Source organism: Antechinus flavipes, chromosome X (genome assembly GCF_016432865.1).
Source record: "Antechinus flavipes isolate AdamAnt ecotype Samford, QLD, Australia chromosome X, AdamAnt_v2, whole genome shotgun sequence".
NCBI lineage: Eukaryota > Metazoa > Chordata > Mammalia > Dasyuromorphia > Dasyuridae > Antechinus > Antechinus flavipes.
Genome location: NC_067404.1, coordinates 35,390,456 through 35,534,634, shown reverse-complemented (window position 1 = coordinate 35,534,634; position 144,179 = coordinate 35,390,456). Strand labels below are relative to the sequence as shown.

At 35.7% G+C, this 144,179-nt stretch overlaps 1 pseudogene; it reads right to left on the bottom strand.

Annotated features, from left to right (window-relative positions):
- Positions 1 to 32,400: 32,400 nt before the first annotated feature.
- Positions 32,401 to 98,253, bottom strand: LOC127543122 (polyribonucleotide 5'-hydroxyl-kinase Clp1-like; annotated as a pseudogene).
- Between the last annotated feature and the right edge of the window lie 45,926 nt (positions 98,254 to 144,179).

Genomic DNA, 144,179 nt, shown 5'->3' with positions numbered 1-144,179 from the left:
GAAAAAATAATGATGAATGTTGGAGGGGATGCGGGAAAACTGGGACACTAATGCATTGTTGGTGGAGTTGTGAACGAATCCAACCATTCTGGAGAGCAATCTGGAATTATGCCCAAAAAATTATCAAATTGTGCATACCCTTTGATCCAGCAGTGTTTCTATTGGGCTTATATCCCAAAGAAATACTAAAGAAGGGAAAGGGACCTGTATGTGCCAAAATGTTTGTAGCAGCCCTGTTTGTAGTGGCTAGAAACTGGAAAATGAATGGATGCCCATCAATTGGAGAATGGCTGGGTAAATTGTGGTATATGAATGTTATGGAATATTATTGTTCTGTAAGAAATGACCAGCAGGATGAATACAGAGAGGACTGGCGAGACTTACATGAACTGATGCTAAGTGAAATGAGCAGAACCAGGAGATCATTATACACTTTGACAACGATATTGTATGAGGACATATTTTGATGGAAGTGGATTTCTTTGACAAAGAGACCTGAGTTTCAATTGATAAATGACGGACAAAAGCAGCTACACCCAAAGAAAGAACACTGGGAAACGAATGTAAACTATCTGCATTTTTGTTTTTCTTCCCGGATTATTTATACCTTCTGAATCCAATTCTCCCTACGCAACAAGAGAACTGTTCGGTTCTGCAAACATATATTGTATCTAGGATATACTGCAACATATCCAACATATAAAGGACTGCTTGCCATCTAGGGGAGGGGGTGGAGGGAGGGAGGGGAAAAAAAAATCGGAACAGAAACGAGTGTCAATATAATGTAATTATTAAATAAAAAATTAAAAAAAAAAAGAATAGGGCAGCACAGAAAATATGAATGGTGAAAAGAAAAGAAAACAAAGTGTTTCCTTTTATAACATATTTTAATTATTACTTTTACTAGAAATTATTCATGTGATTTTCCATGGCTGAAAAGTAGTTGAGGATAATTTGAGGAGATTTTCTTTTTTGCTTTTGTGTTACTTTGGAAAAAAATGAGACAGGGCAAACTTCTTTTTACAAACATGTTTATCCAAAAGATTACTGCACTCTTTAAGATACTATTCTCCTGTACTGGATCCATGTGTGATGAGGGACCTTTAAAACTAGGTACTATTTACCTATAGGGCTCTAAATACTCCACCTGAATCATTAAAGTTTATCATGTAAATCCAAATTTAGAGTCATTTTTGAGCATTAAATATATATTTGAATGTCCCCAAATACCACTCCAGGAGCCATTAAGGGCTATCAGGCAAATCTGTTTAAAGGATCTTTAATATCAGTTTTGTCACCATTCTCATTTGCCATAAAATTGTCTAATTGGGTCCAGAGAGTTTCATAGGTTATGGGAAAACAGTCAGATGGAATCAGCACGATGCCATGCTAGAATAACTCTTTTATGAGAAATCATAAAGGTTTTCTTGGCCATTTCCCCATTTTGGAACTTCAGAATGAGGCTTTTGTCATCATTAAAATATGCTTCTTCTTTAGCTTGGCTAAGAGCAGTAATAGGTGCTGGGTTACACTTCATGGATGTCCTAACTGCCTCAATTACTTTACTTATTTGAAGTCTACAACCTCAGTAGTGGAAATCAGATTCAATTTTAAATTGAACAAAAACACATTCTTAAGGATGAAAGCCATTCACTGTTAGTCTCATTCTTCTAGTTAGGAAGAGGATTTTTTTTTTTTTTTTGCTTTGGTGGAATGAACAGACAGATGTTAAAGTTATACCCGGAAGATTCTAACCTTCCTTTGATTATTAGCTGTAGCGATTCAAGCCTGGATTCTGTTTAAATTTGCACTCTTGATGCTTTTCAAGTTGACAGTTATCTTAAACTAAAGTCATCTTTGGTTGTGGAGCATGAATAATGCTTCGCTCGATTGGCTCTGTAGTTCATTTCTCACAGGGATGCTATGGGATGTAGTATGTAAGCTCATATCTGTCTTCTGTTAAGTTCAACTACAAAAAGTTTGGGATATTCCCTAAACGTTTTCTTTTTATAAATTTTATTTATATATTATTATATTATATTATATATATAATATATATAATTTAATTTTATTATAGCTTTTTATTGACAAAACATATGCACGGGTAATTTTTCCACATTGACCCTTCCAAAACCTTCTGTTCAAAGCTTTCCCCTTCTTTCTCCCACCCTCTCCCCTCAATGCAGGTAGTCCAATACATGTTAAATATGTTAAAATATATGTTAAATCCATATATATATATATATGTATTTATACTTATCTTGCTGCACAAGAACAATCAGATCAAGAAGGAAAGAAAAGAAAAACTGAGAAAGAAAACAAAAATGCAAGCAAATAACAACAGAAAGAGAGAAAATGCTATGTTGTGAACCTCACTCAGTTCCCAGTCTTCTCTCTGGGTGTAGATGGCTTTCTTCACCACTAAACAATGAGCACTGGTTTGAATCCTCTCATTGTTGAAGAGAGCAACGTCCATCAGAATTGATCATTGTATAATCTGGTTGTTGCCGTGTGTAATGATCTCCTGGTTCTGCTCTTTTCACTCAGCTTCAGTTCATGTAAGTCTCTCCAGGCCTCTCTGAAATCATCCTGCTGATCATTTTTTACAGAACAGTAATATTCCATAGCATTCATATACCACAATTTATTCAGCCATTCCTCAACTGAGGGGCATCCATTCAGTTTCTAGTTTCTTGCCACCACAAAAAGGGCTGCAATCCCCTAAACATTTTCATACTTCACTGGTGTGTGGTTACATCAGTGGGGGTACTCCTTCCAGTGGAACAGGTTGCAAAGCATTTACTCCTCATCCTCTTTAACTCTTGCACCTCTCCTCTCATCAGTACTTCATAGAAGATCCATTGAACACAGAGAGACCTTTCTTTACATCTCTTGGTATGGAAGACAGTGGAGTACATGGAAGGCCTTGCAGTCACTTTATGATCAGTCCTAACTTTCTTTGGAGCTGGACATTTCTTTCCTAATATCTTTTACAGATGTCTACATGGCCTGTTTTTCACTGGTAATATGCTTCAGCTATTCATCCCCATCATACATTTTCCCATTGACCTTTGAGTGACCTGCAATTTGGATTCTCTTGGGGTTGCAGTATTCTGTGCTTTGCAATTCCATAGCAACACTACAGGAATATTGTTGAAAAGATGGATCTTTATTTCAAGAAGAAACTTGAGGTCATTAAATCTAATGCACAGTTTCCCAAAGGCAAACCAGCTCATTCTCCTCCTCTTGTTCAGACATCCTAGTTTTCCTTAATAACCCAGTGTGAAAGTATCATGTCTGAATGTATCAAGACCTATAGAGGAACTGTTTATATTTTCAGCCTGTGCCACTGTTTCTTAGGGCACCTGTTGTGTAAAGAAGTACTTTTTTTGTCTTTGCACCTAAAACTTGTTCTTTTTCAAGCTTCAAAGGGGATCCCTAGTTCAAGGATGTTGAGATTTGTCACATTAGAACATGTTCACTCTTTATATATTCTATAATTTTAGAGATTAATTGCATTCTCTGAAAGATTTCTTTCTTCCAAGCTATATCATCCTAATTATTTTAAATTGATTTACCTTATGCTTGTTCCCAGCACCCTGAAAAAAAGGCCTCAAACCTAAACCCTCCTACATTGTTTAAAACCCTATGCAGTTTTGTCTTTGGCATAGGGAAACCAATATTCCTTTGTCTTAGTGTTTTTAAAGTTTAGTCCATTGATTTATAGAATATGAGTTTTAAAATGGTAATATTGAATGAAGTCTGAAAAAAAGCTAAAAAGACTATGAAATTGCTGCTAAGTTGTGATCTGAGGAGAAAAAATTAGGAAGGAACTCTATCATTTTATGGAGCTTTCTCTTACTTCCAGTAAGAAAAAGAACTACTAATAGAGCTTACCTTTTGATCATTAAACACCTCATGAACAGCCAGAGAAATGAAATAAAAGTTTAAAAAATAAATCACAAGCCTAAGCTTCTTTACTCCAAAACCTTCTTTTTATTTAAAAAATATTTAGTTTTTCAAAAGTTTTAAGTTTCAAATTCTTTTCCCTCCTATAGCCCTTCTCTCACCTATTGAGAAGGCAAGCAATGTGATACCCATTATACAAGTAAGATCATGTAAAACATATTTCCATATTAGTCATAATGTCAAAAAATAAGAAAAATAAAATTAAAACTATAGCTTCAATCTGCTTTCAGATTGTATCAGTTGTTTTCTCTGGAGGTAGATAGCATTTTTATCATGAGTCTTTTGGAGTAGTCCTGGATTTGAGTCTTTCAAAATTAATTATTATTACATGATTGCTATTGCTGCGTTGAGTATTCTCCTAGTTCTGCTCATTTCACTTTGTATCAGTCCACATAGGCTTTTCCAGACTTCTCTGAAAACATCTCCACTATTGTTTCTTAGAACATGATGGTATTCCGTCACAATCATATACTACAATTTGTTTAGCAATTCCCTAAAGCCTTTTCATTAATAAAGTGCAGGCTATTTCATATGATCAATGTATTCATGTGCTTTGCCTAACTGTACTTCTTTGTAAGAAGGGACAGGAGTGTGTATATTTGTGGGGAGGTATTAAGAAGTAACATTTTTTTTAAAGAAGTAACATGTTTTAAAAGAGAGCATCAAAAACTCTTTGAAACAGGGAGAGGATTTGGTGTGGATTCTGCCTTGATACAGACACCTATATTTGCATACTTATAAAGCAAATGGAAAGTGAATGGAGTTCATAGTTGAAGAGAAGAGGATCCCATATTGATTTGGGTACATTGCACAGTTGTTTTAATAAGTCCAAGTATTTCCTTGGAACAAAAGCCTTTCTTTTTTTAAACAACGTTTCCATTTCTGGTGACTTTGAATGGCTGCAGACTCTGAAACAGAAGAATTCAAGTGGAAGAACCCCCGAAGGATAGCAGTGAGGTAGATGATGGTAAATACAAGAATGAATTATTTTGTTTATGAATAAGGATACTTTCAGGGAATGAACTTCCTCAGTATATTTAAAATATGACTTGATTTATTGTTTTCAAATTTGTATGTGTGACTTGCGGAGAATTTATCTTTTAGTTTTATGAACAGTTCAATTTAGAAGTCTGATCCCATTTTATGGAAACAAATGTTTGAGATGGATGTTGTACTTGTATGATATTAGAAGAAGTAGAGGGGGTGATCTGGTGTGATGTGCTTTGTAAATGCTTGTTAATCTATAGAGATTTTACTATAATGATATCCTCAAAATCCATGCAATGAAAACCCCAAAGATTTTTGAGTACTTAAGTATCTGAAAACCTTTAGCAAATTCTAGGTCCTCATGAATCATTTCTGAATTCCTTTATGCTGTAAGTGATAAATAGGAAGACTCCTGGGTATTTTTTTTTTCATTTTTTTAATGTCCTTGTAGATTTTGTTTGGAAGTTTACAGGACTTAATATCCTTGAAGTGACTTTGGCAACTGACTTTCAGAAGTCCTTATGCAATCTGTTAGAGTACTTATTAGTTTGATTTTTTTATTATTGATTTGATTTTTATTATTGACTTTGCCATTGTGGCAAAGTGTTTATTTAATTTTTTTAGCTGAGGCAATTGGGATTAAGTGACTTGCCCAGGGTCACACAGCTAGGAAGTGTTAAATGTCTGAGACTAAATTGGAACTGAGGTCCTCCTGAATTCAGGGCTAGTGCTCTATCGACTGCTGCTCCACAAGTGGTTATTTTAGAAATGAGCATATACTCTCACTTTTATAGCCTTTTTGAGCTAGAGAATACATTTTTGTTAATCATTAATCAATCATTCAACATTTATTAAGTGCCCATTATATGCCAAGCCATATTTGAAATCTGTCAAACCAGAAATGTGTGCATTATCTTCAAGCATAGAATTGGAAAAAAAGTAAGAGGCTGATTATTTTTAAAAAGTTTTTATTGCAATAGTTTGTTTTTACATAATAGTGTGTTTTGAAATATAAGCTGTCCCCAAAGTCTTGATATGGTTTTAATCTTAGGATACTCTGTATAATATGATCCCCCATCCCTCACCCCCCAGCAAGTGTAGGATCCCTTCAAGGAGGTGTTTGTCACACTTCACATATTCAGTTTTAATTGGCTGGAGAGGATACTGCTTCCAAGGTCATAGGACACTATATGAGTCTGTACTATTAAAACATTAGCTCAGAAGACCCCATTGGTGAGTTCCCTTTAATAGTCAAATGATATTTGTGAAGAGCTAAAATCTTTAATATTTACTAAGATGACATATTAAGAATAGTAGTTGGAAAATATTCCTTCCCTTCAGAATTTGAGGCTTGTGCTTCATAAGTAGTCCCTATTGGAATAGTGGGCACAAACTTAGGGTATGGTAATAGTGAGACGTACATATAAGGAACACATGTGTTTAAGGAAAGTTACCTCTCTGGTAGTACAGGCACATATGCATCTTTTCCCGCACTGTAATGTCCTCATGCTGCTCCCTTCCCCAGATTTGAAGGGAAAAATCAGATCAAAAGGGAAAAACAATGGGAGAGAGGGGAAAAAAACAGAAAAATAAGTGAACATAGCATGTGTTGATTTACATTCAGTCTCCTTACTTTTTTCTGATTGTTAATGGCATTTTCTGTCCATAGTCTATATTGGGATTACTTTGGATCACTGAACTACAGAGAAGAACCAAGCTTTTCATACTTAATCATTGCACATTCTTACTGTTATTATGTACAACATATTCCTGGTTCTGCTTGTGTCTCTCAGCATCAGTTCATGTAGTTCTTTCCAAGCTTTTCTATAATCAACTTGTGTTGTGTCGTACTTTCTAGAGTCCCCAAGTTGGGGTGATTAAAATATTGAGTCCTGCTTTCTAGAATTGCCACATCAGGGTGGTTAAAATATCCTGCTTTCTAGAGCCCCCAGGCTGGGATGACAAAACATATCTTTGCTTTCTAGAGCCCCCAGGCTGGGATGACAAAACATATCTTTGCTTTCTAGAGCCCCCACACCGGGGTGATTAAAATATACCTTCCTAGTGGAGAAGTGATGAGGCGGTACTCCCAAGGATAGTGGAAAAATGGAGTCCATTTATTTCAAGGGCTTTCCCCTTTTTATAATACAACAAAAACAATTCTGAGCACATAGGACCACATAAACAATTTGCTATTGTATGCAGTTTGCCACCTGGTATCACTCTTCCACCTGCTATCACTCTGCTTCAAACACAGATTGTCACCACCCCCTGACTTCTCAAGGAATGCTGAGAGCCCTTAGGGGAGATGAGGAGCCTAACCAGACATTGTTAGCAGGTTCCCTCTGAGCTGAAGAGTCTTATACCTTACCCAGAGTTTCCCCACTGACTGTGACTGTGAACTGCTTGTTCATCATTTTTTATAGAACAATAATATTCCATTACTTTCATATACCACAACTTCTTCAGCCATTCGGCACCCATTTCATTTCCAATTCTTTGCTACCCCAAAAAGAGCTGCTACAAACTTTTTTTTGCACATGTGGATCCTTTTCCCTCCTTTATGATTTCCTTGGGATACAGACCCAGTAATGGCACTGCTGGGTCAAAGGGTCTGTACAGTTTTATAGCTCTTTGGGCATAGTTCCGGATTATTCTCCAGAATGGTTGGATTCGTTCACAACTCCACCAACAGTGCATTATGTCCCAGTTTTCCCACAACCCCTCCAACATTTATCATTATCTTTTCTTGTCATCTTAGCCAATCTGAGAGTTGTGAGGTGATATCTCAGAGTTGTTTTAATTTTCATTTTTCTAATGAATAGTGATTTAGAGAATTTTTTCATATAACTATAAATGGCTTTAATTTCATCATCTGAAAATTATCGGTTCATATCCTTTGATCATTTATCAATTGGAGAATGGCTTGTATTCTTATACATTTGATTAAATTATCTGTATATTTTAGAAATGAGGACTTCATCTGAAACACTGGCTGTAAAGATTTTTCTGAGGTTTGTACTTCCCTTTTAATCTTGATTCTGTTGATTTTGTTTGTGAAAAAAAATTAATGTAATTAATCTTTGCCACTTTTCCTCTCATAATGTTCTCTAGTTCTTCTTTGGTTATAAATTCCTCCCTTCTCCAAAGATCTGAAAGGTAAATCATCCCTTGTTCTCTTGATTTGTTTATGGTATCATCCTTTATGGCCAAATTGTGTACCCATTTTGATCTTATTTTGGTATGAGATGTGAGATGTAAGTCTGTGCTGAATTTCTAACATCTTATTTTCCAGTTTGCCCAGCAATTCTTTGTCAAATAGTGAAGTCTTATTCCAGAGGCTGGAGTTTGGGGGTTTATCAAATACTAGATCACTATAGGCCTTGATTATTGTGTCATGTTTATCTAATCTATTCCATTATTATACCACCCTATTTCTTAGCACCAAATGGTTTTGATGACTGCTGCTTTATAATATAGTTTTATTTATTTTGTTTATTTTTCTTTCTTTTCTTTTTTTTTCTTTATAATAACTTTTTATTGACAGAACCCATGCCAGGGTAATTTTTTTTACAGCATTATCCCTTGCACTCGCTTCTGTTCCGATTTTTCCCCTCCCTCCCTCCACCCCTCCCCCAGATGACAAGCAGTCCTGTATATGTTAAATAGGTCACAGTATATCCTAGATACAATATATGTTTGCAGAACCGAACAGTTCTCTTGCTGCACAGGGAGAATTGGATTCAGAAGGTATAAATAACCCTGGAAGAAAAACATGAATGCAAATAGTTTACATTTATTTCCCAGTTTTCTTTCTTTGGGTGTAGCTGCTTCTGTCCATCATTTATCAATTGAAACAGAGTTAGGTCTCTTTGTCAAAGAAATCCACTTCCATCAGAATACATCCTCATACAGTATGGTTGTTGAAGTGTATAATGATCTCCTGGTTCTGCTCATTTCACTCAGCATCAGTTCCTGTAAGTCTCTCCAAGCCTCTCTGTATTCATCCTGCTGGTCATTTCTTATAGAACAATATTATTCCATAATATTCATATACCACAATTTACCCAGCCATTCTCCAATTGATGGGCATCCATTCAATTTCCAGTATCTAGCCACTACAAACAGGGCTGCTACAAACATGTTGGCACATACAGGTCCCTTTCCCTTCTTTAGTATTTCTTTGGGATATATGTCCAGAAGTAACACTGCTGGATCAAAGGGTATGCACAGTTTGATAACTTTTTGGGCATAATTCCAGATTGCTCTCCAGAATGGTTGGATTCGTCCACAACTCCACCAACAATGCATCAGTGTCCCAGTTTTCCCGCATCCCCTCCAACATTCATCATTATTTTTTCCTGTCATCTTAGCCAATCTGACAGGTGTGTAGTGGTATCTCAGAGTTGTCTTAATTTGCATTTCTCTGATCAATAGTGATTTGGAACACTTTCATATGAGTGATAATAGTTTCAATTTCATCATCTGAAAATTGTCTGTTCATATCCTTTGACCATTTATCAATTGGAGAATGGCTTGATTTCTTATAAATTTGAGTCAATTCTCTATATATTTTGGAAATGAGGCCTTTATCAGAATCTTTAATTGTGAAGATGTTTTCCCAGTTTGTTGCTTCCCTTCTAATCTTGTTTGCATTAGTTTTGTTTGTACAGAGGCTTTTTAATTTGATATAATCAAAATTTTCTATTTTGTGATCACTAATAGTCTCTATTCATCTTGGGTCACAAATTTCTTTCTCCTCCACAAGTCTGAGAGATAAACTATCCTATGTTCCTCTAATTTATTTATAATCTCATTCTTTATAAATAGATCATGGACCCATTTTGATCTTATCTTGGTATATGGTGTTAAGTGTGGGTCCATGCCTAATTTCTGCCATACTAATTTCCAGTTATCCCAGCAGTTTTTTATCAAATAATGAATTCTTATCCCTAAAATTAGGATCTTTGGGTTTGTCAAACACTAGATTGCTATAGTTGACTATTCTGTCTTGTGAACCTAACCTTTTCCACTGATCCACTAATCTATCTGATCCTGGGGATTTTTTCTTAGGGAATTGGTTAATAGCTTGTTCTATTTCTTTTTCTGAGATGGGACTGTTTAGGATATTTACTTCTTCCTCTGTTAGTTTGGGCAAGCTATATTTTTGGAGGTATTCTTCTATTTCATTTAAGTTGTCAAATTTATTGGCATAAAGTTGGGCAAAGTAACTCCTAGTTATTGCTCTAATTTCCTCTTCGTTAGTGGCGAGTTCTCCCTTTTCATTTTTAAGACTAACAATTTGATCTTCCTTTTTCCTTTTTTTAATCAGATTTACTAAGGATTTGTCTATTTTGTTGTTTTTTTCATAGAACCAACTCTTAGTCTTATTAATTAATTCAATAGTTTTTTACTTTCAATTTTATTGATCTCTCCTTTTATTTTTAGAATTTCAAATTTAGTGTTTGACTGGGGGGTTTTAATTTGTTCCTTTTCTAGCATTTTTAGTTGCAAGCCCAATTCATTGACCTTCTCGTTCTCTATTTTATGCAAATAGGCCTCTAGAGATATGAAATTTCTCCTTATTACCACTTTGGCTGCATCCCATATATTTTGGTATTATGTCTCAGTATTATCATATTCTTGGGTGAATTTATTAATTATGTCTATGATTTGCTGTTTCAACCAATCATTCTTTCGTATGAGATTATTTAATTTCCAATTATTTTTTGTTCTACTTTCCCCTGGCTTTTTGTTGAATGTAATTTTCATTGCATCGTGGTCTGAAAAGGATGCATTTACTATTTCTGCCTTACTGCATTTGAGTTTGAGGTTTTTATGTCCTAATATATGGTCAATTTTTGTATAGGTTCCATGAACTGCCGAAAAGAAAGTGTACTCCTTTCTGTCTCCATTATGTTTTAGTATTCTATTTACCTCTTTGACTTCTTTCTTATTTATTTTGTGGTTTGATTTATCTAATTCTGCGAGTGCAAGGTTAAGATCTCCCACTATTATAGTTTTGCTGTTCATTTCTTCTTGCAGCTCTCTTAATTTCTCTTTTAAGAATGTAGATGCTACACCACTTGGTGCATATATGTTTAATATTGATATTGCTTCATTATCCATGCTACCCTTTAGCAAGATATAGTGCCCTTCCTTATCTCTTTTAATTAGATCAGTTTTTGCCTTAGCTTGATCTGAGAGCAGGATGGCTACCCTGCTTTTTTGACTTCACCTGAAGCATAGTAGATTTTGCTCCAACCTTTTACCTTTAACCTGCATGTATCTCCCCGCTTCAGGTGTGTTCCTGTAAACAACATATTGTAGGATTCTGGCTTTTAATCTATTTTGCTAACTGCTTCCTCTTTATGGGGGAGTTTACCCCATTCACATTTATGGTTAAAATGACCAATTCTATATTACTTGCCATCTTGTTAACCCCTGTTTATGCTTTTCTCCCTTCTTTCCCCCTTATCCCCCTTCCCAGTATTAAGCTTGTGAGCACCACTTGCTTCTCACAGCTCTCCCTTTTTAGTATCCCTCCCCCCTCCCCCCTCCTGCCTTAGAGTTCCTTCCTCTATCTTACCCCTTTTCCTCACAGTTTCCGTATTCCCTTCTGCTTAGCTTATTCCTTCCCTTTTCACTTTTCCCTTCTCACTTTTCAATGATGTGGGAGAAGTTTCACCATAAATTGAATCTGTCTAAAATTTTTCTCTTAAAGCCAATTCTGAAGGCAGTGAGATACCCACTATATTCATCCCCCTCCATTCTTTCTCTCATATATAATAGGTTTCCTTTGCCTCTTCATGAGCTGTAGTATCCCCACTTTGTCCTTTTTCTGGTACAATGTCCTTTCCACATCTAGTTTCTAGAACAAGGTATACATGTATTCTTTATACATACATCTTTATGGCAGAAATATAGTTCCCAAGATTTATTTTTACCTTTTTAGGTTTCTCTTGAGTTCTATATTTGTAGATCAAACTTTTTGTTAAGTTCTGGTTTTTTTCATCAAAAATAGGTGAAATTCGCTTAATTCGTTGAATTTCGTTGACTTTCCAGGGAGTCCCTGGAAAAAGATGCTCATTCTGGCTGTGTAAGTTATTTTTGGTTGCATCCAAGTTCTTTAGTCTTTCAGAATACCATATTCCAGGCTCTTTGATCTTTTAATGTGGATGCTGCTAGATCCTGAGTGATCCTTATTGTGGCAACTCTATATTTGAATTGGGTTTTTCTAGCCGCTTGCAGTATTTTTTCCTTTATCTGAGGGCTCTGGAATTTGGCCACTATATTTCTTGGTGTTTTGATTTTAGGATCCCTTTCAGTGGGTGATCGATGAATCCTTTCAATGTTTATTTTTTCCTCTGTTTCTATGACTTCTGGGCAGTTCTCTTTGATAATTTCCTGGAAAATAGTGTCCAGGCTCTTTTTTTCATTATGCTTTTCTGGGAGTCCAATAATTCTCAGATTGTCTCTCCTGGATCTGTTTTCCAGGTCTGTTGTTTTCCCAAGAAGGCATTTCACATTCTTTTCCATTGTTTGATTTTTTTTGGTTTTGCTTGACTGATTCTTCTTGTCTCCTCAAGTCATTCAATTCCATTTGTTCGATTCTGATTTTCAATGAAGTATTTTCTTCACTCACTTTTTAAATATCTTTTTTCTAATTGACTAATTGAGTTCTTTTGTTCTATGGAATTTTTTTCCATTTTGCTGATTTTATTTTTTAGAGAGCTATTTTCTGTTTCCAGTTCACTAATCCTATTTTTCAAGGATTTGATTTCTTTATCCACTCTGTTTTTAAATGAGTGGGATGACTTCTCCAGACTCTCTTGCTGCCCTCTCCTTTTCGCATTTTTCTTCTAGCTCTCTTGTGAGAGTCTTTTTAATTTCTTCTATGAGATTCATCTGTGCTGAGGAACAGATGATCTCCTCCTTTGGGGAGTCACCTGGAGACAGTCTGTTTTTAGTCTCCTCAGGGTTTAGAGTCTGCTCTCTATCCATATAGAAGCTGTCAAGGGTTAAGGTCCTTTTCAATTTTTTGCTCATTTTGTCAGAGAAGAATCAAAGACAAACTAGCAAAGAAAAAAAAGAAAAAAAATCCTAAATGGAGTCTACTTTTTCGGGGGAGGGGCTGGGTGGTGTTACCGAGCTTCCTCTACACACTGCAGGGGCAGCAACAAGGCACTAGCCACACTGTGCTGCACCTGCGCTCTGAGACTCCGAGAGCATTCTGAGACACTATGGGGGAGGGGTATCCAGGTCCCGAGAGACTCCAGCTGTTTGAGGTTATATTCTTCACCCCCGGTGTTTTTAGCTTCTCTGCTGGGCTGCTGACTTGCTGCCAGAGCAAAGTATCCAATCCTGTAGCAAAGTTCTCCCCCCCCCCCCCACCCCACCTGCAGAGATGGCAGAAATCACTCCCCTTCCCACTCTGGTCTGGTAGCCTGTGAGCTGTCTGCTGGGCTCTCGCTGCTGCTGCCTGCCCTCAGCCTGTGCCTGATCTAAAACCTTCCCCACCCTCGAGCAAAAACAGACCTTTCCTGGCGAATTTCAAGGATGTCTTCTCTTGGTAACTATTTGTGGGTTTTTTTCAGTCAAGCATTAATTCAGAGGCTTGTAATGAAATGGATTCTGAGAGAAAACATCTTGGCCGGAAATCCATAATATAGTTTTAGATGTGGAATTGCTAAGACACCATCTTTTGTATTTTTTTCATTAATTCCCTTGATATTCTTGACCTTTTGTCTTTTAGAATGAATTTTGTTGTTATTTTTCTAGTTAGATAAAATAATTTTTGGCATTTTGGTGTATAAGTTAGACCAATTTAGGTAGAGTTGTCATTTTTATTATGTTAGTTCTGGCTAGCTGTGAACAGTTGATATTTTTCCAGCTGTTTAGATCTTACTTTATTTGTATGAGAAATATTTTATGATTGTTTTCCTAGAGTTCATAGGTTTGCCTTGGCAGGCAGACCTCAAAATATTTTATTTGGTCTAAAGTAATTTAAAATGGAATTTTTCTTTCTATTGCTTGCTGTTGGGCGTTGACAGTAATATATAGAAATGCTGATGATTTGTGTGGGTTTATTTTATATTTTGCAACTTTGCTGAAGCTGTGAATTTTTTCCAGTAGGTTTTTGGATGATTTTCCAGGATTCTCTAAGTATATCATCCTATCATCTGCAAAGAGTGATAGTTTTATTTCTTCACTGCCTATTCTAATTCCTTTCATTTATTATTTCTTTTCTTATTGCTAAAGCCAACATGTCTAGTACAATGTTAAATAATAGTGGTGATTGTGGGCATCCTTGTTTCACTCCTGATCTTATTGGAAATGTCTCCAGCTTCTCTCCACTATAAATCATATCTGCTCTAGGTTTTAGATAGATCCTGCTTATTATCTTAAAGAAAGTTCCCTTCATCCCTATGTTCTCTAGTATTGTTCATAGGAATGGGTGCTGTATTTTGTCAAAAGCTTTTTCTGCATCTATTGAAATTATCATATGATTTCTGTTGGTTTTGTTATTGACCATATGACCAATTAGGTTAATATTTTTCCCAATATTGAACCATCCTTTCATTCCTGGTATAAATCCCATTTGGTCATAGTGTATTGTCCTGCTGGTAAATTGTTGTAATCTCTTTGGTAATATTTTATTTACATTTTTTGCATCAATATTCATTAGAGAGATTGATCTGTAATTTTCTTTCTCTGTTTTTGGCTCTTGATACTTGATACTTGAAGCATCAGTGCCTTATTTGTGTCATAGAAGGAATTTAGCAGTACTCCTTCTTTACCTATTTTTCCAAAGAGTTTACATGGTATTGGAAGTAATTGTTCTTTCAATGTTTGGTAGAATCCAGTTGTAAATTCTTCTGGTCCTGGAGATTTTTTCTTAGGGAGTTCATTAATGGCTTGTTCAATTTGTTTTTTTTAAATGGAATTATTTAAGTATTTTGTTTCCTCTTTTGTTAAGCTGGCTAGTTTATATATTTTTAAATATTCACCATTTTGGTTAGATTATGAGACTTGCTACTATACAGTTGGGCAAAATAGCCCCTACATATCATTTTGATTTCTTTGTCATTGGTGGTAAGTTCACCCCTTTCATTTTTGATGCTGGTGATTTTTTTTTTCTTTCTTTTTTTTTTTTTTTTGATGAAATTAACCAAAGGTATCTATTTTAGCCTTTTTCATAAAACCAACTCTTAGTTTTGTTTATTTCAATAGTTTTCTTAGTTTCTTTTTTTTTTATTAATCTCTCCTTTGAGTTTCAAAATGTCTAATTTGGTATTTAATTGGGGGTTTTTAATTTGTTCTTTGTCTAACATTTTAGTTGCATGAATCATTCATTGATCTCTTTCACTATATTATTGATGTAGATATTTAGAGAGATAAAATTTCCCCTGTGAATTGCTTTGGCTGCATCCCATAGGTTTTGACATATTGTCTCATTGTTGTCTTCTCTTGGATGAAATTATGGATTGTTTCTAAGATTTATTGTTTGACCCACTCATTCTTTAGTATTAGCTTATTTATTTTCCAAATTATTTTTATCTATCTTCCCCTGGTTTTTTATTGAATATAATTTTTATTGCATTGTTGTCTGAAAAGGAAACATGTCCTATTTCTGCCTTTTTGCATTTGATTGTGAGGTTCTTATTCCCTAATACAATACAGTTTTTGTGTAGACGCCATGCAATGCTGAAAAAAAAGGTGCATTCCTTTCTGTCCCTAGTCAGTTTTCTCAAGAGGTCTATACTATCTAGGTTTGTGGGATCCCATTAACTTACCTAGTTTTCTTTCTTTTATTTGGGGTTAGATTTATCTGATTGTGAGAGGGGAAGGTTAAGGTCCCTCACTGAAATAGTTTTGCTGTCTATTTCTTCCTGTAACTGGCTTAAAATTTTAGAAATTTGCCTGCTCTACCACTTGGTGCACACACATTTAGTATCATTAATACTTCATTATTTACCTTGCTCTTTATCAAAATGTAATTTCCGTCTTTATGTCTTTTAATGAGATCTATTTTTCCTTTTGCTTTATCTGAGATCAGATTTGCTACCTCTGTTTTTTTTTTTTACTTCAGATGAAGTGTAATAAATTCTTTTCCATCCTATTACCTTTACTCTGTGTGTGTCTCTATATGTCAAATGTGTTTCTTGTTAACAACATGTTGTAGAAGCCTTTTTTAAAAAAAAATCTACTCTGCTATTTGCTTCTGTTTTATGGGAGAGTTCATCCCATTTACATTAACAGTTATGATTACCAGCTCTGAATTTCCCTTATCTCCCTCTCCTTTTCCCCTTCAATTGAAATGGGTCTTTTGCATCTCTTCATGTTAACCTCATTTTCCTGTTGTACCTCCCCCTTCTTTTTTCAGTACAGACTCTTTCCCACGCCTTAATGTCTTTTTCTTTCATGTCATCACATCAGATTCTATTCACAACCACACCCTTAGTCCATGTGATGCTCCCCCCTGTCTGCTCCAATGACAGATAGTTTTCAATATTTACAGATATTGTTCTTCTATCTAGGGATGTAAACAGTTTAACCTTTAAATATGTATTTCCCCCATTTTCCTTTTTTTGGTTCTCTTGTGTCCTGTGTTTGTAGATTAAATTTTATGTCTAGTTCTGGTTTTTTCAATAGAAATCATTGAAAGGCCCTTACTTCATTGAAGCTCCATCTCCTTCCCTGAAAAATGATGCTCAGTCTTGCAGGGTGGTCAATTCTTGGTTGTAACCCCAGGTTACAACCTTCTAGAATATGGTATTCTAAGCTCTCTGATCCTTTCTTGTTGAAGCTGTGAGATCCTGGGTAATCCTGATTGTTACTCCTTGATATTTGAATTGTTTTTGTCTGGTAGCTTGCAGTATTTTTTTCTTTGAGATCATAGTTTTGAAGTTTCACCACGATGTTCCTTGGGGTTTTCTTTCTTTGTGGGATCTCTTTGTGGAGGTGATTGATGGATTATTTCAGTGACTGTTTCCCACTTTTTTTCTGGAATATTGGGGTGGCTTTCCTTAATGACTTCTTGTAGAATGCCATCCAGGCTCCTTTTTTGGTCATGGCCTTCAGCTAGGCCAATAATTTTTAAATTGTCTCTTCTGGATCTATTTTCCAGGTTGGCTGTTTTGCCAGTGAGGTGTTTCACATGTTCTTCCATTTTTTTCACTACTTTATGTTTATTTGACTGATCTTGCTGTCTCAAAAAGTCACTAGTTTCCATTTGCCCTGTTATCATTTTTAATGTGATTTTTTTCAGTTATCTCTTGTATCTCTTTTTCCATTTCCTTTATACTACTGTTTGAGTTGTTTTCTTCAGTTTTTTTTTCCTTCCTTTTCCAGTTGACTCTCTCATGTATACCTCTCATTTCTTTTGTCATTTTTCTTCTTCTCTCTCTCTTGTTTGCCTTTTGAAATCATTTATGAGCATTTCCAAGAAGCTCCTTTGGGCTTGAGACCAATTTATCTCACTATTGGAGATTTCTTCTGTGGATATTCTGTCCTTTTCTGAGTTGGTGTTTTTGTCTGTCCTGTCACCATAGTAGCTTTCTGTGGTCTAAGTTCTTTTCTGTTTCTTGCTCATTCTCTTTACTTTCCTTTTAGGCATTTCCTGTTTTTTACTTGTAAGATTGATCTCTGCTTCTGGGATAAAGGTGGTGCTCTTTTATAGCTCTGAGCCTTGGCTTTGAGCACAGGATTGCCTTGCATTTGTTAGGGCATAGGTTTTCCTACTCTGTTCAGGAAACAGCCTGGTTTCCCAGAGTTTGCCTTCTGAGCTGGCACTAGAAACTGCCCTACTCATTTGCTCCTCTTTTGAACCAGGACTGAGGTTCTTAGTTGCTGATTTGCTGTGATTAAGATCCTCTCACCAGCTTTCCTTCAGTCTCTTTGATCTGGGTTGAGCACCCTTTTCACTCTAGTGAGTTTGACCTTTCTTGAAGTTTTTCCATTCTCTCTTAAGCTGAAGAGAAGTTGCCAAATCTTCTTGTTTGTACCTCTATGACATCCCTTGCATCAATCCCCTTCTTTGTATTCACATGGCCATACATGACCTTGTCACCTTTCTTTTGGACTCCAACTTCTAGTTGATCTTGCCTCAAGTCTATTTCTCCCAAATCCAGTCTATCCACACAGTTGCTAAAGTGATCTTATTAAAGCCCTGGTCTAACCACATCACTCCTCTACTCAATAAACTTAACTGATTCCTTATTGATTTCAGGATCAAATGTGCATTCCTTCATTTGGCTTTTAATGCTCTTCACCACCTCTTTCCTTCCTAACTTCTCAGTCTTATGATGCATGCCTTCCTTTTCCATACTAGTCAGACAAACTTTTATTAATTGCTCACTAAGTCCCAAGCTCTATTCTGTTATAGAGACAAAGAAAGACAGCATGCAAAAATATTATGCATAAAAGATATATCTGTATCATAAATGGGAAGTAATCATGGAGGGAAGGTATTATGTGGATATTATTTGGATAGGGGGCAGAAAACGACTTCCTGTCCAAGAAGGATCTGAGCACTGGTCATTGCAATGTTCATTGATCACAGTTCTTAAAGTTTTTTTTTAAATAATTTTTTCTTTACATTATTGTATAGATATTCTTCTGCTCGCTTTACTCTGTATCAATTCTTACAAATCATCCCAGATTTCTCTAAAATGAATATATGCTTTTCATCATATCTTAGCTATGATATCTTAGATACAGTAATATTGGCATGTAGTCTTTATGTACCAGACTTTGTTTGGCAGCCAGCATGTTGGTGCATACCAGTCATCCCTACTATTTGGGAAGCTAAGGCTTGAGTTCATTTGTTTTGAGTTACAGTAGGGTTATAGCTGGTGAATATCTGTTGTAAGTCTCATAGAAATAGCAAGCCCTGCGAGCCAGGTGTTAGAATGGGACAGAATCCTGGACTGGCAAGCTCAGGTCAGAAATTAAACCAGTCAGAACTTCCCTGGTGATCACTAATGAGGGCAAGCTATACCATTTCCAGCTTGGGGAAGATAGAGGCACCTAGTATTCAAAAAAAACCAAGTGGTTTAGTCATTTCCTAATTGATGGGCCCCACTCTAGATTCCACTTCTTTGCTCTAAAAAAAGAACTGCTATAAAGATTTTTGAGCATATTCACCTTTCCTTCCCTCATTCATTGATCTCTTTAGGATGTAGGTTTAGAAATGACATTACTAAGTGAAAGGCACAGTTGAGTGAGTTTGGGAGCATAATTTGAAATTTCTTTTCTGTATGGTTGTGCCAATTCACAACTTCACAAACCACGCATTAGTGTATCTATTTGGAAATATCCTCACCACCCTTTCTTCTCCCAGTGATTTGGCATTTTCTTTTGTTCACTCATGTTTTCAGGGTTAGTTTTCAGGTTGGAGTTTTATGCTTGGGTCAGACTTTGCTCCCCCCCCCTCCTTTGGGGTGTTCTGGGATGGCTCTGTGTGGTTTAAGTTGGAATGAATAAGAGTAGGCCTGGCCTTCTACATAAATTCCTGGGGTTTGGCTCAATCTTCTGGTGACTCCCTTTGGTTTTGGCATTGGAGCCTGGCCTAACTCTTTATTGCACAGTCCCAAACCTAGAGTTGATTCAATCCCTTGCTGTGGCCCTGCACTTAGTGCAATGCTTGGCACTTAGAGGAGCTTAATAAATGTTTATTGGATTGGATCAATTAGATGTTGATTGTGCTGGAAACAGGTCTATTGCAAAACCCTTTGTGCTTTGCTTTCCAGGTGCTGCCCTGGCCCTTTGTCCTGCTGTGGCTTAGTTGCTGTTCTGCCTGGGAGCTTTTCTTTCTAGTCTGCACCTACCTCTCACTATCTTCCTAGTCTCACTATGAGTTCATATAGCTCCCTGAGCATTTGCCTGGATTCATCTCCTGCTCTGCATTTGTCTACCTTACTTGGTTTGCCTGCTTTCTATTCTGCTTTGTTTACATTCAGAGTTTCCATAGGATTCTGACAGTCTTTTGTACAGTCTGGATTTAACTGGATGAAAGGAGTGATTGGAACAAGGCATTTATTAAAATATAGTAGCTTTCTAATTGTTCCTTTACATATTCTTAGTCACTCTAATCTATTTTTCACTTGGCTTCCTAGATGATTTTCCTAAAGCATCGATCTGACCATATAGCATTGCTCTTGCTCATTGAGCTCCAGTGGCTCCTTCTTGCCTCCAGTAATAAATATAAAATATTCTTTTTGGCATTTGAACCTCTTAATTTGTATCTTTGCAGCCTTCCCATACATCACTTTCTTTCATGTACTTTTTTATGCATTTATACGGGCCTGTAGTTCCTCAGAAACAACATCCCATTTCTCTCTTCTATGTCTTTGCACTGATTGTCCCTTCATCTTTGCTTTTTCGTTCTAGCTAACTTCAAGAATCGGTTGAAATCTCATTTTGTAGAAGAGATCTTTTTAGGTCTACTCCTATCCCCCAGATGCTAAAACGTTCCTCTCTGACTAAATTCATCTATTCAGTATGTGCTTTGTATGGATATATTTTGAGTGCTGTCCTTCTGCCTCCCACACACATTAGGATGTCAGCTCCATGAGGGTGAGGCTGTATTTGCCTTTAAAACCCCTGAGTTTAACATGGTGCCCAAACATAGTAGGTATTTAATAAGTGCTTTTAGGCTAACTCTACCTCCACTTGATCCTATACTCTTTTTATTCCCATAAATTTTCCAGAGGAGATGTAGCCAATATTTTGGAGGCTTTCTCCTAGGTCTTTTTTTTTTAAATAACTTTTTATTGATAGAACCCATGCCAGGGTAGTTTTTTTACAGCATTATCCCTTGCATTCACTTCTGTTCCAGTTTTTCCCCTCCCTCCCTCCACCCCCTCCCCTAGATGACAAGCAGTCCTTTAATTGTTGAATAGGTTACAGTATATCCTAGATACAATATATGTGTGCAGAACCGAACAGTTTTCTTGTTGCACAGGGAGAATTGAATTCAGAGGGTATAAATAACCCGGGAAGAAAAACACAAATGCAAGCAGTTTATATTCATTTCCCAGTGTTCTTTCTTTGGGTGTAGCTGCTTCTGTCCATCTTTGATCAATTGAAACTGAATTAGCTCTCTTTATCGAAGAGATCCACTTCCATCAGAATACATCCTCAAACAGTATCGTTGTTGAGGTATATAATGATCTCCTGGTTCTACTCATTTCACTTAGCATCAGTTCATGTAAGTCTCGCCAGTCCTCTCAGTATTCATCCCACTGGTCATTCCTTACAGAACAGTAATACTCCATAATGTTCATATAACACAATTTACTCAACCATTCTCCAATTGATGGGCATCCATTCTTTTTCTAGCTTCTAGCCACTACAAACAGGGCTGCCACAAACATTTTGGCACAGACAGGTCCCTTTCCCTTCTTTAGGATCTCTTTGGGGTATAAGCCCAGTAGAAACACTGCTGGATCAAAGGGTATGCACAGCTTGATAACTTTTTGAGCATAGTTCCAAATTGCTCTCCAGAATGGCTGGATGTGTTCACAATTCCACCAACAATGTATCAGTGTCCCTGTTTTCCCACATCCCCTCCAACATTCCCCATTATCTTTCCCTGTCACTCTAGCTAATCTGACAGGTGTGTAGCGGTATCTCGAAGTTGCCTTAATTTGCACTTCTCTGATTAATAATGATTTGGAGCATATTTTCATATGTCTATAAATAGTTTCAATTTCTTCATCTGAGAATTGTCTGTTCATATCCTTTGACCATTTATCAATTGGAGAATGGTTTGATTTCTTATAAATTAGAGTCAATTCTCTATATATTTTGGAAATGAGGCCTTTATCAGAACCTTTGATTGTAAAAATGTTTTCCCAGTTTATTGTTTCCCTTCTAATCTTGTTTGCATTTCTTTTGTTTGTACAAAAACTTTTCAATTTGATATAATCAAAATTTTCTATTTTGTTATCAGTAATGATGTCTAGCTCTTCTTTGGTCATAAATTCCTACCTCTTCCCCAGGTCTGAGAGGTAAACTATCCCATATTCTTCTAATTAATTATAATCTCATTCTTTGTGCCTACGTCATGAACCCATTTTGACCTTATCTTGGTGTATGGTGTTAAGTGTAGGTCAATGCCTAGTTTCTGCCATTCTAATTTCCAATTTTCCCAGCAATTTTTGTCAAATAATTCATTCTTATCCCAGAAACTGGGGTCTTTAGGTTTGTCAAACACTAGATTATTAAAGTTATTGGCTGTTTTGTCCTTTGAACCTAACCTATTCCATTGATCAACGAGTCTATTTCTTAGCCAATACCAGATGGTTTTAGTAACTGCTGCTTTATAATAAAATTTTAGATCTGGTACATCTAGGCCACCTTCATTTGATTTTTTTTTCATTAATTCCCTTGAAATTCTTGACCTTTTGTTTTTCCATATGAACTTTGTTGTTATTTTTTTCTAGGTCATCAAAGTAGTTTTTTTGGGAGTCTGATTGGTATAGCGCTAAATAAATAAATTAATTTAGATAGTATTGTCATCTTTATTTGCTCACCCAATCCAAGTACATTTAATATTTTTCCAGTTGGTTAGATCAGACTTAATTTGTGTGGAAAGTGTTTTGTAGCTTTGCTCATTAAGTTTCTGATTTTCCTTTGGCAGATAGATTCCTAAATATTTTATACAATCATTAGTTACTTTAAATGGAATTTCTTTTTGTAACTGTTGGGTTTTGTTAGTAATATATAAGAATGCTGATGACTTATGTGGGTTTATTTTGTATCCTGCAACTTTGCTGAAGGTATGGATTGTTTCTAATAACTTTTTAGTAGAATCTCTGGGGTTCTCTAAGTATACCATCATATCATCAGCAAAGAGTGATAATTTGGTTTCCTCATTGCCTATTCTTATTCCTTTAATCTCTTTATCAACTGTTATTGCCAAAGCTAGCATTTCTAATACAATATTAAATAGTAACGGTGATAGTGGGCAACCTTGTTTCACTCCTGATCTTATTGGGAATGGTTGCAGTTTGTCCCCATTACATATGATGCTTACTGCTGGTTTTAAATAGATGCTCCTGATTATTTTAAGGAAAAGTCCATTTATTCCTATACTCTCAAGAGTTTTTAATAGGAATGGATGTTGGATTTTATGAAATGCTTTTTCTGCATCTATTGAGATGATCATATGGATTTTGTTAATTTGATTATTAATATGGTCAATTATACTGATATTTTTCCTAATATTGAACCAGCCCTGCATTCCTTGTATAAATCCTACTTGATCGTGGTGTATTATCCTGGGGATGATTTTCTGTAGTCTTTTTGCTAATATCTTGTTTAAGATTTTAGCATCAATATTCATTAGGGAGATTGGTCTATAATTTTCTTTCTCTGTTTCCAACCTACCTGGTTTAGGTATCAGTACCATGTCTGTGCCATAAAAGGAATTTGGTAGGACTCCATTCCCTATTTTTTCAAATAGTTTATAAAGCACTGGGGCTAATTGTTCTTTGAATGTTTGGTAGAATTCACATGTAAATCCATCTGGTCCCGGGGATTTTTTTTAGGGAGTTGGTTAATAGCTTGTTCTATTTCTTTTTCTGAAATGGGACTATTTAAGCAATTTACTTCCTCCTCTGATAATCTGGGAAGCCTATATTTTTGGAGGTAGTCATCCATTTTGCTTAGGTTATCAAATTTATTGGCATAAAGTTGGGCAAAGTAACCCCTTATTATTTCTTTAATTTCCTCTTCATCAGTGGAAAGGTCTCCTTTTTCATTTTTAAGACTGCTAATTTGATTCCCCTCTCTCCTTTTTCTAATCAGATTTACCAAAGGTTTATTGATTTTATTGGTTTTTTCATAAAAACAGCTCTTAGATTTATTTATTAGTTCAATAGTATTTTTACTTCCTATATTATTAATTTCTCCTTTTAATTTTAGAATTTCAAGTTTAGTAATTGATTGGGGGTTTTTAATTTGGTCTTTTTCTAACTTTTTAAGTTGCAAGCCCAATTCATTGATCTTCTCTTTTTCTATTTTATTCAAGTAAGCCTCTAAGGATATAAAATTTCCCCTTATTACTGCTCTGGCTGAACCCCATAAATTTTGATATGATATCTCATCATTGTCATTATCTTGAGTGAAATTATTAATTGTGTCTATAATTTACTGTTTCACCCAATCATTCTTTAAGATGAGATTATTTAGTTTCCAATTACTTTTTAGTCTATTTTCACCTAACTTTTTGTTGAATGTAGTTTTTATTGCATTGTGATCTGAAAAGTAAGCATTTATTATTTCTGCCTTCCTGCATTTAATTTTGAGGTCTTTATGTCCTAATATATGGTCAATTTTTGTGTAGGTTCCATAAACTGCTGAGAAGAAAGTATACTCCTTTCTGTCACCATTCAGTTTTCTCCAGAGATCTATCGTACCTAATTTTTCTAATATTCTATTTACCTCTTTAATTTCTTTCTTATTTGTTTTGTGATTTGATTTATCTAAATCTGAGAGTGCAAGATTGAGATCTCCCACTATTATAGTTTTGCTGTCTATTTCTTCTCGCAACTCTCTTAACTTCTCTTTAAGGAAGTTAGATGCTATACCACTTGGTGCATATATGTTTAATACTGATATTGCTTCATTGTCTATAGTACCCTTTAGCAAGATATAGTTTCCTTCCTTATCTCTTTCAATTAGATCAATCTTTGCTTTTGCTTGATCTGAGATAAGAATGGCTACCTCTGCTTTTTTGACTTCACCTGAAGCATAATAGATTCTACTCCAGACTTTTACCTTTACTCTGTATGTATCTCCCTATTTTAAATGTGTTTCCTGTAAACAATAGATTGTAGGGTTCTGACTTTTGATCCAGTCTGCTATCTTCCTCCTCTTTATGGGAGAGTTCATCCCATTCACATTTACGGTTAAAATAACCAATTCTGTATTTCCTGCCATCCTAATATCCCCAGATTATACTTTTCTTTTTCTTGCCCTCCTTCCCTTCTTCCCTAGTATTAAACTTATTGGTCCCACTAACGTCACGCAGCTCTCCCTCTTTAGTATCCCTCCCTCTTCCCTTTGAATCCCTTCCCCTTTCTTATACCCTTCCTTTATTACTCTTTTTTCCTTCTCCCTTTTCCTCTCCCACTTTTTAATGAAGTGAGAGAAGAATCTCTGTAAAATAAAATGTAAATTGTTTCCTCTTTGAGCCAACTATGATGAGAGTAGGATTCGCAAAATGTTCCTCCCCCTCTCTAAGTTCTCTCATATATGATAGGTTTCCTTTGCCTCACTGTCACATGTAGTTTCCCTCTTTTTATCTCCCCTCTTCCCTTTTTCTGACACTATCCCCTTTCCATTTCTACTTCCCTTTTTTATGTTATATCGGTAAAATCAAATTCTACATATGGTTTTTATGTATATCCACAACAGAAATACAGTCCTCAAGAGTTGCTTTTAGACCTTGGGACTTCCGGTTAAGATGGCGGAGAGGAGGCTCACAGCTGCATAAGCTCCATGCTTTCTCTCACTATCCACTTCATTACAAGCCTCTGAATGAATGCTTGACTGAAAAAAACCCACATATAGTTACCAAGAGAAGCCATCCTTGAGATCCGCCAAGAAGGTCTGTCTTTACTGGAGGGCTGGGACGGTTTTAGATCGGGCGCAGGCTGAGGGCAGCGGCAGTGAGAGCACGGGAGCAGACTGGAGAGGGGGTGGGGAGTGATCGCAGCCGTCTCTGCGGGGAGAGCTTTGCTACAGGTTTGGATACTTTGCTCCGGCAGCAAGTCAGCAGCCCAGCAGAGAAGCTAAAAACACCGGGGCTGAAGAATACAACCCCAAACAGCTGGAGTCTCTCGGGACCGGGCCGCCCTCCCCTTCCCACCCCACCAGTGACTCAGCACGCTCTGGGATCTCAGAGCGCAGGCGCAGCACAGTCCTGCTAGTGCCTCACTGCTGCCCCCTGCAGTCTGTAGAGGAAGCTTGATAACACACCCAGCCCCCCCCCTCCCAAAGAAAGACTCCAGTTTTTTCTGTTTTTCTTTGGTAGTTTGTCTTTGATTATTGGACAGAATGAGCAAGAAGCTGAAGAGGACTTTAACCCTTGACAGCTTCTATACAGATAGAGAGCAGACTCTAAATCCTGAGGAGACTAAAAACAGGCAGTCCCCAGGTGAATCCCCAAAGGAGGAGATCATCTGTTCCTCAGCACAGATGAACCTCATAGAAGTGATTAAAAAGGCTCTCACAAGGGAGCTAGAAGAAAAATGGGGAAAGCAGAGTGAGGCTTGGCAAAAGGAGAGGGAAGCTTGGCAAAAGGAGAGGGAGGCTTGGCAAAAGAGTCTGGAGAAGTCAGTTAAAGAGAGAGTGGATAAAGAAGTAAAATCCTTGAAAAATAGGATTAGTGAACTGGAAACAGAAAACAGCTCTCTAAAAAACAAAATTGGCGAAATGGAAAAAAATTCCACAGAACAAAAGAACTCAATGGGACAATTAGAAAAAGACTTTAAAAAAGTGAGTGAAGAGAATACTTCACTGAAAATCAGAATTGAACAAGTGGAATTGAATGACTCGAGGAGACAAGAAGAATCAGTCAAGCAAATCCAAAAAAATCAAACAATGGAGAAAAATGTGAAATACCTTCTGGGGAAGACAACAGACCTGGAAAACAGATCCAGGAGAGACAATCTGAGAATCATTGGACTCCCAGAAAAACATGATGAAAAAAAAAGCCTGGACACTATTTTCCAGGAAATTATCAAAGAGAACTGCCCAGAAGTCATAGGAACAGAGGAAAAAATAAACATTGAAAGGATTCATCGATCACCCACTGAAAGGGATCCTAAAATCAAAACACCAAGGAATATAGTGGTCAAATGCCAGAACCCTCAGATGAAGGAAAAAATATTGCAAGCGGCTAGAAAAACCCAATTCAAGTATCAAGGAGCCACAGTAAGGATCACCCAGGATCTGGCAGCATCCACATTAAAAGATCGAAGGGCCTGGAATATGATATTCCGAAAGGCTAAGGAACTTGGTATGCAACCAAAAATAACTTACCCAGCGAGAATGAGCATCTTTTTCCAGGGAAGAAGATGGACATTCAACGAAGTAAGTGAATTTCATCTATTTCTGATGAAAAAACCAGAACTTAACAAAAAGTTTGATCTACAAATATAGAACTCAAGAGAAATCTAAAAAGGTAAAGATTAATCTTGGGAACTATATTTTGACTATATAGATGTATAAAGAATACATGTATACCTTGTTCTAGAAATTGATGTGGAAAGGACATTGTACCAGAAAAAGGGTAAAGTGGGGGTAGTACATCTCATGAAGAGGCATAGGAAACCTATTATATCTGAGAGAAAGAATGGAGGGGATGAATATAGTGGGTATCTTACTGCCTTCAGAATTGGCTTTAAGTGAAAAACCTTAAGACATATTCAATCTATGGTGAAACTTCTCCCATCTCATTGAAAAGTGAGAAGGGAAAAGTGAAAAGGGAAGGAATAAGCTAAGAGGAAGGGAATGCGGGAACTGGGAGGGAAAGGGGTGAGATAGGGGGAGGAACTCTAAGGCAGGGGGAGGGATACTAAAAAGGGAGGGCTGTGAGAAGCAAGTGGTGCTCACAAGCTTAATACTGGGAAGGGGGGGAAAGGGGAAAGAAGGGAGAAAAGCATAAACCGGGGTTAACAAGATGGCAAGTAATACAGAATTGGTCATTCTAACCATAAACGTGAACGGGGTAAACTCCCCCATAAAGAGGAAGCAGTTAGCAGAATGGATTAAAAGCCAGAATCCTACAATATGTTGTTTACAGGAAACACACCTGAAGCGGGGAGATACATGCAGGTTAAAGGTAAAAGGTTGGAGCAAAATCTACTATGCTTCAGGTGAAGTCAAAAAAGCAGGGGTAGCCATCCTGATCTCAGATCAAGCTAAAGCAAAAATTGATCTAATTAAAAGAGATAAAGAGTTGCTTTTACCTTTTTCTACTTCTCTTGATTCCTGTTGTTGGAGATCAAATTTTTTGTTTAAGTCTGTTTTTTTCTTAGAAACAGATGGAATTCCTCTATTTCATTAAATGTCCATCTTCTTCTGTGGAAAAAAATACTCAGCTTAGCTGGATAGTTTATTCTTGGCTGCATTCCAAGTTCTTTTGCCTTTCAGAATATCTGATTCCAGGCCCTTCGATCCTTTAATGTTGAGGCAGCCAGATCTTGCGTGATCCTTATTGTGGCATCTTGGCATTTGAATTGTTTTTTCCTGGCTGCTTGTAAAATTTTTTCTTTCGTCTGGAAATTCTGAAGTTTGGCCACAATATTCCTTGGAGTCTTTATTTTAGGGCCTCTTTCAGAAGGTGTTCGATGAATTCTTTCAACGCCTATTTTACCTTCTGGTTCTATTACTTCTGGGCAGTTCTCTTTGATGATTTCCTGTAAAATAGTATCTAGGCTCTTTTTTTCATCATAATTTTCTGGTAGTCCAATGATCCTCAGGTTATCTCTCCTAGATCTATTTTCCAGGTCTGTTGTTTTTCCAAGTAAATATTTGACATTTTTTTCCAATCTTTCATTTTTTTGGTTTTGCTTGACTGATTCTTGATGTCTCAATGAATCAGTCATTTCTATTTGTTCAGTTCTGATTTTTAGTGAGTTATTTTCTTCATTAGCTTTTTTTTTTAACTTCTTTTTGTATATGTCCAATTGAATTGTTTTGCTTATGGAATTTTTTTCCATTTCACTATTTTTTTTTAGTGAGTTATTTTCTTTTTCCATTTCACAAACTCTGTTTCCCTGCACTTCTTGGTTTTTTTTTTTTTTTTTTTTACATTTTCCAATTCACATTTAAGAAAGTTGTTTTCTTTTTCCACTTTATCAAATTTTTCTTTTAGTGAGTTATGTGCCTTTCCCCATTTTTCTTCTAGCTCTCTTTTAAGGTTTTTTATAGTCTCTTCTAGGAGAGACTTTTGTATTGGAGACCAACAATCATCTGGAGACTGTCTGCTATTAGTCTCTTCAGGGTTGAAAAGCTGTTCTCTTTCTATGTAGAAACTATCAATCGTTCTTTTGATTTTTTTACTCATTTTGTTAAAGCCTGTAAGGTCTGACTTCAGAGCCAAGAGGTTACCAGCTTCCTCTGTAGAGCAATGAAAGGTATATGGACGGGGTAGCTGTCCTGCCCACCGGCTACAAAAAGCAGCGAGGTACTGGAGTTCTCTGGGAAAGAGTTCCCCATCTGAAAGTAACTCAGGCCTGCAGGGCCGGGCTGGGAAAGTGCCTTTCAAAGAACCTCAGCTGTGTGAGATAACGACTGCCCTGGGGCTAGACACTGAGCAGTGAGAGTTTCACTTCCCAAGCCAAATCCTACCCTGGGGCTGTGGGTATTAGCAGCTGAGCAGTGAATGGATTTGCAAGGACCAGAAGTGTCTGCCCAGGAAGCACAGTCAGCTGGGGAGGTTCTATTGCCCCAGGCCGAGCCCCACACTCTGCCGATTAGAGGCTGCCCAGGCTGTGCCCCACTGTCGTGCAGATTAGTAACTGCCCCCGCAAAAGCCCCAAACTGCCGGATGTGACCGCAGGGCTGCGGTAAAGTCTGCCTGAGTCACTTCTGGGTTTGAGGGGTTACAGCCAGATCTCGTTAGGTCCTGGCGTTTTTTAGAGGACCCTCTGTTTTAGGCTTTAACTTTTCTGCCAGTTTACTGCTTTGTAGTCAAGGCAGAGCAGTCAGCCTATAGCAGAGTGGTCCCTATAACTTCTCTAGCCACAGAGATCACCCCCACCCCTGGTCTGCTCAGGATGCTAGCCTCTCGATGCCTATGCTAGTCTGTTCCTGGCCCCTCAGGGCAAACCTTTCCTGGCGATCTTCCGGATTGACTTCGGCTGGTAAGTTGTAGTGCTTCTTATCTTCATTAATTTACGCAGTGAAGAGTTATTTTTGAGGCTGGATTACATAGTTGATTATGAGGAGAATGAGAGGAGTTTAGAGAGTCATGTGTGCCTGCTCCGCCATCTTGGGTCCACCCCTCTCCTAGGTCTTTGAATATTTTGTGGGTACCAGTGAATTCTCTGAGTTTTCTTTTTGTTTTTTCTCTCTCTTTCATGAGATTCTTTTCCTACATAGCTAGATAAGATCTTTTATATCTCTTGCTTATGTTAAAGTCATCAATGTGAATATGCTCAAAATCTTTTTTACCTAACATCTTGCTCACTTGTCAGAGCCCTTTGGGTGAACTACAGTGTTGATTTTTCAGTTATTGTGTTATTCCATTATTTGCAATGTATAAAGGACATGAAACCTGTGGAACGAAGAGCACCCTTAAAATACACTTTATAAATAACGTCACCTTAAAAAAAAAGCCAAACTACATCTAACATTGAAACTTTACTAGCTTCAATAATATATCTTTGATCATTCTGAAGATATTTAAGTGTTCTACAAAATTTAACACGAGCTATATACACATGTGTAGTTAGCCATTGATGGTGTTCAGTACTTCAACGTTACCTATATAGTCAGTAGCTAGCAAACTAGTGAAATGTGATAGTGCCCATAATGTTTTCTAACACTGTGGAATGGAAGGTAGTAGTTTATAAGCAATATAAGTTAACCTATGAAATGAACATAGAACTTTTCTTACATAAGAAATATTTATTAACAGCAAATGAAACCCTTTGGGGTGGGGATCTGAGATTGGAATTTGTGATTTCATCCCTGTGGGGAATTCACACTGGAAATTCCATTCACTATTACAGATTGTACTTCGTTTATTATGTAAAGCCTGAGAGAGCAGCCTGACATACTGAGGGCTTAAGTGGCTGGCCCAAAGTCGCACACTTAATGAGTGCTGGAGTCGAGACTTGGACTCAGGTCTGCCTGAATCTTTGTCTACTGTGCTACATTGCCTCTCCATCACTGAAGTGTCAGCATATTGATGATCGTCTAGGATTGTGTGTTTTGGGAAAAAAAAATAGGCACAGATTTCTTCCATAATTAAGAAGTTTCACTTGACCCTGTCATGTTCTCAAGCTCGTTCTATCTTCTCTCTTTTCACAACTGACCTGTGTAGTTCCATACTTTCTCACTCCTGTGTTTATACGGCTTGCATCTTTACCACTTAACTAAAATGGCTGTTTTGAAGTTAATAATTTTTCAGTTGTGAAATAAAATGGCCATTTCTCAGCACCCTTTTTCTTCACCCGTTTTTTCTGGACACTCTTTTTTCTCTATGCATTTTTATAACACTTATTTGTTGTGGATTTCTTTCTACTTTCCAGAAAGGTTTTTCTCAATATCCTTTGCAAGATTATCCCTTTATGCACGAGTATTCCCCAGAGCCCTGGAAAGACAATATGATGAACAAGTAGTTGGATTGAGATCTGAATAGAATAGATTGGATTATTTTTGGAAAATCATACAGATTGCCTAGGCTGCTCACACAGAAAGATATATACACCCTCTCACACACAAACACCCATCTTTTTTTGTAAACATCAGTATTTGTACAGTGATGCTGTTTGGCCATGAATCATCGAACACCACACTCTTCTAAGAATCCAAATTGTGAACAACCCAAAGGTCAATGATAAAACTCATTCGGGGGATATGTAGGCTGCAATATATTGTTGATGATACCTTAGATACAGGAAGCATTATAAAAAACATTATCCAGATGCCACTTGCAGTGATAGGCAGCAAATAGATGTTAGATTGTGCCAAAATTATTTACTCATTTTAGACAAACAAGCCTCACTTGACACTCAGGAGGCCATGCATCAAAGACAGATTGTGAGGTAGCATGATGAAGCAAAAAATGGATGGTATCATGGAGTATCAAAGTGATGAACACTCTTGGGGGTTTCAAAAGAAATGTAGAATGCTTGAAATACTTTCAAGTGTCACTGACTCATTTTTTCTTTTCTCTGTAACTCTCCCTGTAGTTCCCCCAAATTCTCCAGTATTACAGTAGATCTGTGAACTCACAGATGTAGCTATTCTTGTCAATCATAGAAATTATAATGCATCACAAAACATAAAAAAGAAATCATGATCCATCTGTACCTTCCCATTTTGTGTAACTCTCATCTGTGTGCCATGAGGAATCTACTTCCTTACTTTGTGTCAATGTCATAAGAATACAATAGATAAAGCACATGGACTGTCCAGTGCAGATAAACAACCCATCATCTTTTACTATATGTATGTGTATTATGCATATAAATACACACATGTATTCTATATGTGTCTATATGTATGTATGTAAACATACATATGTGCATATACTACTCTGAGGCAAAGTCACCTGTCATGAACCAAGAGGAAAATTCAATTTTAAAGGATCAGGTTACTATTAATCTTCGAAGGTAATCTATTTCTTACTAATTAAGTTTTATCCAGATTGTTGTGGCCACAAGAGCTTAGGACCACCTGAGCCCTCTCCAGTCCCTAGTGGAGGTATGTTGAGGGTATCTCTGATGCAGAAATCTCTACTGAGATCATGGATGTCCATAATGAGGAAGAATTTCTTAGTGAATGAGGGTCCAGAGAGAACACAGCAAAGATCTGGTGCTCCAGTTCTGCATTAATTGCTACAACAAAGCCCACCTCACTGGCCTCAGAGATGTTCTTCTCAGTGCGCTCAGTTGTGTTGATAGTCAAGTCTCCTCCTGGTTTGACTGGTACCAGTTTCAGTTGATTGTTCTCCTTTGATATTCTCAAAGGGTGACATGAGTCTGGGAGAGTGGAAGCTCTTGCCTTGTAGATTTTCTCATTGGAGAATTTTACTTTAAAGACATTGAGATAGAAACAGCTCCAGAATTCATAGAAATACTCAAAAATGTGTGCATCTCTATATTCCAGAAAGAATTCCTTTGTTTAAGCACTCCTCCTGACTTGAGGAGTAGAACAGTGAGCACAAAGGGAAGCAAGGAACACTTCAGCTTGCTGTGCAGTAATTCTGGTCTAGTACTATCACCAGATCCATTCAGAAGCAAAGCAGTATGTACCAGGCCTGGTAGCCAGATCTTTTGACTCACCAACAGGTGTTAGTGACACAGATACTCACAGAAGTTCTGTTGTTCACCCCACTGTGTTGATTGAAGATGTCTGCAAGTTATAATATTATGTCATTTTATTGAAAAGCTTGATGTTGGTAGCAAGCATGTTGGAGCCAAAATAACAGGGGGCCTGGATAGAGAAATGCTCCTCTACATCAGTAGGTCACTGAATATAAAGGACTCCCATAGTTCCAGGAATGGGCACAGACATTTGACCAATATCTAGCTCTACATAGGTGAGTCCCCCGCTTAATTACATTAATAGAGTAAGAGGGGGTAACACTGTGGACTTTCCCACATGATATTGGGCCAATTACCATCAATTAAGGACCTCATTCTACCGCCTTCTGTTTTCAGTCTCCTTTGTTCCATAGATGAGTGCTGTGATAAAAGAGCATGGGTGTGTCCTTGGAGACATAAGCCATCTTAGTGTACCCATTCAGCTGGAGTAGAACATTGTGTACAGTCATGGCAAGTAAAGACAGCCATTCCGGAACCTTCATCAAAAGTGATTTTTTTTGTTTGTTTCAATTTACTTCTATTCTAGAGGTTTTTGTCATGTCAGCAGGAGTTGCAGTTGGGCTGATTGGGAGACCTCCACTTCAAAACAATTCTGTCTCTGATTCCAATTGGAACTTAACTAGTGGCTTTTTTCATCATTGGATTCTTCTGCCTTATTCTCCCTTGTGTGTGTACTGTCTCAGAAGTTGCAGTGGAAACCAGAGTCTTATTAGGCTCTTCCATGGGAAAGAGGAAACCAGAAGAGGTAGTTTTCCAGTACTTCCTGTTCATATATTTTTGATGGCATCTATATACCATTTCTCTTGTTTAATTCCTTGCTGCATTGTGTTAGGTTCTGCTCATGCCCCTGCTTGATGTTTCTGCTTCCCTACTGTGTATTTAAGGAATTGAGAAAATTATTTTCTTAGCAAGGAATAGATAGCTCAGAAGTTGATTTTCCTTGTTTAATCCAGCAAGTATTTATTAAGAACTTACTATGGCGAAAGCTTTCTGTCACCCTGAGGATGTGGAGATAAGAACAAGAAATGGTCTCTCACCTCCAGGAGATATAACACTCTCAAAATCATTGTTTCCTTTGACCCAAATTGATTAGTTTGTAAAACTCTCCCCAAAGATAAATCCGTTCTATAGAATTCTGTATTTGTGTAGGGGAAGGGTGAATTTCTTTGTTAAAAGGACGTAGAGGTAATACCTTCATACCAAACTTATAGCAGGGCAAGTCTAGAATTGTGCAATACTGACATTCAGGATCAAATTTCACAGGACCTGTAGTAGTGCAGTGTACTTGAATTTGCATTTATTTCTCTCTGGTAGGATGTTGATCTAAAAGAATAACTCTCAATTATTTTTTTTAAAATAACAAATTAAGGGAATAGAGAGTGGATCTGTGATCTCATTGATGTAGGGACCCCCCAGTGATAGAGCAGTTCAGTACCTTCACTGTCTAAAGAACTGAGAGTTGAAATGACCTGCTCAGGGCAAACATGAAGCAAAAACTGCTCCAGCCCAACGTCTTCATGTGCAGCAGAAAAAAAAATCTTTTCTACCAAGGGAACAGATTCGTTCATTGACCATGCTGGGAGTGGTTATCACATTTCGTACTCCTAGTCCACCTTATCTCTCCTTCAAGGACATGATATTGCAGGCCAATTAGACTATTTTTTATTCATATCCTCCCTTTTGCTTCTCCATGATTCTCCCATCTTTTTCCTGGAATGAATAGTCCTGTTTCCATCTAATGAAGTCTTTCCCTTGCTACAAGGACTAATTAAGGCCCAATATCTTCCTTGAAGGATTCCATGATCCTCTCTATTAACCTCCATCCACAGGAAAGTACTCTCTGCATCAAGAAATAACAAATTAGCCTTAACAAAGATTATTTACAATTTTTTTTGAATCTATCCTCTTTCTTTTATTGAAATTTCAGCTCCTGGAGAACAAGGCCTATATCCTATCTATCTTTTCTTTTATCACCTGAATCTACCGTAGTGTCCTAATTAACTTAATAGTTACTTAGTTTAATGAAAAAAAAAAACAGATGCTCAGTAAACGTTAGTTGAATTGATGTCACAACTAATCTTCATCTTTAACATGTCTAAAACTAGACTTGTTATCTATCCCCTCCTCAAATTTGCTTCACTCTGAGACTTCACTATTTCATTTAGTATCATTGCCATTGGCCTAGTCTCATGTCTGAAAGTTTCCTCTCTTTTCCTAGACAAATGCTAGCTAGTTCTCCTTTTTTATATCTTGACTCTGCCCTCACCTTTCCATCCCCAATACTACTGCTCTAGATCATTACCAACCATCTTGACTACTATTAAATCCTCCTTATAAACCTTTTAGTTTTCTTTCTTCTGTTTTTTTGATTCATATTTAATGTAAATTCCAAATTAATCTCGTGTTCCCGGGTCCCAGGTTCCCTAGACAAAGTTGCTATAGAGTCCTGCTTTTTGCACATGTCACCATTTTTGTGACATCTCTTTGAACTTATCTGTTGAGGCTTCTAGGAAGAAAAAGTTAGAAGAGTGGGGTTACATTATCCATTTTGTGGTATATAGGAAGAAGTGTGCAGCAGAGTTAATTTTTTATATATAGATGTTAGATCTCTTACTGACTCTTTTGGGACTCTGATAGAATGTGACATCAGTGGGACAGTGTTCAGAATTGTTGGGATGCTTACTGATGCACACACCTTACTTCTTTGTAGTTATAAGGGGGGAAATTGAAGAAAAGGCAATAATTTGACCCCTCTTTTCCTGTGCCACACCTTTGCAGTCAGAGTTAGAAGAATTTATGTAGATTTGCCTTCTGATTATCCCATCTTTCATTGTCATATGTTCTATGTCTGATAATAAACAAAGAATTTTCAGCAGCTTTTAAATCCTTATTTAGTTTGTGGTACAATGTATGGAGGAAAAGGCACTAATCTGATAGGGAAGTTCATTGTCCCATTGATACGTGATAATATCATGCTCCATAGGTACATACAAGTTTCCATAAACAGAAGAACCCATAGGCAAAGAGCTATAATTTACACCCCTCCTGCACCACCACCCCTATAACCTGGAGGAAAGAGAAATATGTTGTTTGTTGTTGTTGTTGTTGTTGTTGTTGTTGTTGTTGTTGATGATGATGTTGATCCTTTGATTTTTGAAGAGGTTTGTTGATGTCACAAGGGTGATGTGTTGATTTGCATATGATTTTGAATTTAAATTAGGTAAAGTTGCACAATATTATCAGCCTGCTCTCTCAGAGTTATCCAAGTCCTGCGGTCAGACAGAATTCACAATGACTGGGGATGGCCTGGATCAAAGTGAATGACTTTGATATCATTGACATCTGACTGAGCTCTGTTCACCTCCCAGAGCTTGCTTTGATGTTGTTGGAGGAAATTGGTCTTATTCACTTATACACCCATGGGAAGTCTTCACATACTTGCCCTAGATAGACATCCTCTTTAGTCACTATCAGGTTTAATGTCAGTTATCCTTAACCTGGTTTAGCTCATCTTTTGGAGATGTTTTTACCAGATGTGGCTGCTGTGAATGCTACTGCTTCTTGGAGCTACAATTAAGAGTTGGATAACAGGTGATTGTCAAAGATAGATGGGCAGCCCTGAAAAGTGCTCATCAAGTCTTTACCCCCTGGAGGTACTAGGTCTACCTAAATGTTCCATATATTCCAGTTAGCAACTTTTGGCTAATATGTATTAGGTCTGAGAAGAAGTAGCCCTTTATGAGATATCCGTACTTCACAAATTTAGGGCTGCCATTCCTCTTTAGTACTGGTGGGAATTCTCTTAAAGACAGCCTTCCCAAGGACAAGATCCCTCTTTGTAAGGAAGTGGTTGCTCCAATGTAGCATTACCAACTGTTACAAAGTGTCCCACCACTGTCTTTTTAAATATATGTAATTCTCAAAAACTGCAAATAATGATAATCTGTGTCTCTAATTGTTTTCTCCATCAACTATTAAAGAGAGAAAGATGCTTTCAAGATGCCTTAGGGCAGTCAAATGTACCTGGGAAATGAAGTTGTTCTTTAATTTTTCTTCCTTGGACATAGGATTCTGATACTCTCCAATGGATAAATCCAAAACTAAGTTGGACGTAGGATTCTGATACTCTCCACTGCATAAATCCAAAACTAAGAACTACTGGCTACCTAGAAAAGAGCTCAGGTTATCTTAAATCCAGTTTTTGAGTGCAGCTCTGGCCCATTTAAATCCAATTCATGTGTGAATCAAAACATCACCTTGTGAAACAAGAGATGAACAGCTCTAACAATTGTACCTTGTTCTCGGCCAGGTAGCCTTTAGTCCCTGCCTAAATGCAAAAAGTCTTTTTTAGGGCTCTCTATCGCTCTACCTTTCTTTTATGATTTTGTTGCCTCCCAAAAGTGGATCTAATACACAGCTAATTCAAGTTTCATGTGACTATTCTTTTAGAAAATATGGTTCTTGTCTTTAAGAGATCATTAATAAAGTCCTATAGATAGATAAGAAGTTTGCTCTGAGCCTTCTTTCATAAGAAACATCATTTGGGGGGTTAAATATGACTCATTTTCTCTATGAGAATGTTTTCTTTCTCTTTTTTTGAGAATGCTTTCTTGACTTAGGTGAATTCCCATCTTTCTAAGGAACTCTTCCTCTTCAGAGGCTGGTCTCCAGATTAGCTCACAGATGTTATCTTTTGGCAGTGTGTCAGGATTTTTTGATCTACAGAATGGGTCATGTAATTCACAGAACAATTACTTGAGTGATCTCTTATATACTAATTCACATTGCTTTCTCATTCTCCAACTCTTGTAGACTCTTTCACAGTGTTTTTAGTAAGTTCTTTAGTCTTGTAGTACTGCATCTACTTCTCATGTGTGCAGCTCTCTATGGTTTTCAATACCTATAAGATGACCATACAATTCATTCACTTCAGGACCCGTCTTATCTTATTAAGACATCATGCCTCCTTATCTCTGCCTCCTGGATTCCCTGGGGCTTCTTTTAAGTCTCAACTAAAGTTCCATCTTCTACAGGAAGCCTTTCCCAACCCCCTTTAAATCTAGTACCTTCCTGCTCTTCATTATTTATTTGTCCTGCATATAATTTGTGCATAGTTGTATCTGTATTAGATTGTGAACTCTTTGAAGGAAGGGATTGTCTTTTGATTTTTTTTTTTTGTATCCCCAGAAGGTAGCATAGAGCCTAGCATTTAGTAGACGCTTAATGAAGATTTATTGACAGATGGAATCATAAAGAAAGAATCTCTGTCCTCAAAGAACTAATATTCCTGTGCAGAAAGCTAACACTCTGAAAAGAGCTAAAAAAAAGAATAGGGGATGGTACCCATATAGCAGGCATATTGGCAAAATCTTGAGAGTCAGATTCAGAGGCAGGAAGAAAATGAAGCATGGTCTTCCTGGGCACATCCCTCAAAAGGCCATCCAAAAGGTAGGCTTATGAGGAATTCATCAATGCCAAGAAAACGCTTGATGGGCAAAGTGAAGTAATGTTCTAAGGTGAAAAGAGTGGGCTAGAAGCTAACTGAGGCATGGTGGCAAAGTCCTGAGAGTTAGAAAAAGAACTGGGAGGGGGAAAGAAGACTAAATAAAATAAAATTTCTGGAGTGGAAAGGTGAAAAATCTCATTGTGGTCAAATGAAAACAACAATATGAAATAAGAAAGTTCCCCAGCATTTTAACTGTCATAATGGTGGGGGAATTCAATGAACAAACACCAAGATTGTTAAAATTAAGCAACCAAGATATACAAGTATAGGAGAAGTAAATGAGATAGGCTTTTTTCTAGCTCACACCAATAACAGCTCAAAATTCAAAACCATCAATAAAATTTCCAAGCCCTAGGAAATAATAAAAGGTACTTTCAAGAAAAACAATCTAATTCTCAATAATAGGAGAAAACAATAGAAAACGAAAAAGAATCGAGATTAATTGATAAAGAGATTAATTCCTTATAAGATCTCCACCTGAAATGAAGTAAAGGACATAAATTTCCCATGACCAAATGCTATAAAGCATGTGTATTTTACTGGTAAGAGGGATGAGTGGTAAACCCAGCTGTGTCCCTAAAGACATAAGTTTTAATAGCTTGAATAGTATTGAGTCTTTTGGGAGATCCTGTATAAACTATGGCCCTATGCTTCTAGGTTTTCTTATTTATGGAAAATTGTCTTTATCTAGGGGTATGATATCAATACATCTCTTAAGTATGAGATTTCCGGGGGACTTCCGGTTAAGATGGCAGAGAGGAATCACACAGTTGTGTAAGCTCCACGCTTTCTCTCACTATCCTTTTCATTACAAGCCTCTGAATTAATGCTTGACTGAAAAAAAAAAACCCACAAATAGTTACCAAGAGAAGCCATCCTTGAGATTCGCCAAGAAAGGTCGGTCTTTACTGGAGGGCTGGGACGGTTTTAGATCGGGCGCAGGCGGCGGGCAGCGGCAGTGAGAGCACGAGAGCAGACTGGAGAGGGGGTGGGGAGTGATCGCAGCCATCTCTGCGGGGAGAGCTTCGCTACAAGTTTGGATACTTTTCTCCAGCAACAAGTCAGCAGCCCAGCAGAGAAGCTAAGAACACCGGGGCTGAAGAATACAACCCCAAACAGCTGGAGTCTCCCGGGACCTGGTCGCCCCCCCCCTTCCCCCCCCCCCAGTGACTCAGCACGCTCTGGGATCTCAGAGCGCAGGCGCAGCACAGTCCTGCTAGTGCCTCACTGCTGCCCCCTGCAGTCTGTAGAGGAAGCTCGGTAACACAGCCAGCCCCTCCCCCAAAGAAAGACTCCAGTTTTTTCTGTTTTTCTTTGCTAGTTTGTCTTTGATTATTAGACAGAATGAGCAAGAAACTGAAGAGGACTTTAACCCTTGACAGCTTCTATACAGATAGAGAGCAGACTCTAAATCCTGAGGAGACTAAAAACAGACAGTCCCCAGGTGAATCCCCAAAGGAGGAGATCATCTGTTCCTCAGCACAGATAAATCTCATGGAGGAAATTAAAAAGGCTCTCACAAGGGAGCTAGAAGAAAAATGGGGAAAGCAGAGTGAGGCTTGGCAAAAGGAGAGGGAAGCTTGGGAAAAGGAGAGGGAGGCTTGGCAAAAGAGCTTGGAGAAGTCAGTTAAAGAGAGAGTGGATAAAGAAGTAAAATCCTTGAAAAATAGGATTGGTGAACTGGAAACAGAAAACAGCTCTCTAAAAAACAAAATTGGCGAAATGGAAAAAAATTCCACAGAACAAAAGAACTCAATGGGACAATTAGAAAAAGACTTTAAAAAAGTGAGTGAAGAAAATACTTCACTGAAAATCAGAATTGAACAAGTGGAATTGAATGACTCGAGGAGACAAGAAGAATCAGTCAAGCAAATCCAAAAAAATCAAACAATGGAAAAGAATGTGAAATACCTTCCGGGAAGACAACAGACCTGGAAAACAGATCCAGGAGAGACAATCTGAGAATCATTGGACTCCCAGAAAAGTATGATGAAAAAAAGAGCCTGGACACTATTTTCCAGGAAATTATCAAAGAGAACTGCCCAGAAGTCATAGGAACAGAGGAAAAAATAAACATTGAAAGGATTCATCGATCACCCACTGAAAGGGATCCTAAAATCAAAACACCAAGGAATATAGTGGTCAAATGCCAGAACCCTCAGATGAAGGAAAAAATATTGCAAGCGGCTAGAAAAACCCAGTTCAAGTATCAAGGAGCCACAATAAGGATCACCCAGGATCTGGCAGCATCCACATTAAAAGATCGAAGGGCCTGGAATATGATATTCCGAAAGGCTAAGGAACTTGGTATGCAACCAAAAATAACTTACCCAGTGAGAATGAGCATCTTTTTCCAGGGAAGAAGATGGACATTCAACGAAGTAAGCGAATTTCATCTATTTCTGATGAAAAAGCCAGAACTTAACAAAAAGTTTGATCTACAAATATAGAACTCAAGAGAAATCTAAAAAGGTAAAGATTAATCATGGGAACTATATTTTGACTATATAGATGTATAAAGAATACATGTATACCTTGTTCTAGAAATTGATGTGGAAAGGACATTGTACCAGAAAAAGGGTAAAGTGGGGGTAGTACATCTCATGAAGAGGCATAGGAAACCTATTATATCTGAGAGAAAGAATGGGAGGGGGATGAATATAATGGGTATCTTACTGCCTTCAGAATTGGCTTTAAGTGAAAAATCTTAAAACATATTCAATCTATGGTGAAACTTCTCCCACCTCATTGAAAAGTGAGAAGGGAAAAGTGAAAAGGAAAGGAATAAGCTAAGCGGAAGGGAATAAGGAAACTGGGAGGGAAAGGGGTAAGATAGGGGGAGGAACTCTAAGGCGGGGGGAGGGATACTAAAAAGGGAGAGCTGTGAGAAGCAAGTGGTGCTCACAAGCTTAATACTGGGAAGGGGGGAAAGGGGAAAGAAGGGAGAAAAGCATAAACCAGGGTTAACAAGATGGCAAGTAATACAGAATTGGTCATTTTAACCATAAATATGAACGGGGTAAACTCCCCCATAAAGAGGAAGCGGTTAGCAGAATGGATTAAAAGCCAGAATCCTACAATATGTTGTTTACAGGAAACACATCTGAAGAGGGGAGATACATGCAGGTTAAAGGTAAAAGGTTGGAGCAAAATCTACTATGCTTCAGGTGAAGTCAAAAAAGCAAGGGTAGCCATCCTGATCTCAGATCAAGCTAAAGCAAAAATTGATCTAATTAAAAGAGATAAGGAAGGGCACTATATCTTGCTAAAGGGTAGCATGGATAATGAAGCACTATCTATATTAAACATATATGCACCAAGTGGGGTAGCATCTAAATTCTTAAAAGAGAAACTAAGAGAGCTGCAAGAAGAAATAGACAGTAAAACTATAATAGTGGGAGATCTTAACCTTGCACTCTCAGAATTAGATAAATCAAACCACAAAATAAATAAGAAAGAAGTCAGAGAGGTAAATAGAATACTAGAAAAGTTAGATACGATAGATCTCTGGAGAAAATGTAATGGAGACAGAAAGGAATACACTTTCTTTTCAGCAGTTCATGGAATCTATACAAAAATTGACCATATATTAGGACATAAAAACCTCAAACTCAAATGCAGTAAGGCAGAAATAGTAAATGCATCCTTTTCAGACCACGATGCAATGAAAATTACATTCAACAAAAAACCAGGGGGAAGTAGACCAAAAAATAATTGGAAACTAAATAATCTCATACTAAAGAATGATTGCGTGAAATAGCGAATCATAGACATAATTAATAACTTCACCCAAGAAAACGATAATAATGAGACATCATACCAAAATGTATGGGATGCAGCCAAAGTGGTAATAAGGGGAAATTTCATATCTCTAGAGGCCTATTTGCATAAAATAGAGAAAGAGAAGGTCAATGAATTGGGTTTGCAACTAAAAATGCTAGAAAAGGAACAAATTAAAAACCCCCAGTCAAGTACTAAACTTGAAATTCTAAAAATAAAAGGAGAGATCAATAAAATTGAAAGTAAAATAACTATTGAATTAATTAATAAAACTAAGAGTTGGTTCTATGAAAAAACCAACAAAATAGACAAACCCTTAATAAATCTGATTAAAAAAAGGAAAGAGGAAAATCAAATTGTTAGTCTTAAAAATGAAAAGGGAGAACTCGCCACTAATGAAGAGGAAATTAGAGCAATAATTAGGAGTTACTTTGCCCAACTTTATGCCAATAAATTTGACAACTTAAATGAAATAGAAAAATACCTCCAAAAATATAGCTTGCCCAAACTAACAGAGGAAGAAGTAGATATCCTAAACAGTCCCATCTCAGAAAAAGAAATAGAACAAACTATCAATCAACTCCCTAAGAAAAAATCCCCAGGACCAGATGGATTTACATGTGAATTCTACCAAACATTTAAAGAACAATTAACTCCAATGCTAAATAAACTATTTGAAAAAATAGGGATTGAAGGAGTCCTACCAAATTCCTTTTATGACACAGACATGGTACTGTTACCTAAACCAGGTAGGCTGAAAACAGAGAAAGAAAATTATAGACCAATCTCCCTAATGAATATTGATGCTAAAATCTTAAATAAAATATTAGCAAAAAGATTACAGAAAATCATCCCCAGGATAATACGCTATGACCAAGTAGGATTTATACCAGGAATGCAGGGCTGGTTCAATATTAGGAAAACTATTAGCATAATTGACTATATCAATAACCAAACAAACAAAAACCATATGATCATCTCAATAGATGCAGAAAAAGCATTTGATAAAATCCAACATCCATTCCTAATAAAAACACTTGAGAGCATAGGAATAAATGGACTTTTCCTTAAAATAGTCAGGAGCATATATTTAAAACCATCAGTAAGCATCATATGCAATGGGGAAAAACTGGAACCTTTCCCAGTAAGATCTGGAGTGAAGCAAGGTTGCCCACTATCACCATTATTATTTAATATCGTATTAGAAACACTAGCAAAAAAAAAAAAAAAAAAAAAAGAAACACTAGCCTCGGCAATAAGAGTTGAGAAAGATATTAAAGGAATTAGAGTAGGCAATGAGGAAACCAAACTATCACTCTTTGCAGATGATATGATGGTATACCTAGAGAACCCCAGAGATTCTACTAAAAAGCTATTAGAAATAATTCATAATTTTAGCAAAGTAGCCGGCTACAAAATAAATCCCCATAAATCCTCAGCATTTTTATACATCACCAACAAAACCTAACAGCAAGAGATACACAGAGAAATTCCATTCAGAATAACTGTTGATACCATAAAATATTTGGGAATCTATCTACCAAAGGAAAGACAGGAATTATATGAGCAAAATTATAACAAAGTCTCCACACAAATAAAGTCAGACTTAAATAATTGGAAAAATATTAAGTGCTCTTGGATTGGCCGAGCGAACATAATAAAGATGACAATACTCCCTAAACTAATCTATTTATTTAGTGCTATATCAATCAGACTTCCAAGAAAATATTTTAATGATCTAGAAAAAATAACAACAAAATTCATATGGCACAATAAAAAGTCGAGAATCTCAAGGGAATTAATGAAAAAAAAATCAAATGAAGGTGGCCTAGCTCTACCTGATCTAAAATTTTATTATAAAGCACCAGTCACCAAAACCATTTGGTATTGGCTAAGAAATAGATTAGTGGATCAGGGAAAAAGGTTAGGTTCACAAGACAGAATAGTCAACTATAGCAATCTAGTGTTTGACAAACCCAAAGCCCCTAACTTCTGGGAAAAGAATTCATTATTTGATAAAAACTGCTGGGATAATTGGAAATTAGTATGGCAGAAATTAGGCACGGACCCACACTTAACACCATATACCAAGATAAGATCAAAATGGGTCCATGACCTAGTCATAAAGAACGAGATTATAAATAAATTAGAGGAACATAGAATAGTTTATCTCTCAGACTTGTGGAGGAGAAAGAAATTTGTGACCAAAGATGAACTAGAGACCATTACTGATCACAAAATAGAAAATTTTGATTACATCAAATTAAAAAGCCTTTGTACAAATAAAACTAATGCAAACAAGATTAGAAGTGAAGCAACAGACTGGGAAAACATCTTCACAGTTAAAGGTTCTGATAAAGGCCTCATTTCCAAAATATATAGAGAACTGACTCAAATTTATAAGAAATCAAGCCATTCTCCAATTGATAAATGGTCAAAAGATATGAACAGACAATTTTCAGAGGATGAAATTGAAACTATTACCACTCATATGAAAGAGTGTTCCAAATCATTATTGATCAGAGAAATGCCAATTAAGACAACTCTGAGATACCACTACACACCTGTCAGATTGGCTAAGATGACAGGAAAAAATAATGATGAATGTTGGAGGGGATGCGGGAAACCTGGGACACTAATGCATTGTTGGTGGAGTTGTGAACGAATCCAACCATTCTGGAGAGCAATCTGGAATTATGCCCAAAAAACTATCAAATTGTGTATACCCTTTGATCCAGCAGTGTTTCTATTGGGCTTATATCCCAAAGAAATACTAAAGAAGGGAAAGGGACCTGTATGTGCCAAAATGTTTGTAGCAGCCCTATTTGTAGTGGCTAGAAACTGGAAATTGAATGGATGCCCATCAATTGGAGAATGGCTGGGTAAATTGCGGTATATGAATGTTATGGAATATTATTGTTTTGTAAGAAATGACCAGCAGGATGAATACAGAGAGGACTGGCGAGACTTACATGAACTGATGGTAAGTGAAATGAGCAGAACCAGGAGATCATTATACACTTCAACAATGATAATGTATGAGGACATATTTTGATGGAAGTGGATTTCTTTGACAAAGAGACCTAACTGAGTTTCACTTGATAAATGATGGACAAAAGCAGCTACACCCAAAGAAAGAACACTGGGAAACGAATGTGAACTATCTGCATTTTTGTTTTTCTTCCCGGGTTATTTTTACCTTCTGAATCCAATTCTCCCTGTGCAACAAGAGAACTGTTCGGTTCTGCAAACATATATTGTATCTAGGATATACTGCAACATATCCAACATATAAAGGACTGCTTGCCATCTAGGGGAGGGAGTGGAGGGAGGGAGAGGAAAAAAATTGGAACAGAAACGAGTGCAAAGGATAATGTTGTAAAAAAAAAAATTACCCTGGCATGGATTCTATCAATATAAAGTAATTATTAAATAAAAATTTAAAAAAAATATGAGATTTCCATATTAGATCATTATCTTTTCCTCTCCTCTCTGTTCCTGACATCAGACAAAAATTTGACAGTTCCTGGATTTTCTTTCATGCATGATGTGACAAGACAAATAGTGTTCGATGGGGGCGGGGCAAGATAAACAATGAAAATTAGCAGTAGTCATTTTGATCTTATCCAGAGAGATCAGAGCTCAGTTTCTCCTTTTATTTCCTTCTCTTATGTTGTGGCTTCAGGAAGCTGGATAGATCCAGTAACAAGCATTCTCTCAATTCTGGTTGTCCCCTCACTATTATACTCTACTGGCAGAATACAGCAAGCACTGATAGCACAGATCAGCTGTGGTTCAAGCCAGCTAGAGGTACTTCCTTTGTCATGGCAACTTCCTCATCACAGAAACCTCCAAAGTGAAATTCACAATTCTCTACTTGATATTTTAGGCCCTTGGCAATATGGATGCCCCCTAAGTTATAGCCAGTGAGCTGTATCCAGAACACATATTATTTTGTTCCCATATCTGTACTTTGGTTGACATTGTTGTGAGCTTCTTTGTTGTACTTTCCTCTTAGAGTTTTAACCATTCTCTCAAACTCAGTGCAAATGCTGCCTCTTCTGTCAAACCTTCTTTGATTTCCCCCACTAGCAGAGCCACTTTTCTCCTTTCAACTTTTCAAAGCATTTTGTTTTAAATTGCTATTATAGTTATTTGTGTCTGTCATAGCATTCCACTTGATAGTGCACACCATGTCTTAGTTACATAAATTAGTCAATGAATTCCAAAACCAGAACAAAGGTGAAAGAGATTGAGTCTTCCCAAAGGGGAGAAAATTTAAAATGTACCTAGTTCCTGTACTGTAAAGAATAATAGGAGCAACACTAAAGCTAGTATTTACCTAGTTCTTTTAATTTTAGCAACTCATTTTGCAAATATCATATTTTATTCTGACAGTGACATTCAGAACTAGTGCTATTATTATAGCCATTTTAAAGATGAGGAAGGAAACTGAAGCAAATATTGGGATTTAAAAGGTCATTGTAGAAGATCATATAGCCATTATGAGTCCGAGGCCAAATTTGTACTTCTGGACTCCAGATCCATCCCTTTTTCCAACGTATTATCTATAAGAGATTATTAGAACCTAATAACAGGATAGTTAAGAACAGTAGCTCCAGTTCTAGCTTTATTGATTAGGATTTTTTTTGGGAGGGAAGATTGAGGACCACATCCAAGTTTTGGCCTGGTTCATGAACCAGAATGGATCCCGACTTAGTGTAAATGGATCCCCATCAAGTCAACAGTAATGACTCACTGGCTCCTGCACTCCCCAGTGAAGGCTGTGGAAGGTCCAAGTCCCTGCTGGTCTGCCATTGATCTCTGACATATCAGCTATCAGCAAGGATGTTTTTGGAGTCACATTGTTAAGTTCTAAGACACTGCATTCCCCAAGTTTGTAAGTCTGTAAGATTTGAGCTCTGTCTGAGTCTACTTCAGGTGAACTCAGAATTTCAGTGTTAAATGAACTCTTTTAAACCCTGAACTCTTTTAAATGAACTTTACCGAAGTCATTTAAGCTCTTTGCTCCAGTTTCCCCTCTTTTAAATGGCAAGAACTAGATAGTATTGGTTCCCCCTCCCCCTCATCAGCTAATGCCTAGTATGTCCTGTGTTTTAAGGTGTTGTCTCACCTGCTTAAATGGAACTTTCTTCAAGCCAGGGCCAGAGTTTTAGCCTTTCCCTGGATGGGAAGAGTTTAGTATAGTACCTCTACATAGCATGTGTTTGAGGACTGTTTGATGATAGATGAGCTGACATATCCCTTGGACATATTATACTTTGTCAAGAGACACTGAGAGTCTGCAGGACCCTCATTTGACTCTCTGTTTACTACGGGAATAGTAAGGGTGGTGTTCTTTTCAATGTTGTGTCCTTTTTGAAAAATGATCTGGATGACAGCTAAAGATATGGAAAAGAGCATTATCTTGGCTTGTATGTGGCCTAATGAAGTGGGTGTCTATATCCAGAGAGGGATGTGACAGGTGCAAAGAGTAAGTACTTTATTAAAGAAACTTTGCATAATTGGATATATCTAAGTTCCTCTTTCTGCCCATTTGTTGCTATCATGAATTTTTATGCAACTGACTAGATTGTAGAGTATGATATTAATGACTTGTGCATTATGCATACATTTAGTCAATTTAAATTAAGTCATTTAGTGCTATCTTTTTAAAGCCATCATAGATCTTTAAAGAGACTTGTTACCTAAAAGAGAAAGTATTTTACACTCACACACACACACAAAACCAGGCTCATGAATTTGAGCAGGTGGTTTGTAAGTAGATGTATAGTTATGAAGATGTCATTTAGTTTTCCCTCCCCTTTCTACAGACAGCAGGATAGAGTAGAAAAGGGATAAACTGAGGTCTAAAGCTTTCTTCTGCTGCTTTCTAGGTATGTCCCTCAAGAAGATCATATTGGTAGGTTAAACATGTGTAATTCTTCTAAATATATCTCCTCATTTATCATGGTGCATAAGAAAAACCAGATTAAAAAGGGGAAAAATGAGAAAGAAAAAAACAAGCAAGAAAACAACAACAAAAAAGGTGAGAATACTATGTTGTGATCCACATTCAATCCCCATAGTCCTCTCTTTGAATGTGGATGGCTCTCTTTTTCACAAGACTATTGAAATCGGCCTGAATCACCTCATTGTTGAAAAGAACCACGTCCATCAGAGTTTATCATCATTAACATCTTCTTGTTGCTGTGCACAAAGTTCTCTTTATTCTGTTTACTTCATTTAGCATCAGTTCATGTAAGTTTCTGCAGTCCTTTTTGAAATCATCCTGCTGATCATTTCTTATGGAACAATAATATTCCATTACATTCATATGCCATATCTTATTCAGCCATTCCCCAACTTATGGGCATACACTCAGTTTCCAGTTCCTTGCTACTACAAATATTTTTGCCTCATGTGGGTCCTTACCCCTTTTTATGATCTCTTTAGGAGACAACTCAATCAAAGGGTATACACAATTTATAGCTCTTTGGGCTTAGTTCTAAATTGCTTTCTAGAATGGTTGAAGCGATAATATTCTATAACATTCATATACCATAACTTTTTTTCCTTTCTTTTTTTTAAATTAAAACTTTTTATTTTCAAAACATATCCATGGATAATTTTTCAACAATGACTCTTGAAAAACCTTGTGTTCCAAATTTTTTACCCCTTTCCCCCATTCCCTTTCCTAGATGGCAACCAATCCAATATGTTAAACATGTTAAAATATATGTTAAAGCCAATATATGTATACATATTTATACAATTCTCTTGCTGCACAAGAAAAATTACATCAAAAAAGAAAAAACATGAGAAAGAAAACAAAATGCAAGCAAACAACAACAAAAAGAGTGAAAATGCTATGTTGTGATCCACACTCAGTTCCCACAGTCCTCTCTCTGGGTGTGGTTGGCTCTCTTCATCTCATTGTTGAAAAGAGCCATGTCCATCAGAATGGATTATTGTATAATCTTGCTGTTGCCATGTACAATGATCTCCTGGTTCTGTTCATTTCACTCAGCATCAGTTCCTGTCAGTCTCTCCAGGACTTTCTGAAATCCTCCTGCTGGTCATTTCTTATAGAACAATAATACTCAGTAACAGTCATATACCACAATTTATTCAGCCATTCTCCAACTGATGGGCATCCACTCAGTTTCCAGTTTCTGGCCACTACAAAAAGAGCTTCCACAAACATTTTTTTTGCACACGTATGTCCCTTTCCCTCCTTTAAGATCTCTTTGTAAAAATCCAGGAGAGGCAATTCTGGGTCAAAGGATTTGCACAGTTTAATACCTCTTTGGGCATGGTTACAAATTGCTCTCCAGAATGGTCGGATCATTTCACAACTCCACCAACAATGTATCAGTGTTTCAGTTTTCCCATATCCCCTCCAACACTCATCATTCTGTTTTTCTGTTATCTTAACCAATCTACGAAGTGTGTGGTAGTACCTAAATTGTCTTAATTTGCATTTCTGTGATCAATGGTGATTCAGAGCATTTTTTCAAATGACTAAAAATGGCTTTAATTTCATCATTTGAAAAAAAAAAAGAAGATCATATTGGGACTACAGCGGAGAATTTTCAAATGGGCAGGTTTAAACTTGATGTATGGTGATGTGCAGAGAGTGCCAAGCCTGGAGCCAAGGAGACTCTTCTTCCTGAGTTCAAATCCGGCCTCAGATACTTGTTAGCTATGTGATTCTGGACAAGTCTCTTCATCCAGTTTGTATCTGTTCCCTTATTTGGAAAATGAGCTCAAGAAGGATGTAGCAAACTACTTTAATATCTCTGCCAAGAAAATTCCAAATGGGGTCACAAAGAAACAGACATGACACGACTGAAAAAAAAAAAACGAATGAACAGCAACAATAATGACAAGGCTCGAAGTAAAGAAAACTTTGCTAATCCAGAAATGGAATAGTCTGCCTCAGCACATCATGGCAGTCTTCATAAAGAGACTGGATGACCACACATCAGCTGGATGGTTGTTTGTGTGATAACATTGTTATGAGCATAGTTAACATTTCTTTAACACCTTAAGGATTGCAAAGTACTTTACAAGTAATAGTCCCTCATTTGAGGCTTACCTAGCAACTTGGGAGGTAGTGGCTGTTATTATCCTCATTTTATAGATGAGGAAACTGAGGCAAGCAAAAGTTGAGTGACTTGCTCAGGGTTCCCTAGTAAATACTCGAGACAGGATTTGAACTCCAGCTCTGGTGTGCTCTCCATGGTGCCACCTAGGTCTATGTATCTTCTTTCTCCCTGTTTGTTATGACTCTAATTGAAAGCAGAGTGATGATGTGTGAATGAGGAACAAATGAGCTGCTAGGAGACTTTGGTTGAATTGTAATTTAAAATATTTCCATTTTTTTAAAATTATATTGAAAGTGACATTATGAGACAGCTCTGGTCTGCCCCACTGATCAGGGAATTTCTTAGACTTTCTTTTGTAATGTCCTCCAGCCCTGAAGGCAAGTCTGTCAGCAAGATTTGGTAAGAAATCTTCTGAGATTCCTTTCCTAATAAGAAACAGTTTGGGGAGCAAAAAAGAATGTTAACCAGAATACGAAAGAAGGCATTCTTTAATAATGCGATGTTCTATAATTTCGCTCCCATAGGTCCTTCCCCTATTGATTCAGATCCCAAGTCCTGTGAGCCTCGGTAAAAAGTTTGAAAGACTTGCTGTTCCTGAAATATTCATCACGCTGTGCTAACCCAGGACCTCAGATGACAGTCAATCAACAGGCATTTATTAAGCATTTACTCTATGCCAAGCACTGGACTAGATGCTGAGGATAGAAATATAATAGACAAAACAATGTTTAATTGCCAAGACAATTGGGAAATATATCAGTATATACAGTATAAATAAAAAGGATGTGCACCACCCTGAGGAGCTCATCTCACAATGAGTCAGGAACCTTCATTCTTGGGAGTATCTCTGACAGTGTTGGGGAAACTTTCCTTTGCTCACAAACCCTCACCAATGTACTTCCCCTTCAAAATTGTTAGTTGAGTATAAATCAGCCTCTCATCCTTCAGGTGAGAAAGCAACGCAACAAGGCTTAGTGTTTGTTTTCACGGTGCTGCTCTGCTGACTCCAGGAGCAAGCCTGAGTCTCCCTCTCTCTAACTTCTTTCCTCTAGGCTCAATTGGGTAGCCAGTACTACATCAAAATCAGCATAGAGTTCAGAGGGGAGTGTGCCACTCTACCTATTTCCTTTTCCTTTTACGCTGGACCCACACAAACAGGATGAATTTCATCTTTTAACTTTAAAAGAATAAGAAAATCAAACTCTCTAGCCCAAGAATGAAGATTAGTCTGTAGCAAATATTGCGCTACCAAATGGAACTCTTCCTCTTAAGAATTTACAATTTGAGATTGAGCAGAAACTACCTTAAGATGAGAAAACACCAGTGTAACTTGATGCTTGTGAATTATGGGGGGGGGGCCTTAATATGGTTGGGACTGGGATATTTTGCCCGTTCCTTCTATTAAATTTGGCCGATCTCATTGCTCATACTTACAAAAATCGTTTAAGACCATAAAATTCCTGAGTCCCTGTAAAAACCTAGGACAATCCACATTTTCTCTAAGAATTCTGGAAACATGTAGGAAAGACCCCTTGAAGTCTAGACATTTCTCCACATTTCTCTCTACACAGAAAATACTCCAAATCCTCTGGATCCATACAATAATAATAGGGCAACTCAAACTTTCTCCAGGAAGCTCTGAATTCAGCGAAAGTTTCCAACAAAATATCTAAGTGTCTCTTTTGAGATGGTAAACCAAACTTTCTTCCATGGTCCCTATACCATAAACAATCCCCCTATAGATCCTGATAAAATATATTTAGAAAGCTTTTACTAAAAGGGTACCGGAAACATTTCCCAATAGGTTGCAAGGACAATTTAAATGGCATTTGTGAACCATCCTTCAGAGAAATTAGTGAGCTAGCTTAAGGAAGAATAATTTTTTCCTATGGAGTTACAGACCATAAGCATGGTAGGCAAGCTGCATGGACTCCTAATATGGTCAACATTCTATATACCTAATTTAAAATTTTATAGACATATGCATGTGTATATACACTTTGAAACTCTCTCTCTCTCTCTCTCTCTCTCTCTCTCTCTCTCTCTTTCTCTCTCTCTCCCCTTCCCTCCCTCCTTCTCCCTCCCTCTCTCCCCTTCTCCCTTCTTTCCCCCTTTTCCCTCCTACACTCCATCATTGTGTTCTACAGGTAAACTACTACGCCCATGCATTTAGAGGTTGCAAAATCAATATTTCTTTGAGCCTTGGTTCTTATCTTAGACACAGTGCCTTGGAATTCACTAAATCAAAGGAATCTCAAAAGAACTGATTTAACTTTGAAAGAAACACAACAGAAACACTCATTTATTGCTTTGGACTTGCAGGTTAAAACAAAAGAGAGTATCGAAAAGTTCCAGTTTTGTCCACCAATCAAAGTCCTGAGCATAGAATCTTTCCTGTAAGTCTATCAAAATTTGAAGGATCTGTTATTTATCCCATTTGAGGTACCACATATAACTTGTACAGTTCTGGAGATCCTCATCCACATCTGCATATACTGATAAATTGTATAAAGAGCAAGACTATCTCTCTCCCTCAGTATTCTAGAGGTATTGTTGAAGGATCATGGGTAGTTCTGATGCTATTGATTTGACTCTCCCTTCTCGGATCTTTTCTCTTGTGTTAACTGATCACTGCCCCGGTTTCATTTGATCAATTAGTACTAAGTAGTTTTTATAAAGGAACATTTCCTGAGAAGATACAGCTATAACAGAAATGCTGATATCTTTCCCTTAATATTAGAAGCACACTGTCTCCTAATAACACCTCAGTTTCTGTGCAGTGTATGCTCAAACTTAAGTATTTTCTACAAAGCATTGGCCTCACTACATTTATTTTTGAATTTTGCATAGTCTGTATACTGTAGTTCCTTTATTCTAGGGCCTGGCATCTTGACTATAGGGGTTAGTCTAGTGCTAGACAGAGGTCCTGTCACTTCTTTAGGATATGCTGATGGACTAGTCTCAGCTAGCAACACATTCTGGTATGGACTCTGGTTCCCAGCCCTCTGGTTTTTTGTCTCTTGTAAGAGTAAATTCAAATACACATAAGGTAGTTTTAGTGGGAGCTCAATAATGATTGAGGGCATGAGAAAAGGTTGCATGTAGATAGTGTGTGATGATAGAAAATCTATCCCTTAATCTCCAGCTTTTCAAAACTTGTCTGAGATATCTTTCTTGTAACACAGACTTTGAGCATCAAGGATTACTTTTATACCACAGCAAAGTCTAACAGTAGGATTATTCCTCCCTTCCATGGGACAACAGAATGTAACATCTACACTGGCATCATCAACAACAGCAGTGAGGATAATAAAGAGCTTCATACTGTAGTTTTGAAGAATGGTAGAATGGTAGAGGTAAAAATACTCCTATTTGGTTTGTGGCAGCCCTTTTTGTAGTGTCAAGGAACTGGAAATTGAATGGATGCCCATCAGTTGGAGAATGGCTGAATAAGTTATGGTATATGAATGTTATGGCATATTATTGTTCTATAAGAAACGACCAGCAGGATGATTTTAGAGAGGCCTGGAGAGACGTACATGAACTGATGCTGAGTGAAGTGTAAGCAGAACCAGGAGATCACTATACACTGCAACATCAATATTATGTGACAATCAGTTTTGATGAATGTGACTCTTTCCAACAATGAGATTCTTGATACCAGTTCCAATGGTCTTATGATGAAGAGAGCCATCTACACCCATAGAGAGGACCGTGGGAACTGAATGTGGATCACAACATAACATTTTCATTCTTTTTGTTGTTGTTCGCTTGCATTTTTTTCTTACTCATTTACTTTCTTTTTTGATCTGATTTTTCTTTGTATAGCAAGAGAATTATATAAATATGTTTATACATAAAAAAAGAAAAAGGTACTTTCTTAGTAGTTTTATGGGTGCAAGTGAAAGGGAAAAAAAGGTCATTAAGACTTATAATATAAAGTCAGTTATCTGGTAAGTTCCAAAACAGTTGCCATGGGTTTTACTCTCAAGCGAAAAGACAAAGCTTTCATAAATTTGCTTAGATTTTACATATGTGTGTGTGTGTATGTGTGTATATATATATATATATTTATGCTTTTGATTCCTTTGGGATTCTACATATGAAATGGTAGCATTACTTCCATAAAGATATAAGAATAAACTAATTTTCAAAGGTCTTAAAAGAATAAAAACAATATTGGTATTTGAATCCAGAATTAAAAAAATACTGGTATTTGAATCAGGGGATCTGAGTTGTAGCTTGAGCTCTGCCACTATTTTTTTGTATGTATGACTTTGAGCAAATCATTTAACTCTGGGCCTCAACTTCTGCCTCTATAAAATGCAAAAATTAAATTAGATAGCCTCTCAAGCCTTTCTCATTCTCAGTCTATGATCCAGTGATCTCTAAGTTGACCAAAATGTTGATATACAGGGTGCCCCAAAGAAAATAAATTAGCTATGCCAGCTTAAAACTAATCTGAGAGTTTTGGAAAATCAGGTATATATATCCCATCTCCTACTCCCACTCTCCTTATTCTACTTAGTAATATTTTAGTTTCAATGCCCAAAGAGCTCACTTCCAGGAAATTTTTAGGGTACAAGGAACTAGACTTCACCTAGGAGTTCATAAAATTTGCTCTTTTTCTGTGTAGTAGAGAGCAACATCTTGATAAGGACTAAAGTATGTTCTGTCTTTGAAAATGCTGTATATGACAAAGATGATGGGAAATGGATCCAAATAGCCCTTAAACTTTCCCCTGGAATAGTTCTAATCAGTTTAGCTGACCTCTGCATATTTTCCCTTCATTGTGGATATCTGGATATTTTTATCCCTTTTCAACAATTTGCTTACTATGGTTTGCCCTATAATCTCATTATTTCTTAATTAAGCTTTTGTCTTTGGAAAGCCTCTATAAGGCTTTATTTCAGGGATTATTGGAATGAAATCTTGTCTTTGATGCATGCCTCTTGATTTAATAGAAAAAGAACTCATAAAAAATTAAGATAGCACATGAAACAAATTCCATCAATAAATTTGGAAGATAAAATATTTCCAAGTTTTCGATATGCTACTTAAATCCTTTCCCTTTGAACTTAAATTTAGCAAATCATAGCCATAATTCAAGGAAGACTTTTTAATAAAGCTGTCCTTTAATTTAACCAGAATTTCTTAAGGAATAAAATATTTTCCCCACAGGTGAATATACTGGGGGATCTTACTCAAGGATATTGGGAGGTTTTTCTACAAATAAGCATTATTCTCAAGGAATAAATTAGATTTGGAATTCTAGATTTGAAGTCAGAAGACCTGGGTTTAAGTTTCAGCTGTGTTTAAGTCATTTAAGTAGGTTGTGTGACTTAACCTTTCTGGTATTCCTTGGTTTTTGTAGATGATCTCTGATGTCCCTTTTATTTCTAAAATTATGTCACTCTGAATTTCCTGTCTTCTTAAGTATATCCTGTTATTTTTGTTTAGAACGTCAACTTTGGTACTAATCCATTTAGAAGGTATGTTTTACTCACACCATTGATTCATTTATTCAGTCATCTATCATTAATTCATTCATTACCCAAGGGCTGTTGAGCATTTATTTCAAACTAAGCACTGTTCTAGGTTTCCTGAAAGATACAAAATAAATTAAAATCTCTCTTCTTAAGAAATTGAGCTCCTCATCTCTTCCTGTTGAAGCTTTTGTCATCACCCCAATCTCTATACTTTGTAATCTTTTCCTACTTTGAAGTCAAACTCATGCTACCATTTCCATGAAACCTTTCTTAGTCACCTTGAACAACAAGTTATCTCACTCTCTCCCAACTTTTAGTGTTATTTTGCCAGTAGCCCTTATTAGCGTTTAGCTGTCTGCCTTGTATTAGAGTTATTTGGGTATGTATCATTTCCTCCTCTATTAGAATGTGAGTTCTTCAAGGCCCTGATTGGTTTTTATTCATCTTTTAATTAATCAATCGATAAGCATTTATTATTATTTTTTGGTATCCTCAGTATTCAGCTTAGGGTCTTAGGCATCATAAGCTCTTAATTACTGTCTCTTAAATGGAAAGAATGGAGTGGAACTTATATATATGTAAATAAAAGTCATTTGGGAAGTCATCTCATTAAATTCAATTCAACAAAAAACCCTCTTCTATTCTGTTCCAATCAGGTTCTGGGATAAAAAGACAAAATGGAAAATAGTTTATATCCCCAAAGGTGGGGGAATCTCAGAGACCATCTTATCCAACCTTTTCACTTTAAATACATGCAAAGAAAGTTTCAATAGTCAAAAATTCAAATAATTTTTGAAAAATCTTGTGGTTCAAAATTTTTTCTCTCCTTTCCTTCCTCTGCTCCCTACCTCTCCTCCTCTTCCCAAGACAGCAAGCAGTTTAGAAATGGTTACACTTGTGCAATTCTTCTAAACATATTTTCATTTGATAAACATATCAAAAAGGAAAAAAAAAACACAAGAAACAAAATAAGCAAACAAATAACAACAAAAAGGTGAAAATACTATGCTTTGATCATATTTGATCTCCATTGATCTCTCTCTTTCTTTATGAATGGCGTTTTCCATCCTAAATGTATCAGAATTGTCTTGAATCACCTTGTTGTTGAAAAGAACCATCATCAGGTGATCTTGTTGCTGTATAGAGTGTTCTCTCGTTCACTTCACTCAGCATCAGATCATGTAAGTTTTTCCAGACCTTTCTGAAATCATCCTGCTGATCATTTCTTATAGAACTATTTAATAATATTCCATTATATTCATATACCATAACTTACTCAGCCATTCCCCAACTGATGGGCATTCATTCATTTTCCTTGCCACTACAGAAGGGCTGTCACAAACATTTTTGCACCTATGGGTCCTTTTCCCTCCTTTATGATCTCTTTGGGATACAGACCCACTAGAGACACTGCTGGAACAAAGGGTATGCACAGTTTGCCAGCCCTTTGAGCATACTTCTAGTTTGTTCTCCAGAGTAGTAGCATCAGTTCACAACTCCACCAACAATGAATTAGTGTCCCGGGTTTCCCACATCACCTGCAACATTTATCATTATCTTTTTCTGTCATCTTAACCAATCTGCAACATTCTCATTTAATATCTGAGTCAAGTGAAATCCAGAGAGGTGATGCCTCTTTGTTAGAGTCAGAGGAAAGGATGATACAGGATTCTAGATCTTGAGTTGGAAGTTACTTCTGAAGTCATCTCTTTGAACCCTCTCATTTTACAGATAAGATAAATGGGGCTCATGGAGTTGAATTGGTTTGCCACATGAATATTAAAGTAATTGCAGAATATTTGACAATTATACAGACAAAATGGTGCAGTAGAAAAAGTACTAGTTGGGAGGCAAAAGACTTGGATTCACCTCTTGGCTCTTCTATTTATTACCTATGTGACACTGGATAAATCCTTTTGTCTCTCAGCCTTTGCATAACTGAACTAGATGGCCTCTGAGGTCATTTCACAAAGGAATTTCAAGAGAGAAAAAGCATAGTATCTGGGAATATCAACAAAGGTGGCCCCTAGCTGTGCTTCTAATATCCTTTGCTGCTGTTATTGTCTTTTAATTAAATTTATTATTTATTTTAAAAATACATTTTAAAAACATTTGAATTCTAAATTCTCTCCTTCCATCCCACCTCTCCCCAACTTGTTGTGAAGGCAAGAAAAGTGACATATCAATCATATGTGTAAAATCATGGAAAGTATATTTTCATATTAGCCAAGCTATAAAAAATACAGTGAAAAATTTATGCTTCAGGCACTCATACTCCATCAGTTCTTCTTTCTCTTTGTAAGTGGATAGTGTTTTCATCAAAAGTTTTCAAGATTGTCTTGAATCATTGTGTTAATCAGAATAGCTAAGTCACTCACAATTGATGATGCTACCAGTATCACTGTTATTTGTGGATACTGTCCTCCTGGTTCTGCTTACTTCACTTTGCATTAGTTCATATAAATCTTTCCAGGATTTTCTGAAACCATCCTGGTCAGCAGTATTCCATCATAATCATATACTACATCTTTTTCAGCCATTCCCCAGTTGAGGAGCAGGAACTTTTTGAGCAGAGGAATAACATGATTGGGCCTGTGCTTTAGAAATACACACACACACACACACATTTGTGTATATGTATAAAAACTAGCTATTTATTATTATTATTATTATTATGTCATGGATATTTAAATTTAAAAATTAAACTAATGGGACAGAGAAGTAGGGTACGGGTTAGTAGCAAATGTTGATTTATAAGGATCAATTCATACAGGGAATTACAAGGGTGTTTTCAGGAGCTTTCTGCTCAAGGAAGGTAGCTAGAAGAGTTTGTGATTTAAGAAGAAGTGGGAATCTAGAACAGGAGTAGAATGGTTTTGCCAAGTTATGGGCTTGCACTAAGACAAAGAGGGGCAGAGCTGCAGACAGTGTGAGGTGGAGGAGGTTAGGTTGGGCCAGACTATTTTCATTTAGATGCCCATTTGAGAAACGAATGTGAACTATCTGCATTTTTGTTTTTCTTCCCGGGTTATTTATACCTTCTGAATCCAATTCTCCCTGTGCAACAAGAGAACTGTTCGGTTCTGCAAACATATATTGTATCTAGGATATACTGCAACATATCCAACATATATAGGACTGCTTGCCATCTAGGGGAGGGGGTGGAGGGAGGGAGGGGAAAAATTGGAACAGAAACGAGTGCAAGGGATAATGTTGTAAAAAAAAAATTACCCTGGCATGGATTCTGTCAATATAAAGTAATTATTAAATAAAAATTTTAAAAAAATAGATGCCCATTTGAAAGGAGCTCTGGTGCCTCCCTTTGATCAGCTTGGGACTGTCACCTGGGACAGCATCCTGAGCCAGCAAGAGTACCGAATATGGTACAACAACCTAGCCAGCCTTTTACAAGTGCTTCTTGCTTGGGTGTAGAGGCCCCAGGATTGCTAGACTGCTGATGCAATCAGAACCATTGTCTCCCATACTCCCTTCAGGAGAAGCTCAGAGACTCCCGGTCCCAGGTGGTTTTTCATGAGGCAGGGAGAGAGGCAAGACAAAGACATTGAAGCCTTTTCATTAATACCAGAATTTGATGGGAAGTGCTGTTGCTGGTTGAACTTGTGGTGAAGAGGGATATTCAGGAGAGGCTGGGCTTCTTAGTACTGTGATCCCTGTCCTTGCCTTGGGATTCAGGTGGTTGGGGTATGTATGAAAGAGTATGAAAGAGAACCCCTTGTTTCTGTCACCCTCAAAGGTAAATTAACTGAGGTAAAACAGTGGCAAAACAGGCCATGGGCCTGCAAAACAATTCATAGTGACCATCTCAATTGTTAGTCTTCATTTTTGGGGGGTAAATAATGCCTTGTATGTGTATATGTAAGCCCTGCATGTGCTTTGGTAGGTTAGCATTAAAATACCTGTTGTCTTTTGTAGCTCTTTCGAATGGGATTTCTTTTACCTTTTTGGGGTTTTCTTAGTAAAAGATATTTTGATGATTTCTATGGGTTTTCTTTTATAGTCTGCTGTTGAATTGTTTCAAGTTTTTTGCCATTGAAATCTTTGGGGATCTGTAAGGAAAAATTCTTTTCCTTTTTCTTCTTCATCCCTCTTTGGCATGGCTATTGAGACCATATTTATTAGAGGAGTTTGGTAAGATACCTTCCTCTAATATTGTCAGTAGTAAGGAGTATGTAATACGGGGATTATGGAAAGAGTACCAAACAGGGATGTGTAGTATGGGGTAAAATGGAAAGAGTGCCAAACAGAGAGTCAGAACTCGCTGTGAATCCCAACTTTGCTACTTGTGTGGTGATGGTCAAATCACTTTCTTTCCCATAGGCCTCTATTTTTTCTTCTTTCAAAGGAGAGTCTTTCTGAGCTGATAATTTCTCTGGGAAGAAGAATAATTCTTAGCTACTTCACATTTGGAAGTTATAAGACTTTCCAGTATAGGTGCTAATTATTTTTAAGAATTTCATAGTGCTTGTTGATAAATCCATTTGGTTCCAGGATTTGAGTGTTTTTTTTTTTTTTTTTACTTTTGAAGTTCATTTATGGTTTGCTCAATTTATTTTTCAGATAGTGAGCAATTTAATTTTTTTTTCCTGTTCTTTTATCTGAAGTGTTTATGATTTGGATCGTTTCCAGTATCATAATTTTTCAGTTGTATTGGCGTGTAATCATGCATAATAATTTCTGACAGTGTTCTTTATTTGTTGTCATAGGATCATGAAGCTAGAGAAGAAAGAGACCTCAGAGGTTACCTAGTCAACATTTTCAAGTTACAGATGAGAAAATAGTGCCAGGAAAATGTCAGATCTTGCCCAAGTTTTCACACATGTGGATATAGTCTCTTTGATTTTTAAGATTTGTGTTTTTAGCTTTTGGGCTTTCATTTCCATGCTCAGTTCTTTGGTCATTTCTACAGCTGGAATCATTAAGACCCCAGTTGAAATTTAGCCTCAGGCATTTATTTGCTTTATGATTCTGGGCTAAGCATTTAACCCCTTTTTGCCTCAGTTTCTTGGTCTGTAAAATGAGGCTAATAGCACCTACTGCACTAGTGAGGATAAAAAGAAATAGTTTTCATGAAGTGCTTTTTAGACCTCAAAGCAGGATAGAAATGCTAGCTATTATTATTATTATTATTGTTGTTGTTAATTATCTATTCTTCTTTCATCCTGTTTTTGTTGTGTTTGGAGAGAAAATTTTCCCCTAAAGACTGCTTGTAAGCTGCATTCCAGGATTTTGACATGTTGTCTCATATCCTCTAATATTTATTTCTGTGATTTATTCTTTAGCCCACTAATTTATAAAGAGCATCTGTGCTTTTATTGGCATGAGGATTCCCTCCACTGATGCAAATCAAAGTCCCTCCAGTGTGACTCTGCAGTGGCCTCCTGTAGATTCACCTTGGGGTTCCATTGAGCTTTCTGTGGGCACTTCCTGGGCCACTCGGACAACTCAGCTCTTTAACATTTTCCCCATAACTTAGATGCCACATTTCTATGTGTAAAAAACCCAGATTAGTCCTCTCTCTGGGTTGGCAGGCATACAAGATTTGGGCTCAGACGATGTGAATTTACCTTTGATTTTCTCACTTAATCCTTCTGGGATCTTGAGACTCCCAAGTGAATTGACTTGGCTAAGGTCACAAGTTGGGCTTAGATGATTTCTGTTTTCCCATCACACTCTAAATTGTATTAGAATCTGTCTCTGCAAATATTCCCTCTTTGGGAAGAAGAACAATTCTTCTTAGCCTCCCAGCTGTGTCTGGGCAGATCAGGGCTTTGCCAGGAGGTAGGGAGGAGTATTTGAACCATTGATTATTTGACTTGGAAATAACTGAGAGTCAACAATATACAGAATGTTAGTAATAAGTATTCGAGTTCCTTCTCAGAATACCTCACATATTCCTGGAGACCTAGCAGAACAGAGGTACCTCCTCTTTTGTTATGTAAGGAAATTTAGTCTCCCAGGCTGAACTGTGAGCCAGTTTTTTTTTTTAATTAAAAAAATTTAGTCTCCTCAAAATCAACTTTCCTGAATATTCTATTTCTTCCTATGATAACATAGTGAGGATTGCCATAGAGGGTGGGGTTATAAACAACTCTCTGTTACACTATTGCATAAAATACACAGACACTGAATTACAGGACTAGGAAAAATCATTCTATTAAGAAAAAATCATCCACCACAACACAGTATTAAGACCTGGAATTTGGAGCTTTCTGTCCCAGGAAGGAAGGTAAACAGTTGTATTTTACATTTGCAACATTAGCAGGATTGAGTGACTTCATATGTGTCTCTTTTTTCTTCTTTAAATTAGTTAGCACCATCACTCTTCCAACTTCTGCAAAATAAGATACTTTCTTCCTCCCCCCCCCATACTTATTAGCAGCATGGCAGGGGAAATAGGTTAGAATTCATGCAATAATTCTCCTGATTCCTTCTTATTTATACTATTGATTATTTAAAATAAAATAATTTAAGCCTTGTGTGAATGGACTAATTATATGTGAAGGGATTGGAAGATTTTTCACACCATACATTAATCAGTTTCTGACTTATACTTTCATTTTGCCACCATCTCCTGAAGAAAAACTATTCTGTTTTTTCTTCTTCTTTTTTTTTTTACACTTTTTCTTGAAGCTTTTTATTTTCAAAACATATACATGGATAATTTTTCAACATTGACCCTTGCAAAACCTTGTGTTCTAGATCTTCCCCCTTTCCCCCCAGATGAAAAGTAATCCAATCTATATTAAACATGGGCAATTCTTCTTTATGTATTTCTATAATTATAGTGCAGCTATTCGATTTACATTTTTTTATCATGTTTGACATAAAGAGAGGACAAATGACAAATCAGGAGGACAAATCAAAGTGAAATAAAATGTATAGAATGCTGACTGGGAGCAAAAGAGACTACTCCTAATGGGAGAAATGAGTGAATGCATCATGAAGAAGGTTGCATTTGAAAGGTCCTTAAAGGATAGTAGTGGGACAGATAGCGGGAGAATATAGTAGCTGCCATTAGCAACATGAGCAAAGGCATGAAGATGATATACTGTTGTATACTTTTCCTAGGTATCACATGTATTTCAGTTTGGAGGGAGTCTAGGATTCATGGAAGGAATGAATAGGGAAAAAAAAAAGGTAGAATAAAAGTTTTAAGGGAATATAGGGAACCTTGAATGTCCCAGAAAATATATCATGAGATGCTGGGTCTAATGTGAAAACTACTTTGAAGTTTCACCACAAATTCAACTAAATGATAAAGATGACAAAAGATGTGAATGATAAATATCAGAGGAGCTGTAGAAAGTGAACACTTTAATACACATTTGATGGAGTTGTGAATTGATTGACCATCTTGGAAAGAAATTTGGAACTGAGTGTGGACCACAGCATAGCATTTTAGCATTTTCACTCTTTCTGATGCCTTTTGCTTGCATTTTATTTTCTTTCTCAGGTTTTTTTCTTCATTCTTTATCCCATTTTTTTTGTGCAGCAAGATAACTGTATAATTATGTATACCTATATTAGATTTAACATATACTTTAACATATTTAACCTTTTTAAACTATCTAAACATAAAAATAAAGTTTAAACATATTTAACTACCTGCCATTCAGGGGAGGGGAGTGGGAGGAAGGAGGGGAAAGGTTGGAACAGAAGGTTTTGCAAGGGTCAATGTTGAAAAATTACCCATGTATATGTTTTGTCAATAAAAACCTTTAATAATTTTTTTAAATGTTAAATTTCAGAGGGGGCCAACAACTGATCTTTGAGATGTTTTACTGTAGACTGCCTTCCATATTGACATAGAATTATTAATGAGTGTTTATGTTTTGTCATTTCACCAAGTCTCACTTCTTCTGGTCTATGTTTCAGTATCTTCTCTATGAGAATAGTTTGAAAAGATATTTTAAAGTTGCCACTAAAGAAATTTGTTACTCTTTTTAAAAAAACTGAACAGTTTTAGAAATTTTCTTAGTTACCAACCAAAACTTAACATATTTGAAGTAAAAATCTGGATATTACACCTAAGATCTTTTACTTTATTTATTTAAATTTAATTTAATTTTAAATTTACTTTAAAATTAAATTTAATTTAATGAATTTATTATTATTAATAATAAATTTACATTTATTTATTTAAATATTTATTTATTGTTGTTATTTTTCTTCCAACCCCTCACCCTTGAGCCCACATGAAATTCCAAAATAATTTTCTTTTTTTTCCTTTTTAAAAATTATTTTATTATTATTTTTTAAGTAAATATAACTTTTTTTTTTATTGATAGAACCCATGCCTGGATAATTTTTTACAACATTATCCCTTTTACTCACTTCTTTTCCAAATTTTCCCCTCTCCCAGATGGCAAGCAGTCCTATACATGTTAAATATGTCACACTATATCCTAGATACAATGTATGTGTGCAGAACCAAACAGTTCTCTTGTTGCATAAGAAGAATTGGATTCAGAAGGTAAAAATAACCTGGGAAGAAAAACAAAAATGCAAACAGTTTACACTCATTTTGAAATGTTCTTTCTTTGGGTGTAGCTGCTTCTGTCCATCATTGATCAATCGAAACTGAGTTGGATCTTCTCTTTGTCAAGGACATCCACTTCCATCAGAATACATCCTCATACCTTATCGTTGTTGAAGTATATAATGATCTCCTGGTTCTACTCATTTCATTTAGCATCAGTTCCTGTAAGTCTCTGCAAGCCTCTCTGTATTCATCCTGCTGGTCATTACTTACAGAACAATAATATTCCATAACATTCATATACCACAATTTACTCAGCCATTCTCTAATTGATGGGCATCCATTCTTCCAGTTTCTAGCCACTACAAACAGGGCTGCCACAAACACTTTGGCACAAACAGGTCCCTTTCCCTTTTTTAGTATCTCTTTGGGATATAAGTAGCACTGCTGGATCAAAGGGTATGCACGGTTTGATAACTTTTGGGGCATAATTCCAGATTTCTCTCCAGAATGGGTGGATGTATTCACAATTCTACCAACAATGCATCAGTATCCCAGTTTTATCACATTCCCTCCAATCTTCAGCATTATCTTTTCCTGTCATCCTAGCCAATCTGACAGGTGTGTAGTAGTATCTCAAAGTTGTCTTAATTTGCATTTCTCTGATTAATAATGACTTGGAACATCTTTCCATATGGCTAGAAATAGTTTCAATTTCATCTGAAAATTGTTCATGTCCTTTGACCATTTAATTGGAGAATAGCTTGATTTCTTATAAATTAGAGTCAATTCTCTATATATTTTGTAAATGAGGCCTTTATCAGAATCTTTAACTGTGAAAATGTTTTCCCAGTTTGTTGCTTTCCTTCTAATCTTGTTTGCATTAGTGTTGTTTGTACAAAGGCGTTTTAATTTGATATAATCAAAATTTTCTATTTTGTAACTAATAATGATCTCTAGTTCATCTTTGGTCACAAATTCCTTCCTCCTCCATAAGTCTGAGAGGTAAACTATCCTATGTTCCTCTAATTTATTTATAATCTCGTTCTTTATGCCTAAATCATGGACTCGTTTTGATCTTATCTTGGTGTATGGTGTTAAGTGTGGGTCCATGCCTAATTTCTGCCATACTAATTTCCAGTTTTCCCAGCAGTTTTTGTCAAATAATGAACTCGTATCCCAAAAGTTGGGATGTTTGGGTTTGTCAAACACCAGACTTATTGACTATTTTGTCTTGTGAACCTAACCTATTCCACTGATCAACTAATCTATTTTTTAGCCATTACCAAATAGTTTTGGTGACCACTGCTTTATAATATAGTTTTAGATCAGATACACCTAGGCCACTTCCATATAATTTTTTTTCATTAATTCCCTTGAGATTCTTGAGCTTTTGTTCTTCCATATGAATTTTTTCTATTTTGTTATTTTTTCTACATCATTAAAATATTTTTTAGGAGTCTGATTGGTATGGCACTAAATAAATACATTAGTGTAGGGAGTATTGTCATCTTTATTATAGTCGCTCAGACTATCCAAGAGCACTTAATATTTTTTCCAATTATTTAAATCTGACTTTATTTGTGTGGAAAGTATTTGTTAATTTTGCTCATATAATTCCTGACTTTCCTTTGATAGATAGATTCCCAAATATTTTATGCTATCAACGGTTATTTTGAATGCGATTTCTCTGTGTATCTCTTACTGTTGGATTTTGTTGCTGATGTATAAAATGCTGAGGATTTATGGGGATTTATTTTGTATCTTCCAAATTTGTTAAAGTTATGAATTATTTCTAATAGCCTTTTAGTAGATTCTCTGGGGTTCTCTAAGTATACCATCATATCATCTGCAAAGAGTGATAGTTTGGTTTCCTCATTACCTACTCTAATTCCTTTAATCTCTTTCTCGGCTCTTATTGCAGAGGCTAATGTTTCTAATATAATTATAATATTAGATAATAATAATATTGAATAATAATGGTGATAATGGGCACTTTTTTTTTTACTCCTGATCTTACTGGGAAAAGTTTCAGTTTTTCCCCATTGCATATAATGTTTACTGACAATTTTAAATATATGCTCCTCACTATTTTAAGGAAAAGTCCATTTATTCCTATCCTCTCAAGTGTTTTTATTAGGAATGGATGTTGGGTTTTATCAAATGCTTTTTCTATATCTATTGAGATGATCATATGGTTTTTTGTTAATTATTGATATAGTCAATTATGCTAATAGTTTTCCTTATAATGAACTAGCCCTTCATTCCTAGTATAAAACCTACTTGGTCATAGTGTATTATCCTGGGAATGATTTTCTGTAATCCTTTTGCTAATATTTTATTTAAGATTTTAGCATCAATATTCATTTAGGGATATTGGTCTATAATTTTCATTCTCTGTTTTCAACCTACCCTTTTTAGGTATCAGTACCATGTCTGTGTCATAAAAGGAATTTGGTGGGACTCCTTCAATCCCTATTTTTTCAAATAGTTTTTATAGCATTGGAGTTAATTGTTCTTTACATGTTTGGTAGAATTCACATGTAAATCCATCTAGTTCTGGGGATTTTTCCTTAGGGAGTTGGTTAATAGCTTGTTCTATTTCTTTTTCTAAAATGGGACTGTTTAGGATATTTACTTCTTCCTCTGTTAATCTGGGCAAGCTATATTTTTGAAGGTATTCTTCCATTTCATTTAAGTCGTCACATTTATTGACATAAAGCTGGGCAAAGTAACTCCTAGTTATTGCTCTAATTTCTTCTTCATGAGTGGCTGGTTCTCTCTTTTCATTTTTAAAACTAACAATTTGATTTTCCTCTTTCCTTTTTTTAATCAGATTTATTAAGGGTTTGTCTATTTTGTTGGTTTTTTCATAGGACCAACTCTAAGTTTAATTAATTAATTAATTCAATGGTTTTTTTGCTCTCAATTTTATTGATCTCTCCTTTTATTTTTACAATTTCAAGTTTAGTGTTTGACTGGGGGTTTTTAATTTGTTCCTTTTCCAGCATTTTTAGTTGCAAATCCAATTCATTGACCTTCTCTTTCTCTCTTTTATACAATAGGCCTCTAGAGAGATGAAATTTCCCCTTATTACCATTTTGGTTGTATCCCACACATTTTGGTATGATGTATCATTATTATCATTTTCTTGGGTGAAGTTATTAATTATGTCTATGATTTGCTGTTTCACCCAATCATTCTTTAATATGAGATTATTTAGTTTCCAATTATTTTTGGTCTATTTTCCCCTGGCTTCTTGTTAAATGTAGTTTTCATTGCATTGTGGTTTGAAAAGGATGCATTTACTATTTCTGCCTCACTGCATTTGAGTTTGAGGTTTTTATGTCCTAATATTTGGTTAATTTTTGTATAGGTTCCATGAACTGCTGAGAAGAAAGTATACTCCTTTCTATCTCCATTAAGTTTTCTCCAAAGATCTATCATATCTAACTTTTCTAGTATTTTATTTACCTCTTTGACTTGTTTCTTATTTATTTTGTGCTTTGATTTATCTAATTCTGAGAGTGCAAGGTTGAGATCTCCTACTATTATGGTTTTGCTTTCTATTTCTTCTTGCAGCTCACTTAATTTCTCTTTTAAGAATTTAAATGCTACACCACTTGGTGCATAAATGCTTAATAGTGATATTGCTTCATCATCTATGCTACACTTTAGCAAGATATAGTGCCCTTCCTTATCTCTTTTAATTAGATCAATTTTTGCTTTTTGACTTCACCTGAAGCATAGTAGATTCTGCTCCAACCTTTTACCTTTACACTGTATGTATCTCCCTGTTTCAGGTGTGTTTCCTGTAAGACAACATATTGTAGGATTCTGGCTTTTAATCCATTCTGCTAACTGCTTCCTCTTTATGGGGGAGTTTACCCCCATTCACATTTTTGTTAAAATTACCAATTCTGTATTACTTGCCATCTTGTTAACCCCTGTTCATGCTTTTCTCCCTTCCTTTCCCCTTACCCCCCTCCCCAGTATTAAGCTTGTGAGCACCACGTGCTTCTCACAGCCCTCCCTTTTTAGTATTCCTCCTCCCACCTTAGAGTTCCCCCCGCCTTAGAGTTCCTCCCCCTATCTTACTCCTTTTTGTCACAATTTCTGTATTTCCTTCCCCTTAACTTACTCCTTCCCTTTTCACTTTTCCCCTCCCACTTTTCATTGAGGTGGGAGAAGTTTCACCATAAATCAAACATGTTTAGTATTTTTCTCTTTAAGCCAATTCTGATGGTTGTGAGATACACACTATGTTCATCCCCCTCCATTCTTTCTCTCAGATTTAATAGGTTCCCTTTGCCTCTTCGTGAGATGTAGTATCCCCACTTTACCCTTTTCCAGGTATAATTTCCTTTCCACCTCTAGTCTCTAGAACAAGGTATGTGTGCATTCTTTATATATCTTTATAGCAGAAATATAGTTCCCATGATTTCTTTTTACTTTTTTAGGTTTCTCTTGAGTTCTATGTTTGTAGATCAAAATTTTTGTTAAGTTCTGTTTTTTTTTCATCAAAAATAGGTGAAATTCACTTATTTCATTGAATGTCCATCTCCTTCCCTGGAAAAAGATCCTCATTCTAGCTGGGTAAGTTATTTTTGGTTGCATACCAAGTTCCTTAGGCTTTCAGAATATCATATTCCAGGCCCTTCTATCCTTTAATATGGAGGCTGCTAGGTTTTGAGTAATCCTTATTGTTGCTCCTCTATATTTGAATTGATTTTTTTCTAGCAGCTTGAAATATTTTTTTTCTTTGTTTGATGGTTCTGTACTTTGGCCACTATATTTCTTATTGTTTTGATTTTAGGGTCCCTTTTAGTAGGTGATCAACAAATTCTTTCAATTTCTATTTTACCCTCTGTTTTCTATAACTTTTGGGCCATTCTCTTTGATAATTTCCTGGAAAATAGTGTCCAGGCTCTTTTTTTCATCATATTTTTCAGGGAGTCCAATAATTCTCAGATTGTCTCTCCTGGATCTATTTTCCAGGTCTATTGTTTTCCCAAGAAGGTGTTTAACATTTTTTCCATTGTTTCATCTTTTTGGTTTTGCTTGACTGATTCTTGGTGTCTCCTGGAGTCATTCCATTCCATTTGTTCAATTCTGATTTTCAATGAAGTATTTTCTTCACTCACTTTTTAAATCTTTTTTCTAATTGTCCAATTGAGTTTTCAAGTGAGTTGTTTTGTTCTATGGAATTTTTTTCCATTTCGCCAGTTTTATTTTTTAGAGAGCTATTTTCTTTTTTCAATTCACTAATTCTGTTTTTCAAGGATTTTATTTCTTTATCCACTCTATCTTTGAATGAGTGGGATGACTTCTCCAGACTCTTTTGCCAAGCCTTCCTTTCCTTTTACCATTTTTCTTCTAGCTCTCTTGTGAGAGCCTTTTTAATTTCTTTTATGAGAGTTTTTTTGTATTGAGGACCAGATCATGTTCTTCTTTGAGGATTCATCTGTAGATAGTCTCTTTTTAGTCTCCTCGGGGTTTAAAGTCTGCTCTCTATCCATATAAAAGCTATCATTGGTTAAGGTCCATTTAAATTTTTTGCTCATTTTGTCAGAGAAAAATCAAAGAAGACAAACTAAAAAAAAAAAAAAAAAAAAAAAAAAAAAAAAAAAAAAAACCAAATCCAATCTGCTTTTTTTTTTTTTTTTTTGAGCTGGATGGTGTTACTGAGCTTCCTCTACAGACTGTGGGGGGCAGCAGTGAGGCACTAGCAGGACAGCAATGGCTGCACTGCATCTGTGCTTTGAGACTCTGAGAGCGTGCTGAGATACTGTGGGTGGGTGTGGCCAGATCATGAGAAACCCTAGCTGTTTGGGGTTATAGTCTTCACCCCCTATGTTTTTAGCTTCTCTGCTTGTCTACTGGATTACTGCCAGGGCAAAGTGTCCAATATTGTAGCAAAACTCTCCCCACAGAGATGGTTGAAATCACACCCCACCCCCTTCAGATTTGCTCAGTATGAGCGGCCTGCCATTATCTAGCTGTGGCCTGCCCTCAGCCTGCCCCTGATCTAAAACCATCCCCGCCCTTTAGCAAAACCAGACCTTTGCTGGTAATTTCAAGGATGTCTTCTCTTGGTAATTATTTGTGTGTGTGTGTGTGTGTGTGTGTGTGTGTGTGTTTTCAGTCAAGCACTGATTCCAAGGCTTGCCATGAAATAAATTCTGAGAGAAAATGATGAGTTTAAGTAGATGTGTGCCTCCCTTCTGCCATCTTGGCCGGAAGTCCCCAGAATAATTTTCAAACCTTCTCATTGCCTCATCTCTTCTAGCCCACTGGAACTTTCTGTTTCTTTCATCTCCTGTTTTCACCAATTTTCCTTTTGTCTTATCCCAGGCAGCTTTTAGCAGGTCCCTACTTTTGAGGTGGGTTCAGTAGATAGCATTATTGCTTTTCAAAAAATTAATTGTTGCCAAGGTTTGCAGTTGAGGTCATCATTATTGTATAACTAGGAAATTGCAGGGACAGTATATGAACCTAGGTCTTCATTATTCCGAATCCAACACATTTGTTTATTATACTACTTTTCTTGTTAAGTATTTAGTAAATGTTTGCAGGATTAAATTAAAAACAGGTTTATACAAGAATATCCAGATTTCCCTAACAAACTCTGTAACTGGGATCTGAGAACTTGTCTTTTACAATATTTAGTTAATTAAATGTTTGTTAATGCTTGTTAGTTTGACTGTGTTTCGATATAATTTGTTTCCTTTTTGTATTTAATAAGTTTAGTTGTATGTTTTAAAAAAATTGTGTTCTGAGAAAGTGTTTCTAGATTCCATCAGAGTGCCAAAGGTGTTCATGAGAAATAGAAGGTTAAGGACACCTGCATCTGGGGTGATGATATTTATTAGAAAATAATTATTTAATTTCAGAAGAGTTCTGTTAAGATCATTTAAATAGTGGGCTTTTTTATTTTTAACATCTTTGGATTTAAACATAACTTTTCAGGAGTACGTATGTCATATAAAGTATAATATTCACGACTGTTACATAATTCAATGCAGTTTATTTTAGTAAATAGTTATCAAGCACCTATGTGCCTATTAGATGTTTTATATTTGAGGGGATGTTGGGGAGGATGCTTTATACCTTTAATTGAAGAGCCAAATTAAAAAAAAAAAAACATAGTATCCTTCTCCTCTTCCCCTCAAACAATTTTCCCAGAATTATCGTGATTTCTTTCCTAAAATAATTTTAGATGGTGACTTTAACATGGCCTTGAGTCCTATTTCTAAAAGATCTGGCATATATTATCAAGAATACAGTTTTATTTTAAAAGCTCATAAAGCTTTATCCCCTGCTATTACTGATTTAGTAGTAACAGATATATGGAAACTTTCACACTCTGTTGAACGGGATTATACATTCTTCTGTACTCCACATAACTCATATTCCCAGACTGACTTCTTCCTGCTTTCTCATTTTCTGATTAATGATGTGAAGAGCAGAGCTATAGGCAATATTCTCTTATCTGACCATGGCACCACTTTTTACTTTTAGGTGACCTTCAGAAAGTATCAGGTAGTCCTCTACTATAAATTCTTTAAGTAATGGAAAGGAAAGGGAAGTTGTGATTTCTAATGATAGAACTTCCTCAGAAGGGGTGAAAAAATAAATACATGAAGACTTCATTAGACTTAAAAAAGAGGACTTCATTAGTTTTGCTTTGTATTGTCAGCAGATAGAAGCAGGCTCTTTTGTCCTCAAATTGTAAATTAAAATTAAATCTCAGAAGTACTATGTGATTAATTTTAAAAAGCAACAACAGTGAAGTTCTAATTCATATTTAACTTTAATGAGAGCATATGGAGAAATAATTTCATGCTTTATTCTGATTAAAAGAAATGCTTCAGTTCAAGAGGGAAATTTACAAATTATAGTGACACAATTGTGGATAACAAAAACATTCCCTTCTCACTGTATCCATTAAAAGCACTGGAATTAATAGTGTGATGTAACCTTAGAACTTTTTGCATTCCTTCCTTCCTCCCCTCCCCAGCTACCAATAAGCTTTAAGCTCTAGAATATGAGGTAAGCAGAAGTTTCTTTTTTTCATTTTTTTATTAGAGAAATGCAGATTACAGTGATATTTTTGGAAAAAAAACAAATTGTTCTTTTATCCTATAAGTATTTAAATATTCTATTACCAATCTCAACTTTCAGAATCTCAGGTTCCAATGGTACTCCCTTTAGAATTTATGGAATTCTTATCAAAATGGGTTTTAGTTGCTTCTGAATTCACAGTTCCATTGCAAATGTTGCAACTTCTAGAGAAAAAGATTTTCTGGTCAGTCTATAATCAGAACTGATATTACAAAGTTCTAAATCACAAATGAAAACTAGCGGCTCTTTGAAAATTTTGCTCTGTTTATGAAATATGTATGAGATTAAAAAGGCCTAAGTTTGAGATGAGCATTTATTTGAATCCTGAATGATGCAGTTCTTCAATATTTGATGCAATAATAAATTCAATATTTGATTCAGTAATTGCTCTTGAGTGACTGTTTTGTCACATACAGCTTTTAGTGTGCATTGATAGGAGTTCCTCACCTTCAGTATTTTGACAAAATCATCGTCTCTTAGATAGCAGTGTAGTCAGCTGCACAAGTATGGCATTTTAAAATTTTTTCCTCTATGTATAGGTATCCAAATTTGTAAACCATCTCATTTAAATAATGACTGTTTGAAATACCAAAAGATTATAAAAACACTTTCTGTCCCAGGCTAGGATATGAAATAATATTGGCTATGGATTTTGCTGCTTTGCAGTTTCTTTTTTTAGGTGCTTACCTTTTGAAGTAGTGGTAAAATCAAATTCAAACTCTAGGTATCTTCTATGATTTTTCCAGAGTGTTACCTTCCAGTGTCATGTAAAATATAGAACTGTGTTCAGAATATATTGATAAAATAGTATACATTTTATAAAATGAAATTTTGATCTCTTGTGTTGATTTATGAGGCATACCTGTTTTCATTGCTGTGTATTCTCTGTTCTCAGATTGCAGTTTACTGCTCCCAACAGGAATCAATTATAGGTTACCAGAATGATAAAACCTGAAATATCCCACTTCACAGAAAAGATCTGCTGACTATATCAGGGGAAATCATGGTAAGTTCACTCTTGAAAAACTATTTGAATAATGCTTTAGTTTTCTTTTCTCATGTAACTGTTGCTTTGCATTAGGGAATTGGATAATTCCCAGATGAGGTAAATTATGCTAAAAACAGCTACTTTACCATTTTTCCAATTATATGGCCTATCTCATAGGTTTTGTTACATTGTCTCATTGTTATCCTGGCTATAATTAATTACCTTGTAATCCTTTATTTCTTTTTGAGATTTTAATAATTTAATCATCATTCAACCTTGTTAATAGCTATTCAAGCTTGTTTATATTTCTAGGTTTCTCTTGTCTATTGGATATTAGTTTCAAATATTCTATTTATGTTTGATTTTCTGAACAGGAATAAATGAAATTTCTTAGTTCCACAAATGTTCTGTGTTTTTTGTCTTTTTAGAATTAAGCTTCCTTTTGCAGGATATTCTCCTGGGGTACAAGATTTTTTCCCTTTCTTTTGGTAGATTGAGTTTGGTTGAAAGAAGTTTACTTTTTTAATTAGAATACCACGTTTCAAATACTGTCTTTGATCCTGTATTTTACCTGTATGCTCTTGGACAAATCATTTAATTTCTCTAGGCTTCAGTGTTCTCATTTGGTAAATGAAGATGTTGGACAGGGTGTTCTGTAAGGTCCCTTCTAGCTTTAGTTCACAGAACTTATTTCTTTTTTTTTTTATGATAACTTTTTATTGACAGAATCCATGCCAGGGTAATTTTTTTACACCATTATCCCTTGCACTCGCTTCTGTTCTGTGAACATATTTCCTTCTTTTATTTCCTTTATAAAATTTACTTTCTTATCGTATGTAATTTTGATGGGTACTTCTTGGCACATGATCTGGTCGTTCCTTGTAGTATTTTTTTTCTTTGACCCAGAAGCTTAGAAATCACATATATTTATTTGTATGTCAGATTTTGCATTCTATATTTTCACTCCATCTTCAGATTGCATTGCTTCTTAGACAGTTGTTGGAAATATGGTCTCTAGAAAGAAAATGATAAATGCTACAAGAGGTGTGGGGACACTGGGACATTAATACATTGTTGCTGGAGTTGTGAAGTGATCCAACCATTCTGGAGAGTTATTTGGAATTATGACCAACAGGCTATAAAATTGTGTATGTCTGGGTGATTCAGGATTTGATGGATGATCAGGGTATGAGGGTTTCATCACTATTAGGTCAATATCCCAAAGAGATTATAAAAGGAAAAAAGAACCCTCATGTGCAAAAATTTTTGTAGCATCTCTTTATGTGGTGGCAAGGAATTGGAAATTGATACCATCAGTTGGCGAGTGGCTGAGTAAGTTGTAGTGTAAGAATGTAATGGAATACTGTTGTTGTATAAGAAATGATGATTTCAGAAAAGCCTGGGAAGATTTACATGAATTGATGCAGAGTGAAATGAGCAAAACCATTAGAACATTGTACAAATTAAAAGCAAGATTATGTGATCAACTTTGATAAACTTTGCTTTTCTCAACACTACAGTGATCTAAGACATTTTCAAGAGACTTGAAATGGAAAATGCCTTTCATATCAAGAGAAAAAACTATGAAGACCGAATACGAATCATATCATATTATCTTTACATTTTTTCTTTCTTGTGGTTTTTCCTTTTTGTTCTGATTTTTCTTTCACAATTTAATAATATAGAAATATAATTAAAATTTAAAAAAATATGGAATCCATTTTTTTGAAATCCTATATTTTAGAGCCAGCTAAATGGTACAGTGGGTAGAGCATCAGCCCTGAAGTCAGGAGGACCTGAATTCAAATCTGGCCTCAGACATTGAACACTTTCTTGTAATATTCTTCTCTAAAATGTAATCTTCTCTGGGAGCAGGTTTCTTAGGGGGCTTCTGAAGGCAGCCTTACTTTGAGTTCAGTAATCACCCCAAATGCAGCCAGATATTAAAGTCCAAATCCTTTATTGTCTTTTTCAAAGTCTTGTCTCTTTTACTTGGGGCTTGGCTAGTTTTTCTGGAGGCCTACCGGATCTTGGTTTCAGTGTTCTCCACAGGACAAATCGCCATCACTTCTCTGTTTTCCTTAGTTCTCTTTGACTGCCTTCTCTGGCTTCTGAATCTCCCCGATTGAATCCTCTTTGAGGCTCCTATATCCTTTCTTAAAGGTGTGAATCTTGTAGTACTGAACTGTTAAATACCATGCTAAATAATCATTGTCTCTATCAATTCCACTGACTTAGCACCTTGTTTCAAGTTCTGGCCCATAACACTTCCTAGCTGTGTGACCCTGGGCAAGTCACTTGACCCCAATTGCCTCAGCAGAAAAAAAAAGAAAGAAAGAAAGAAAGAAAGAAAAAAGACATCCCTACATTTTTTGAGGAGCCAAACAATGTATAAATGACCTCTTACCCCTTTTTCCAAGTCACTTTAATACTCCGTGATATCATTTTGTTTTTATATTGATCACGATTACATAAACTCCCTAGATCCCTTAGAATTGAATTTTTACTCGTGACAAAGAAATGCAATAAAGAAAAAAGTATAGGGTGTTCAGTACAGTAATTTTTGATAATAGAAATCTGTTCTAATTTTTGAGTTCTTTTGACTTTGTTCTAATTTCTTTTAGTCACTGTTGAATCTTTTAAGTTCTGTTTTTTCCCTCTGGGATGACCACTGCTTTGATGAGGCTTTCATAAGGTTTCAAGTTTTGAACTTTTATTTGCTCTCCAAATTTTTCTTCAGTAGCTCTAATTTTTAAAAATTACTTCTTCCTTTGGCTTTTTCTTAATTTCTTTTAGAATGTCTTTTACCCTTTCTTGGAATACTTATAGCCAATCCATTGTTGTTGTTGTTGCTGTTTTTTCTGGAATCACATTTGTAATTATTTTAGATTTGTTCTTTTTAATGGTGCTTTATTTGAGATAATTTATAAACTTATTCATTTCATTTTAGGTTTTCTTACTTTTTTTCAGGTTATCTTTCTTTTCTTTTTGTTATGTATTCAGACCTGTGCTCTGCAATTGATAGATTTTTGTATCATGCTGTTTCTTCAGCATGGGAATGAAGATGTGAGTAGAAGGCTGATATCAGTCATGCACAGACATTAGTCCTTGGCCTAGAGCAGAGCACTCAGCAAATTCAGTTGCTATGTAGAGTTCTCCCCTTTACAATGGTTAAGAAACAGGTTGGTGATAATGTGGAATTGGTAGTGTGGTGCATTGCTCTGTGTGTGTGTTTGTGTATGTGTATGTATATGTATGCATGTATGTGTGATATGTGTAAGTGATAAATATGTGTGATAATTAGGTGTGAGTGAATGTGCATGTGACAGTGACTGACAATTTGGGACAAGCTTGGAAACTGAATACCAAGTATCTGACAGTTCTACTGGTTTTTTTTTAATTATAACTTATTTTCAAAATATATCCATGGATAATTTTCAACATTTACCCCCTACAAAACCCTTTGTTCTAATTTTTTCCCTCCCCTTGCTTCACTTCCTCCCCCAGTAGTCAAGTGAGACAATATATGTTAAATGTGAAATTCCTCTCTCTATATTTTCACAATTATGATGCACAAGAAAAATGAGATCAAAAAGGGAAAATAAATGAGAAAAAATGCAAGCAAGTAACAAAGAAAAGAGTGAAAAGGCTATGTTTTGAACCACACTCAGTTCCCATAGTCCTCACTCTAGGTACAGATGTCTTTATCACAAGACCATTGGAAATGGCCTGAATCACCTCATTGTTGATGAGAGCCACATCCATCAGAATTGATCACCATATAATCTTTCTGTTGCTATATATAATGATATCCTGGTTCTGCTCATTTCACTCAACATCAGTTCCTTTAAGTCTCTCCCAGCCCTCTCTGAAGTCATCCTGCTGGTCTTTTCTTTTCTTTTCTTTTCTTTTTTTTTAGATTCATAAAAGAGGTTTATTATTGGGTAAGCAAAGTTAAAGTATAGGCGAAGGTAGAGATAAGGAGGGCACTGGACAGAGGGTCCAGTGGACAGAGGGACCTCACATGGTAGCCATGTTTGGAATCTCTGCAAAGAGGGGTTCCCAGCATGGCCTTTTTATAATAGGAGACTTAGCTCCTGGTCTTTTCTTAAAGAACAATAATATTCCATAACATTCATATCCCATAATTTATTCAGCCATTCTCCAACTTCTGGGCATCCACTTAGTTTCCACTTTCTTGTCACTACAAAAAAGGGCTGTGACAGACATTTTTGCACATGTGGGTCCTTTTCCCTCCTTTATGACCTCTTTGGGATACAAGCCCTGTAGAAACTGATGGATCAAAGGGTATGCATAGTTTGATAGTCCTTTTTGGGGCATAGTTCCAAATTTTTCTCCGGAATGGTTGAATCAATTCACAATTCCACTAACAAAGTATCAGTTTTCCTACATCCCCTCCAACATTCATCCTTGTCTTTTCATGTCATCTTACCCAATCTGAGAGGTCTGTAGTAGTATCTCAGAGTTTTCTTAATTTGCATTTCTCTGATCAATAATGATTTAGAGAACCTTTTCATATGAATAGAAATGGTTTTAGTTTTTTTTCATCTGAAAATTGCCTGTTCATATCCTTTGACCATTTATCAATTGGAGAATGGCTTGAATTAGTACAAATGTGAATCAGTTCTCTATATATTTTAGAAATGAGGCTTTTATAACAAACCCTTGAATGTAAATTTTTCCCAGTTTATTGCTTCCCTTCTAATATTGTGTGAATTGGGTTTGTTTGTGCAAAACTTTTAAATATAATCATAGTTATTCATTTTGCATTCAATAATGTACTTCAGTTCTTCTTTGCTCATAAAGTCCTTTTCCACAGATCTGAGAGGTACACTATCCTTTGTTCTTCTAATTTGCTTATAATGTCTTTTCATGAACCCATTTCAATCTTTTCTTTGTATAGAGTGTTAGGTGTGGTCAATACCTAGGTTCTGCCATACTAATTTCCAATTTTCCCAGCAGTTTTTGCCAAATGAGTTCTTATCCCCAAAGCGGGGGTCTTTGGGTTTGTCAAACACTAGATTACTATAGTCTCTAACTATTTTGTCATGTGAACCAAGCCTTTTCCAATGATCAACTATTCTGTGTTTTAGCCAGTACCAAATGGTTTTGATGACTGCTGCTTTGTAATATTGTTTTAGGTCTGATATAGCTTGCTCACCTTCATTGGCATTTTGTTTCATTAATTCCCTTGAAATTCTTGACTTTTTCTTTTTTCAGATAGATTTTCTTATTTTTTATTGCTGTATGAAGTAATTTCTTGGGAATATGATTGATATGGCACCAAATAAGTAGATTGATTTAGGTAGTATTGTCATTTTTATTATATTTGCTTGGCCTACCCATGAGCACTTGATATTTTTCCAGCTGATTAGATCTGACTTTATTTGTGTGGAAAATGTTTTGTGATTGTTTTCATAGTTCTTGGATTTGCCTTGGCAGGTAGACTCCCAAATATTTTATATTATCTAGTTATCTCATTTTTTTTATCTTAGCTTTTTATTGACAGAACATATGCATGGGTAATTTTTACAATATTGTCCCTTCCACTCACTTCTGTTCCACCTTTTCCCTTCTCTCCCTCCACCCCCTCCCCTAGATGGCAGGTAATCTCATACATGTTAAACATGTTAAAGTATATCTCAAATACAATATATGTGTACAGATCCTTATAGTTCTCTTGTTGCACAAGAAAAATCGGATTCAGAAAGGTAAAATAACCTAAGAAGAAAAACAAAAATGCAAGTAGTCCACATTCAATTCCCAGTGTTCCTTCTCTGGGTGTAGCTGATTCTGTCCATCATTGATCAATTGGAACTGAATTGGATCTTCTCATTGTTGAAGATATCCACTTCCATTAGAATATATCCTCATATAGTATTCTTGTTGAAGTGTATAATCATCTCCTGGTTCTGCTCATTTCACTCAGCATCAGTTCATGTAAGTCTCTCCAAGCCTCTCTGTATTCATCCAACTGGTTATTTCTTACAGAACAATAATATTCCATAACATTCATATACCACAATTTACCCAACCATTCTTTAATTGATGGACATTCATTCAATTTCCAGTTTCTAGCCAGTATGAAAAGGGCTGCCACAAACATTTTGGCACATATAGGTCCCTTTCACTTCTTTAATATCTCTTTGGAATATAAGCCCAATAGTAACACTGCTGGATCAAAGGATATGCACAGTTTGATAACTTTTTGAGAGTAGTTCCAAATTGTTCTCCAGAATGGTTGGATCTGTTCACAACTCCACCAACAATACATCAGTGTCCCAGTTTTTCTGCATCCCCTCCAACATTTTCATTATCTTTTCCTGTTATCTTAGACAATTGGACAGGTATGTATAAATATCTCAGAGTTGTCTTAATTTGCATTTCTCTGATCAGTAGTGATTTGGAACACCCTTTCATATGAGTAGAAATAGTTTCAATTTCTTTATCTGAAAAATTTCCTTTCATATCCTTTGACTATTTATCCATTGGAGAATTGCTTGATTTCTTATAAATTAGAGTCAATTCTCTATATATTTTGGAAATGAGGCCTTGATCAGAACCTTTAACTTCTACAGTTATTTTAAATGGTATTTTTTTCTATCTCTTGCTGCTGGATTTGTTGGTAAACATATAGAAATACTAATGATTTATATGGATTTATTTTCTATCCTGCCACTTTGCTAAAGTTGTGAATTGTTTTGAGTAGTTTTTCAAGCATTTTCTAAGTATACCATCATATCTGCAGAGAGTATTAATTTACTTTCCTCATTACATACTCCAATTCCTTTAATTTATTTTTCTCCTGTTATTGTTAGGATTAACATTTCTAATACAATATTGAATAGTGATGATAATAGTGAGCAACCTTGTTTTACCCTTGATTTTATCGGGAATGGTTCAGTTTTTACCCATTACACATGATGCTGCTGATGGTTTTAAATAGATGCTATTGCTCATTTTTACCACTTCTGTTTTCCCTTCTATTAGCCTTCCCTTTTCTTTTCCCCTTTCCCCTGCCACTTCACTAAAAGGTGAGACAGGTTTCTCTGTGAAACTATATATGCCTGATATTCTCTCTTTCAGCCGGATCTGATGAGAGTAAGATTCACACAATGTTCCTTCTTGTCCCTTCTTTCCCTGAGTTTATAATAGCTCTTTTGCCTCTTCATGAGATATAATTTCCCTCATTTTCCCTCCATTTTCCTCATTTTCCAGTACAATGCCCTTTCCATGTCTAATTTATTTTTCATATCACTGTAAAATCAGATTATACCTTGCACTCTCTATACCCATAACAGAGTTTTAGTTCTCAAAAGTTCTTTCCTTTTTGCCTTTTTATGCTTCTCTTGAGTTCTGTATTTGGAGATCACATTTTTGTTCAGCTCTGGTCCTTTCATCAGAAATAAATGAAATTTACCTATATCAGGGAATGTCCTTCTTCTTCCCTGAAAGATAATGCTCAGTTTAGCTGAAATGTTGATTCTTGGCTGTATTCTAAGTCCCTTTGCCCTTACAATATCAGATTCCAGGCCCTTCAATCCTTTAAGGTGGAAGCTGCTAGGTCCTGGGGAATCCTGAAGGTGGCTCCTCAATGTTTGAATTGTTTCTTTCTGGCTATTTGCAACATTTTCTCCTTGATTTGATAATTCTGAAATGTAGTTGCAGTACTCCTTGGAGTTTTCATTTTGGGGTCTCTTTCATGAGGTGACTGGTGAATTCTTCAATGACTATTTTACTTTCTGGTTCTAGGGCGTCAGGGCAATTTTCCTTGATAGTTTCCTGAAAGATGATGTCTAGGTTTTTTTTTTTCATCATGGTTTTCTGAAAGTCCAGTAATACTTAGATTTTCTCTCCTAGATCAGTTTTCCAGATCACTTGGTTTTCCAATGGGCTACTTTAACTTTTCTTTTCTCTTTTTGGTTTTCTCTGAATGATTCTTGATGTCTCATTGAGTCATTCACTTCCATTTGCTCAGTTCTAATTTTTAGTGAATTATTTTCTTCAGTTACCTTTTTTAGCTCCTTTTGTATTTGGGCAATTGAATTTTAAAATGACTTGTTTTGTTCAATGTCACAAATTTTTTTTTCCATGTCACAAATTTTGTTTTTCAAGGACTTGATTATTTTTCCATTTTGTTAAATCTCTTTTGTAAAAAGTAATATGCTTTTTACATTTCATCATGTCTATTTTTGTTAGGAGTTGTTTGCTTTTACATTCTGCTAAATCTATTTTTAAGGAGTTGTCTAAAGATAATTTCTGTGTTTGCTTTTCCATACCCTGTTGCAAATTTCTCATTTCCTTTCTCCATTTTCTTTTAACTCTTTTTTAAGATCTTTTTTGAATTCTTCCAAGAGAGCTTTGAAACCATGGGGCCAACTCATATAATCCTTTGGGGCTTCATCTGGAGATGATCTGCTTTTAGTGTCCTCAAGGTTTGAAAACTGTTCTTCTCTTTCTTCAGAAAAACTGTCTGTGGTCAGAGTTATTTTTACCTTTTTGCTTATATTTTAAAAGGTTGAGGTTTCCTTTTAGGGCTAAGCAGAGATTGCCCAAGCTTCCTCTACAGGCAAGTGACTGCTCTGGGTCTGTGCTGACTAACTTCCAGTGCTGAGTGGATGTGGCGAAGTCCTACATTATTTTGGGGTTCAGAGGCTCACTGTTTGCTTTTTGTACTTGTTTTGGAAGTCCTAAAACTAATCTGCTGATCTACTGGCTTGCAACCAGGACAGAGTACCCAACACTACTGTGTGGTAAGGGCAAGTTAGTTATTGAATATTTATCAGAAGACCTGTAGATGCTAGTGACACAAGAATTTCTTTCAACTGAGCTTCTTTAAATGAAATCTCTAACTATAAGTATAACTAAGTGTAATGTCTTCCTTTTACATAAAGTATATTGTTTTGTAGTAGAAGTGACATGTTTTCTTTTTCTCTTTTAGTACTTATATTTGAAACACAGTAGTTCAGTTATGTCTTACTAGAAAAGTTTTTGAGTTCATCTTCCATAAGTGCCTCAAGTTCTCCCACTTATTGTCTAGGAATTGATTTTTACTTTAGAGTAGAATCACTGTAGAAAGATTATTTAGCCTGTTTTCTGACTCTGTAACTTTGTAATGTATATGAGAGCACATATTATGGAAATGGGACCAGGATACCTCATTGTTGTTCAGTCATGTTTGTCTCTTCATGAATGCATTTAGGATTTTCTAGGCAAAGACACTGGGATGATTTAACTTTTCTTTTTTCAGCTTATTTTACATATGAGAAAACTGATGCAAACTGGGTTCAGTGATTTGTCCAGAGTCTCTAAGTCTCTGAGGCCAGATTGGAACTCTAGGAAGCTGATACTATATATATCTTAGGATCATAGAATTCTAGATTCTGATGTTGGTGAGTCCATATCTTTCATTTTATAGATGAAGAAACTGAAGCTTAAAGAAATGAAATGACTTACCCATATCATATACTAACAGACTAAGAATTAAATTCAGGTATATTATTATGTGTTTAGCACCATTTCTACTATATTTCATATTCTCTGTATTTTCCTGTGACATCTTTGAGCAAGGTGCCGAGCCTACTGAGCAACATCAGTATTGACAAAGTACTAAAGTTTTTCCATCTGTGAATTCATATGAAAGCCCCATGAACCCCATTCTCATTTTGTAACACTCTAAAACTGACTCTCTTCAGCATCCTTTCATTGTTAATACCATCATAATTATATGGAAAGACATTTAAAGACTTGACATGAATGATAGAAAAAAGGGCAATTCATGCTTGGATTGTTTTCTATTGTAGAGCCTTCAGTTGATGGCATCCTACATGGTAAAGAACCTTGGCAACCTACCAGATGACACTTATAGGAACTGGAGATGTTTATTTTGGAAAAGAGCAGACTTAGCAGGGAAGAGATAACTGTACTCAGTTATAGGAAGGGATGTCATATGGGAATAAGGTATTAGGTTTGTGCTGCTTGGTCCTAGGGACAGATTTAGAATCTAGTTTGAAAAGAAACATACTAAGATTTGGCAAGAAGGAAAAGTTTCTCTTAATTATAGTTATCCCTCAGTAAAATGAGCCTTGGGAAGTAGTGGATTTTCCTTTACTTAAGGTCTTCAAGTGAAGTGTGAGTCAGTATTTGTCATGTTTCAGAGGTAAATTTTTGTTGTGATGTAGACTACGCTGTGAGGCCTCTAAGGTCCCTTCTGCCTTGAAGATTACGTGACTTTTTTATTTTTCACTTTTCATTATTATAATTTATTCCCCAAAATTTATTTAATAAATTTTCTTTTGTGTAGATCAATGTAGTAAGGACTTCATTAAGATATGAATAATATAGTATACATTTCCAACCCTTTAATAACTGAAATTATAATAAAAAAAAGGAAAAATACCATTTGAAGTATGTATATTAAAAAATAGGCAAAAGTACACTTATACAAACAAAAAAAGTATGTGTAAGCAGTTTTCATTGCACTTTGATTGACACTTATAGGGCTCTGCCAAGCATAACTGTATTATTTCTTAGTATATTATCAATGTTGTATCTTAAAATAGTTACTGAAGAATGAGGTGTTCATGGAGAAATTGATGACCCGGTATGCCATGAACACTGAATTTTAAGTATAGTATTTGTTAAAAACTCATCTTTCTGGGGGATTATCTTCTTTGGAGAAGTTTGCTATCTCTTACTTTATTCTATCTATTGATAACAACTACTCAGTTAACCTACTTGAACTGTTGACTGAGAATCTGGGCCCTATAGAGTCTATCAAGTCCTTTTGGGTGGTGATAAGCCCCTTCAGAACAGCTGAACACAGCAGCCTCCATAGCAGCATTTTTGCTGTGTGGTCTCATTGAATAAATAGAGTTCTTACATTAACATGTTTTAACCCACTTGATATCCTGGTATATTTTTTGCCCACATGCTTGCTTATGTGGAGATGCAGTCTGAAAAAGGGAAGGTACCAGATGGAGCATTTTGAATGTTATTCTTTCTATCATCCAAATGATTACTAGGAGAGTGTGCAGAAAACAAGTGCAGTAACAATAGTTTCATAAATCTGCCTGATAAGGCCCCTAAAATAACACTAATTAGGCATTTCATGTGAATCCAATTTCATGGAGCTTATTATGTTTAGATATTTGTTTTTCCTTCTTTGTCTTTGTTCACTGAGAATATTACATATGGAAATATTCAGAAACAGGGCCCCAAACTCCTCAAATATGGTGTTTCTATTAAAATTCCCTTATGGATTCATTTATTTAGATAATTAGGTGCCATAATGGATAGAGTGCTTAACTTGGAATCAGGAAGACCTTAATGCAGAGCCTGCCTCCCATAGTTGTTAGCTATATGACCGTAGTCATGTGACTCAGCATCTCTCAGGTTCCATTTTCTCATCTTTAAAATGAGAATATTAGTAGAATCTCACAGGGTTGTTATAAGGATCAAATGTAGCGGATGTTCATAATGCTTACAAGTCTTTAAATATATATATGAATGTTATTATTTTTAACAGTAAGGAATATAATATGTAAAAATAGCTTAGAATAGTACATAAGTGGGTGTTAACCATGCACTTTTCTAAGCTATTTGTCCATGATTTGGATTTGTACATATTTGTACATGGGATAATGATTGTTTTTTAGTTTTCTTTTTTAAAATTCAATTTTATTTTTAATTCCAAATTCTCTCTTTCCCATTCTTTCCCTCATCCATTGACAAGTCAATGAACATAAAACCCATTACAAATATGAAGTTGTGCAAAGCAAATTTCTAGATAGGCTGTGTTTTAGAGAGTAGGGAGGAAAGAGAAAGAAAAAGATTTTTAAAATGTGCTTCAATTTATATTCTTTGTCAGTTCTCTCTCTGAAGTTATATAACATGTGTTATCGTTAGTCCTTTTGCATTTTGGCGAATTGAGGATTGAAGTTTAAAAACTATCTTTGCCAGTACTATTTTTTTCTAATCTCCTCCTCAAAAAAACAAACAAGTAAACAAACAAACCACAAACCTTTCCTGGAAAGACAATTGAGCTTAGAGTCATTAGTTTTTTGTTTTTATTTTTTTTAATAGCTTTTTATTTACAAGATATTTGCATGGGTAATTTTTCAATACCCCTTGCAAAACCTTTTGTTCCAATTTTTCCTCTCTCTCCCCTCACCCAGTCCCCCAAATGGCAGGTAGACCAATGCATGTTAAATATGTTAAAGTATATGTTATATTTAACATGTATAGGACTGCTTGCCATCTGGGGGAGGGAGTGGAGGGAGGGAGGGAAAAAGTCAGAACAGAAGTGAGTGCAAGGGATAATGTTGTAAAGAAATTTGTTTCAAAATTAAAAAAAAAGGAAAAAAAGTATTTGTTAAATACAATCTATGTGTACATATCTATACATTTATTATGCATCTTATGCATAAGAAGAATCAGACTTTGAAATAATGTACAATTAACCTGTGAAGGAAATCAAAAATGCAAGCGCACAAAAACAGAGGGATTGGAAATGCTATGCAGTGGTTGACACTCATTTTCCAGAGTTCTTTTGCTGCGTGTAGCTGGTTCTACTCATTATTGAACAAATGGAACTGATTTGGTTCATCTCATTATTGAAAAGGGCAACATCCATCAGAATTGATCATCCTATAGTATTGTTGTTGAAGTATATAATGATCTCCTGGCCCTGCTTATTTCACTCAACATCAGTTCATGTCTCTCCAGGCCTTTCTGAAATCCTCCTTCTGGTCATTTCTTACAGAACAATAATAGTCCATAACATTTATATACCACAATTTATTCAGCCATTCTTCAGTTGATGGGCATCTGCTCAGTTTCCAGTTTCTGGCCACTACAAAGAAGGCTGCCACAAACATTCTTGCACATACAGGTCCCTTTCCCTTCTTTAGTATCTCTTTGGGATATAAGCCCAGTAGTAACACTGCTGGATCAAAGGGTATGCACAGTTTGATACTTTTTGAGCATAGTTCCAAATAGCTCTCCAAAATGGGTGGATGTATTCACAGTTTTACCACATCCCCTGCAACATTCAGCATTATCTTTTCCTGTCATCCTAGCCAATCTGAGAGGTGTGTAGTGGTATCTCAGAGTTGTCTTAATTTGCATTTCTCTGATTAATAATGACTTAGAACATCTTTTCATATGACTAGAAATAGTTTCAATTTCTTCATCTGAAAATTGTTCATATCCCTTGACTATCAATTGGAGAATGACTTGATTTCTTATAAATTAGAGTCAGTTCTCTCTATATTTTGGAAATTAGGCCTTTATCAGAACCTTTGACTGTAAAAATGTTTTCCCAGTTTATTGTTTCCCTTCTAAACTTGTCTGCATTAATTTTGTTTGTACAAAAGCTTTTCAATTTGATATAATCAAAATTTTCTATTTTTTGATCAATAATAATCTCTAGTTCTTCTTTGATCACAAATTCATTCCTCCATACATCTGAGAGGTAAACTATCCTATGTTCTTCTAATTTATAATCTCATTCTTTATGTCTCGATAATGAACCCATTTTGACCTTATCTTGGTGTATGGTGTTAAGTGTGGATTAATGCCTAGTTTCTGCCATACTAATTTCCAATTTTCCCAGCAGTTTTTGTCAGTGAATTCTTATCCCCAAAGCTGGGGTCTTTGGGTTAGTCAAACACTAGATTATTAAAGTTATAGACTATTTTGTCCTGTGAACCTAACCTATTCCACTGACCAACTAGTCTATTTCTTAGTCAATACCAAATGGTTTTGGTAACCACTGCTTTATAATATAATTTAAGATCTGGTAAAGCTAGGCCACCTTCATTTGATTTTTTTTCATTAGTTCCCTTGAAAATCTTGATCTTTTTTTCTTGCAGATGAATTTTGTTATTTTTTCTAGGTCATTAAAATAGTTTTTTGGGAGTCTGATTGGTATAGCACTAAATAAATAGATTAGTTTAGGTAGTATTCTCACCTTTATTATATTTGCTCGACCTATCCAAGAGCACTTAATATTTTTCTCAATTGGTTAGATCTGACTTTATTTGTGTGGAAAGTGTGTTGTAGTTTTGCTCATATAGTTCCTCTTTCCCTTGGCAGATAGATTCCCAGATATTTTATACTATTGGCAGCTACTTCAAATGGAATTTCTCTCTGTATCTCTAACTGTTGGATTATGTTAGTGTTGTATAAGAATGCTGATGACTTATATGGGTTTATTTTGTATCCTGCAAGTTTGCTAAAGGTATTTCTAATTTTTCTAATTATTTCTAATAGCTTTTTAGTAGAATCTCTGGAGTTCTGTAAGTATACCATCATATCATCTGCAAAGAGTGATAATTTGATTTCCTCATTACCTACTCTAATTCCTTTAATATCTTTCTCAACTCTTATTGCCGAAGCTAGCATTTCTAATACAATATTGAATAATAATGGTGATAGTGGGCATTCTTGTTTCACTCCTGATCTTATTGGCAATGCTTCCAGTTTATCCCCATTACATATGATGCTTACTGATGGTTTTAAATAGATGCTACTGATTATTTTAAGGAAAAAAATTATTCCTTTTATTCCTATACTCAAGTATTTTTAATAGGAATGGATGTTGGATTTTATCAAATGGTTTTTCTGCACCTATTGAAATGATCATATAGTTTTTTTATTAATTTGGTTATTGATATAGTCAGTTATGCTAATAGTTTTCCTAATATCGAAGCAGCCCTGTATTCCTGGTATAAATCCTACTTGGTCATGGTATATTTTCCTGGAGATGATTTTCTGTAATCTTTTTGCTAATATTTTATTTAAGATTTTAGCATCAATTTTCATTAGGGAGAATGATCTATAATTTTCTTTCTCTGTTTTCAGCCTTTCTGGTTTAGATATCAGTACCATGTCTATGTCATAAAAGGAATTTGGTCGGAGTCCTTCTTTCCCTATTTTTTCAAATAGTTTATATAACATTGGAATTAATTGTTCTTTACATGTTTGGTAGAATTCACATGTAAATCCATCTGGTCCTGGGGTGTTTTTCTTAGGGAGTTGATTAATAGCTTGTTCTATTTCTTTTTCTAAAATGGGACTGTTTAAGCAATTTACTTCCTTCTCTTTTATTCTGGGAAGCTTATATTTTTGAAGGTAGTCATCCATTTCACTTAGGTTATCAAATTTATTGGCATAAAGTTTACTCCTAATTATTGCTCTAATTTTCTCTTCATTGGTGGAAAGTTTTCCCTTTTCATTTTTAAGACTAACAATTTGATTTTCCCCTTTCCTTTTTCTAATCAGATTTACCAATGGTTTATCTATTTTATTGGTTTTTTCATAAAACCCACTCTTACTTTTATTTATTAATTCAATAGGTTTTTTGCTTTCAATTTTATCATTTTCTCCTTTTAATTTTAGAATTTCAAGTTTAGTATTTAATTGGGGGTTTTTAATTTGGTCTTTTTCTAGCTTTAAGTTGCAAGCCCAATTCATTGATGTTCTCTTTCTCTATTTTCTTCAAGTAAGCCTCTAAAGATATAAAATTTCTCTTTATTATTGCTTTGACTGCATCCCACAAATTTTGGTGTGTTGTCTCATTGTTGTTATTCTCTTGGGTGAAATTATTATTTGTGTCTCTGATTTGCAGTTTCACCCTATCATTCTTTAGGTGAGATTATTTAGTTTCCAATTACTTTTTGGTCTATTTACCCCTAACTTTTTGTGGAATGTAGTTTTTATTGCATCATGATCTGAAAAGAATGAATTTACTATTTCTGCCTTCCTGCATATAATTTTGAGGTCTTTATGTCCTAATATATGGTCAATTTTTATATAGGTTCCATGAACTGCTGAGGAAAAAGTGTACCCCTTTCTGTCTCCATTCAGTTTTCTCCAAAGAGAAACTTTTCTAATATTGAGCTACTAGTTTTTAATTTAAGAAGCAAAACAATCTTGAGAAGGATGCACAGTATCAGAGAAGAAAATATTATGTTACTAATTAACAATTTTCATGATTCAGAATTCCACTTTTTTGCAACTTATTACTTCACAATTAATTGCGGTATGTAATTGACACAAAATAAACCTGTCTCATTTTACTAGTGTTCATTATAGAAAGACATCAGTACATCAGCAAATGACAGAATGAATTGTGCCCTATAGGGGATAGAAAAATGTGAGACAAATCTGTTTGTGGACCTACAACCTAGTTGGCGTATTTACACGTTGGGTTTGCATTTTATTTTCTCTTGTGCATTGTCTTCAAATCAAAGCCTAACTTGTTTTTTTAAATTATATTTCACCTAGTAGCATTGGCCTATGTCAAGGTTAACTAAATTTTAGTCCACTCTTCCTACAGGTCCAAGATGAACAAGGAAAAATCACAAGTAAATGTCATGGAGGAGGAACTTGTTTTGGTTCAAATGATTATATACCAAAGTGATGGCCAAATTAAATCAGCAAATTTTACTTTCAATTCATAAGAATGCTTCTCTTTGATTGGAACCTTGAAAATAGGGTAGGACACAGTCCCCTTGTCCCCAGGTCTAATTTTCCCAGTGTACTAGAAAAATACATTTCATATGGGGAACAGTAGATTCTAGGAATACTTTCTGTGTCTTATATACAGTATCTTTGAAAGGCTTAGCTCTGTACTTTCTAAAACTTTTCACCAAGCTGCCTTCTAGGAATCTCTTTCACATTCTGAGTATATTGACATTAGGAAGAGGGGGCATGTTTGGGGAGCATGAGTATTTTGATTTCCAAAACAGTTTATATCTCAAGTATAATAGCAAGAGCAAGGTACTCTAGTTGAAGGTTTACTAAAAGTCATCATGTATTCAGAAAATACCGCTCAAGAAGCCCATCCATGTTTATGCTTTTACTAACAAGCCAGAAGAAACAGATCAAAGTAAAGACATTTAATGAAGTAACACATTATTGGAAATAGCAATAAAACATTGCTGTCACAAATGTGGAGCAAATTGGAAAGTGAAAATCAGTCTGTCCTAAAGAGTTGTCAATTAATTAGTGCATATCTATGTATATCATCACTGGGAAGCATAAGCATGCATAGGGAACATGTGGAGAGGGACAACTTATACCTATTTTGTTACAAAGCTGCTGCTCTGTAACAAACTGATGGTATCATTGCACTATTCCTGCTGGGCCTGTTTTTTACTGGTCTTCTGTGGTGTGGTGTGTAAAATTCTGGATGTAAGTTTCCACTGTACAGTGCTCTATACTGGTCTCACAAGGTCACTGCTAGCTATTGAATCGCTATTCACATGGATTTAGTTGAAATATTCTTCCCCCCAAAAGAAGATTGGGTTCTATCATCTCCTTTAGTTCATAGCTCAAAGTTGTAATTGTAGTTTTTAGGGTAAGCAGGACCTTCATCCCCCTAGTGCTAGACTAGGGAAAAACCTTATATGTAACAATCATTGCTCCTATAGAACCTTCACTTCTGGGATTAAGTTATTCTGGAATACAGAACAAACTCCCAGAGGAGCATCTTGGCCTTCAAATATGTGTCAATACCACATTCTTCTGGTCATCATGGGGGTGAGGGATTTTTTTCCAAGCTGGTATCTGATATCGCATTAGAAAGTCTTTGTCACTCTGATTCAGTTTTATATTGCTTAAGTATATTCCTTCAGATGTATTTTAGGGCCATTCCCTTTAAACAAACCATCAAAGACTATTTGGGTCTGAATGCTGAAGTTTTGTTTTTGAAATAATTTCTTATAAGTTTTCAGTAGTTCACATTTTTTTTTTGCATCGTGTTTATTTCTGATCATATGCCACCCTGTCCATATCTGATCAAGCAGGCTTTCCTCTGAAATAAAGGTGATTTTTTTTTAGATTGAGTAAACCAATGAGCATGTTGATTACATCTGATGGATATACAATATTCATCTCCATAATCCTCCACTTTTATGTCAAATGGAGAAAGATACAGTTTCTCAACTCTTCTCTGGACCTGAAAATTTTCTGAATCCTGAGATTGGTTTAGGTATTTTTTGCAAATGATTTGGAAAGAAGTCAGAGAACAAAAACCTATAGTTAGAATTGCTTAGGGACATCTCCATCTATCGCAGTCTTTATTCCATTTTTCTACTTTATTATGTATACATAGCTGAAAGCAAGCTTTGAGCTTTTATATCCATTTGAATAATAGTTACTATAACTGTATCTTTTATACATGTGAATTTTAATGCTACTGTATACAGTAGTATATGTTAAAAACTGTTAATAACAGTTCCTTAGCTATATTAATATATATTTCCTCCCCCTTCCCTATGATGTGAGTTTTATCACTGGTATTATCTTTGCTTTATGTATGAGGGAAATGAGGCTCAGAACAGATTACATAATTTGCCCGTACTGAACTTAAACTAGGGCTCTTTTGTTTCTTGGTCTAGCATTCTTCCCAGTAATAATCTTTAGTTGCTGTCTAACTACAGAATTTAGTTTGATTTTTTAGTGACTGGGATTAGACTTCACTGTTAGAGAAGAGAAAGCATGGGTGGGTTGAGAAAGTGTGGGTGCCCTCTTAGAAAGTCAGATGACAAACCTACTGGAGTAGTGTAAAAAATAATTTTAATTAGCATAAGCCAGTTTTTCCCAGGCATAATTATCCCATTAAAATGTTCATATCTGTGAAACTAAGTCCCCATATTCTGAAGTAAGCTGCCCTTCTTTCAACAACTAAAACTCAATTTCTGGCAGACCAGGCCACACTTTTGACATTGCATGGAGAGTAGAAAGTCTTCATTGCTTTGTGCTTTAGTTTTAGCTTACTAGTTTTATAGAGAGAGAGGTTTCAAAGGTGTTAACTTAGGTAGACAGGGTCTCCAACATAATCCTCTTCCTTATGTACCTGAGTAGCCATATGACACAGTAGAGGGATGTGCATTGTTAAGAGTCAGGAAAACTTGAATTCAATTTATGCCACTGATACACAACTCTCCTATTTCTGTATAAATCTCATTCATGGGATTATGAACAAGCCCTCAGACCATTCAGTGTTCCAGGCAGCACTTTGCAAATTGTTTATTTTACTTTTTGGTGGAAGTAGTTTCCACTAGGATTTGCCTATACTGGTGAAATCAGAAATCAGAAATTATTACTTTGAAGTGATAATGATCTGCATTGAAGGAGAAGTCTTTATATCGATTGTGTATATGTGAAAACATGCCCCATTTCAATATGCAGAGAGGATAATAGAACAAAAAAAAAGTACACATGCTCTCTCAGTTAAAAAAAATCACCTATAGTATGTTGGAAAGAATTCTTTAATATCAAAGTATAATGTTCATTTATATTTTAAAAATAAGAAACAAGATAATTTTATAAATTGATGAATATACCTTCTTTAAATGATTTTTCTCTTCATTTTTTTTAGCCATTTCTGTGCTTAAAATCCTTGGCAAATTGTTAAATACTTAGCCTTTGCTACTTACTGATGATACCCAGCCTTTAAGCTATAAAGTTTGTTTAGAGTCAAATAGAAATATAGAATCCATTTTAGCTCTGGAGAGATACTTGTTTTTCTAGTATACCCTGTGTCCTTGGAAAACTTATGTAAACCTTTCTGTCCTATGTGTGGGAGATCAGTTCTTCTCCACCTAAGGGAAAAAGACATTCAATGGGAAACTGGCATTTGGGGATTCCTGCTGGCCTCAAATGTAATCCCTGAAATTGGATTACTCATGTGCAACCAATTATATTATGTCTTCTGAGCATTTGCCATGCCCTGGGTGCAATTCCTATTTGAAAAATAGTAATACAATGACAATTCCTCATTCTTGAATTCACACATGTAAAGAGTAGTCTTAGTATGATAAATTATTTCTACTGTCTTCACTTTGTGGTTTTTCATCAAGAGTTAGGAAAATGTTTTTAAGAATTTATAGTATATGATGGTATACCTAGAGAACCCCAGAGATTCTACTAAAAAGCTATTAGAAATAATTCATAATTTTAGCAAAGTAGCTGGCTACAAAATAAATCCCCATAAATCCTCAGCATTTTTATACATCACCAACAAAACCCAACAGCAAGAAATACAAAGATAAATTCCATTCAGAAAACTGTTAATACCATAAAATATTTGGGAATCTATCTACCAAAGGAAAGTCAGGAATTATATGAGCAAAATTATAAAAAAAAAAGTATCCACACAAATAAAGTCAGACTTAAATAATTGGAAAAATATTAAGTGCTCTTGGATCGGCCGAGCGAACATAATAAAGATGACAATACTCCCTAAACTAATCTATTTATTTAGTGCTATACCAATCAGACTTCCAAGAAAATATTTTAATGATCTAGAAAAAATAACAACAAAATTCATATGGAACAATAAAAAGTCAAGAATCTCAAGGGAATTAATGAAAAAAAAAATCAAATGAAGGTGGCCTAGCTGTACCTGATCTAAAATTATATTATAAAGCAGCAGTCACCAAAACCATTTGGTATTGGCTAAGAAATAGATTAGTGGATCAGTGGAAAAAGTTAGGTTCATAAGACAGAATAGTCAACTATAGCAATCTAGTGTTTGACAAACCCAAAGCCCCTAACTTCTGGGAAAAGAATTCATTATTTGATAAAAACTGCTGGGATAATTGGAAATTAGTATGGCACAAATTAGGCATGGACCCACACTTAACACCATATACCAAGATAAGATCAAAATGGGTCCATGACCTAGGCATAAAGAATGAGATTATAAATAAATTAGAGGAACATAGAATAGTTTATCTCTCAGATTTGTGGAAGAGAAAGAAATTTGTGACCAAAGATGAACTAGAGACTATTACTGATCACAAAATAGAAAATTTTGATTACATCAAATTAAAAAGCCTTTGTACAAATAAAACTAATGCAAACAAGATTAGAAGGGAAGCAACAAACTGGGAAAACATCTTCACAGTTAAAGGTTCTGATAAAGGCCTCGTTTCCAAAATATATAGAGAACTGACTCAAATTTATAAGAAATCAAGCCATTCTCCAATTGATAAATGGTCAAAGGATATGAACAGACAATTTTCAGAGGATGAAATTGAAACTATTACCACTCATATGAAAGAGTGTTCCAAATCATTACTGATCAGAGAAATGCAAATTAAGACAACTCTGAGATACCACTACACACCTGTCAGATTGGCTAAGATGACAGGAAAAAATAATGATGAATGTTGGAGGGGATGCGGGAAAACTGGGACACTAATGCATTGTTGGTGGAGTTGTGAACGAATCCAACCATTCTGGAGAGCAATCTGGAATTATGCCCAAAAAGTTATCAAATTGTGCATACCCTTTGATCCAGCAGTGTTTCTATTGGGCTTATATCCCAAAGAAATACTAAAGAAGGGAAAGGGACCTGTATGTGCCAAAATGTTTGTAGCAGCCCTGTTTGTAGTGGCTAGAAACTGGAAAACAAATGGATGCCCATCAATTGGAGAATGGCTGGGTAAATTGTGGTATATGAATGTTATGGAATATTATTGTTCTGTAAGAAATGACCAGCAGGATGAATACAGAGAGGACTGGCAAGACTTACATGAACTGATGCTAAGTGAAATGAGCAGAACCAGGAGATCATTGTACACTTTGACAACGATATTGTATGAGGACATATTTTGATGGAAGTGGATTTCTTTGACAAAGACACCTAACTGAGTTTCAATTGATAAATGACGGACAGAAGCAGCTACACCCAAAGAAAGAACACTGGGGAAACGAATGTGAACTATCTGCAGTTTTGTTTTTCTTCCCGGGTTATTTATACCTTCTGAATCCAATTCTCCCTACGCAACAAGAGAACTGTTCGGTTCTGCAAACATATATTGTATCTAAGATATGCTGCAACATATCTAACATATATAGGACTGCTTGCCATCTAGGGGAGGGGGTGGAGGGAGGGAGGGGAAAAATCGGAACAGAAACGAGTGCAAGGGATAATGTTGTAAAAAAAATTACCCTGGCATGGATTCTGTCAATATAAAGTAATTATTAAATAAAAATTAAAAAAATTATAGTAATTTTTAGCAACTCACTACCTACTTTTTAAGAGAAGAGTACAGATGAGCTCCTTCAGTTAACATCACATGCATTACTTCAAATCACAAAGAAACTCAGTGCTAAGAAATTTTTTTTTGTAAAAGCTCTTGAATATGCTCAGTGAATTGATTTCTGTCCATTCGTGCTCAGGCTCCAAATTTAGTAATGGCCTAATGTGTTATTGCCACATTAGTCCTCTATTATTTAAACAGATGACATTTAAAAATGCAGCTCTTAGTGTGAGCTATAAGGGGTATAATGGTTAATTCAGGCAGAAGCTTATATTAGTAATGGCATTATAGACTCAATTCATGACCTGCTCAGCAACTCTGCACTCTTTCTTTTACTCCCTCTGGTGTTTCTTCAACTATGAAGCTAAATTCTGTATATATAATGTGTATATATAATACATCTAGAGAAAATAAAATTTGCCCATCAGCTGGAGTTTGATGTTTTGTGGAATTAAACATTGGAGGGGGGAGGGGGTGGGGAAACTACCTGAAGCAGATAAGACCTTTAGAAAATTATTACAACTTAGTAGAAGCAAGATTCAATATCATTTAATGATGTGACATCCTTTCCTAACTATTACATGTAGGCACTAAAGATGAACTGAAAATAAATACTCTTTTATTAAGTTAAATTAGCATCTTTTTTTTTTTTTTTTTGGTCTCCAGAAGGCTAACGGAATGGTTTTTAAATTTAGTTTTTAATCACTTGCTTGATGATTCATCAGCTCAGACTGTGGCTGATTAGATTAATATGAGTTCAGAATGTTCTGCCACAGGTCTGACACAAATAATCTCTATGAACATTTGATGTGGACTCTATAATCTGGCCTTAAAACCTTTACAAACCTTGTAATCCGGTTAGCAATGGAGTGAAACAAGGCTGTGTGCTTTCTCCCATGTTTTTAGCTTGTTGTTTTCAGCCATGTTGTAAAATGCCTTCAATGAGGACAAACATGACATCAAGCAGCTACACTGATAGTAAATATTTCAGCTTTGCACATTTCGTGTTTCTTCTGTGCTGACTCACCCCACATCTATCAGATTGGCTAATATTAAAAGAAAAGAAAAACAATAAATGTTGGAGAAGATGTGGAAAAATTGGAACACTTATGCATTGTTGGTGGAATTGTGAATGGATCCAACCATTCTGCTGAGAAATTTGGATCCATATCCAAAGGGCAATCAAACTAAGCATACTCTTTTTATATCTAGCAACTTTGCTAACATTGTTTCTAGTAGTTCTTTAGTTGATTCTCTAGGATTCTCTAAATACACCATCATACTATCTGCAAAAAATGATAATTTTCTTTCCTCGTTGCCTACTCTAATCTTTGCATTTCTTTTTCTCCTTTCCTTGTTAAAGTTAACATTTCTGGTAAAATATTGAAAAATAGTGGTGATGATGGGCATTGTTGTTTCACCCCAAATTTTACTGGAAATGCTTCTGGCTTATCTCTGTTTCTCATAAAGTCTGTTGATAGTGTTAGACAGTTGCTACTTACCATTTTAAGGAAAACTCCATTTATTCCTATGTTCTCTAGTGTTTTTATTGGGAATGAGTGTTGGATTTTTTTCGAATCGGCCTACTCTTTGTCTCAGTAGTATCATTTCTAGATCTGTATCCCAAAGATAATCATAGAAAAGGGAAAGGACCCATATGTCCAAAAATATTTATAGCACCATTTTTTGTAGTGGGAAAGAATTGTGGGGAGGCCCATCAATTGAGGAATAGCTGAACAGTGTTATGGAATACACAACATACATGGAAAGTAGACTGCCAAAATAAGTGAACTTAACCACAGTATTCAGAAGTACATTTGCTGTAACTTCTGGCTCCATATACAGATCTTATAGTGCTGGCCAATGCAGCACCTGTGTTTTCTCGGTGTTGATTGCTAGGTCAAAATTAGCACAAGCAGCAGAGAATGGATCCATACTTTATTGCATTTCAGCTTTGGAGACTGCATTGAACACACAGTCATCTGCAAATAAAAAATCATGCAGCAACACTCTATCCCCTTTAAGTTTAGATTATAGCTCATGGATCATAGCACCTTCTCTGATAAGGGTGTGACATCCTGGAAGGTCCATGTTATACGATCAATTCTAAAGTTTTTAAGAGAGACCTTGAGATGGCTTTTTCTGACCACCTTGCCCTGTGTGAGTTTTCCATAAAATAGTATTTTAGGCAAGTGTACATTTGACATTTGAATGGTGTCACCTGCCCACCAGTTTTTCTCTCTGCAGTAGAGACTGAACGCTTGGGTGTTTAGTCCAAGAATACACCTCAGGGTCTGGTACCTTATCCTGCCAGGTGATCTTCAGAATCTTCCTAAGACAATAGAAGGAATTTGTTTTCCTGGCATGGCACTGGTAGACCATCCAGGTTTCACAGACATACAGCAATGAGGTCAACACAATGGCACTGTAGACCTTCAATTTGGTAGTCAGTCTAATACCTGTCCTCTCCCACACTTCCCTTTGGAGTCTCCAAACACTGAGCTAGCTCTGGCAATGTATGTGTTAACCTCGTTATCTCCTGGGCCACAAGGGGCACTGCTGTAAGCTTCTTGTGCTGGGGACCAGGGATCTGAGCGATAGCTTTCTGTGCAGGGGCCTCAGGCGCTTGAGGCTTGCCCATTTCCCTGGGGGTGGTCCAGTCTACTGTGCCCTGGCTTCTGGGACTGGCAAGTTGTCTTTTACATTGGAACTGAAGGCCTCCCATATGAGCTGCTGTGCCATTAGTCTGCTCAGCTAAATCTGAGGGCTCTTGCTTGCTGATCTGTACTGTGGCTGAGCCTATTACTGGATGCTGTCTGCATTTAGCTATTCTCCCCTTTTACCCAAGTGAGACAGACCTTTCCTGAAGTCCTTCCTTGTTTTCCTCTATTCTTTCGTGCATTCTGCTTAGAGACTTGATTTGAAATGTTTCAGAAGCAAACTGGAGAGAACTCCTGATTTCTCTCTGCCATCTTAACTCTGCCTCTCCAAAATCTAGAATCTCAATAGAAATAATGAAAGAAGTATAAACAATTATACTCTAAAGAGAGAATCCCAATAGTAAATAACTTGAGCAGACCAGGAAAAGAAGAAAAGAAGCAATTGAATTCAGCAGTTCAGTGTTTGATAAACCCAAGAATGTAAATTACTTGGAGAACACGTTATTTTATAGAAATAGCTAGCAAAACTGGAAAGTTTGGGGTCCAAAATAAGGTTTAGACCTATACTGTTAATATTATATATTAATATAGGCTAATGTTAATATGGTTCCAAAATATGGTACTTTAAAACAGTATGGTATTTCCTTTTGTGGGAATGCACTTTATATTTTTTCAGAAAAATGTGTATATATGTATACAATATGATAGATATATGAACATGTATGCATGTAATATAATATGTGAATATCTTAATATATATTAATTATACTGTTCTTTATATTCTCATATTATACTGTCATGACTTTTTATCTGAGAGGCAGTGTGGGATAGTAGATAACATCAAGAGCTTGGGATTAGAAAGATTTTTGCTAGCTATATAGCTGTGGGCAGGTGGCTTAACTTTAGTGAGCCTTAAATTGGGCTAACATCTATAGTATTTGTCCAGAGGGTTCTTATTATGAAATCAAGGACTATATGTAAAGTGATTCACAAATTTAAAAAGTATTATATTAATGAAAGTTTTTTATGTTTTGTTTTGTTTTTTGTAGTGCAAGTGTGGCAAAAAAGATCAGTATATAATATTGTGGCTATATGTAGAGTACCTTGGAATTTGCAGTGATTTTCACCACTTGCCAACTGTCTTAGATTCATTGTTCAGAGGTAGTTTAGTTCAGTTGTCTAAAATATATGATTGAGTCAGCTCCTTCGGGTCAAGTTCACTTCATTCTATGGTCATAGATTGTATTCCTTATTGTGATGAGCAATCTTGAAAAAAAACATACTAGTAGATAATTTATTTCTTGAAATGCCTAATTTGACCCTCTTACTGGAAAAAAAGAAATCCAAGTGTATGAAATATAGACAATTCATTTGTAATATTTTCATATTGATTCATATGTCCATGGCAGTGCATAGAATCATAATCTGTGTTAGAGGATTGTGATTCTAATTCTTCAGGAATCTATAATTTCGTCAGTATTGTTACTTTTTCCACTAATACACATTGCAGCTCTTCTTCACCTTTCTTGGGTGTACTTGGGAGTTTATTTAGATGGAAAAACTGTCCCTTATAGACATTTTGATCATGAACTTTTCTGACTTCAGTGAAATTGTTCCTAATATAATATAAAGTCTATAGCTGGGTGAGTATAAGAAGCCTTTGAGTTTAGGGCATGCCAATATTTCTATTTCATTGGAACTTCAAGAACTTAACCTGCCTGCCATGATGAAGCATCAGAGAAGCACATTAATAAGGGTAGCTCCCTAAAAATAGATGAAGAATTTAGATAGTGTTTGCTGGGTGCTTGGGCATTGTGGCCAATCCTGATAATACAGATACTAGAAAAGACATTCCTTATAATCCAGAAGCTTACTTATTAATGAGGGAATGCAGCAGATAAAGGGATGATAGAAATACATTAATTTTAGCCTTCCATGATTGAATATGGCAATAGCGGGATTCATTGTAGGACTATTGTGAAATAAGTTGCTAATCCTCACTATTTACTAATTACTAATTTAGATAGCATGGTTTTGTAGATTAACACAAATTTTCCTTTGTGTGCTTTCTGTATAATTTTACTCTTTTTAGAGGTATGTAACTTTTTAAAAGAATATTTCTTTTTGTTACCAAGACTTCCAATGGGGGGAAAAAATCTTTCTTCATCTCAAAAGTAACCAGGGGATGCAGTGAAGAGCTCTCTGAGCTTGAAATCAGGAAGGCATGAGTTCAAAGCCATCCTCAGACAATTACTTGCTTGGACAAATCACAAAATTTCTGTTTGCCATTGTTTTCTCATCTGTAAAATGGGCCTCATGATAATAACACCTGCTTCCCAGGGTTGTAAAGATTTAATGAGACAGTATTTTTAAAGTGGTTATTGCAGTCACTGGCACAGTGTTTATAATATGTAAATGGTAGCTATTAATATTGCCAGCTCAAATCTATAATTTCTCTTCAACTTATTGCCTTATAAAGTTGAATGGATCACTGAAGTGTTAATCAACATACCTACAGTTCTATAGCCAGTATGTGTCAGAGGCAGGATTTGTCTTCTTTTAGATTCTGATAATATGCCTCTTGTCTTTGTGCCAGTGTTGCCTCTTACTTACTATCAAGAAGAATGTGTTAAAATAAAATTCTTCATTTGTAGTCCCTTAGAAATTCATACTAACCATGGACATGTCACCACATGATTATGTACCATATCATTTTAAAAAAGTGGCTTTATGGTCAAGTGGTGTATGTCTGTAACTCTTCTGTAATTTTTAAGAAGTGGTTTACTTATGGTCATGTTCTAGGGAGTAATTTATTTTAATCTGCCATCAGTGATGATCATATGAACTTATAAAGCATTTATGGAAAATACCTGGTTATATTTTGTTAATGTGATCTTCACAGAGATTTTAGATTTATACCAAAAATAGGGTATATATATCAAGTTCTAAAAGCTCATGTTGGAAATGCAAACATATTCTTCGATGCAGAGAACGTACTACTTATTCTCTTGCTCATCAACATGGATATCTTGCAGTTTTTTTATTGGTAAAAATTAAAATTTCTTGTTGACTCAGTTCATTTAACCTGTGGTTTTTAACTCTACTCTTTGAAGAGAAAGGACTTAAGATTGTTAAGGGGCAATCTCTTCCTGTTGGACCTACAGCATCTAAATAACTTACAAAAGTAGTGTAGGACCAGGTTGAGATTTGGTTTCTCCATAGTATAACTCAGGTGCTTGCGATTCTTCCAGTTCTGGGACCATGTGCTTTACTCCTGATCCTGGAACCTATAATATTCTTCTTCAAAACTTGGGTTTAGCCATCTTGGTTGTATGTTCCCCCTCTTTGTGAAAGATATTGCTTAGGCCAAGGGATATGTTCAGAATAACCTAGGGTCTTTGGATTCATTTAAATATTTGAAGGTTTTGAAGATTTTGACAATGATATCCCTTTATATTTGTTTTCTTTTATAAAGCTATACTTTTTAGTTTAAGCATTTAAACATTTTAAGAAAGGGTCTGTAAACTTTATCCATCTGCCAAAGAGACCCATAACACAAAAATGGTTAACAGCTCTTGCTTTTTTATTTTTTCACAACTTTGCCTTGTAACTGCTTACAATGCAGTATTTCTTCTCGCACTGCTTTCTCATTGGCTGACATCTCTTAGATCAAGAGTTTTTGCCACTGCTTCTCCCTGGCTACCCTTTTTGGGCCTGTTAAATACCCAAAGGGCAAGGCTAGGGCACAATCTTCACCTACTGAGAAGCAAAATCTACTTTTTTGTCTCCAACTAAGTAAAAGGCCTTCAATACATAATAGCCTGAGCAGTCTAATAGTTACCTTGATAATAAGCAACATTATGCCTATCAAACATACACAGAAACTTCCTCAGTAACTTAATGAACCATCCACTGGGGAGAGTTGGGCCATTTTAGGAGACACAGTGTCCTTCCCAGTTATTTAAAATGTCAAATAGCCTTTACCTTTTAATCTAATCAAATTGAAGTTCTCCTCATCAAGATTATCGTTATCAGCCTTCTGCCTCAGAAGAAATGTTTCTGAAAGTCCATTAATTGTTTATCAATTGTTTTAGAAAACTAAATAATTATGAATCATAAGTATTTTGATCAAAGCTGTAATTAAAGCATGATACCTATTTTATGTGTTGCTAGTTAAACTAAGGTGATCCTTTATTCACTAGAAAAAAAAATTCAGAAGGTAGAAATCCTCAAATCACTTTTTACCTGTGGCCAAATGAGGTTTTGGGGAGTGGAAAATTGGTGCATTTATCTATTCTGACATGTAGTACTTAAGTGGAAAACTTTCTTTGTAGTATTTTTCCTGAAGAAACTCTTAACAGATTTCATTTTTGTCTAATTTTTAACAAAGTGATTTGGAATAAAGGGATATTCCCTGACAAGTAATTTCATCTTAGTTAACCAGATCTTTTTCCCCCTCAAAACTACAGGGAAGGTGTGGCGAGCTTTTTCTTCTCAAAACACATCCAGGTGATAAAAGTTCAGATCTTTTATTATCTCCAATATAGCCCAGTTAGCTTAGAGGCCTATCTCTCTGCTTGGTTCCAAGAGCTCCCTCCGAATGTCGCCAAATCCAAAGGTCTGGTCCTTCAGCCTCTGCCTCTGCTTTCTTCTGCCTCCAACCAGCACAGAGATGGAATGAATCTCTTGTTTTCTTCACTTGGGGCTCGGCTAGCTTTTTGGTGAGTCTTTCAGACCAGCTTGGTCTCAGTGGGGGAAGTGCAGGAGCCCAGCCACCAACTCTTCTCCAATGCAGCTGAACTCTCTTCTGCGACCAGCCAGCCAAGTGGAATATATTCTCTGGAAAAGCTCTCTCTTCATTGGCCTTATATGTGAATCTTCTGAGCGAATGGGATTATGGGTTTTCTCCCATAGTGCTCTCTGGCCCAAAGAGCTTTAAGGGAGGTGTGAACAGAAAGGTGTAAACACAAGCATTGTACTAATTAGTTCTACTTAGTACCTTGTTTCAGGTTCTGGCCAAAATCTTCTTGTAAGATTAGATCAACTCTAATTAGTTAGCAGTTTGTAAGGATTCCAACAGGAAGGTATGAGGATGGATCTGAATTTGCTTTTTTTGGGAGTATCATTCTTTTAGTTCTTCCCAAGTTTCCTACTTCACATCTTGAACTATAACTGGCATAGGCAAGAATGAGAAAGAAAATAAGCATTTATTAAGCTTTTTGTTTATATAGTTTTTTACCCCAGTTACGTGTAAAAACCATTTTTAGCATTCATTATTAAAATTTTGAGTTCCAAATTTTCTCTCTTTTACCCTCCCCACTTCTGCTCATTGCGAATGCAAGCAATTGAATATAGTTGAGATGTGTGTAATCATGTAAAACTTTTCCATGATGTTCATGTTGTGAAAGAAAACATAGACCAGCAAAATCTTTAAGAAAAATAGTTTTTAAAAAGTAGACTTCAGTCTGCATTCAGACACATTAGTTCTTTCTCTCAGGCTCGATAGTGTTTTTCATCAAAACTCCCTAAGAGTCGTCTTGGATCACAATATTGCTGAGAATAGTTAAGTCTTTCACAGCCAATCATCCTACAGTATTGCTGTTATTTTGTTACACAGTACATTTCCCTTTGTATCAGCTCATAAAAGTCTTCCCAGATATTTTTGAGCGTATCTTGTTCATCATTTTTATAGCACAGTAGTATTCCATCATAATCACATAAGATAGTTTATTCAGCCATTCCCCAATTGTGAGTATTCTCTCAATTTCCAATGTTTCTCCCCAGAGAAGTGCTGCTATAAATATTTTTGTGCATAAAGGTCCTTTCCCTTTTTGTATTTTTTTAAAATCTCTTTTGGAATATAAACATAGTAATGGTGTTGCTATGTCAAAGAGTATGCATGGTTTTATTGCCCTGTGGCATAGTTCATATTGCTCTACAGAATGACAATCAGTTCACAACTCCAACAACAGAGCATTAATGTTTCATTTTTTCCCACATTCCCTCCAATATTTTTCATTTTCCTTTTCTGTCCTAATAACCAATCTAACAGATACATGCTAGAATTTTAGAATTGTTTTAATTTGTATTCTCTAATAATTAAATAGTGAATTAGAGCATTTATCATATGGTTATAGATATTTAAGACAACTTCATCTGAAAATTCTTCATATCTTTTGATAATTTGTCAATTGGGAATGGCTCTTATTTTTATAAATTTGACTTAGTTCTCTATATGTTTGAAAGATGAAGCCTTTATCTGAGAAATGTGCTTCAGTTTTTTTTCACAATTACTCGTACTATTTCCTCCTTGTTTATTCCGTTCTCTCTCCTTTTACTCAGTTCCTCCTCAAAAGTGTTGTGCTTTTGGGTACTCTCTCCTCCAGTTTGTCCTCCCTTCTATCACCATCCCCGTCTCTTATCTCTTTTCCCCTTTATGACCCTGTAGGTAAGACAGAGTTCTATATCCAATTGAGTATGTGTAATATTTCCTCTTTTAGCCAATTCTGAAGGGAATAAGGTTAACTCACTCCCCGTTATATCGCTGCACTTCCTCTGCACTGTAAAAGCTTTTCTTGCCCTTTTTTATATCCAATAATTTATCCCATTTTACCTTTTCCCTTTCTCCCAGTTTGTACTTAATTTAATTTTTTTAATCATCCTTTCACATTCCCACTGTGCCCTCTGTCTATGGGTACTCCTATCTGCCCTGACAATGAGAAAGTTCTTGTAAGTATCAACTTCCCATGTAGGAATATAAACAGTTCAACCTTATTAAGTTCCTCATGATTTCCCCCTCCTCTTTACCTTTTTATGCTTCTCTTGAGTCTTGTATTGAAAGTCAAATTTTCTATTCAGTTGTGGTCTCTTTATCAAGAATGTCCACTATTTTATTGAATGTCTATTTTTCCCTTGAGATTATACTCTAGGCAGATGATTGTTGGTTGTAATCCTAGCTCATTTGCAATCTTGCATAATATATTTGAAGCCCTTCCATTGTTTACTATAGAAGCCAGTAAATCTTGTGTTATCCTATTTGTGTTTCAAGGTTACTTAAGTTGTTTTTTCTGGCTGCTTGCAGTATTTTCCCCGTGACCTGGGAGCTATCAAATTTGGCTACATATTTCTGGGAATTTTCATTTTAGGTTCCCTTTCAGGATGTTATCAAGTGGATTCTTTCTATTTCTATTTTACCTCTAGTTCTAGGATGTCAAGGTCGTTTTGCTGAACAATTTCTTGAAAGAAGATATCTAGGCTTTTTTGGGGATTGTGGTTTTCAGATAGTCCAGTAATTTTTAAAAAATAATTTCTTGAATGTAAACTATTTGCATTTTTGTTTTTCTTCCCGGGTTATTTTTACCTTCTCCCTGTGCAACAAGAGAACTGTTTGGTTCTGCATACATATATTGTATCTAGGATATAGTGCAACATATCTAACATATATAGGACTGCTTGCCATCTGGGGGAGGGGGTGGAGGGAGGGAGAGGAAAAATTGGAACAGAAGTGAGTGCAAGGGATAATGTTGTAAAAAATTACCCTGGCATGGGTTCTTGTCAATAAAAAGTTATTATAAAAATTTTTAAAAAATTAATTTCTTTGGTTATACGTGTACACCCTTTTTTAAAAAACATATTTCCTTATGAATGATGTTGGGAGAGAAAAATCAGAACAAAGGGGAAAAACCATGGGAGAGAACAAAAACTGAAGAAAAACAATAAAAAGTGAATGTAGCAGCTATAGTTCTCTCTCTGGATACAGATGGCATTTTCCATCCAAAAGTTTATTGGCATTGCCTGGGATCAATGAACTACGGAGAAGAACCAGGTCTTTCATAATTGATCCTCATACAATCTTACTGTTACTGTGTACAAAGTATTCCTGGTTCTTCTTGTTTCTCTCAGCAGCAGTTCATGTAAATCTTCTCAGACCTTTCCAAAATAAGCTTGTTTATCATTTTTATGGAACAGTTATATTCCATTACTTTCATATATCACAATTTATTTAGCCATTCCCCAATTGATGGATATCTACACATTTTCTCATTCTTTGCCATCACAAAAAGAACTGCTATGAACATTTTTGTGCATGTGGTTCCTTTTCCTTCTTTTATGATTTCCTTGTGATACAGTCCTAGTAGTGGCACTTCTAGATCAAAGGGTATGCCCAATTTGGTAGCCCTTTGGGCATAGTTCCAAGTTGCTCTCCAGATTGATTGAATCACAACTCTACCAACAGTGTATGTGTTTCAGTTTTTCTACATCCCCTCCAACTTATATCATTACCTTTTGCTGTCATCTTAAGCAAATCTGAGAGGTATGAGGTGGTACCTCAGAGTTGTATTAATTTGTATTTCTCTACTCAGTAGTGATTTAGACCATGTTTATATATCACTACAGATGGCTTTAATTTCATCATCTGAAAAGTGCCTGTTTGTATCCTTTGACAATTTATCAATTGGGGAATGACTTGTATTCTTATAAATTTGACACAGTTCTTTAAGTCCAGTAACTTTTAAATTAACTCTCCTATATTTGTTTCTGGTTAATTTGTTTTTCCAATAAGATATTTTACATTATCTTCTTTTTTTTTCATTTTTTGGTTTTGTTTTATTGTTTTTTCGTTTTCCATAGAGTCATAAGCTTCTTTTTGCTCAATTCTAATTTTTAAGTGATTCTTTTCTTCAGTGAGCTTTTGTAGCTTCTTCCACATTTGACCAATTCTAATTTTAATGGAGTTGTTTGCTTCACTGGAATTCCCCCCCGCTTCCAAAAAAAAAAAGAAATTTGGTAAATTCTGCCTTTTTTAAGGCATTCTTTTCTTCATTGGCTTTTTGTTCTTCCTTTACTATTTGGCTTAGTCTGTTTTTAAGATTGTATTTTCTTAAGTTTTTGTGTCTTTCAGCAAGCTTTAGTGTTGTTTTTCGTGATTTTTTTGCATCATTCTCATTTTGCTTGTCAATTTTTCCTCCATCTGTCTTTATTTTCAAACCACAATGGCTGTTCCCCTTGACAGTAGGTGTAAGGACTGGACTTGAAAGAAAACAAATGTTTAGGGGGAAGGCACTGGAATTCTTGTGTCACACACTATAGATAAAAGTGTTTGAGGTAGTGTTGGTCTGAAGTGTATGGCACAGAATGGCTGTTGTCTCTCCTGAAGCAACTGACTTGAGATTGGACCTGGAGTCAGGAAAACTTGTGTCCAAATCTGATCTCAGACAGTTACTGGCTGTGTGTACCTGGACGAGTCAAATAAACATGTTTGCCTCAGTTTTCCCATCTGTAAAATGAGCTGGAGAGGGAAATGGCAAACCACTGCAGTATCTTTGCCAAGAAAAGCCCATATGGGGTCACAAAAGGACTAGCATGACTGAAACAAGTGAACGAGAACACTTTCTATAATTGACATAGGAATATCAAGAGTGAGGAATCATATGATTATATCAGAACTTGCTGAAAAAGCTTGGACAAGCTATCGCACCTATTCCTGTCAAAATAAAGTAGACAGTAAAGGAATTAATAGATCCTTCTTATGGAGGGAATTCTTTCCCCTCCTAAATCTATAATATGGTTTAAAACTGTTAAAACTTAAAATATCTTAGAGTTTTGGAATAGTCTGTACTCAGGATTGCTCTTTTATTCATATCTTAAAACTTCACTAAGACTTTTGAGACATCGTGTATATAATTGGAATAAATTAGAAGTCTTTCTAGTAAGATCATGGGATGTCCATTATCACCATTACTTTTATATATGATATTAAAAGCGTTAATGATACTAATAAGATGAGAAAAAGAAATTGGAGAATAAGCATTGCTAAAGAGGAAACAAAATTAATACTTTCTGCAGATGATTTAGTTTGCAAAACCAGAGAAGAGTTAACTGAATCAAATGAAACCAAAACAACACAACTTCAGGATATATTTCTACAAAATACCAACAAGATGTCCAGTCAAGATGGAGAAAACATTAAAACAGCTATAGATTATATGAAATCCTTGTGAATATACTTGTGAAGATACACAAGAAAAATAGAAATACAAACAAAACACTATACAAGTACTTATTTAAATGGCTGGAAAACACTTAATTGCTCACTGGTAAGCTAAGTCAACATAATAAAAATGACAATGCTTTCTAATTTGATTTCTTTATTCAGTGTCATACCAATAGTAAAAGATTTCCTTATTTAGATAGAAAGAAAAATGTCAGCAAATTTGTCTGGAGGAAGAAAAGGTTAAGAATCTGAGGAGAAATAAGGGGGAAAAAGTGAGAAAGAAAGGAGGCCAGTAACAGATTTTAAACTTTACCACACAGCAGTAATACCCAAAACAATTTGGAAATGATTATGAAAGAGAGAACCTGTCAGTAAAACACACTTTGATACATGATATAGTGAATTTTTTTAAAATTTAATTTTATTTATTTATTATTTTTTTAAACAAATTTTTATTGATAGAACGCATGCCAGGGTAATTTTTTACAGCATTATCCCTTGCATTATTCTGTTCCAATTTTTTCCCTCCCTCCCTCCACCCCTTCCCCCAGATGGCAAGCAGTCCTATACATATTGAATGGGTTACAGTATATCCTAGATACAATATATGTGTGCAGAACCAAACAGTTTTCTTGTTGCACAGGGAGAATTGGATTCAGAAGGTATAAATAACCCGGGAAGAAAAACCAAAATGCAAGCAGTTTATATTCATTTCCCAGTGTTCTTTCTCTGGGTGTAGCTGTTTCTGTCCATCTTTGATCAATTAAGGCTCTCTTTATTGAAGAGATCCACTTCCATCAGAATACATCCTCAAACAGTATCGTTGTTGAGGTATATAAAGATCTCCTGGTTCTGCTCATTTCACTCAGCATCAGTTCATGTAAGTCTCACCAGTCCTCTCTGTATTCATCCTGCTGGTCATTCCTTACAGAACAATAATATTCCATAACATTCATATACCACAATTTACTCAACCATTCTCCAATTGATGGACATCCTTTCATTTTCCAGTTTCTAGCCACTACAAACAGGGCTGCCACAAACATTTTGGCACATACAGGTCCCTTTCCTTTCTTTAGTATCTCTTTGGGGTATAAGCCCGGTAGAAACACTGCTGGATCAAAGGGTATGCACAGCTTGATAACTTTTTGAGCCTAGTTCCAAATTGCTCTCCAATGCTGGATGTGTTCTCAGTTCCACCAACAATGTATCAGTGTCCCTGTTTTCCCACATCCCTCCAACATTCCCCATTATCTTTCCCTGTCATTCTAGCCAATCTGACAGGTGTGTAGTGGTATCTCAGAGTTGGCTTAATTTGCATTTCTCTGATTAATAATGATTTGGAGCATATTTTCATATGTCTATAAATAGTTTCAATTTCCTCGTCTGAGAATTGTCTGTTCATATCCTTTGACCATTTATCAATTGGAGAATGGTTTGATTTCTTATAGATTAGAATCAATTCTCTATATATTTTGGAAATGAGGCCTTTATCAGAACCTTTGATTGTAAAAATGTTTTCCCAGTTTATTGTTTCCCTTCTAATCTTGTTTACATTTCTTTTGTTTGTACAAAAACTTTTCAATTTGATATAATCAGAATTTTCTATGTTGTGGTCAATAGTGATCTCTAGTTCTTCTTTGGTCATAAATTCCTCCCTCTTCCACAGGTCTGAGAGGTAAACTATCCTATGCTCTTCCAATTTATTTATAATCTCATTCTTTATGCCTAGGTCATGAACCCATTTTGACCTTATCTTGGTGTATGGTGTTAAGTGTGGGTCAATGCCTAGTTTCTGCCATACTGATTTCCAATTTTCCCAGCAATTTTTGTCAAATAATGCATTCTTATCCCAGAAACTTGTGTCTTTGGGTTTGTCAAACACTATATTATTAAAGTTATTGGCTGTTTTTTCCTTTGAACCTAACCTATTCCATTGATCAACTAGTCTATTTCTTAGCCAATAGCAGATGGTTTTAGTAACTGCTGCTTTATAATATAATTTTAGATCTGGTACAGCTAGGGATCTGGTGCAGCTAGGCCACCTTCATTTGATTTTTTTTTTCATTAATTCCCTTGAAATTCTTGACCTTTTGTTTTTCCATATGAACTTTGTTGTTATTTTTTCTAATTCATCAAAGTAGTTTTTTGGGAGTCTGATTGGTATAGCGCTAAATAAGTAGATTAATTTAGGTAGTATTGTCATCTTTATTATATTTGCTCACCCAATCCAAGAGCATTTAATATTTTTCCAGTTGGTTAGATCAGACTTAATTTGTGTGGAAAGTGTTTTGTAGTTTTACTCATAAAGTTTCTGATTTTCCCTTGGCAGATAGATTCCTAAATATTTTATACAATCAGTAGTTACTTTAAATGGAATTTCTTTTTGTAACTCTAACTGTTGGGTTTTGTTAGTGATATTTAAGAATGTTGATGACTTATGTGGGTTTATTTTATATCCTGCAACTTTGCTGAAGGTATAGATTGTTTCTAATAACTTTTTGGTAGAATCTCTGAGGTTCTCTAAGTATACCATCATATCATCAGCAAAGAGTGATAATTTGGTTTCCTCATTGCCTATTCTTATTCCTTTAATCTCTTTCTCAACTCTTATTGCCAAAGCTAGCATTTCTAAGACAATATTAAATAGTAACGGTGATAGTGGGCAACCTTGTTTTACTCCTGATCTTATTGGGAATGGTTGCAGTTTGTCCCCGTTACATATGATGCTTACTGCTGGTTTTAAATAGATGCTCCTGATTATTTTAAGGAAAAGTCCATTTATTCCTATACTCTCAAGAATTTTTAATAGGAATGGATGTTAGATTTTATGAAATGCTTTTTCTTCATCTATTGAGATGATCATATGGATTTTGTTAATTTGATTATTAATATGGTCAATTATACTGATAGTTTTCCTAATATTGAACCAGCCCTGCATTCCTTGTATAAATCCTACTTGATCATGATGTATTATCCTGGGGATGATTTTCTGTAGTCTTTTTGCTAATATCTTGTTTAAGATTTTAGCATCAATATTCATTAGGGAGATTGGTCTATAATTTTCTTTCTCTGTTTTCAACCTACCTGGTTTAGGTATCAGTACCATGTCTGTGCCATAAAAGGAATTTGGTAGGACTCCATTCCCTATTTTTTCAAATAGTTTATAAAGCACTGGGGCTAATTGTTCTTTGAATGTTTAGTAGAATTCACATGTAAATCCATCTGGTCCCGGGGATTTTTTTTAGGGAGTTGGTTAATAGCTTGTTCTATTTCTTTTTCTGAAATTGGACTATTTAAGCAATTTACTTCCTCCTCTGATAATCTGGGAAGCCTATATTTTTGGAGGTAGTCATCCTTTTCGCTTAGGTTATCAAATTTATTGGCATAAAGTTGGGCAAAGTAACCCCTTATTATTTCTTTAATTTCCTCTTCATCAGTGGTAAGTTCTCCTTTTTCATTTTTAAGACTGCCAATTTGATTCCCCTGTCTCCTTTTTCTAATCAGATTTACCAAAGGTTTATCAATTTTATTGGTTTTTTCATAAAACCAACTCTTAGTTTTATTTATTAGTTCAATAGTTTTTTTTTTTTTTACTTTCTATATTATTAATTTCTCCTTTTAATTTTAGAATTTCAAGCTTAGTAATTGATTGGGGGTTTTTAATTTTGTCTTTTTCTAACTTTTTAAGTTGCAAGCCCAATTCATTGATCTTCTCTTTTCTATTTTATTCAAGTAAACCTCTAAGGATATAAAATTTCCCATTATTACTGCTTTGGCTGTATCCCATAAATTTTGATATGATGTCTATTGTTGTCATTATCTTGAGTGAAATTATTAATTGTGTCTATAATTTGCTGTTTCACCCAATCATTCTTTAAGATGAGATTATTTAGTTTCCAATTACTTTTTGTTCTATTTACACCTAACTTTTTGTTGAATGTAGCTTTTATTGCATTGTGGTCTGAAAAGAAAGCATTTACTATTTCTGCCTTCCTGCATTTAATTTTGAGGTCTTTATGTCCTAATATATGGTCAATTTTTGTGTAGGTTTCATGAACTGCTGAGAAGAAAGTATACTCCTTTCTGTCACCATTCAGTTTTCTCCAGAGATCTATCGTACCTAATTTTTCTAATATTCTACTTACCTCTTTAATTTCTTTCTTATTTGTTTTGTGATTTGATTTATCTAAATCTGAGAGTGCAAGATTGAGATCTCCCACTATTATAGTTTTGCTGTCTATTTCTTCTCGCAACTCTCTTAGCTTCTCTTTAAGGAAGTTAGATGCTATACCACTTGGTGCATATATGTTTAATACTGATATTGCTTCATTGTCTATAGTACCCTTTAGCAAGATATAGTTTCCTTCCTTATCTCTTTTAATTAGATCAATCTTTGCTTTTGCTTGATCTGAGATAAGGATGGCTACCCCTGCTTTTTTTTTACTTCACCTGAAGCATAATAGATTCTGCTCCAGCCTTTTACCTTTAGTCTGTATGTATCTCCCTGTTTTAAATGTGTTTCCTGTAAACAACAGATTGTAGGGTTCTGACTTTTGATCCAATCTGCTATCCGCCTCCTCTTTATGGGAGAGTTCATCCCATTCACATTTGTGGTTAAAATAACCAATTCTGCATTTCCTGCCATCCGAATATACCCAGATTATACTTTTCTTTTTCTTGCCCTCCTTCCCTTCTTCCCTATTGGTCCCACTAACATCGCGCAGCTCTCCCTCTTTAGTATCCTTCCCTCCTCCCTTTGAATCCCTTCCCCTTTCTTGTACCCTTCCCTTATTACTCTTTTTCCTTCTCCCTTTTCCTCTCCCACTTTTTAATGAAGTGAGAGAAGAATCTGTGTAAAACAAATATGTCAATTGTTTCCTTTTTGAGCCAACTCTGATGACAGTAGGATTCACACAATGTTCATCCCTTTCTCTAAGTTCCCTCATATATGATAGGTTTCCTTTGCCTCATTGTCGCATGTAGTTTCCCTCTTTTTATCTCCCCTCTTCCCTTTTTCTGACACTATCCCCTTTCCATTTCTACTTCTCTTTTTTATGTTATATCGGTAAGATCAAATTATACATATGGTTTTTATGTATATTCACAACAGAAATACAGTTGTCAAGGGTTCCTTTTACCTTTTTCTACTTCTCTTGATTCCTGTTGTTGAAGATCAAATTTTTTGTTTAAGTCTGGTTTTTTCCTTAGAAATAGATGGAATTCCTCTATTTCATTAAATGTCCATCTTCTTCTGTGGAAAAAAATACTCAGCTTAGCTGGATAGTTTATTCTTGGCTGCCTTCCAAGCTCTTTTGCCTTTTGGAATATCTGATTCCAGGCCCTTCAATCCTTTAATGTTGAGGCAGCCAGATCTTGCATGACCCTTATTGTTGCATCTCGGTATTTGAACTCTTTTTTCCTGGCTGCTTGTAAAATTTTTTCTTTAGTCTGGAAATTCTGAAGTTTGGCCACAATATTCCTTGGAGTCTTTATTTTAGGGTCTTTTTCAGAAGGTGTTTGATGAATTCTTTCAATGCCTATTTTCCCTTCCAGTTCTATTACTTCTGGGCAGTTCTCTTTGATGATTTCCTGTAAAATAGTATCTAGGCTCTTTATTTTCATCATAATTTTCTGGTATTTCGATGATCCTCAGGTTATCTCTCCTAGATCTATTTTCCAGGTCTGTTGTTTTTCCAAGTAAATATTTGATATTTTTTTCCAATCTTTCATTTTTTTGGTTTTGCTTGACTGATTCTTGATGTCTCAATGAATCAGTCATTTCTATTTGTTCCGTTCTAATTTTTAGTGAGTTATTTTCTTCATTAGCTTTTTTTACTTCTTTTTGTATCTGTTCAATTGAGTTGTTTTGCTCTATGGAATTTTTTTTTTCCATTTCACTAATTTTTTTTTTTTTTTTTTTTTAGTGAGTCATTTTCTTTTTCCAATTCGCAAACTCTGTTTTTTACCTTTTCCAATTCACATTTACGGAAGTTGTTTTCTTTTTCCACTTTATCAAATTTTTCTTTTAGTGAGTTATGTGTCTTTCCCCATTTCTCTTCTAGCTCTCTTTTAAGGTTTTTAATAGTCTCTTCTAGGAGAGCCTTTTGTATTGGAGACCAGCAATCGTCTGGAGATTGTCTGCTATTAGTCTCTTCAGGGTTGAAAAGCTGTTCTCTTTCTGTGTAGAAACTATCAATCATTCTTTTGATTTTTTTACTCATTTTGTTAAAGCCTGCAGGGTCTGCCTTCAGAGCCAGGAGGTTACTAGCTTCCTCTGCAGAGCAGGGAAAGGTATATGGACGGGGTAGCTGTCCTGCCGACCGGCTACCAAAAGCAGCGAGGTACTGGAGTGCTCTGGGAAAGAGTTCCCCACCCGAAGGTAACTCAGGCCTGCAGGGCCGGGCTGGGAAAGTGCCTTTCAAAGAACCTCAGCTGTGTGAGATAACGACTGCCCTGGGGCTAGACACTGAGCAGTGAGAGTTTCACTGCCCCAAGCCAAACCCTGCCCTGGGGCTGTGGGTATTAGCAGCTGAGCAGTGAATGGATTTGCAGGGACTGGAAGTGTCTGCCAGGGAAGCACAGTCAGCTGGGGAGGTTCTATTGCCCCAGGCCGAGCCCCACACTCTGCCGATTAGAGGCTGCCCAGACTGCGCCCCACTGTCGTGCAGATTAGTAACTGCCCCCACAAAAGCCCCGAACTGCCAGATGTGGCCACAGGGCTGCGGTAAAGTCTGCCTGAGTCACTTCCGGGTTTGAGGGGTTACAGCCAGATCTTGTTAGGTTCTGGCGTTTTTTAGAGGACCCTCTGTTTTAGGCTTTAACTTTTCTGCCAGTTTACTGCTTTGTAGTCAAGGCAGAGCAGTCAGCCTATAGCAGAGTGGTCCCTATAACTTCTCTAGCCACAGAGATCATCCCCGCCCCTGGTCTGCTCAGGATGCTAGCCTCTCGATGCCTATGCTAGTCTGTTCCTGGCCCCTCAGGGCAAACCTTTCCTGGCGAGCTTCCGGATCGGCTGGTAAATTGTAGTGCTTCTTATCTTCATGAATTTAAGCAGTGAAGAGTTATTTTTGAGGCTGGATTACATAGTTGGTTATGAGGGTAATGAGAGGAGTTTAGAGAGTCGTGTGTGCCTGCTCCGCCATCTTGGCTCCGCCCCAGAAGTCCCCATGATATAGTGAATTAAATGAACATTTTAGTCTAGTTTTAATGAATCCAAAGATCCTAGGTACTGGGGCAGAAATCAGGTACAGACTAACATTTCATATTGTATGCCAACACAAATGAGTTTTCCATTTGGCTGGCTGGTGGCAGAAGAAGAGTTTTCAGAGGATAAAGCTACGAATGGAGAGTTCAGTGGGCAACCAGATTCATCTTCATCTCACACCACTGTAGTTGGTGGCTGGGCTGCTGCACTTCCCCCACTGAGACCAAGCTGGTCTGAAAGACTGACCAGAAAGCTAGCCGAGCCCCAAGAGAAGGAGACAAGAGATTCATTCCATCTTTATTCTGGCTGGAGGCTGAAGAAAACAGAGGCAGAGGCTAAAGGACAAAACCTTTGGATTTGGAGACATTAGGAGGGCTCTAAGCTAAACCGGCTGTGTTTTGAGAAGAACAAGAACTCCAACATTTGAACTCCAACATGCCTAGGCATTTAACAGGACATCGTGAGCAAAACACAGTAGCAAGAAAGAAAGTAACTGTCAGATATTTGGCTAGAAGAAGAATTTGTGACCAAACAGTGGATAGAGAGGATCAAAACAAATAAAATGGACAGATTTGTTTTCATAAAATTTGAAAGGGTTTGTATAAATAAAACTTTTGTAGGTAAAACTAAAAGAGAAGCAAGAAAATGGGGGAAAGGGAATTTTTTTTTTTTTTTTTTTGCTGTACAAAAAGAATTCAGATTTTGAAATAGTGTACAATTAGTGTGTGAAGGAAATCAAAAGTGCAGGTGGACAAAAATAGAGGGATTGGGAATTCTATGTAGTGGTTCATAGTCATCTCCCAGAGTTCTTTTGCTGGGGGTAGCTGGTTCAGTTCATTACTGCTCTATTGGAATTGATTCGGTTCATGTCATTGTTGAAGAGGGCCACGTCCATCAGAATTGATCATCATATAGTATTGTTGTTAAAGTATATAATGATCTCCTGACCCTGCTCATTTCACTCAGTATTAGTTCATGTAAGTCTCTCCAGGCCTTTCTGAAATCCCCCTGCTGGTCATTTCTTACAGAACCATAATAATCATATGCCACAATTTATTCAGCCATTCTCCAATTGATGGGCATCCATTCATTTTCCAGCTTCTAGCCGCCACAAACATTTTGGCACATACAGGTCCCTTTCCCTTCTTTAGTATCTCTTTGGGGTATACGCCCAGTAGAAACACTGCTTGATCAAAGGGTATGCACAGTTTGATAACTTTTTAAGTATAGTTCCAAATCGTTCTCCAGAATGGGTGGATGTATTCACAATTCCAACAATAATATATCAGTGTCCCAGTTTTCCCACATCCCCTGCAACATTCTGCATTATCTTTCCCTGTCACTCTAGCCAATCTGACAGGTGTGTAGTGGTATCTCAGAGTTATCTTAATTTGCATTTCTCTGATTAATAATGACTTGGAACATCTTTTCATATGGCTAAAAATAGTTTCAATTTCTTCATTTGAGAATTTTCTGTTCATATCCTTTGACCATTTATCAATTAGAGAATGGCTTGATTTCTTATAAATTAGGGTCAATTCTCTTTATATTTTGGAAATGAGGCCTTTATCAGAACCTTTAACTGTAAAAAGGGTTTCCCAGTTTATTGCTTCCCTTCTAATCTTGGCTGCATTAGTTTTGTTTGTACAAAAACTTTTCAATTTGATATAATCAAAATTTTCTATTTTGTGATTAATAATGATCTCTAGTTCTTCTTTGGTCATAAATTCCTTCCTCTTCCACAGGTCTGAGAGGTAAACTATCCAATATTCTTCTAATTTATTTATAATCTCATTCTTTGGGCCTACGTCATGAACCCATTTTGACTTTATCTTGGTGTATGGTGTTAAGTGTGGGTCAATGCCTAGTTTCTGCCATACTAATTATCAATTTTCCCAGCAATTTTTGTCAAACAATGAGTTCTTATCCCAAAGCTTGTGTCTTTGGGTTTGTCAAACACTAGTTTATTAAAGTTATTGACTATTTTGTCCTTTGAACCTAACCTATTCCACTGCTCAGCTAGTCTATTTCTTAGTCAATACCAAATGGTTTTGGTAACCACTACTTTATAATATAATTTAAGATCTGGTACAGCTAGGCCAAATTCATTTGATTTTTTTTTCACTAATTCCCTTGAAATTCATGATCTTTTGTTTTTCCATATGAACTTTGTTGTTATTTTTTCTAGGTTATTAAAAAAGTTTTTTGGGCATCTGATTGGTATAGTGCTAAATAAATAGATTAGTTTAGGTAGTATTGTCATCTTTATTATATTTGCTTGACCTATCCAAAAGTATTTAATATTTTTCCAGTTGATTAGATCAGACTTAATTTGTGTGGAAAGTGTTTTGTAGTTTTGCTCATAAAGTTTCTGATTTTCCCTTGGCAGATAGATTCCTAAGTATTTTATATTATCAGTAGTTACTTTAAATGGAATTTCTCTTTGTAACTCTGACTGTTGGATTTTCTTAGTTATATATAAGAATGCTGATGTCTTATGTGGCTTTATTTTGTATCCTGCAACTTTGTTAAAGGTGTGGATTATTTCTACTAGCTTTTTAGTAGAATCTCTGGGGTTCTCTAAGTATACCATCATATCATCAGCAAAGAGTGATAGTTTGCTTCCTCATTACCTACCCTAATTCCTTTATTCTCTTTCTCAACTCTTATTGCCAAAATTAGCATTTCTTTTTTTTTTTAAATTTTTATTTAATAATTACTTTATATTGACAGAATCCATGCCAGGGTAATTTTTTTTTTACAACATTATCCCTTGCACTCATTTCTGTTCCGATTTTTTCGCCTCCCTCCTTCCACCCCCTCCCCTAGATGGCATGCAGTCCTTTATATGTTGGATATGTTGCAGTATATCCTAGATACAATATATGTTTGCAGAACCGAACAGTTCTCTTGTTGCATTGGGAGAATTGGATTCAGAAAGTAGAAAGAACCCGGGAGAAAAACAAAAATGCAGATAGTTCACATTCGTTTCCCAGTGTTCTTTCTTTGGGTGTAGCTGCTTTTGTCTGTCATTTATCAATTGAAACTCAGTTAGGTCTCTTTGTCAAAGAAATCCACTTCCATCAAAATATGTCCTCATACAATATCGTTGTCGAAGTGTATAATGATCTCCTAGTTCTGCTCATTTCACTTCGCATCAGTTCATGTAAGTCTTGCCAGTCCTCTCTGTATTCATCCTGCTGGTCATTTCTTACAGAACAATAATATTCCATAACATTCATATACCACAATTTACCCAGCCATTCTCCAATGGATGGGCATCCATTCGTTTTCCAGTTTCTAGCCACTACAAATAGGGCTGCTACAAATATTTTGGCACATACAGATCCCTTTCCCTTCTTTAGTATTTCTTTGGGATATAAGCCCAATAGAAACACTGCTGGATCAAAGGGTATTCACAATTTGATAATTTTTTGGGCATAATTCCAGATTGCTCTCCAGAATGTTTGGATTCGTTCACAACTCCACCAACAATGCATTAGTGTCCCAGTTTTCCCGCATCCCCTCCAACATTCATTATTATTTTTTCCTGTCATCTTAGCCAATCTGACAAGTGTGTAGTGGTATCTCAGAGTTGTCTTAATTTGCATTTCTCTGATCAATAATGATTTGGAACACTCTTTCATATGAGTGGTAATAGTTTCAATTTCATCCTCTGAAAATTGTCTGTTCATATCCTTTGACCATTTATCAATTGGAGAATGGCTTGATTTCTTATAAATTTGAGTCAGTTCTCTATATATTTTGGAAATGAGGCCTTTATCAGAACCTTTAACTGTGAAGATGTTTTCCCAGTTTGTTGCTTCCCTTCTAATCTTGTTTGCATTAGTTTTATTTGTACAAAGGCTTTTTAATTTGATGTAATCAAAATTTTCTATTTTGTGATCAGTAATGGTCTCTAGTTCATCTTTGGTCACAAATTTCTTTCTCCTCCACAAGTCTGAGAGATAAACTATTCTATGTTCCTCTAATTTATTTATAATCTCGTTCTTTATGCCTAGGTCATAGACCCATTTTGATCTTATCTTGGTATATGGTGTTAAGTGTGGGTCCATGCCTAATTTCTGCCATACTAATTTCCAATTATCCCAGCAGTTTTTATCAAATAATGAATTCTTTTCCCAGAAGTTAGGGGCTTTGGGTTTGTCAAACACTAGATTGCTATAGTTGACTATTCTGTCTTGTGAACCTAGCCTTTTCCACTGATCCACTAATCTATTTCTTAGCCAATACCAAATGGTTTTGGTGACTGCTGCTTTATAATATAATTTTAGATCAGGTACAGCTAGGCCACCTTAATTTGATTTTTTTTTCATTAATTCCCTTGAGATTCTCGACTTTTTATTGTTCCATATGAGTTTTTGAGTTATGTTGTTATTTTTTCTAGATCATTAAAATATTTTCTTGGAAGTCTGATTGGTATAGCACTAAATAAATAGATTAGTTTAGGGAGTATTGTCATCTTTATTATGTTCACTCAGCCGATCCAAGAGCACTTAATATTTTTCCAATTATTTAAGTCTGACTTTTTTTGTGTGGAAACTTTTTTATAATTTTGCTCATATAATTCCTGACTTTCCTTTGGTAGATAGATTCCCAAATATTTTATGGTATCAACAGTTATTCTGAATGGAATTTCTCTTTGTATCTCTTGCTGTTGGGTTTTGTTGGTGATGTATAAAAATGCTGAGGATTTATGGGGATTTATTTTGTAGCCAGCTACTTTGCTAAAATTATGACTTATTTCTAATAGCTTTTTAGTAGAATCTCTGGGGTTCTCTAGGTATACCATCATATCATCTGCAAAGAGTGATAGTTTGGTTTCCTCATTGCCTACTCTAATTCCTTTAATATCTTTCTCGACTCTTATTGCCGAGGCTAGTGTTTCTAATACGATATTAAATAATAATGGTGATAGAGGGCAACCTTACTTCACTCCAGATCTTACTGGGAAAGGTTCCAGTTTTTCCCCATTGCATATGATGCTTACTGATGGTTTTAAATATATGCTCCTGACTATTTTAAGGAAAAGTCCATTTATTCCTATGCTCTCAAGTGTTTTTATTAGGAATGGATGTTGGATTTTATCAAATGCTTTTTCTGCATCTATTGAGATGATCATATGGTTTTTGTTTGTTTGGTTATTGATATAGTCAATTATGCTAATAGTTTTCCTAATATTGAACCAGCCCTGCATTCCTGGTATAAATCCTACTTGGTCATAGTGTATTATCCTGGGGATGATTTGCTATAATCTTTTTGCTAATATTTTATTTAAAATTTTAGCATCAATATTCATTAGGGAGATTGGTCTATAATTTTCTTTCTCTGTTTTCAACCTACTTTGTTTAGGTATCAGTACCATGTCTGTGTCATAAAAGGAATTTGGTAGGACTCCTTCATTCCCGATTTTTCCAGTAGTTTATATAGCATTGTGGCTAATTGTTCTTTGAATGTTTGGTAGAATTCACATGTAAATCCATCTGGTCCTGGGGATTTTTTCTTAGGGAGTTGATTAATAGCTTGTTCTACTTCTTTTTCTGAAATGGAACTATTTAAGCAATTTACTTCCTCCACTGTTAATCTAGGAAGTCTATATTTTTGGAGGTAGTCATCCATTTCACTTAGGTTCTCAAATTTATTGGCATAAAGTTGGGCAAAGTAACTCCTTATTATTACTCTAATTTCCTCTTCATTTGTGGAAAGTTCTCTCTTTTCATTTTTAAGAGTAACAATTTGATTTTCCTCTTTCCTTTTTCTAATCAGATTTACCAAAGTTTTATCTATTTTATTGGTTTTTTTTTTCATAAAACCAGCTCTTACTTTTATTTATTAATTCAAGTTTTTTTTTTTTTACTTTCAATATTATTATTAATTTCTCCTTTTAATTTTAGAATTTCAAGTTTAATATTTGATTGGGGGTTTTTAATTTGGTCTTTTTCTAGCTTTTTAAGTTGCAAGCCCAGTTCATTGATGTTCTCTTTCTGTATTTTATTCAAGTAAATCTCTAAAGATATAAAAATTTCCCCTTATTACCACTTTGGCTGCATCCCACAAATTTTAGTATGATGTCTCATCATTGTAATTATCTGGGGTGCAATTATTAATTGTGTCTATAATTTGCTATTTCACCTAATCATTCTTTAAGATGGGATTATTTAATTTCCAATTACTTTTTGGTCTATTTACCCCTAACTTTTTGTTGAATGTAGTTTTTATTGCATCATGATCTGAAAAGAAAGCATTTATTATTTCTGCCTTTCTGTCCCAATTTATGGTCAGTTTTGTGTAGGTTCCATGAACTGTTGAGAAAAAAGTATACTCCTTTCTCTCACCATTCAGTTTTCTCTAAAGATCTACCATACCTAATTTTTGTAATATTCTATTTACCTCTTTAATTTCTTTCTTATTTGTTTTGTGGTTGGATTTATCAAATTCTTAGAGTGCAAGGTTGAGATCTCACACTATTATAGTTTTGCTGTCTATTTCTTCTTGCAACTCTCTTAACTTCTCCTTTAGAATGTTAGGTGCTATACCACTTGGTGCATATATGTTTAGTATTGATATTGCTTCATTGTCTATGCTACCTTTTAGCAAGTTAAAGTTTCCTTCCTTATCTCTTTTAATTAGATCAATTTTTACTTTTGCTTTATCTGAGATCAGGATGGCTACCCCTGCTTTTTGACTTCACCTGAAGCATAATAGATTTTGCTCCAGCCTTTTACCTTTATTCTGTATATATCTCCCTGCTTTAAATGTGTTTCCTGTAAACAACATATTGTAGGATTCTGACTTTTGATCCAGTCTGCTATCCACCTCCGCTTTATGGGAGAGTTCATCCCATTCACATTTATGGTTAAAATTACTAATTTTGTGTTTCCTACCATCTTATTTTCCCCAGATTATGCTTTTCTTTTTCTTGCCCCCCCCTTTCCCCAGTATTATACTTATGGGCCCCAACTTGCATCACACAGCTTTCTCTCTTTAGAATCCCTCCCTCCTCCCTTTGAATCCCTTCACCTTTCTTGTACTCTTCTCTTATTACTCCTTTCCTTTTCCCTTTTCCTCTCTCACTTTTTAATGAGATGAGAGAAGATTCTCTGTAAAACAAGTATGGCAATTATTTTCTCTTTGAGCCAACTCTGATGAAAGTAAGATTCACACAATATTCCTCCCCTTCTCTAAGTTCCCTCAGATATGATAGGTTTCCTTTGACTCTTCATGGGATGTAGTTTCCCTCTTTTTGTCTCCCCTTTTCCCTTTTTCTGAAACTATCCCCTTTCCATTTCTACTTCCCTTTTTTATGTTATATCAGTAAAATAAAATTATACATGTGATCTTTATGTATATCCACAACAGAAATAAAATTCTCTAGCTTTCCTTTTACTTTTTTCTGCTTCTCTTGAGTCCTATGGTTGGAGATCAAATTTTTTGTTTAGATCTGGTTTTTTCCTTAGAAACAAATGGAATTCCTCTGTTTCATTAAATGTCCATCTTCTTCCATGGAAGAAAATGCTCAACTTAGCTGGGTAATTTATTCTTGGCTGCATTCCAAGTTCTTTTGCCTTTTCAAATATCAGATTCCAGGTCCTTCGATCCTTTAATGTTGAGGCAGCCAGATCTTCAGTGACCCTTATCTTGGCACCTCGGGATTTGATTTTTTTTTCCTGGATGCTTGTAATATGTTTTCCTTAGTCTGATAGTTCTGAAATTTGGCCACAATATTCCTCGGAGTTTTTATTTTAGGGTCTTTTTCAGAAAGTGTTCAATGAATTTTTTTCAATGCCTATTTTACCTTCTGATTCTATTACATCTGGGCAGTTCTCTTTGATGATTTCCTGTAAAATAGTATGTAGGCTCTTTTTTTCCTCATAATTTTTGGGAAGTCCAATAATCCTTAGATTATCTTTCCTAGATCTATTTTCCAGATCTGTTGTTTTTCCAAGTAGATATTTCATGATTTTTTCTAATTTTTCATTTTTTTTTTTGGTTTTGCTTGACTGATTCTTGATGTCTCAATGAATCATTCATTTCTATTTGTTCAGTTCTGATTTTTAGTGAGTTATTTTCTCCATTAGCTTTTTTACTTCTTTTTGTATATGTCCAACTGAGTTTTTAAATGAGTTGTTTTACTCTATGCAGTTTTTTCCATTTCACTAATTCTTTTTAGTGAGTGATTTTCTTTTTCCAGTTCACAAATCCTACTTTCTTGGGAATTATTTATCTTTTCCAAATCGCAAATCCTACTTTCCTGTGAGTTCTTTATCTTTTTCAATTCACAAATCCTACTTTCCTGGGATTTCTTTACCTTTTCCAATTCACAAATTCTTTTTCCCTGCACATCCTGGGAGTTTTTTGCCTTTTCCAATTCATATTTCAGGAAGTTATTACACTCTTGCATAGCTTCTCTTTCCTTTCCCCATTTTTCTTCTAGCTCTCTTTTAAGATTTTTAATAGTCTTGTCTAGGAGACCCTTTTGTGTTGGGGACCATCAGTTGTTTGGTGACTGCTATTAGTCTCCTCGGGGCTGAAAGTCTGCTCCCTTTCTGTATAGAAGCTATCGATCAACCTTTTGATTTTTTTTACTCATTTTTTTAAAAGCCTGTAGGGTCTGCCTTCAGGGCCAGGAGGTTACCAACTTCCTCTGAAGAGCAGTGATAGGTTTATGGATAGTAGCAGTTCTTCCAATGAGCTACAAAGAGCTGGGGGGTACTCGAGTGCTCTGAGAAAATTTTTTCCATCAGAAGTAACTAGGCCTGGGTTGCACTGTGGAAGTGCCCTCAAAGAACCCTGCTGTGCAGATTAGTAACTGCCCTGGGGCTAAAGGCTGAGCAGTGAAAGTGTCACTACTCCAAGCCAAAGCGCTTAGTGGCCGTTGTCCAGCGAATAGTGCCGCATGTACTCGAAGTATCTCTGCCCAGGGAAGCACAGTCGCACTGCAGGAAGTTCTGTTGCCCCAGGCCAAGCTCCCCACTGTGCAGATTAGAGGCTGCCCCAGGCTGCACCCCCCTGCTGTGCAGATTCGTGATTGCCCCCTAGAGCCCCGTGCTGCCAATTGCAGCTGCACAGCTGTGCTGTAGTCTGTGCTGCGTCACTTCTGGTTTTGGGTGGGTATAGCCAGATCTTGTTGGGTTCTGGTCTTTTTAGAGTATCCTCTACCTTTGGCTTTAATTTCTCTGCTGGTCTGCTTTGTAATCAAGGCAGAGCAGTCAGCCTATGGCAGAGTCATCTCTATAACTTTTCTAGCCACAGAGGCCACCCCACCCTACCCCCGTCCATTCCAGATGCTAGTCTCTCCTATCTCCCTGCTTGTGCTGATCTGCTCCAGCCCTTCAAGAGAAACCTATCCTGGTGATCTTCCAGATTATCTTCGGGTGGTAAATTGTTGTACTTCTAATCTTCATGGGTTTTATCAGTCAAGCGCTATTCTTGAGGCTGAATTTAATAATTGGTCATGAGGGTATGAGAGGAGCTTAGAAAGTTGTATGTACCTTCTCTGCCATCTTGGAGCCGTACCCCCCCCCCAATAGGAATTTTTACAGTAAAATTCTCACTTCATTAATATACATACATACAAACACACGCATATATACATAATCTCACAGAACTGATTCAAATTTGTAAGAATATGTGCCATTCCATCATTGATAATGGATTAAATTATATTAATAGGTAATTTTCAGAATAAGAAATATAAGCTTTTTATAACCATTTGAAAAGTTCTCAAAATTACAGATTAGAGAAATGCAGCCCTGAATTTTATCTCATATCCATCAGAATGACCAAGTTGACCAAAAAAAATAGAATAATTAAAAATGATTGAAATGCTGTGGGGAAAAATAGGTACATTAATTGGTGAACTTGTAAACTGTTCTGAAAAAGTGTGAAACTATGTCAGAAATGTTTCTCAGCTGTGCGTGCAGTTGACCTAAGTAGTATTGCTGCTAGTCATATATATATATACATATTACAGATTAAACGATGTAAAGAATAGATACAAATATATTTTAACACCTCTTTTTGTGTTTTCCATCAAAAACAATTTATACTATATTCTATGTATTATGCTAAGTGCTGGTGACACAAATAAATACAAAGACAGTCCCTACCTGCACAGAATATATTATAGAGCTGTGCTAATTAGAGTGCTAATTGAGACATATTTTTCTTTAGAGGACATTTAATGTTTTGCTTTACTGTAGATGCTTGTGAAAAGATTTTTTTAAAATTTTTAATAGAGGCAGGATATGGGAGGAGAAAAGAAGGTGAATTTCCGTTGAATGAAAAAATATAGTTTAATTAAAAAAGGTATCCTTGATTTTTTTGAACAATGAATGTTAACAGAATAGAAGAGAAAATAGTTTTTTTACTACCATGATAAATTGAATATATATATATATATATATATGTAGACAGACATTATGTAACAGATTTCACAGTTTCATATATGATCTTCTTTTCTGCTTTCTCTCTGTTGTTAGTGTTGATGTTTAAATTCATAAAATAAAATAAAAATTTGCATGATTGAGTGAGAGATTAAACTGAGAGTTTTAAACAGCTTAATCTCTCAATGTTTTCAGTTTCTTTATTTTGTTGCCACAGAAGTTTATTTCAGAATGTTGTGTTTTATAGAGGATCATGCATATTAAAAATATAAATGGGTACACAGTTTCTGACCTGTTATAACATTTTCATTAGTAATTTCTTTTGTTTTAAGATGATAATACAGAAGTATATGGAGACTCAAACCTTGCACTTGCTATGTGATCATCATCTGTTTTATATAAGCATTTAAAGAAGATATTTATTTGGCATTTTCAGAATAAAAGTTGTGTGAATTGTACACAAGGAAATCCAAAAAAGGATCTTTTCAGTACCTTTGCTTTGTCACATTATTTTTGAACATTTTTTCAGTGTCAGTTAATTGAATTCCATTTGGCGATTAGTAAATAAAACTCCATACGTGGATTTTAAACAGACATAAAATTCACACCATAAGTTTAAGTACTGAAAGGTATTTTAGACTTTAGAAGTCATCAAGTTGAGCTTCCTTCCAAAGGCAGGAACTAAGTCTCAGAAAGATTCAGTGATGTATTTGAGGTCCTACAGATACTAAGGGACAGATCTGGGATTTGAGCCCAGGTCTCCTGATGCTGAAGGTAGTGCTCTTCTCATTTTCTTGTGATGTAGATGATTGTTTCTTTTGTACTGTTTCTTTTATGCACACGGTAGCAAGTGATAATCTGACATTCTGAAGTCAGAACATTTTATATACATATTTGTGTGTGTGCAGGCATACAATATACACACAGATATGTAAAATATATTTTTTTTAATAAATTATAAAATATATTATTCAATTAAATATTATATGACAACAGGTAGGGGAAAGGAAGGAAGGAAGGGAAAAATGATAGAACAAGATTTTTGATATATTGTAGAATAGAAATCAGAATATTATGGCCCAGGGAAATCAAATAACTTGCCAGAAGTCATATAGTACATTAATGACATTGGGGACCAGAATTTGGGGCTCCCAACTGTTTTTCAGCATCTTTCTTTCCTAAAATTATTTATGACTTTAACCAGATAGTAATGTTGGGTTTTTTTGTATTTTGGGTTGTTTAAAGTAGTGGTGAATTTTAGAAAAACCTTAGACCTGTGGGTATTTTTCCACCTCTGTTACTATCTGACCCCACTTTCTCCAAAAAATTCTCTCATAATAAAGTAACTTCGTAGTGTTTAGAGCAACTTTAAGCACATGTATTATACTTACATGTTAAAACTGAGAACACTTCTGTGGTTTAACCCAATAAAAATGTCTCATTTCATTGTGGCAGTCTTTGTTTTGTCTAGTGGTAAACAATAGGTATGAATTAGCCATTTGGTGAGATTCCTCTTTTGGGCTGCTTGGTTTCTACCTCCGTGTGTTTTCCTAGAACAGATAAATAAAGTTGCAGAATTTATTAGGACAACATTGGGAAGACAGTTATATGGGATTCAGATGGAGGGCAGCATTGGCAGCTAAAGAGTGATTAGAAGAGAGGAAGGGCCATTATTTGGGCAGAAATTCTTATAGTAGTTCATTTCAAGGCATAATCTAATCCTTTATCTGCCCTGCATAATCAGAAACTAAGATTTAGTCATCATCACCAGAGTTGTTCTATTCTCTGGTCTCTTGTTGCCTTATCCTATCTTATATCATGGCCTTGCCAAAGACCTATCTTGGATTATTCCCCCTTGGATTGCTTCCATCATCTGTGTCCTTTGTTTCTGTCTATATGCTGCCTAAACAGACTTATTGATATCATCAGTCATGCTCATTGAGCCCAGTACAAGTTTCAGTTATTTAATTTCAACTGAAACCTCATTCCAGCAAGGCATTGTTACCATTCTTTTCCAAGTAGTTTACTACTTGTGAACTACTTGTCCATGGCAGCTATTTCCTAAGTTTCTTCTTTCTTCTCATGCCTCCTAGTACAACCACCTCCCACCTTCTCCACTAAAAACAAAACAAAAACAAAACAAAACAAAACAAAAAAAAACCTCACTTTTAAATTCACCAGCTATTCAATGCTTTGTGCTAAGATAAGAGATCTTACTTCTTAGTTCACTTACTAAAACATTTTCCCTGCCATAATGGGAGTAGGGGAATTTGTTCCATTAGGCTCATGTTTGCCTCCAGAGTAGATATTCTCTTTGGAAAAAAGGACATTTCTTTGGAAGGTTAAGTTTTCTAAAAGTAACTGAAATTATTTATTACTGTAAGTGTTTAATGAGGCCAACTGACATTTTGTATTCACACAAAACTCTCCAAGGGTCTGAGGGAAATGATACAGTGGTGGTGAACTTTGTTCATTCTTTATGGTATCTTTGTCAAACTAATATGAAACTATTATATAGCATTTATAATGTCTTCAGGCTTTCAAATAAGGTATTGATTTGTGAAATTTCTGATTAATTTTTATTTTTATTTTCAATTTAACCCATGCTGTAGATGTTAAAAATTCAGCTGCATTTTCATATTGAGCCTAATGGCAAATCACTGCCTTGGCTGTATGTGGCAGAAGCATATGGAATTTAGGAACCCTGAGTATTGGTTTATTTTCTCATCTAGATCTATTCATGCTTCTTTGGAGTTATGACTACTAGAGAAGATTTTTTTTCTTCTCTTTCTTAGTAACGATCTGTTCCCTACCACTTGTCAACTGTGCTAATTATTTTCAATGTCCTTTTGTCTTGCTGCCATCAGATCTAGGCTCCCTTGGTTCTTCTCTTTTAACTCTTTCAGACCCCATCAGTGTTTGATTCTTGGAGATGTAACTTCATGTTCATTTAACTGAATTTTGCTTAATCCTACAATAATTTTATGAAAGTAATGCCTCTTTTGCCCCTTTCCAACTCCTTAATTTCCGTCTGCATAAGTGACCCTTTTTGGAAGCTCTTTGTCTCTACAGAAATACCCAGGTTACAAAATAAGTTTAAAAAGCCTTGTTGACTTGATAATTACTGATGATTATGTAATTAACAATTTAAAGTTTGTAAGCTGTTTAATGCACATTATTTATTGTGGTACTCTCTACAATGAGGTTGGTGCTCCACATCATTCATCTTTTACAGATGAGGAAATGAGTTCATTGAGGCAAAATGATTTTGCCCTAATGTCATAGGTAGTAGTTAGCACAAGGAATACTTGAATCCACATCTTTTTGACTTCAGGTCTGGCACTCTGCCTACCCATACTTTGATGCTTTGGGACAAACAAAAGTATAAAGAGTAAAACATAATATTAGCTTGAAGAAGCAATTAAAATCATTTCTGGTGTTGAAATTTTGTGGAAAACAGAGAAACGAATGGTAGTATGTGAACCTGGATGTTGCTTGGTATAATTTATCAGGAGAGTTGCTGTCATAATGAAGCCAGTGAGTGGAAGGGAAACAAAATTCCACTGACAATGGATGGTTTGTGAATTATTCAAATGCCAAAAATTAGAGAATTTTACCATTGTGTACCCATCACCAATAACCCTTCTCAGGACATGCTATTTACTTCCAAATATTCAATTAGGAATGGCAAGGAAGTGAAGTTTTCCATTTCTCAATGCTGACATTTCTGTAGTATTTCTTAAAGGCATTTATTCATTTTGAATGATGTTTGCAATCATAACCACTCATGGGAAATTCTGTACCAAGTAAAAGGCCAATTTGATTTGCAACATGTATTTCTACCTCCTTTGGCTTCTTTTCCCCTGTGTATACCTGTCTAACCATATGTTTCTACTTCCTGCCATTGACCTTTGCTTTCTCCTTGAATCATGTAGGACTATGTCCCATACCATTACTATTTTTTAAAGTTTTTTTTTCTCAATTACATGTAAATTTTTAAAATATTTATTTAAAACAATTTTGAATATGAAATTATTTCTCTCTTTTTCCTTCTTCCTCTCCTCCTTCCTTGAGAAGGCAAGTGATGTGATATACTTTGTATATGTATTTTTATATAAAGCATTTATATATTTGCCATGTTGGAAAAGAAAGCAGACACAATATAAGAAAAATAAAAAAGAAAAAAGTATTTTTCAATCTGTGTTCAGACTCTGTTGATTCTTTCATTGAAGGTAGTTTTTTAAATCATAAATCCTTCAGAATTGTCTTGGATCATTGTATTTCTAAGGATAGCTAATTTTATCAAAGTTGGTCATTGGAAAATGTTGCTGTTACTCTTTATAGTATTTTCCTGGTTGTGCTCTTTGCGTCAGTCCACATAAATATTTTCAGTATTTTCTGAAAGCATCCTGCTCATTATTTCTGCTGCCCCAATATTATTCCATCATAATCATATAAAATAATGTGTTTAGCCATTCCTCACTTGATGCACATTCCCTCATTTTACAATTCTTTTTCACAACAAAAAAGCTGCTAGAATTATTTTTGTGCATATGGGTCCTTTCATTTTTTTTAAATCTCTTTGGGCCACAGACCTAGTAGTGATATTGCTGGGTCAAAGGACAGGCAGTTTTAATAGTCCTTTTGGCAAAGTTTCACATTATACTCCAGAATGATTGGATCAGTTCACAACTCTACCAACAGTACTTTAGTATTCCATTTTTCCACATTTACTCCAATATTTATCACTTCCTTTTCTGTAATAGGTATGAGTTGTTATAATTTTAATTTTTCTAATCAGTATTGATTTGGAGCTTTTTTATATGCCTATAGATGGCTTTGATTTCTTCATATAAAAACTCTTCATGTCCTTTGATCATTTATCAGTTACAAATTTGACTCAGTTATCTATATATTTGAGAAATGAGGCCTTCATCAAAGAAACTTTCTATAAATTCCCTCTCCTCCAAATTTTCTTGCTTTTCTTCTAATCTTGGCTGCATTGGTTTTGTTTGTGCAAAACCTTTTTTTAATTTAATGTGATCCAAATTATTCATTTTACATATTGTGATCCTCTCTATTTTTTGTTTGGTCTTCAATTATTACTTTATTCATAGTTCTGACAGACAAATTTTTTCATGCTCCCCTAATTTGGTTATGATATTACACTTTATATCTAAATCATGCATCTGTTTTAAACAGCTGAGAAAAAGATATACTCCTTTCTATTCATATTTATTTTTCTCTGGAGGTTTATTTTATCTAACTTTTCTACTATTCTGTTCATTTCCTTTACTTCTTATTTATTTTTGGTTAGATTTATCTAGTGCTAAAGGAGGAAAGTTTAGATGTGCCACGTAAATAGTTTTACTATTTCCTCCTATAACTCATGTAACTTTTTCTTTAAGAATTTGGATTAATTTGGCATTTTGCCTTGATTATGCACACTTCTGCAGAAGATCCCCAGAAAATATTTGAAAAGCATGTTAGCACTGTGATCAACACATAGTAAGTACGTAATAAATGCGTGTTTCCTTCCTGTTGTGTCCTAAGGTTCAGTGGATATGTTTGTTATTTTTAACTAAAATGCAGTGTACTTTCTCTTCTTCTGAGCCTGTGATTTTTTGAAGATTTTTTGTTTTGTTTTTCTCTCTGTATATTTAGTGCTTAGCACATAGTAAATGCTTATAATTACTTTTTCATTCATTATTAGTCTTATTTTGTTAGTGTGAAAACTGAAGCTTAAAGTATCACAGATTTTCAGAGTTGGAAGTGATCTTAATAGCCATCTGCTACAACTCACATCTGAAAAAAAACTTTCTTGAATATACACAATAAGTGATCAGTTAATCTTTGTTTATAGATTTCTAGTAAGTAGTAAAATCCACAAATTACTTCGGAGTCCCACTCCACTTTTGGGTAGATCTAATTGCTAGAAAATTCCCCACCCCCACCCCCATACACTCCCAGCATAAAGCTTAAATTAGCCTTTCTGTAGTCTGATTCTTGGAATCAGTCACAATGAACCTACTTCCTCTCCTGGTTCTGCTCCTTTCATTTTGCATTTGTTCATGTATGTTTTTCCATAACCCAACATTTATTAAGTGATATGTGCGAAGCACTGTCTTGTGTTGGATTTACAAACAAAAGCAAAAGAGTTTCTCCTCTCGAGGAGTTGAGTCTAATTAGGAAGACTACCTCTAAATAACTATGAGAAAACTCATCCTCCTCTTTTCTTCTCCACATACCCATATCATATACAGGATAAATTGTAGGTAATCAACTCAGGAAAAGTACTAACATATGGGTTCCTTAAGTCTTCTCTTCTCCAGGATAAATTTCTCCTGTAGCCCTTTCTTATAAGACACAAACTTCAGGTCCTTCACCATCCTGATAATTCTTTTCTGAATGTTCTCTAGCTTGTCAGTATTCTTCCTTAAACTGTTGTGTGAAAAACTAAAACATTATAGACCAACTGACTTACCTACTTATTCCTGCAAACTGTTTTTCTCTTCATGTAGACCAAGATCATGCCGGGGGTGCCGCATCACATTTTGTGCTAGAATTTAGTATCATGATTCTGCTATTTAAAAACAAATTGCTATCTGTCATGACTGTGTATTTAAAATCAGCCGGAGTCAGGAATTCAGGTTAAGGGGAAAATCTTCAATCTTTATTGAAGTGAAGAGGTGAAAAAGGATTGCGATAGCAATATGGGCAGCTGTGACAGGAAGCCAGCCAGCAGAGGGGGATTGGAGATGAAAGGCTGTCGCAATGGCAATGTGAGCAGCTGTGTCAAGACGCCAGCCAGCGGTCTCCCTTACGCTTCCCTTTCCACTCCCTTGCCTCCACCCACCAAAATTGTCATTTCCTATACAACACATCAGGACTTGCACAAAGAGTGGGTGGGGGCCATTCTTTCTCCAAGCATATATATTAATAGAGTATAGTCCAATTACTATTTAGCCTCACGTGCTTGGGACCTCGTCAACTCGAGCCTCAGCCCATTACATCTCCCGCTTTCTTTTGTTTTAGAACACAGGTGGTCATGCCATCCCTGACTCCTCAGGGAGGTCAGAGTCCCCGAGGGGAGGTGATCACACCCTCCCTGACTTCTCAGGAAAGGAGGTGAAAGCACCGAAAAGGAGGTGATCACGCCCTCCCTGACATCTCAGGAAGGGAGATGAAAAGCACCAAAGGGAAGTGGGGGTTGCTAGCAGGTTTCTGGGCTGAAGGGTCTTATTATGCACAAACCCATCAGCATGGGAGGTATTACACAAGCACATAGCAATAACGCAGAGGCTATTAGTGATGACTCTCCCCACAGTCAGTGCAGGCTTGATGTGGTATAACAAACATGAATTGTACACACAAGTAACGGTATAACAAACAATATAAATCAACATGGTGTTGTCAAAGATTGCCAGAAGTCCTAGAAGGAGGGTATGTAAACAGCAGTCACACATACATCTTCTTCAGCAGCCAAGAGATAGTCCAAAACCAATCTATTGTCCATTGCTTCACATCTCAGGGAATCCAATGATCCCTTCAAGTTTTTGACGTCCTGCAAAAGTCTTTTTATGTGTTAGGGAATGCAATGATTCCAGCAGATTTTGAAGTCCTATAACAGTCTTATCATTTCTCAGAAAATCCAATGATTTCTGAGGGCTTTCAAGTCTTATGTCTCAAAGAATCCAATGATTCCTGAAGGTTTTCAAGTCCTACAACAATCTTATGTCTCAGAGAATCCAATGATTCCCGAGGGTTTTCAAGTCCTACAACAATCTTATTATGTCTCAGAGAATCCGATGATTCCCGAGGGTTTTGAAATCCAACAATTTTCTATGTCCATGAGTCCTATGCCATAACTGCCACGTTCTTTCAATGGTGAGCACAATCAGCAACAGAAATACCCGATATTTCTTGGGTCTTCTCCTTCGTTTCAAGGGTCTGCTCCATCTCTCTGCGATGGATAAGGCGAATATAGCTCGTTGGCACCCATCTGATTCATTCTTCTCCTGTAAAAATATAAGCAAATCCTCTTCCCCAAGTAGTTAACCTATCTAATTCCCTTCTATTTACTACTTTCTGGATCTCTTCACATCACCTGGCGAATATCTAAAGAGAGTGGAGCTGTTTGCACTGGACACTGCCCTGTTGTGTTAAAAGGCCTGTAACCTCCCCAACTGTAATCCTGATTGCTTTTCTGTTGGTTGATGACATTAGCATCCTGAATTTCTAAAGACTCCCTGGGTGTAACCTCAGTTGCTATCATGCTCCACCTATCTTTTGATTGATACCTTGGAGCTGGGCCCTGCCTCTCATTTCTCTGGGTCAATATACATTCAGAGGCCCAGTGAAAGCCTCAGTTACATTTTTGACATGGGGTTTTGGCTTTTATTTTCTCACCCTGTCTTCTCATTCTATCTCCATATCTACAATGAGCTTTCAAATGTCCAACTTTTCCACACTGAAAGCATCTACGAGTTTCTCTAGAAGTCCCTTGCCAGGAAGGACTCTGTCTTCCCATGTTTGGATTTTGGGAAGTCTGCATCATAGCATGGCTATAAAAGGCATCCGTGCCCACTGTGGCACAGCATCTTATGAGCTCCTCTAAAGGAGAATCCTTGTGCAGTACTAGTATAATTCTTCTGCAAACCTCATTAGCATTTTCCTTAGCAAGTTGCCTTATCAAAGTGTCTGTTATTACATTTTCCCCATTTGTTCTTGTAATAGCTGTCTGCAAATGTCCCACAAAGTCAGCAAAAGGTTCATTTGGCCCTTGTGTTATTTTTGTGAAGGCACCACCCTTGTCATCTTAATTGTGGAGAGAAGCCCACACTTTGATAGCATTAGCAGCAATTTGCTCATATGCTGCTATGGAATAATTAATCTGTACTGCGATGTCTGCATAGGGACCTACACCTGTTAGTAGGTCACAGGTGATTGCAGTATGAACTCCACTTTGACTATTTTGTTGGGCTTGTATCCTACAGAGCTCACTATATTCAGAAAGCCACAAGTAGTTTTGTCCAGGTTCTAGGCATATCCTTGCTATAGATTTCCAGTCATTAGGGGTCAAGATTTCAAAAGCCAAATTGTGTAATAACATCTTAACATAAGCTGATATAGCCCCATAAAGAGTGCAAGCTTTTTTCAGGTCTTTGAGGATTTCTATATCAAAAGGAGCGTATTTTCTACTTTCTTGACCTGAAGCGTTAAACTGTTGAATTACAGGAAATATGTGGTGTTGAAATTCCAATACATTTCTCCTTTCCTCTTTGGCCTTAATTAGTCCCTTTTGCAATCTAGTCATAGGAGCGGCTGGATGCTGGGGGGCAGGTGTTGGTGCTGTCACTACCCTCCCTCCCCCCAGCCACTACCCCTCCTCCCTCCATCCCAGAGGGTGGAGTTGATGGAGGAGAGTCAATTATCTGCTGGTTAGGTGGGACTGAAGCTGCCTCAGATTCACCCCACCCTTGAGCCTCAATTAAGTCTCCATGCCCTGTGGGGAGATGGTCATTAATCTGTTCATTGTCTTCCTCCTTTATCTCAGGCTTCCCCATTTGGCTATTCCTAGAGTTTTTTTTCCTTTTCTTCTAGAACTTATATGGTTTCTTAAGGCCAACTGCATGATGTTGTATAAATAGAATGCCTCGATGGAAATTGAATGCGGACCGTTTTTGTTGTAATATGAGGAGAGCTGTTGACCAATCAATGCCCAATTATCTGGAGAGATTTGCTCTTCCTCTAAGAACCAAGGGGAGGTGCTTTTTAATATACCCAGAATAGATGTCTGTTCCCAAGTTACAAGTAGCCCTTGATCTTCTATCAGCTTAAGCAGGCTTTCTACAGTGCCACTCCTGGGTGGGGGGGGGGTGTTGGGGGGGGAAATGGAGAATCTTTAGCTAGCATCTGTCCCATTTCAGCCAAAAAAGGTTACTAGTTTAGTCTTTAAGAAAATAAGTTCCCTGTTTGTCACTGGAGACTTCTTCAGTGAAAGTAGGGTCCTTGGTTCCCATGCTTGGGTGCCAAATGTGATGACCTTGTATTTAAAATCAGCAGGAGTCAGGAATTCAGGTTAAGGGAAAAATCTTTCATCTTTATTGAAATGAAGAGGTGAAAAAGGATTGCGATAGCAATATGGGCAGCTGTGTCAAGATGCCAGCCAGCAGTCTCGCTTCCACTTCCCTTTCCATTCCCTTGCCTCCACCCACCAAAAACGTCATTTCCTATACAACATATCAGGACTTGCACAAAGAGTGGGCGGGGACCATTCTTTCTCCAAGCTTATATATTAATAGAGTATGGTCCAATTACTATTTAGCCTCACGTGCTTGGGACCTCAGTGCGTCAACTCGAGCCTCAGCCCATTACAGCTATCTAATCATGCCTCTGCAATCTTGTACATGCAAAGTAGATTATAATACAAGTATCATGACTTTAACATTTATTACCATTGTATTTCATTTTATTTGAATCATTTCACTGTTATAACCTGCCCTATTTTTTTGAACCCTATTCTGACATCTAACGTAACTTATCTCTATTAACCCTGTGTAATCTCCAACTTGATAAGTATGCTTTTTATATCTTTAATGTATTTTTTATATTTCTTTTTAAAAATATTTATTTATGATTGATTTATGAATTATGTTGGGACAGAAAAATCAGATCAGAAGGGAAAAGCCATGGAAGAGAAAACAAAAAACAAAAAAGATGTGAACACAAGCATGTGTGAATTTACATTCATCTCTATAATTCTTTTTCTGGATGCAGATGACATTTTTTGTCCAGTGTCTATTGGGATTGCCTTGGATCACTGAACCACTGAGAAGAACCAAGCCTTTTATTTTTGCTGTCATTGTATACAGTGTATTCCTGATTCTGCTTGTTTCACTCAGCATCAGTTCATGTAAATCTTTCCAGGCCTTTCTACAATCTGCTTGTTCATCATTTTTATAGAACAATAATATTCCATTATCTTCATATACCACAACTTATTCAACCATTCTTCAATTGATGGGTATGTACTTATTTTCTAATTCTTTGTTACTACAAAAAGAGCTACAAACAATTTTGCATGTGTGGGTTCTTTTCCTTCCTTTAAGATTTCCTTGGGATACAGACCATCTTTAAGTTATTGATAAAACAGTTATATAGTGTAAGCTTAGCTTAGCTTTCTGACTTTGCATTGGCTACCTGATTTTAAGTTGACAATGTCTTTTTATTTGTTTTGTTTTGTTTTCAGGGTAGTCAAGTTAAGGGATTTGCCCAGAGTCACTAAGCTAGTAAGTATCAAATGTCTGAGGCTGGATTTGACCTCAGATCCTCCCCATATGAGGGCCAATGTTCTATTCACAATGTCACTTATCTGCCCTGACATTGTTTTTTTAAAGACTAGCCCTTGAGTCTAGCTAGCTAGCCAGTACAAAATCCATCTGATTATCATATCATTTAGCCATTTTGAGGTCTTTCATCATCCCAATTATTCAGTTTTTCCACAAAATTAGCACAAACCTATCTCCGGTAAAGTCTCATGCTGCAACAACCTGATAGTAATCATAACATTCAGCTACTTGTTGTTGAGGTTTTTACTGGTGTCCAGCCCTTCATGACCCCATTTGGGGTTTTCTTGGCAAAGATCCTGGAGTGCTTTGCCATTTCTTTCTCCAGATCATTTTACAGAGGAGAAACTAGGTAAACAGAGCTAAAGTGACTTGGGGTGGTCACATAGCTAGCAAGTGTCTGAGGCCAGACTTGAACTCAGGAAGAGAAATCTTTCTGACTCTAGCCCCAGTGCTCTATCCACTATACTGCAGAGCTGCCCTGTCTAGTCTAGTAACTCTGTTAAAACATATGTTCATTCTATACCTATTCTTGATGATGTTGTCCCCATGTTCATTGTTGCTTCTTTCTTTTATTGGTCATTAGTTACTATAGTTTAAGGATATGTTTAAATTTTTTTATCTAAGAGTGTAGAAGACTTGCCCATGCTTACACTGCTGGTGAGTGAGAGATATGGGATGTGAAACATAGGTTTTCTCATAGTCCAAATACTTAGCTTCAGTCACTGTACTAAGCTGCCTCATTTGCATTGAATAGTAAATTCTCTGTCATCTTGAGAATATTTTACTGACCACGGTTTTATTCTGAATTGGCTACCATTAGTAATACTGAGAACTACTTCTCTTTTTTGTGATTTGTGATTCAATAGGAATTTTAAAATTGGTTACCTCATTAAATAGTATTGAAGACCTGACTCCATATCTTGAAAGATCAAGACACTAGTTATGGGAATGGGTCATTTGAACTCTGCCATAGCAGTTTGTTTAATTCTTAATAGGTTTTTTTTTTCCTATTAGTTATTTCTCTTTTTCTTTTGAATTCAGGGACTTGGAAGATATTTTATTTATGACACCTCTCTCTGACCACTTATTGCTAGCAGCTGATAACCTTTTTTCAGGGTTTGGAAATAACATTTCTTTTTTCAATTGTGTCCAGCACTGCCTTCATTCATCAGGGGAATTGTTTTCCTAAGACATCCTTTGAAGGTCACTCATCACTACTATATTTTCTGTTCATTGTGCATGCCTGGAGCTCTGCAGGCTCTCAATAAGTCTAATGGAATTTATGGTGGTAAAGCCCTAAAAGATGAGAGAAAGTGCCACTTCAAGTTTTGACTAGGATTCCTAGAAAAAGGATTCATTACAGATATTTCAAATTAGAAAAAAAATAATGTAAATCTTAAACTGAGCTTTCTATTAAAATGGGAGACTTTGTTCATTTACATGTGCATGTCGACCTAGATTCTGTGGAACTATTTATGATAGATGTTTAACAAGGAATCAGGATCCAGAATGTTTAGAGATGGTAGGAAATTGGCAGTCTAGGTTTAGTTGTTAGGTAATCTAGAACAGAACTTGTTAAACTGTGTCTTACCCCATATGGGGTCATAACTGAAAGATATTGCAAAATTATGATTGATTATCAGTAAATTTTTTATTTATAGGTATTTTGTTACCTATATTCCAGGGTGGTATAAAAATTTCTTGGGAGAAAGAGTCCAAGCAGAAAGAGTTTACAAAGCCCTGGAGTTAAAGGTCACAATCAAGGAATCATTTAAGGAATGAGAAACTCCTTGAAGGAGAAATTCTCCTTGGACTCTGCATTAGTGAGGGACCCCACACGAGGGAAACAATATAAACAGCTTCATTCTGTTATCTAGGTGGGGTTGGTTCAGTCCAGAGCAAAAAAAATTCCAACCCTATTCAATTAAAGCAACTTATTCAATTCTATTCAAATTCATCTAAAGCTGAAACACAGCTTGTAGTCAAAACTCCTATTATAAAAGAGTCAATCCAAAATCCTTTCTTTGTAGAGGTTCTAAACATGCCAGGCTATACAATGCTAGGCCAAGGAAGCCTCTGCCCACTGGACAATATTCTTTTCCAGTGCTATCCTCTCTTTATCCTCACACATTTCTTCATGACTCTCTGTCAGGATTTCTAACCTTACTTCCCAATCCTATCAATCTAGGTTTTTGGGTTTGTAAATTCCTTTACAGAGAATCTCTGTACCACCAGAAGGGTTTTCCCCCAAACTCCTTACCCTTGCACCAAATCCCAAGGGGGTGTAAGGGAGCCAAACCTCTCCATTTGGTTCCCTGAACCCCAAACCTGCCACTAGATCTTATCATTTAACTCCCTGACCACCAGAAACCCTAATTTAATTTTGGTTCCCTAAATCTAGACCTTATCATTATCATATAATGGATAGAAAACTCGATGTGAAGTCCTGAAAAATTGGGTTCAAATCCTACCTCAAATGGTTGCTGACTTGGCAAGTTTCTCATCTCTTTCAGTCTCAGTTTTCTCATCTGTAAAATGAGGATAACAACATTTATTTTTCCTGGCTTCTGTGAGAATCAAATGAATAATGCATTTACAACATCTTTTAAACCTTAAGGTACTAAAGCAAAATTAGCTGCTATTATTATCTCTTCACCCTGATCTTTCCTGCATATTGTTGCCAAAGTAATTTTCCTTAAAGGCAGATTCAACCACACAGTGCCTCTTCTACTCAATTCTAATGGCTTCTTATTGCTTCTAGGATAACATAGAAATGTCTCCATTTACTCTTAAAAGCCAGCCCTACAGAGTTTGCCCTCAACCTATCTTTCTAGCCTAGGAAGCTGGATTCCTCATTCCAAATTCTGCAGTCCAGCTCTGTTGACCTTCTCTCTGATTGCTACATGGTTACTCCATCTTGTGTCTATTGTCTCTTTGCCTTTATACCACATGCCTGAAATGTGTTCTCTCATTATGTCTGTCTTATTCACTCACACTCATCTTTTAAGCTGAATCTTTTCAGCTTGAGGACTTTCTGACTTGGAATCCTTTCTTGATTTCCCCCTAACTGCCAGTGTCTTTCCTTCTAAACCAGTATTTACTTAATATATATATGTATTTCTATTTATTCACTATATTTATAGTTCTAGGGTATCCCAGAAGTCTTATTACAGTTTTAGCTTTAATAACTTCCAAAGGATAAATGCTACAAACTTACAAAAATAGCATTTGAAAGATTTTAAATTTTAAAATATTGATGTTTCTTACTTTCACCATCTTAAATCTATTTTATTTTAGACATCATTCAAACATAATAAATAATGTTGATTAGCTGCTGTTCTATGACTGAATTGCTTACATTTGTATTCATAGCCTAAAGGGCATTCATAAAATCAGGTTTTCACACATGCAGGAAAATTTCAATGGGTGCAAAAGGAGGTAGGTGACATGATCATGGTGGTGAAACAAGATCTGTTCTGTTGTCTGAGCAAGTATCGTCCAAAAATCATCATCCCTGTGATTATTAATGAGGACATGTTCCATCTAGTTAAAATTAAAATTTGAAAAAATATTCCAAATGCACAAAACTAAATAATTATAAAAATAAATTTAAATACATTTTCAAATTATTAAAAAAACTGTATAGAATTTTGTACTTAGGAAGTTACACTTAAAATTGCACTAAGATTTTTTGGACATGCTGCATATGTCAGCTAATAAACTTTTATTACATGACTAGTGCTAGAGATACAAAAAAAGGAAACAAAAACAGTCCTTATCTCCAACAACCTTACAGTTTTATGAGGGAAGGCAATATACAAAAGGAAGTTGAAAAGAGGTAGTTCGTTGAAATAGATTACATACACAATACACAGTAATAAAGAAGCAGAGTAATCTAGTGTTTGGTAAACCCAAAGATTAAACTTTTAAGACAAGAATTCACTGTTCCACAAAAATTGCTGGGAAAACTAGAATGTCATTTGGCAGAAACTAAGTATAGAACAACATCAAAATGGTTATATCATTTAGACATAAAGAAAAACATGATAAGCAAATTAGAGAACTATGAAAAAATCCACTTGTCACATCAATGGATAAGGGAAGAATTTATAACCAAATAAGAGATTGAAAGGGTTACAAGAAATGAAATGGATAATTGTGATTACATTAAATTGAAAAGGGGTTGTATAAAGAAAATGATGCAGCCAAAATTAAGACAGCAGAAAAGTCAGGGGCGGTTTTTTTTTTCCCCAGATAAAGATCTTTTCTCAAAACTGTCTCAGAATCATATTGTCATTTGATATGTCAAGGGATAGGAAATAGACAGTTTTCAGATGATTAAATTTTTATTTTTTATGTTTTAACTTTTTTATTAAAGCTTTTTTTTTATTTTTTAAAACATATGCATGAATAATTTTGGGACATTAACCCTTACAAAAACTTGTGTTCTAGTTCCCTGTCCTTCCCCCACTACCTCCCCTAGATGGCAAGTAGTCCAATCTATATTAAACACGTAGAAATATATGTTTAATCCAATATATGCATACGTATTTATACAATTATTTTGCTGCATAAGAAAAATCAAATCAGACAGAAAAAATGAAAAAGAAAATAACATGCAAGCAAATAATAACAAAAAGAGTGAAAATGCTATGTTGTGAACCACACTCAGTTCCCACAGCCCTCTCTCTGTGTTCAAATGGCTCTTTTCAACACAAGATAATTTGAACTGATCTGAATCATCTCATTGTTGAAGAGAGCCACATCCATCAGAATTGATCAGAAATGATAATCTTGTTGTTGCCTTGTATAATGATCTCCTGGTTCTGTTCATTTCACTTAGCATAAGTCCATGTAAGGCTCTCCAGGCACCTCTGAAATCATCCTGCTGGTCATTTCTTATAGGACAATTGTATTCCATAACATTCATATACCACAATTTACTCAGCCATTCTCCAACTGATGGGCATACACTCATTTTCCAGTTTCTTGCCACTCCAAAAAGGACTGCCACAAACATTTTTGCACATGTAGGTCCCTTTCCCTCCTTTAAGGTCTCTTTGGGATATAGGCCCAATAGAAACACTGCTGGATCAAAGGGTATACACAGATCAGTAAGTCTTTGGGCATAGTTCCAAATTGCTCTCCAGAATGTTGAATCCATTCACAGTTCCACCAAAAATGTATCAGTGTCTCAGTTTTCCCCCATACCCTCCAATATTTGTCATTATCTTTTCCTGTCATCTTAGCCAATCTGAGAGGTATATAGTGGTATCTCAGAGTTGTCCTAATTTGCATTTCTCAGATCAATAATAATTTGGAGTTCCTTTTCATATGGCTAGAAATAGTTTCAATTTCTTCATCTGAGAATTATTTATTCATACCCTTTGACAATTTAGCAATTGGAGAATGGATTGATTTCTTATAAATTAGAGTCAATTCTCTCTATAGTTTGGAAATGAGGCCTTTATCAGAACCTTTGACTGTAAAAATGTTTTCCCAGTTTATTGCTTCTCTTCTAATCTTGTCTGCATTGGTTTTGTTTGTACAAAACTTTTCAATTTGATATAATCAAAATTTTCTGTTTTGTGATCAATAATGATCTTTAGTTCTTCTTTGGTCATAAATTCCTTCCTCTTCCACAGGTCTGAGCAGAAAACTATCTGATGTTCTTCTAATTTATTTATAATTTCATTCTTTATGCCTAGATTATGAACCCATTTTGATCTTATCTTGGTGTATGGTGTTAAGTGTGGGTGAATGCCTAGTTTTTGCCATACTAATTTCCAATTTTCCCAGCAATTTTTGTCAAACAGTGAGTTCTTATCCCAAAGCTTGGGTCTTTGGGTTTGTCAAACCCTATATTACTATAATCATTGACTATTTTGTCCTATGAACCTAACCTGTTCCCCTGATTGACTATTCTATTTCTTAGCCAGTAGCAAGTGGTTTGATATATAGTTTTCAGGTAGGCCATCTGCATTTGCATTTTTTTCATTAATTTCCTTGAAATTCTTCATCTTTTGTTCTTGCAGATGAACTTTTTTACTTTTTTCTAGACCTGTAAAATAATTTCATGGGAGTTTGATTGGTATAGCCCTAAATAAGTAGATTAATTCGGGTAATACAGATGAAGAAATTAAAGTTATTTCTGATCATATGGAAAAAAAGGCTCCAAATCACTACTTATTAGTGAAATGTAAATGAGTACAACTCTGAGGCATTACCTTGCACTTATCAAATTGGCTATTATCACATGATAGTAAACTGATAAATATTGAAGGGGATGTGAAAAATTGGAACACTAGCAGTGTTGATGGCTTTGTGAATTGATCCAACCATTCTAAAGAGCAAAGTTCCAAATTGCTTTTTAACTATGTTCGTGTAGTTCCCCTCTTTTAGCAGGTAGACTCCAAAGTGTTTTATATAGTCTATAGTTATTTTACATGGAATTTCTGTTCCTCTGTCTTCTTGCTGGACTTTGTAATATATAGAAACACCAACGCCATATGTAGGTATATCCTGTAAACTTTCTGAAGTTGTTAATTATTTTCATTAGTTTGGTTTCTGATTGTCTAGGATTCCCTAATTATACCACCATCTGCAAAGGGTGATAGTTTTGTCTCTTCATTGCCTATTCTAATTCCTTCAACTTCTTTTCCTTCTTTAATTGCTATAGTTGGCATTTTTAGTATAATATTGAATAGCAGTGATGATAATGAAGATTCTAGCTTCATCCCTGATCTTATTGGGAAGGATTCTCACTTATCCCCATTATAGATAATTCTTGCTGGTGATTTCAGACAGATGCTATTTAATCATTCTAAGGAAAGCTGAATTTATGTCAGTGCTTTTTAAGTTTAGTTTTTGTGTTTTTTTTTTAAGTAGGAATGAGCATTGTATTTTGTTAAAAATCTTTTTCTGCATTTATTCTGCAGCCTATAATTTT